The sequence below is a fragment of the Nicrophorus vespilloides genome, unplaced genomic scaffold (genome assembly GCF_001412225.1).
Source record: "Nicrophorus vespilloides isolate i.1.1-1 unplaced genomic scaffold, Nicve_v1.0, whole genome shotgun sequence".
NCBI lineage: Eukaryota > Metazoa > Arthropoda > Insecta > Coleoptera > Silphidae > Nicrophorus > Nicrophorus vespilloides.
Window position 1 is genome coordinate 19,743 of NW_017097769.1, and position 144,179 is coordinate 163,921.

At 30.7% G+C, this 144,179-nt stretch overlaps 4 protein-coding genes and 1 pseudogene across 5 annotated transcripts; 2 read left to right on the top strand and 3 right to left on the bottom strand.

Annotated features, from left to right (window-relative positions):
- Window positions 1-23,541: 23,541 nt before the first annotated feature.
- On the top strand, window positions 23,542-25,026 carry LOC108560914 (annotated as a pseudogene).
- Window positions 25,027-60,980: 35,954 nt separating this feature from the next.
- On the top strand, window positions 60,981-64,360 carry LOC108560923. The gene is made up of 8 exons (XM_017918644.1): window positions 60,981-61,036; window positions 61,362-61,753; window positions 61,821-62,304; window positions 62,364-62,501; window positions 62,588-62,763; window positions 62,827-63,100; window positions 63,157-63,567; window positions 63,634-64,360. The coding sequence occupies exons 2-8, from the start codon at window positions 61,598-61,600 to the stop codon at window positions 63,783-63,785; spliced, it is 1,791 nt and encodes a 596-aa protein (XP_017774133.1). The 5' UTR covers window positions 60,981-61,036; window positions 61,362-61,597; the 3' UTR covers window positions 63,786-64,360.
- Window positions 64,361-64,408: 48 nt separating this feature from the next.
- On the bottom strand, window positions 64,409-65,708 carry LOC108560924 (exosome complex component RRP4). Its single transcript, XM_017918645.1, has 5 exons — window positions 65,623-65,708; window positions 65,393-65,562; window positions 65,096-65,333; window positions 64,911-65,045; window positions 64,409-64,851 (listed from the first exon to the last, which is right to left on the bottom strand). The coding sequence occupies exons 2-5, from the start codon at window positions 65,515-65,517 to the stop codon at window positions 64,459-64,461; spliced, it is 891 nt and encodes a 296-aa protein (XP_017774134.1). The 5' UTR covers window positions 65,518-65,562; window positions 65,623-65,708; the 3' UTR covers window positions 64,409-64,458.
- Window positions 65,709-66,648: 940 nt separating this feature from the next.
- On the bottom strand, window positions 66,649-69,675 carry LOC108560926 (inosine-5'-monophosphate dehydrogenase-like). Its single transcript, XM_017918647.1, has 7 exons — window positions 69,564-69,675; window positions 68,466-68,551; window positions 68,349-68,397; window positions 67,279-68,281; window positions 67,069-67,225; window positions 66,866-67,009; window positions 66,649-66,810 (listed from the first exon to the last, which is right to left on the bottom strand). Exons 2-7 carry the CDS (start codon window positions 68,549-68,551, stop codon window positions 66,705-66,707), a joined length of 1,545 nt encoding a protein of 514 aa, XP_017774136.1. The 5' UTR covers window positions 69,564-69,675; the 3' UTR covers window positions 66,649-66,704.
- Window positions 69,676-73,199: 3,524 nt separating this feature from the next.
- LOC108560935 (vesicular acetylcholine transporter) lies at window positions 73,200-112,944 on the bottom strand. 2 transcript variants are annotated; one of them, XM_017918661.1, is made up of 4 exons: window positions 112,799-112,944; window positions 86,227-86,315; window positions 75,259-75,456; window positions 73,200-74,938 (listed from the first exon to the last, which is right to left on the bottom strand). In XM_017918661.1, exon 4 carries the CDS (start codon window positions 74,912-74,914, stop codon window positions 73,259-73,261), a length of 1,656 nt encoding a protein of 551 aa, XP_017774150.1. In that variant the 5' UTR covers window positions 74,915-74,938; window positions 75,259-75,456; window positions 86,227-86,315; window positions 112,799-112,944; the 3' UTR covers window positions 73,200-73,258. The 2 variants fall into 2 exon arrangements, with proteins under 2 accessions (XP_017774150.1, XP_017774149.1); XM_017918660.1 differs by lacking the exons at window positions 73,200-74,938; window positions 75,259-75,456; window positions 86,227-86,315 and adding an exon at window positions 109,503-112,426 and having other exon boundaries at window positions 112,799-112,886.
- Window positions 112,945-144,179: the final 31,235 nt, after the last annotated feature.

Consider the following 144,179-nt stretch of genomic DNA (forward strand, 5'->3'; position numbering starts at 1 on the left):
AACGGTTGGCAGCAAATTTTAAAATTTATTTTTATTCATTATTAATACTTTTTTAATAATTATTACTTTGAAAATATAAACAAATAATGATATTTCATGTTATTGTGCATAAAGTTATTATTAATGGTTTAATGGTTTGAATAGCAGATTATTATTTAAATAAAAAAAATAATTGGAACGTGCCGCATTTCATTTTCTCTAATTAACAAATCCATGAAAGAAACACAAATTGTGGACAACCACATCATTCATCGTCGATCCCTGGAGTGCCCAATTTAACGAATTACGCAATACATCTTCTTCGCCATTGCCGAATGTCTGCTACGAGGTGCGTGATTATATAACAACAGCAGAGAGGTCCGAAAAGGGGCGGTCATGGAGCGTGTCCGTGTCGTGCTAATGATGAATTTCGCGCGCCTTTCTAACAGTATCGAGCCGTTTACCAGAACTCCCTCATCATAATCTGGTGGCCGGAAGTTTACTGTAAAATGTCACACACGATGTCTCTTCCTCGTGTGTCGTCTCCTCATGCCCTCCAGCCACGACATCATCTCAACTTCTACTACTATTATTATTTTTTTCCAACTGCGGAAACATCCACATATTGACTTCACACCAAGACCAGGAAGATATGATCATCATCAGCGCCATCTAAAACACTCTCGTGAGGGAAATGAGACAGGAGTTCAACTGCCTCGTATCCATATCCAAATCACGTCACGTTCCAATCGGCCATGCAAAAGAGTTCACTTGAAACACGTGTTTCATGTGGAAATTGTCTATGCAGAATATTCGCCATCTTTGAGCCTATGCACCATTAATGCATTAAGATTTGTTTATCAACATCTTCATTATACACGCATAAATTTACTCTAATTTTTGTTCCGACAGGTACATTTTACAACAACTAAAACAGAGTATTAAAATAGGAATGTTAAAACCTAACGAAACTTCTGTAAATATATAATAATTTCACTTAAAAGATAAATATTAAATATAATTTTTACTTCATAGTCTAGTCTTGCCTACATTCAGAACGTTATTAATTTACATTATATAATAAATAAATATAATTAACTGTTGAAAAGGACTATTGACCATAGGTTTTATTTTAATTAGTTGTGACAAAATAATATATTCATATAATGTATTTTCTGGATGATAAAATGCACGCCAAATGCATGAGACAATATACAATAAAATATATAAAAGAGCATAAAACACACTCCAATTTTGAGTCAATTTCTCTACATAATAAGATCTTATAGTCTTATAGTCCGAAAAGATAGTAATGTTACTTGCTTTTTAAAATTTGAGAAAAGAAATTTTAATTTATAGAATATACATATTATATTTTGCGGACAATAAAAAATACTAAATTAATGAAACAATTTGATTGAAGGCAAGAATAATAGTAAAAAATCATATTGCCAACATTTATATTATCTACATTAACTAAATCTTTCACAGGTAATAAATATATTAATTACAAAATATTTTTATAAACATAGATTAATTATATTAAAAAACCTCTTATAGACAGTTTAGTTTTAAAGTGAATGTTCGTGCTGTAGGCTACACTTCGTGGTTATATAATGTGGCGGTTAAAGAAATGCAAATAAAAAGAACTTTATATAAGGGTAATATAAAATAATTGGAATATAGAATAGCGCGAGGGCGACATGAAGGGGATTTCGAACGTTCCACTGAACCGCAGTTTATGTGCCCATACAGTTACGTAAAATATTTGGACTTTTTGAAGTCCCAATAAAAGAAAAATAGCGACAGTTTTCTTTATGGTATATTTTTATTTCATCTACTTTAATAAAGTTACATATTTGTTTGCAAAAAATAATGTATACAATTATATACCACCATTTTACTAATTTATATTGTAAAATCCTAAAGATACTTTACTGAAACCACATTCTTATATGATATATGCGCTATGATACCATTGTTTGTTAGATCCAGAATCAATTTGAACTTTTCGGACGAGCGGCGGATATAGTTGCCCCACTCTTTACAAAAGAAGATTTTACAAGAGAAATTGTATACAAATCGACTGTAGTGGAGCACACATCGAATCTTACTTCAAAGCGGTGCGCTATTACTGTAATTTGACAAAAAAGCGTTGAAAATGTGACCTTGACAAATTGAAATAGACGCAAACTTTAATAAAGGCAAATTGATATTGCATAAAAGTACAGAATGAAGCTACTATTATTTGTATTACAATTGTTTGTTAAATCCAGAATCAATTTGAACTTTTCGGACGAGCGGCGGATATAGTTGCCCTACTCTTTACAAAAGAAGATTTTACAAGAGAAATTGTATACAAATCGACTCTGGAGCACACATCGAATCTTACTTCAAAGCGAGGCGCTATTACTGTAATTTGACAAAAATAAAGTTGAAAATGTGACCTGGACAAATTGAAATAGACGCAAACATTAATAAAGGCAAATTGATATTGCGTAAAAGTACAGAATGAAGTTACTTTTGTTTCTATTACAATTTGCAGCAGTATGCAGCCAATTTAAGCATGACATTTAATATTCCGTAAATCAAACAATCTGAATCTGCGGTGAGCATAATACAGGGTATTAACGTTTGTTCTATAATTGCAGGTAATTGTAGTCTTTGTGGTAACAATAGCGACAACTAATAGAACAATAATTCTCGTCCTCCCTCATCACGGGCACGTCTTCCTAATACAGTTTCATTTCCCAGCATCATCATCATCATAATCATCATCATCATCACGTGGAAGAGCGGTGGCTCTTCGATGGACGTTACCGCACTCTCATTATCAGCCAGATTGATGCTGCTTCTTATCGGAACCTGGCAGCGGTAACGGTAAATCCGCAATTAAAGCTCTCTCTAATGATGCACGAGGTTGCAGTTTGAATTTTCACGGTGAATCCACCAATTTCGAAAGATCTTTTTGGTGTGCTAATAACACATTGAAAATGATGGATGAACGTGCATTCTTAATTGTTTGGATCCAATTTGATGAATTGCACGGTATCCTCCCAGATTTACGCATCTAATGACTTCCTGAAATTTTTAATCTACTTCGTTTTTGCTTCATCATCTAAGCTATTTTCTCAGAGGAAAATGATGTCGTTTCCAGTGAGATACTTCTAACAAGGTAAAATGTTCGAAGGCCACTGCGGAAGACCTGTTAATTTTATGAATGCTCCTCCATTTACTACAAAGCCGTCTTCGGGGAAATTCACGAAGATCACTTTAATTTTCCTCTGTCTTTTCAGTAATGAATACAGGTATAAGTCTGGGCTTTGCACTAAGAAGATGAAAATGTATTAAAATAATTTAAAATTTACACAATAAAGATATTTACGTTTTTACTTTTAGTAATAACATTAAAATAATCTATGTGTAAATTTAATAGTAATATGAATAATAATAATTTGTAAATTATACCAAAAATAATATAAAATAATATTTATAGGAAATGCTGCACTATCTGCATTAATTATTATTATTAATTAATATAAATAATAATATTTATTGCATCAGTCGTACAAATAAAACATATACAGAAATAAAAATATTTTATTAAATAAATAATAAAATAAATATATTTGATTTGTTAAAACTTTGTTAGAACCTTTCTAGAAATTATAATATAAAATTACTTTCATGCCACATGTTTAATTAATTACCTAAATTGTCTTCATATAACTAAATACAAGTAACTTGGCAAGTATCGTATATTGAATCCCAATTGATAATAGAAATTCATTAGTTCCTTGCTTTGACATAAGCTGCCATTTTGCTAAGAAATAATGGTATAAACCACAACAATTTAGAGGTCCTGTAGTAAATGCAAATAAAAATCCTATATTTATACTATACAAATTGTTTTTTTTTTATAGTCTCATAAAGACGAAGTCTATATACATTATCATGAAATACAAAAAAAACTCTATAAAATAATAAAATAATAATAATAAAAAGATTTAAGGATTCAAGGGAGTTTTCTAATAATATCTGCAAGAATTACTGAAGTTAAATTTATTCGTATTTTCTCTCTTTTCATTCAGACGCTCAGTATTCAATCTGAAATTTGTAGCAAAGAAGTACAGTAATTGAATTGAATTTAATAAAACCCATTGGTTCTTTTGTATTTATTAAAATATTTATTAGCATAAAATCAATTGAATTAAAAAATATAATTGACTTTAGAGTAATCTTAATAATAAGTTATAATTTTTTCTAGAATTCTGATTTTATTTCAATTTTTTTGGAAAACTTATCACATTCAAATTATTTAAATTTAATATAAATAAATTATTCCAATTACATACTAAAATTATAAAATTATGTACTTTAATATATTTCATAAAAGATTTCTTTAATATTATATAATATCTTATTTATATCTCGGATTCAAATAAAACTATAAAATATGATTTAAATCGGTGGCAATCGATTATTTGTTATAAACTTATTAATAATAATCACTAACAATAAGAAATAATCTAAAATACAATTTGATTATTGATGGTTTTTTTATACTGTCGGAATTATGGTTGTCGGGATTGTGATACTGTTGGGATTTCGGTTGTCCTGATGTCTATATAGACTCTATTTAAATGAATAATGTAGTAAAATTCCAATAGAAAAATGAATATTATAATGAGCTTTATATAGTGCGGACTCGATCAATGTAAAATCATTATAGTACGGTTTATAATTTTCAAATCAAACTAAATTTTTATTGAGCAAAATAAAAACAAATTCATAACTTTTTTACTTATTACCCCCAAAATATATTAATTTAGTCTGACACTACCCCATTATAACGCGAGGCTGCAAATTCTAATATAAATTTTAATTGCTAAATGTCTTCATTATCCCCGAGAATTCACTTTTACCCCATTAGGAGTAATTTACCCCGGTTTGTCGACCACTCCTTTATACATTCAAATATTTTTTGTCTATTTTTGTATATACAGTCGATTCCGCTTAATTGGGACAGCCGCTTATTAGTGATAAAATGTACTAGTTAGTTAGGTTTCAATCAGTCTGGTGGAACCGATTTCCCGGATTATGTGTGATATTGCTTTATTTGGAATATAATTTTATATATAAGTTGATACGCAGCATAAAAAAACGGACGTCTGACAAAAAGGTTACGACTTTTTCACGTTGTTTTATCCTTAATAAAATCATTATTGCTCTTGGATTTGTCCACGTATAACAACTGTATATTTTTCTACTTTATATTTAATCTCATCTAGCAGCAGCTGACTTTGCTTTTAGCAAACAACAGATTAATAAATAAAGCTTAGTTCACGTTACATAAAAATAATGTATATTCGTGCACGTAAATCGCAATAACTATTTGTATGTAATTTTTGTAATGGCGTCGAAAGATAAATAAAGTAATAAAAACCGATCGATGCTGATGCTATGTACATGGAGGAATGTGCGACTTCTATTTATTTTTCCAGCGCATAAAAAAAATAAATAAGTGTTCGGTATAATTTTAACTTAAATTGAACATAAAATTGCCTTTAGTAGTTGTAAATGCGCAAAAATGTATCTTGCAGATTGCCTACAGTTTTTCTTCTTCTTCTCTTTGCCTACCCCGAGCTGTGAAACCGATCATGCGAGACCGAGACGAAAATAATTTCATTAGTGATCGCATTCCACGTTCATCTTTTTCTAAAACGATACATTTTTCTCTATTTATTGGTATACTTTTTATACTTAAAAAAGAAGGAATTAATGATTTACTAAGAACTTTTATTATTTTATATTATTTTATTTATCCGACTGTAACTTATTATGAGAATTGTACCTACACTAAAAATAAGGAAATTTATTTCAAACAAAGTAAATTTGAATTGAGAAAAATTAAATAAATTAAAAAAAAAAATGATACACATAATTATATCCTCGATTAGTCCGGTTTCAAACAGTACGGCAAGGTCTATTTATAAATTGATATTGTTCTTCATTAAACCATTAAATTGAAAAAAAAAATATTGCAAAATGGTTCAAATAAAAGCGGAAATAGCCTATTGTAATACAATCAATTTTGTTTATAATTAGTTCAAATAAATAAATTAGTAAAATTAATAATCAAATAATTAGTAAACTAGAGAATTCAACAAAAGAAATTAGACAATAAATACAGATTAATTTATTTACTAATATCTTCAAAGGAACACAACATATTTAAAGATATGATGAAATTTAAAACTTTATATCTAGTATTGTAATTATACATATAAGACATATACAACAATACCTCGTATAGTACAGGTTCGATCAGTGCGTTTTTTCTATAGTCCAGTTTAAAAATTTCAAAACATACTAAATTTGAGATCAGCAACATAAAAATAAATTGTTTACAAGTTCTTAAGAAAATTAAAGAAGTGTGTGAATCTGACATAACAGAAAATTACAGAACAGGACGAAACAGTATAAAAACAGAACATCAATGATAATAGATGAATTTTAAAACAAATTTATATAATAGTAATATATATTTAAGTTTTATCATTAGTTTATTTGTTTGTTTACTGGAATTTTAATAAATATTTATTTCCGATGTTTAATTTTTATGCTTCTGTTTCGTCATGCTGTTCTGTAATTTTCTGTTTTATCAAGGAACCGGAAGTACATATTTCTTCAATTTGCATATATGTATTTTTTATATAACCAAAACTAAACTTGGGGAACCTATGGAATTAGATTTAATATGGAAATACGGTGAACTGACAAAAACGCGCAATAACAAAAGCGCACAGGATAAAAGCGTCAAATGCACGTACGACATTCAGTCTACTGCTTTAAGTTAGGGGAGTTTGGTTTTGAATATATTTTTAAACTATATACAAATTCTCGTGCATTTGACGTAGTTGTTTTACTGCGTGTTTTTGCTACGTTGCCTGGAAATTCATATGTCTGCAAATTGATTATATGCATGATTATTACATGTTTTGCAAGCAACCTCACTAGGTGGATGTTTTGAGAATTTTTATTGGCCCATATACGACAATTTTTGCTTGTTTACATTTTCGGCAATGAACAATATTTTGATAAGATACAAGGTTTTCATTAACAAAGGTGGAGGACATCTAAATAAAATTATTTTTAAAAACTAATTCCTATTTGAAACATTTAGTAAAATTCTTGACTTAAAACAATAATGAAATAAAAAAAAATGAAAAATAACAAAAAGCAAATTTCTCTGTATAAAGTAGTTTTCGTAAACATATTGAATATTGAAATTTGTAAGATAGATATTTATTCTATTCTCAATATTTTATATAACAAAAAATTGTAAATTAAAAGTATTAGAAAAAAGATAACTTATTGTTTTTATTTATATACATCTAAAAATTCAAGTAATTTAAACATTTACCACAATAATAAACATAATATTACCTTTAATACATGAATACGATAAACAGTTAATATTGCGTAATGCGCACACCATTCACAACGAGAAAATTTGAAAGTATTTCGACGTGTGAATTAGGAAAAATTAGAGCATCAAGCCAATTCCCTCTGCTCTCGGTCATTACATCAAGTCCACATTTTTTTTTCCGTCAGTTCTTCCATTTATTATTCTATGAAATTTGCTTCTAACGGTGATAATCATCAAATAGTTTTCTTGTTTGAGGTTTTTTGTAACCGTTGTACACGCGTGTATGATAAATAATGAAGTGACCAAATCACATTAAAGCACGGGAATTGAAGAAACTAAGTGAGCGTGAACTTATAACAAAAAAAAAAAATGCAGGACGAAGGATCGCATCCCATCATCAATTGAAGACATTTCACGTAACTGTTCATGAATTGCTCTCGTGGCAGATCCTCTAATCGAAAATTACCTAACGACGAGAAAGAATGACATCATTTCATTTCAACACAAAGCAAATATGTGTAGACAATTAGGTTCATTACAAATCGGACATAGTTATTGAAATCTGCGATGAGTGAACTATTCTTATATTATTAACGCATGTGGCTAAGCAAAACGGTATACCAAACAATGCTTCTTACATCACTTTTTTTTTAAAGCCGAAAACAGTTTTTAACTGTTCGCCGAGGATTATTAAAAAAAAGAAGGCAACATTAACGACACTTCTTGCATATTTTTTTTAATATTTTTTGAAATTACTATTTCCTTAAGTACTTAAGGCTAGGTACAGTTAATAGGTGGCATTACTTTTATTACAATAATATTATTTTTTGTTCTTAGCAAGTCGTAATGAGTTATGGACGAATATAAATAATCATAACTGTATGTCGGTTCGGGCCATTAATTGGCTCCTCGACATTGTGATGTTAATATCTGTTTGCTATGGTAATGAGCAGGAAAAACGCACTAAAAACGGTTCTGTTCTGTGCTCGAGAGATGATGGAAACACTTTCAACAAACCAGACAATAATAGTCACAGTCACAGTTGAAGGACCCAGGTTTTACGGATTCCATCCGTGTGTCTTCCTTTCTTACTTCTTTAACTAGCATTAACCCACTGACCATTTACTTGCATTTACATTCCATTCGGTTATGTATATATATATTAACATTGCAGCGATGTGTTTTTAACAGTAAACGCGATTCGGAATTGCAGCCCCTTTCACAAACTCAATTACTACGAAAATAATAATTGACGCATCGTTAAGATGCAGATTTAAGCTTCTGATCGAGAAATTGGTTTACAGTTATTAAAATGTTGCCAATTTAATGAAACTATTTACGACTGTTTTTAGAATCGCTTCTTCTTTTTTTTTGCATCATCACTATAAATGTAATTAATAAATAATAGCGCATTGAACATCTGTTATCTTTTTTATTTCTCAGATCCTCAAACACAATTCACACAATGTTATTAACCTTAGTTTTTTTTAACAATTGAATTAAATTACTAGTAGTAATTTATATATTTCTTTGACTGTTTCATTCTTAGATGATCATTGACCATGAAGTTCTTCATTACTAAATATTATTGTGTTTAATATTAAGACATAATTTCCAATACAAAAATACCTCGAATAGTAATCGATTCATACTAAATCCTGAACTATTGGTATCAAATAATCGAGGATTAATCGAGGAACTAATAAATTAAAAAAAAAGACATTACAAAAGATTCGACCGTTTGAAGGAAAAATCCGATCATTCAACAAAAATTCTTCTTATCCAAGTACTATCCTCAAAATACACTGCTTAACTTTTAAATTACAAGTACAGTAATACTTCGCATAGTCAGTATAATTGATTCAAGCAACATCCGGACTACTCGAAACCAGATTGATAGAGAACTTGAGGAACTGTGTAAAAGGAAAAACCCGATAATTTATGTATAAAAAATAATATTGTGTACTACATTTTTAGAATTTATTTTTATTTTGCAGAATTAATGTTTAATTTGTCCTAAAGTTTTCAAACCGGGCTATGAAACGCATTGCTGTTTCAAATAATTTGTACATATTATGTAGTTTTTATTTATATTTGTTACTTTTTTCAAAATAGATTGATATACTATAGATGTATAAATAAGTAAAACTGTCTTTCCTACTTAGTCATATTATTAAATATTTATCAATTGGATAATAAATTAAATGAAAACTTTGTTTTAGATGTTTTTTCCACTTTTGATCTTGAAATTATTTAACCTTTCTATTTTGTCAATCAGACTTATTTCTCAATCAAAGTTAACCATATTTATCAATTAGATAATAAATCAAATAAATAATTAAATTAAAACAATTTTTTAAGTAATTTTCACTATTGACCTTAAAATCATATAGCCTTGACTATTTTGTCAATCAGATTTGTTACTCAATCAATTATAACTATTATGTCATTCTAGTAGTTACGAATTAACAAAAATATATCCCATCCAAGTACCATCCTTTGTAGACAATGCTTAACTTATAAATTGGAAATACAGCAATACTTCAATGCGGCTAATCGGTTCCGTCAATATCTGGAGTGTTTGAAACCAGATTGAACAAGTCATAAACTGTATAATTAAAAAAAAACAATCATTTATTTATAAAACTAATATTTGTGTAATATTTTTTAGAATTTCTTTTTATTCTTCTAAATTAAAATTTAGTTGGTTTTAAACTTTCAAACAGATCTATAAAAAATCCGGATTAATAGAAGCCGGACTATGCGAGGTAGTTTTTATATAATCCCTATATTTCAAATATTTTCTACAATTCTGTCTTAATTACATTGTCATTATATTAGTTTCTACTTAGCAAAGATACCTCCCATCCAAGTATCATCTTATAATCGCAGTATTTAACTATGCACTTAATTATAAACAACTCGGAGATTAATTATTACGAAATTTCAGATAATTCAAATTCATATCTGTGAAATTCAGGTCGGCAAATATCGGATCAATAATGCATTAATATCTATTTAATAAACATTAAATTAATTAATGAATATTCACGATTGAAAGCACGTCCTACTTTCAAAACACTTTATTGTATATGATCAAAGCCCACCAAATTTGCTAAAAGCGATGAATTCATTTATATTCTTTGCGAACACAATCAGTTGAATAATTAAATTTTGATATCAATGCAAGCAAATATATATGAAATAATTAAATATGAAATTGGAATTTACTATTGTTTGTATTACGACCCGACATCAACTCGAATATTATATCAAATTTATTGACAAAAATATATTTATTTAATTTTATTTGATACATTTATACTTTTAATGTACCTCACATAGTGCGTTTTATTCGGTTCTGTAGGAAACTTGACTATATAGAAAAAAGGATTACTTATATATTATGTATTGTATAGTAATTTTATAAGTATATTTCATCAATTCTTATTAAAATTCGAAATTATTTATGTTTTTTTTAAGCTATTTTATATTCTTCAAAAATAATAATTATAATAATATTAATTGATATGAAAAAAATTCTACATTTAGAGCTAAAATAAAATTGTGTCAATTAATATGTAAATTTTCTCTTTCTAATATGTATGCATTTAGGTTAGTGTTCAATTGTGCGTATTTCATCAATTCAATATAGAATAATTACTACAGTAATTAATTGGAAACGTTGGAAATAGCACACAACTGTTTAATATGACTTTGTATATAAAACGTACAAAATGTAATTAGTAGCAGATTTTATATTTACTGTAAGTGTGTTAAGATGTTCGAATTTCCCGCCTGGTCGACTGTTATTAACAAATGTAATCACTTCACGTAATAATACGTAAATGTAGTTGCAATTATTTTACAAAATGAGTTTATAGTTTCTTCTCCAATGAAATAACTTGAGTATTAATTAAAATTTTAAAATGAAATGTTATATTTTGGACTAATATTGTCCCAAATAACAATAATAAAATTATTTTATTGGATATATACACATACACACAACAGTATTTCGGACCCAAATAAAATTATAGTTTTACATTAAAAAATAACATTGAGGAATTAAATATAAAATTTATTGTAAAAAAAAAAGTTTGAAAATATATATTTAAAAAAATCGTATTTATATTGGGGACGAGTGAAATATATCAATTAATTTTGTTATTTTTAATATAAGATAATATTATAATAAAACCAAAATAATTATTGAAATATTATTGTTTTAGAGTACAAATAAAGTCTATGTTTATAATTTTTTACTAGTAATTGTAAAATATAACATTAGTTAATTAAAATTTTATAGACTTTGTTATATTACAAAAAATGCTTTTTATCGCTCCATTTGCACGGTAGATAGGTTCTTGAGAAAAACGAGTAAATGGAAATTGTAACTTTTTGAATGTAAAACCATCAAAAAGTATACAAAAAAGTTATTTTCAACATATATTTTTAATTTATTTTTTATTGAATCGTGTAAAATGAAAACGAATAAAGAAACTTCCGTGTAAAACGAGGGACAAATTATATTCAATATTTACTTTTTAACCGTGTAAAAAAAAGTAACGTGTAAATCGTGTACCTCGCGAGCCGGATTCGGCACTCTACTTCTAATCCAGCTCTGATCCATCTCAGGGAAGTTAGTCTAATTCGCAAAATAGCTCATAGCAATTTTATGATACCAATAATCAGCAAGTCATTATATATAATTGAAAGAGGAAGTAGTGACTTGGCCTTTATTACTAATTTATATAATTTAATAATGATAATTTAGCCTTAGAACAGAGCTAGGAAAGATTTAACAAGAAAAAAATCTTTAAAAATAAATATGTATTCACACACAAGCATTGATTCAGTTAGTTGTCTCTAAATCTGTTGGGTAAGTTTTGCGGTTTGTATTTGTTTAATCTTCAGTAATAATCAGCTCCGTAGTATCTTGTGTTAGCTTTAGCTATATCTTCCTTGCTAAAACTGATGTTAGCTTGCTTGTGGATATCAGCATTTGTGTAAAACCTTGGATCATTGTTAATTTTGCTCAGCTTTATAGACTGAAATCTCTGTATAAAGTCAATGCTGCTGTTACAGGCAGATCCCCAAAGCTGAAAGCCCTATGGCTCCATCGGTATTGAGAAAACTTTATACAGCAAATCTTTGTGTTCTATCGAGATGCATGAGTATCTACCTAATAAAAGTCCAGCTTTATGGCAATCTAAATTAAATTAAAAAATATAAATTGTTAATTAATTATATTATATTAACAAATGAGGCGTTATGAGTGTTATAAGTTAATTTTTAAGGACATAGCATGATTAATTTAGTGATATATAATATCTCATTAAAAAAATAATAATTGAATGCATATCAAGTAAATTGTGATGTAATGCATTTGTAAAGTTAATAATTCTACATAATACTTGGAAAATATTTGATAATTTACTTGTCAGGTATACATGTTGAGTAGAAATCGTTAGAGAATGTCAGGTAAGTAAATAGTTTATAAGTTGTGAAAGTATTAAAGGTAGTAAGTTTAGGTGTGACCATAAAACACACTAACAAACGGGATGCTGGTCCAGGAGCACAGGGAGGCAAACATAAAGCGTGAAAGTAACTGAAACTGAAATTGGAAATAATAAATAAGGCTGTTCTCGTCGCACGGCGAATAAAATACAGGAAGAAGAATCAGAAGACGCGCGGAGAGGAAGAACAAACACGGTTTCCTCTTCTCGTTATATATGTGTATGTTACGGGTATTTGCATGGGGCACATTATAAAATACGCCCGCAGTGGGAAAATGATCCGATGTAATGGTGATGAATGACGATGAACTCTGAACTCTCCTTCGCGGAACTCCAAGAAACAAGTCGTATGGTGGAAGGGAACAATAAATAAATTTTCCAGCACGTCTGCCCCCATCGATATCATTCTTAATGGAGCCGCGACGACGCACCATGATTGATGGGAATCTCATGGAAGATTATGCAAAAAAATGCGGGGGCGGCACGCATCGATCAATCAGCGATGCGAGTCTCGAGGTTAGCAAGCATCTACATAATTCGGTCCCATTTCGTGTGTGCATTTCGTTGTGACCTAATGACACCGTGGCTTCGTCTTGTCCGGACTCGCCCACGAACCTCTTCATCCTTCCCGTATACGGAAAGCATGGAACGGTACAATTTCTGAGCCGAAAGAGACCGTGACCCTTTCTCTTCGAGTCGACCCGACGATAAAATTCCTCTGCCAACATTGACCGGCTCTTTTGCTTCTTTTTCTACTACAAAAATCCACCCGTATTTCATAACCAGAAAACAATGTACTATTTTGATGTATAGCTGCCACCACCCAACATAATTCACCTTCCCTACCGCATACCAAGATGCACATACAATAATATATTTGTCAACATACTGTTCATGTTTTCTGTATTATTACCTTTTCCCCGCAAAGTTGATATATGTTGTATTATATCATCTTATAAATGACATAATAAAATTTAAAAAAAAGTTTTTACTTCTAAAATATTAGTCGTTTAATATAATTAAATAAATTATTAATTTATAATGTTATAAATTAATGAAAAGTTGCATCTTTTACAATGTATAAAAAAATGGATTATAAGAAGTTTGTATGTGTAGTTAAGTCATTGAAATAATTTAAATATTATTTTCAGATCATTTTACATATAAATTTAAAAATATATTTATTTTATAACAACGATTATTGAAAGAGATACAGAAAATAAAAATAATTCTAATTATTAAATTAATTAACCATTAAAATAATCTTAAATTTAACTTAGTTTCTGAAATTTGATAGAAAATAAGGTTTACTACTATGTAAACAAGGATCTGGTATCGAATCTAAGTGTAATTGTAAGATGAAATAATTCAATTAAAAAAAATAATTTAACTGTACTACAATTCTCAATAGATTTGTAAGATAGAACGTTGGGAGTGGTATATCTGGTATCAGACATTCGACAGCTTGGCATTGCGGTAATATCCAGTAAATCCTTGTTTTCCCATTTCATCAAAAACGTGACTTCACAGTTTCAGTATAAATCATATTTGGACCGTCATTCCATTGTATCTATACGCCGCTTCTTGTTTCAAGAATATGAAGGCAACGGGTATTGAAGGGGTCTGCAAAAAAAAAGTAACGGATAAAAATGTACAATTCATTCGTAAAGAAATGAAATAAAGAAGAGAATAAATTGTTTTATGTATTGGAAATCTTAGTTAAAGTTTTAGATTGGACAATTTATAAATGTAATGATTGATAACTTATTATATTTTGATAATTAATTTGGCCCAAAAAATTATAATTATACTTTTGTTAATAATATATTTATAAAAACCGGTACCGATTTGATGGACAATGACAGTGTTAAAGATAGCAGAAGATTCACGGTCAAAGGAAATAGTGGAATCGTAGAGCATCTATATATAATACTGAAATTAACCTACAAGACGACAGCCAACCAACAAATTAAAAAATCAAATCATCATAATGGCAACTATCCACCGTGAAAGATTATCCATTTAATGTCATTAATGTCAATTTAATTTATTTCTTTCAAAGATTTTCGTTTATTATTTATGCGATTTTTGTTTCAAGAACACTATCTACATAAGTTACAGATAAATCTAGTTTAAATTTCTTGGCAAAAACATAGAGGAACAAATTTAAATACACAAATTTCGATGCATATTCTTACATTGTAGTAAAATCTATCTGGAACAAATCCAGCGTACACTGGAAAAATTAAGTGTATTTACATAAAATATTGATAAATTAAATTAAGTCGAATAGTCAATATGCAATATTTGTATTCTGTTTTTTACGAAACCTCAGATAAAGGAGATTTCCATTCTGACCATCATATTTTTACCTCTGAAAACAAAATAATTTCGTTAATCGAGGTATGACTGTAATACTACTGTTTAGCAATTGTGTGCATCTAATATAAAATGAAAATAAATAGTACAGTAAAACCTTGTATAACGCTGATTCGATATAACGCGGTTTAATCGAAACCTAAAGAAGCTCTAAATTTCCCATAATGTAACTTCGTTTAGAGCTGTTTCGTTTATAGTCTAGAAATCAGTAAATGAGGTCTTACTGTAGACTTGGTAAGTATTGAGTAATAAGATTGAACTTGATGATTTTAGATTTTTTTTATAAAAGAATGTTTATCATTAATTAAATGTTGAATGTTATCCTAACATTTAGATTATAAAAAGTAAATATAAATTATGTATTTTTACTTGAATTATGAGTCAAGGAAGAATTAGGAACAAAAACAGTTAATATTTCACAATAATCGTAATTCTTTACGAGTACACACAAAAAACTAAGTGTGATTCGCTAATTAAATGACTGGACATGACCTAGAAACAATGGATAATGTATTCCTATACCCAAAAATTCTTCAGCGGATGCGTCACGAGTCAAGAATCAAAAACAATAAATATTACTAATATAAACCGTTTAGTCTCGAATAAATTTCATCCCATCAGTGATTTAAATCACATCCTGTCTTATAATTTTCTGTACTTGGTGAGTCTAACATCAACAGATATCCTCCAGTTATCGCTTTATCTAAGTGAGTCATCTTTTCCGCTCGGCAATTCGTAAACTCGCACTTCTAGGACCACAAATTACCTACCCAATTTACATAATGCAGGAAACACCGTAATCAGCATTCTTTAGCTCGAAGACGATAAACTTAATCCCACTGTTAGCCTGCGCGTCTAAGCTTCCCTATATATTTTTTTTATAATCCTTTCTTACGTCATATATATTATCATTATAATCTCTATTTCTTCGGTTCAGATTTATTATATAATTTTAATTATCTCACGCGCGCGAATGGCCAAGATCAAAGTAACATTAATCATTTCATTTATAGGCTATAAATCATGCTTTAATTATTTTTTAAACGAAAGACGATAATTAACATCGTTTTTTTTTTTCGGTCTTACTCAATGTTGAAAAATATTTGTAAATACTTCTTTTAATCTGTATTTTGTGCAATGAGTTTCATTATCTTTTATTTTATATATCAATAATTTCATATTTAATGTATTAATTAAACAAGACTTTACAATAAAAAAAAATACACCTAACCATCTAAATATCTAAATTTTATATTACAGCAATACCTCGCATAGTTCAGGTAATCTGTTTCCGCACTATTTGAAACCGTACTAACCGAGGACATTAAAACCGCATAAAATTATACAGCACAAAAAGAGACTACAGCAAACCGTGCTATCATAAATCCGCACTGATGGAAGCCACATTATACGACGTATTTTTGTATTTAAAAACGACGATAGTAATTTAATCAAACATATTTTTAATTATTAAGTAATTAGTATTTAGTATATTAATTTCTGGAACAACAATATTTTTTATAAACCGTAAAAGCTTTGTATTCTTTTTATTGAATGTGTTGTTATTTAAAACAAGTATAGTTATTTAAACCAAATATTTACAAAATCTCTAATTCTAGTGAGTTTTAAGAACTATATTTATTTAGTTAATTTTTTTTTCAAATAAAAAATCCCAATTTTCATGCAGTACAAAAATTTAATTTGAATCTAATATCTAATTCATATTTTTGAAATGGCAATAAAATATTTGAAAGGACAATAATAATAATATAAGTTCTTTTTTCACAGTTAAAAATGTTGTTAAATGCTCCATCTTAATTCTGTTTAATGTGTTTTGTATGCAAAAATTTTAATTATTTCAACCACATTTTTGCAACAACTAGAAGCAGTAATAAAGGACTTTCGTCTAATATGAATATAATTAAATATTACTTTACTAAATTCGATTTTTATCAAAAAAAACTGCTAAATATATGAATTCTTAAATTTCATCAAGTTCAAAAAGTTATTGCTAATGCTAATGCTAATTTAGGTTCTTAATTTTGATTTTTGTTATAAAATAGTTTTTTTTTAATGCGTTAATAAAAAATAGTTTTCACTGTTGAAAATTGTATTAAATTCTTCGTTTTCTTTTTGTTTAATATGTGTTTTGTGCAACGATTGTAATTGTTGAACGTGATCCGAGTTGGCTGGGATCTTCGGTTGTCATGGGAGACTGGTTTTCTTACGAAACAAACGAATTCGATTGGTTTAGTCGATTTTTTTAAAAATTATTTTCACGTTGGTTCGGATGGGATTTCGGGTTCCGCGTTTCATCTAGGTACCAAACGTATTTCTCACGGCAGGCGAGGTTGAAATAAAATGAAATAAAACTAATGATGCATTCGGATTTTTCCCAAAAATTCTGCCGTCTACGTCTAATGAATGGTTGGTTCTTCGGGGCCAATGCGCTTCATGTCGTAGGTCATGCACGAGCGGCTCAACCTGAGGAATTTAATGACATGCCGGCAGCGTCTCTCCCCTTTGACTCGTTTTGGTGCCATCCAATGGCTAATGGGGAAACACCTAACCATTTACGTCAAATCTCAATTTGAATGGACTTATGGACATGATTCGAGTATTCGCATCGTCGCAAGTTTCGAAACAGAATGGTTGTGTAATGCCTACAAACTAGGTGACATCTAGTTTATCTCTATGCTATTATTAGTTTTTTTTTATCCTACACTTCGATTGTCTGCGCAGATTTATTGGATACATTCTATGGAAAAGGAAGGATACAGAAGGGGAAAAAATGTAATCGTGGTTTGCTCTATAAATCCGAAGATTGGTTTCAAGTGCAAAAACCTATTACATGCTTCATATAACACTATACATGCTTTTACTTTAGTTTTCTTCACAAAAAATATACAAGTAAATAAGCAATATTTTTGGTACACCTCGCTTAGTATGGTTTTGATCAATCCGGATTCATAATAGTCTGGTTTAAATACAATACATTCTAAAAAATTAATACACAAAAATATTTGTATGTCTCTTGATTACTTACTAAGCGAGTTATTGCTCTATTTAGTACTTGCTTCGGAAATACATATACAGTAGAACCTCGCTTAACGAGCATAATCCTTTCTAAAATTTCCTGATTTATACTTGTATAGTGAAACAATTTTCCCCATATAAAGTAATGTAATATACGATAATGCGTTCCACTTTGCGAGACAATTTCTTACACTTTATTTTACTCGTTAAACGAAATGCTCGTTATGCACTGTACTAAAATTGAAACGATATTGAGAAGATTAGCATGTATTTAGTTCCTCGATTAGGTCGAGATTATTGGCGGGATTACCAGAACAATACGAGGTATTGCTGTAATCCCAAAACTAGGCTTCAATGTTTTCTCATTTGTTGCATATGTATATATCCATTTAATACAAATACTATTTAAACAGTATGCTTTTTATCTTTACATAATTAAAATTTGTGGTGCTTACTCCAGCCCGGAGATGGTGTCACTTACCAGCCCGGTACGGTGCGCTCCACTTCAGCTACGTGCTGGACATTTCAGGAAGGACATATAAGGGTCCTATAAGGTTCTTTGTATATTCCTCTGTATTGTATCTTGTGTATTATCTCTGTGCAAATCATTCAAGCTATCAATATAAATTTCATATATTCTTTTAAAATAAATGACTTTACTGTTAAGATTAACAAATATTTTTGTTTCTATTGAAGTAAGGCATAAGCCTATCACCTTTTTAAATATTTTCCTTAAAACGTTTCTTGACTTTATAAATATACATACCGTAAGTTTTCATTAAGATCATAAAATTACCGTTTCTAAAATCCAATATAAAATCAGAAATTATTTAAAATCATATTAATTATAAAAAAAAATATTTAATAATCATAATTATTATGGTTATTCAACCATATGTATTATTAAAAAGTGGAACTGAAATTATTAATAATAATTAAATGAGTAGAAATAATTTACATTAATTAAATAAAAACCATTAAATTCCCTAAAAAAAATATTATTTATAGTATTATTTTTGAGCAGTTTACGTATGAAATCGTTGTCTTCTTTTCAAGTCAATGATTCTGTGACTAATTATGTTCTCTTTAAATGGCAAGTACAATTGTTTATGGTCCGTAAGACTGAGTAAGGTCGATGCCTTCTGGAAACAATTGGTTTTGTTGAAGTCCTTCCCAAAATTTATAATATAATAATTCCCACTTCACGTATAATTTCAATTCAGAAATACTTATAAAATATTGAATTATTTTTCCTTACAAGTAATTTTATTACATTTATTATTTTTTTTATAACGGTGCTTTTTGCTAAGCGCTAAACGTGATATCACTTTAATTTAAGTTTATGTGTAGGTAGAAAATAATAGAAGTTTATTATCAATGTTTTATAACAATATGAAATAAAACCTTTTGTCTTTTATAAATAATTTTTTGAATAGTTTAATGTTCTCAATTAGTCCTGGTGGATCAATTACCCGGACTATACGATGTATAGCTGAATCTCATTCAATCTTATTTTATATCAAGGAAATATAATATCACAATAGAGAAAAGTTACAATATTTAAGTATATTTAGATATACGATCGGCAATCTTTTTGGAGCAAAGAGCCATTTTGAAGATATTTCCTGTTAAAACACACGTCTAGTGAGCCGCACGCAGCACTACTATTCCAATATAGCCATCATAGCTACCGCTAGTTTAGCGAAGTTGGATCTCTGGATATATAACGTTGAACATCCATTCAAAATAGAAGGATTAAGAAAGAGAAGAGTTTACTTAGAAGAAACCATTTGCTAATGCTTGATTTTTTTTCAAAATATTAATCCATTTTTATACAAAATATTAATCTATTTTTAAACATTTTATTTTCATTCGCGCATTTTGCAGAAATGCAGCTTCTGATGACACTTTCAGCTACGGAACACTTGGAACCAAGTGTCTATGCTCATCATTCTCCATTGTTACTGTCACATTAGCATTTTCAACAGAAGCTGCTGGAGGTACTTGGTTCAGATGTCCATGCTCATCATTCTCCATTATTACCATCACATTATCATTTCAATAGGACCTGCTGGAGGTTCTTGGTTCAGATGTCCATGACCTTTGATAAATTCTATCTGTTCTTCGAAATAACATTGCATCGCTACATCATAGCTCGTTGGTAGCTGCAACTCCGAGGACGTTTGGTAGACTTCCGTGATATTTCTTTTAAATGAATTTCCACCAAATTCTCTTCAATATATTTTTTTGAATCTGCATAAACATAATTGTTAATGGTATAAATAACTATAAACAATTGAAATTAGTTAACATATCATATCTACACTCCATAATCATAATTATATTCACAAGTTATAACTGATTGAATGTGTTAAGTGCAAATGAAATGAACTTGATAAAATTGATATTGTGAAACAGCTAAATAACTATAGTTATTAACATGCATTAACATTATTAAATAATTGATATAGAAGAATATAGAGCCAAACATAAAACTTACTCATTTTTGAAGTTAAGGTAATTGCAAATGTTTGAACGAAGGAATAAAGATAACTTGAGAACTCAAGCTGTGAATTGTAACTGCTGATGGGAGTAGCAAGAACGTCATCATATACTCTCTAGGACTTCATGTAGAAGGAATGCAGCAGGTATCTGAAAGCAAAATTCTAATAATTTTGCATTAAGAAACTTACCTCCATGATCAGTTTATTGCCTGCCTGGATGTCTATTGGTCAATAACATAATTTTAGGAAATTAACTTAAACCAAATAAATTTTCCATTATTACCACATATATTCTGTTCCCCCAATAGAATCCATCTGCATTAGTAAACATAGCATTTGTTTTTGTTATTAAATATCTGTGTTAATTCTAAAATATTGCACCTTTTGAGTCTGTATATTTGTTATTATTTGTATGCACATATATTACAAGATATTTCACATGATCCACTTTGTTAGTTAAAGTTATCGGAGTACATGTTTCTTTCCTCATCCTTAAAATATTTCTCTTCGAACTTTGTTGGATATTTAAAATATCTAGTTATTACGTACAATTAAAAATTATACACATTTTAACATAATTTTGCTTTCATTTCATTGAATAACAGATATTCTTTAGCCTTATAATAAGTAATAAAAAAAAATGTTGTATAATTTATTAGAACGTTTAGTTTTAAATAAGAACATCCAGTTCATAGTGTCTAAATGTTTTTTGCAAAAGTGCCTTCAATGGGATTAGAGCCAGTTTTCCGGAGATCTGGATCAGAATTGAAATTGATTAAATCGACGTAGTACAGGCAATTATAGTCGCTGCAATTAAATCCAGATAGGGAGTGCAAAAATAATAGGAAAAGAGTAGAAGCGAGAACGAAATGGAAAACGTTCAATATCAATCGACGGAAGATGGTTAAAATAATTATTGATCCGGGATGGGCATGCATATCCAACCTAAGGTAACCTAGGAACGAGGAAGTGCATCCACCTGTGCGCTCTGCATACTCACGATGTGTACGCATGGTTTGCTAATAACATTATTTACCAAACGACTAAATTGAATACAACAATATGAATAGGAAGTAGCTAAGGTAGAAAACGAATATAATGGTTGTGTGTGTGTGTGTGCAATACGGTTTTGGTTGTTCTTGGTGCTCGGTTCCACACACTTAACCCTCGGAACGGTTTTAAGTCGATTTAATTGTGAACTAACTGTCGCAATCTAAAAGACACTGACACCGGAAATTGCCTTTCCTGCGATGATTTCAGGACCTCTCTTGTGCGCTTCTCATACTCGCCATTATTGTTCACTCTTATTTTCTTGAAGTATTTATGGATATTCTATAAAATGCATTTTAAGAGAGCAAAATTCAACCAAAAAAATTTATACAGTTAGAATTAATCAAATAACAATCTTTTTTTATATAATATAATTATTTATAATTTATTCAGTGTTAATAATAAGTAAATTTTATTAAATTTATACATGTGGTGGTTTACCATATTTGTTGTTTTGTTGTTTTCAATAAGGTCAATAGCCAGAACATTAGTATGTGATTCCAGTCTATCTTAGCAACTATCCTCAACCATATATATGTCTATTATTGATGAAGTGCGATTCCCTGATAATATGTTTTAGGTATTTGGATTGAAACGTTTCAATAATTTGTATGTTTAATTTGCAGGATGTACCTCATAATTGGATACCATACATCCATACTTATTTCAATATTACCTTGTATATTAGTAATTGATACTCTCCTGATAATTCTGACCTTTTCCCTGGTAATCAGTAAAAGTTTATAATTTTTTCTCAGCCTGAATGTAGCCAATGAGATTGTATTTATTTTAGAAATAAAAATTAGTAATGTATGAATTCTGGATTTAACATTGCTTTGGGTTTTTATTGGCGTTGCTAATGTTTCTTGATCAAATAATAGCAAATCTCATCCAATTTATTATATTATACTTATTGTATGCTTTACGTTCTCATTCAACATTCAACTGTCGTCTTTACTCATAATTTTGCCTATATATCACAGTAGTAGCAATAGTGAGGACGAAAGTTTACGTTTATTCCTGCAGCTTTGCTTTTCTGAATATATTTGATACTGAATTTCTTATTGGTATTAATCTTCTTTTTCGCAAAACACTGCTTCGTTTTACGATATCATATTTGTATTGTGCGTTCGAGTCTTCAAAATACATCAAGAGCCACGACTCATTTGTAATATAATTTTCTCTGGAGTCCAATAGAGCTATAAAACATAAACGTATTGATTAAATTTCAAGAATATTTATTAACATCTTCCATAATAATCATAATTTTATTGAAACTTAAACTTTATAATATTTTTGTAAGCAACAATAAAAAAATAAATATATTCTCATTAAGCACATTCAGGCTGACAGAAAACATTTTTTTGAAGAGATTTATCTCAATTATTATTGATATAAATCTCTTGGCCATTTTTCTACCCCCTTGCGGTGTTTAACGATGTTTATGAACTTGGCAGACATTTAAACTGAGATATGTTGTAGTGGCAGCAATGGGTAAAATTTATTAACTAGCAGTTGAGGTCCTTATGGTGGCATTTTTCGACGGCTTTCCATTTGTGGAGCTCAACAGTGTCTTTTAGTATCTTTCAGTGTTTGGCACGTTGCAAAAAGTAGAGACTGTTTCAAAAAAATAACATCTAAGATGCCTGGTACGATTTTTGAAAACTTAAGCTTAAGAAAGCTGAGTATTCTGGTGATCTTATTGCTAATCGGTCAGGTAATATGTTTTTTAATTGGTGGCTTAACAGCACTGTCATGGTACTCGACAATCCTTCCACGGCATGCATCAATCCGCATCCTGAGAATACAGATCGCAGTCGATGGATATCCAGAGACGGCAAAAATAAAGTTGAATTAAACCATAGAAATAACATTATAAACAAACATATCACAGCCAAATATACTGTATTTGTTGGCGCGATGCCTTTGGGGATGCCCCGGTTGGATTTCTTTTGCTGGCAATAGTATCTTATCGGTGTCATCCAGGTAGATTTACTGTACGAGAAGGAATTAAAATTAGAGCCGTCCATTGAACTGACGCTGAACGCGAGACTTTTCTACAAAAACAAAGGGGATAAGGAATGAAAGTACTACAGCAGGAGAAACGCTTTATGGATTGTAGTTTCGATTACATCGAAGACGATAACTCGCAGCGATACCCATTTAGCTGCACTACCGATCCCATATTCGAATTGGGCTCATTGCATGATGATTATTACATGTTGAACCTGCGCCTTCCAGATGATAAGAATAGGAACAGAATAGGATAGACCAGTGATATACATTTGCACGTTATTCATATGAACGGAGGCTTTAGCAGGGTCTGGTTAAGCATGAAAGCCGTATTCTTCCCGATTATTTTGTCTATAATGACCTGGTTCTGGAATCGCGTTTATTGGATTATATGCTCATCTCTTTAGGCGGAACATTGACATTCTTGAATCTACCATTAATAATCCCTTGGCGAATGTCGCCCAGCAAAATAATGTAAGGCATTTCGAAGAAAAAAGTCTAGAACTCTAATGGTAGATTCAAGAATGTCAATGTTCAACGATCAAGGAGAAAAGAATTATTTGCGTCTCTACTGGAAACATCTGAGCGCCATCGTCATCGGGTGCACTTCACTACTAATCTTCGACTTATGCGTTCTACTCTATTTGGGTTATATCGTTCGAAACACAATTGGCCTTGTCTTTTATCATTTTAGCTGGAATCTCTTGTTTCATCTTCCTGTGCTACATGATTTGCAATGTATTTAGAAACATAAGCCTCAAACACGCTGTCCTTCCAAACATGTCTTCGGATCATTTAGCGATTCAATTTCCTTATGCTCGCCACATTGATTTGCGCCGCAATCACCGTAGTATCCTTCATCCTGAGTCAACGAAGGACAACACAAATGGGACGACACCATGGACATTGAACTCTCTTCCGTACTACCTACCGGACTCTACTGCATGTGAAGCATATACTAATCCTTTACGCTCCAAGCCATATGCAATAGTCTTCGGATTCTATTTGTAGTGAAAACAAAGAAGAGATAGAATTCAATCGACTGCCGACTTATTCCAGCCCCAATGAAATACCCTCCCTCACGTCCTTTGCCAGTAAAGCGGCTATAGAATAAATTCAATTTATTATGTATCAATTGACTATATTGGTTTGATTATTGTTATTCTATAAAAATATTAATAAATATTACTTTTATTATGAATTAATTTTGGTGAATATATTTCTAATCTTTACATCTTTACATGAATTTTACTTATTTTCTTTTACACCTGAATTAAGTTTTTATAATTTACCAAGAATTTCCGGAATCCCCTGGAAAACAATATTAGATTTCTTGTTTTCCGAGAACAACTTAATAAAATAACAATTTTGTCTGAAACTAAATCACATATTTCATTCATAAATTTATGTGTGTATTATTTCAATCACAAACATTCACAATTCATTGACACCCGGTTCGTGGAATTTACTACGTTCGAAATGCGGTCATAAATGATATCGCCAAATGTTGACCTTTCAGAACGCATAAACTACCTGTTTCTCCACTTTGGATCTTACATCTCACTTGAACGCATGCCACCGACAACCTTAATGTGTTACGTTTCTTTATGACCTAGTGAAAAATATCTTCCTCTTTCAATCAGTGTATGTCATCAGCACTTTTTACAAAGATTGATGTAACACGAAGATATATATTTTGTCGACCCAAATGTGGAAATGTCAATGTGTTAATTATTTTATTTTAGGGTTCATTATTTTTTTTTATTTCCATTCAAATTTATCAGGAATAATTGTTTAAATTTTCATTAAAGAAAATTTACAAAACTTTAGTAAATTAACAAATATTAATGTTTTAATAACGCCTGATTATTTAATTATATAAATTCTTCATTTTATATTACATAATTTTTAATAAAATGAGTTTTGAATGCCATTAATATCATAGCACGGACATCTTAATGATAGAATATTCAAATGAAACTAATTAATCCAAGTAATAATCAACCACTAATTATGATTGTTATAAAACCGCAGCTAATTGCTTATTAGTTCTGATGCGAGTCGATTCATTTGTGTCCACCAGCAACGTTTCAATAATAATATTACGTAACAAGGAGTGCTCCTTCCTATCAAAGGCGTTCCGTGCAATAATTTGTGTCAATTACGTAGCTTGATTGCTTCCCAGAACCTCACCGTCCAGTTTTACCACAACATCGACGTCCCAGAGAAGTTTATAGTCGGATATTAATAACAGTATGCTCTGTAATTACACTCAAAACAAACGAAAAAAAAAACTGTAGATGTAGCACTAATAATAATGATAATAAATATGAAAAAAGTGGAATGACTTAAAAAGTTATATTTTCAATGAAATGTAATCTTCCGGAAATTAATTAAACTGTACTTTTAATAAAATTACTCTTATTTCGGTAATTTCTTCGGCGGCAATTATAAACTTTCAAGTGCTTCATTTATATCGCCCGAAGTTTATACGTAACTTTCCGCATAATTGCAGTACATCTTTAAGGATGCAACTTTTGCACATAAAACCATTGAAAACGTTCATAATTATTACAGAAAATGGATTAACTTCATGGAAAATAAGACATCACTTTTTTTTAAAATAATGTTTAGATACAATTTACAAATACACCTATTCCCCAATTTACACGGGAGATTAAAAGCGAAAACGTGTAATGAAAGTACCGAGCAAAGCGATGAATAGGTAACTTCGTTTAGCGCTTCCTTGATTAACGCTGATTCTAAACGCAAAATTTACACCTATTTAGTCAAAAAGTGATGTTAGAGCAATTAACGTAAATACATAAATATTGAAATTAAAAAAATTCTAAATAAATGATGTAAATACTATTGTAATAAATGATGTAAATACTATTGATTATTGGTCGCAAATTTTTCTTTCCAATTTTATAAAATTTAATTGTATTTAACAACGCATTATTTATAATAAATGATTACTTTTAACGGATATTCTATTCATATTTATTATATAACTGATACAACGTTATTAATATACGTTGATTTATTTCTATCGCTTAATTTTTAAAATATGAAATTATTCATAGTTGCTGTATCAATTTATATATTTAATATTTAAAGTTTAGCAATTTTCATAAATTGTAAATTATGAAATTTGATATTGTAAAACATCAATGAAAACTCGATGGAATCTCGCCAAAAAAAATCCAATATATCTACAAGTTTTATTTTAAAATGTTAATACGTTTTTGTTTATTATATGAAAATAATTATTTGCACACCATTTCAAAAGCTTTAGTATTTTCATTTAACCTTTCGCGCTGACATTTTTCTCGACATGATTTTACATTTTGCTGCTAATTATTTATCTCAATGGACATTATAACAGCTTGTTTTCAAAATTCTACAAGTTTTTTTTATTTATTTAATAAAAATATAATCAAGTTTGGGCTTTGGGATAAATGAGTCCGAATAGGCACGTAATTTATTTAACTATATATTCTAAAATCTTACTTGTTCATGTTGAAAGCTCAGTTCACTCAATAAAATATATACTTACTTGAATTTTTGTAGTTTATCCGTATGTATTTGATAGCTTTATGCTAGACTTGCAAAGATCATAACACATTATGCATTGAAATACTGTTAAATCCTACAATACGAGTAGGACATTTAGTAATACGTTTCAGTAAAAAGTCATGAGATATACATAGCTCATTAGGCTTGGGTTAAAGAATACTATCACTATTTTGCATAAAATTATGCTAATTTATAAATGGGTTTGTGTAACCTCGATTATCAAATAAAATTCATTCTTAAACCAATTAGTTCGAAAACCGAAACCATTAATTTCCCTGTGCATCTCACTTAATTCGTTGAAAATGTATTTATTAGAGAACCAAAATTTGGTTGGGAAATCAATACATTTTTTATTTTGATGAATGCCTCATAACCAAATTTGATGTATATTGGGGATTTTCAGATTTAATTTTGTTGTTATTATCGAACATTTTTCATTTATATGTTCTAGACACATAACCAAGGAATTTATTACCTTTACAAGACAATAAGTCCATAATAGAAGATCTTTATCATTTAAAAATTATTTTACAGATTTTCACAAATTACAAGAAAAATGTACAAATTATGTAATTTAAAAATATTAATAATAATATAGCAAACTGTATATTTTAGATAACACAATTTATATGATAATAATTTAATTTATTAATCAAGCATTATAAATAATAAAAAAAACTGTTCTTTCTTTTATAAGCGCGTCAATTCTAAGTCGATTTCTTTATGTAAACAAAAGACACATCTTGTCTTAAAGTTAAAAAAATAATGAATACTTTTGTAATAGTCCTTAGAGTAGTTTTGTAGATGTTCCACAGATCCATTATTGCGAAGAGTGTATAATGCTTATATAATTGTTAGGCAATACGCCTATATGAGTCTCACTTGCGGTTGTAATGTATTGTTTATGACAGGTTAGTTGATGTTTGGATGTGAATAACAACCATTGATTAATTTCATGGCATTAACGGGTTATACATTACAATGTCATAATTATTCGCGTATGAAACAGGAGAACGAAGATTGGACTTAATTGAAGTGTAGTGGAAATGCTGTAATTTATTTATTGAAGCGTTGAGTACTGAACTAGTAAATTGCGGCCTGCTCAACAGTATGCAGGAAGCACCATTCAAATCTATTCAGTTGTGAAGTTCGCATTAAAAAAAAACAATTTTCTAAATTCACTTAAATCTATTTTTGTAGTTTTACTTCTGTCCTCATGTCCATCAATTCCTTTATTTCAACGAACTGTACGTGCAGTTAAAGCCATTTGTAGTCCACGCGGAAACAGCGTCCAAACAAATGGTCGGATTTTATCTCAGAGAATCCGGACGATTGACTGAAAATCGCTTAATTAAACTGAATCGGTTTTTAGAAGTGGCTGCAGGTTTTTATCAAAATCGAGGACGACACATGAACACGAACATGAGCGAGACCAGTTTTATGGGGTCAGGTGTGTGCTCTCCTTCCTTGCGCAATACAAGATCACAATATTCGTCGATTACCTGTGCCAACCTCTTGTTTAACGAAATGGATTCAGCTGCATCTTCCAACTCAAGAACTGTTATATTAATAGTCGATACAACACTTCACCTACTTCAAGAGTAAATCTGTGTTGGCGGACGCAACTCTTTATCACATTTCGTTAAATCGCAATTAACTCATTAAACAACTTTAACCCATAATATTCTTATGATCATTTTTTTTGCTCGAATCTGGATTGTTCCCGAATTCTTCGAGAAGCGTAATATTTTATATTAAAATTAAATATTTTTCGTGATTTTGCTCCTGGGAAATCCCATTGGAAATGTATCTAAATTGTATGCATATTATAAGAAAAATGAAGATCGACATTTCATTGCACAATTCTAAACCTATACTTAAACTATACTCACATTTCAATATGTTTAAATCAGACACGACCAACCCATGACCCCTGGGTCGCATGTGGCCTAATTGAAAAGTTTTTGGGTCCCAAAACGCTTTCATTACATCAAACAATTAGCTGATTACTGAATGTTATCGATTCTCATTATTAAATGACTTTAATACAAAAGATTTTTTTTAAATATTCTAAGAAAGTCACAAAATTATCAAAAAACAAAAAATATCAAAAAATATACAAAAGTGTCAAAAAAAACTATAAGCAAATACTTTACAACTCTAAATATATTGAGTAATAAAACTACACAACCAATATTTCCTAATTGTTCAAATACGATTTACCTGACAATACTAATTCATTTGAATTTCAATCTACGTATGCATAGAATTTAATTAAAACTCGCAGACTGCCTTAAACCGACTAATTACCATCGAATTCAAACTCATAAATTGATTACAGACACTAATTCGTTTTCCATTCAATGAGTACTAAAACCCAAACGCGCAACGCGAACTCGACGATGACAATATTATTGATTTATCGAATTCCGAAAAGTTTACGGGAAACTTTACAAATCGAATCTTAGCCCAATTTCCTTCCTTGTTCCGATCCATTTAACTTTAATTTTTTCCTGTTTATTGAATTCTAAACAAGAAGAGAATAAAAAAAACACCAAATCTGGGGAAATTGAGATCTTATCCACTGCTTGAGACTTACTAAATTAGATTCTATATTGAGAATGTACATTCTATCGAATGTTACCTTCAGTACGAAGCATTGACTTCTTTTGCTGCAATGTTGTAGTAGCGTTTGCAATTGTTCCATTTTTAATCTTATTTATGAGAATTTCATCGTTTGGATGAAGTCCAAAGAGATTACGTTAGTTATTATGTAATATTTTCAAAATAATTTCAGATAAATTTATAATAATAAATAATAGAACAGAAAGAGGTGTAAGGCTAAATTAATTGTGTTAATAATATGTTAGTACTTTATTATTAACGCTATGTACAAATATAGCGTGAAAATAAATTAATGGTGATTTGAAAAGTATTATAAGTAAATACACTTTGTCTATCTAGGAAATGGAAATGATAAGAGAAAAAGAACCAATTTACAAAAGCAAATATATAAACAAATAAGAGACAAAATTTGAATGTTAAAGCTAACGCAGATAAAAGCAATAGACTGATAAGTCTACTACCACATAATCCATTAGTCTGGATTTTGTGAAGAGTAGGCATGATAGAAAAAGTTAATCTATTAGTTGATACCATCTGGAAGAGAAGAGACTGCTCAGTTCTATTCCTTAATTTGTCACAGGTTCTTCAACCAACTTTAGCATACAGATTTGCTCACAAGCTAAAAATGAAGTCGACTCTGCAATCATTGCGTCAGACGTAAGTCCCATAATTGGATATCGATAACTTCAAGAAGAAAATTGTGAATTGGTCAAAATCGGTGCATGTTATCACCTTGAAACGAGTAACATGTCCTCCAGTCAAACTCAAAAAGAGTTCCAACATTTGCAAATCAGACTTAGAAAGATCATATTTTAGACAAAACGAGATGATCTAGAAATCAAGTTTTGAACGCATTAACCAATATGCTTGCAAATTTGCAATTGACTTTGAAGAACAAGTTACTGGTCTAAAAACATTTATACCAGTTTAAACATACGGAATCCAATTGTGGATAACTGCTAGCTCATCAAATATTAAAAATCAAGTATACATCATAGTACATCGCCAATACAAGAATGCAGGATTTTGGAATATAGACATTGGAAGAGGTTGATAAAGATTTCTCCAAAAAAAAAATAGACGGACAGACTTGATTCACATGGCTGGACAATAACCAATATTACTTGCTGAACTTCCTGATTAGTCACTCTATCCCAATTGAGATACTAAAGCCTCAATATTTATATAAACTAACCAAAACTGGAGTTAAACTACATGAATTTAAAGTTATATAATCACTATTCAATTTTTTATTATTTTCTAACTATTATTATATTATAATATTCTAACATAAATGGACATAAACTGATATAAATGAACACAATATATCCAAATTTGAGTATAATAAATGTTTGCTCTAGATTTGTAGTGTGTAATACTAATAAATGTTGTGGCTTTCGGTTTAGTGCTCGCAATGAATCGTGTCGGTTTTCAAATTGCTTCATTATCCGATCGACGATTTCAGCGATTTATTGGAGTAATTTCAATTAACGCAAATTGATTGGGATCGCTTTGAACGAGTGTAGTTTTCCTAGGTCAAGTTTGATGTGTCGACATGCGATGTGAAAGGGATTCGCTTTGTAATTTAATGCAATTGTGTAATTGTGTCTCTGTAATGAAGCAGTCTCAATTGATTTCCACTTCTTTTACTTAACAAATGAATTAATGATTATTTCACCACTAAAAATCAATTGTGAAATAGTCTTATGAAAAAATCTTTTGATTGCTTTCCACTTCAAAATTATTTCGTTTTAATGATGATTCAATCAATAAATCTAAATTCTCTAATGAAACATAAAGCAGAAGTTTTATATTGTTATGCATCAATTCCATTTTGTAAATGGAATTCTACGATTGATTAATGGATGAAATATCTTAGAGGTCCGAAGCTCCAATATACGTTCCTGATTTACAATGCATCAACGGAGACATATTCATTGATTAATGAAAGAAATAAAGCTTTTGTTGGGAGAAGGCTTTCCACATTCCACATTTTGCATATAGTTTCATTACTGGTTTAACTTTATAGTATGGACAACAAAAGAATAATATATGTTATCATCAATGTATTTTATTCGTAAAACTAAACTAATTCCTTTGTTTTTTTCCCATACTGTCCACTAATCTTTCTCTAAAATCTACGAAATTATCAAGCAAGTCCGAATTTAAAAGAAAATACAACAATACCTTGTATAACGTGGATTAATTATACTTGTGTTAGAAAAAAATATTTTTTGTGCAGTTTTAAAGTCCTCGTTTAGTGCGATTTTTAACACAGTGGGATATTGGCAAAATAAATTGCCTACACTCTGCCAGGTATTTCTATATATCAAATTTTCGTTACTTGAGCAGGAATGAATTTAGATATGGTCTATATAGACTGTAACCCAGAGCCCCTTGTTGGTAAAAAAATAAAAATAGACACAACTAAACCAAAATTTGTTTAATTCAGCCCACAAATAATATTAGTTGAGGGCCCCACAGTGTTAGTCGATAGTGTTTGCGCCATTATGGTGTTTAAATGCAAAGATTAATTTTATGTGCATAGATTTACAAAAAAAATAATATATACTGATATTTTGGTTCGTTAATCTTCACCTTTGACATTATGTATAGGTATGAAATCTAATATCAAATTCATTAAGTTCTTCCCATTGTAATATTTGGAAATATTGATTGATACTGAAATTTAAGAAATATTGTTATTAAAATTAATTAAAATTACACAATAAACTGAAAATGAATTGTTAGAATTATATAGTTTTTCAATATATATAACTATTTTATGAGAATGCTAATATACTAAATTGCTCATACATTAATAATGATTACGTAATTTGAATATGTTGAAAGAGACTAGGAAAGGTATAAGCAGATCTCCAAAAAAGGTGCTTTGATAAACGAGACCATGGTGCTCTTTGTCATGTGCTATGTTAATAATCCTGCTCCTGACAAACGGAAGATTCTAAAAAAATTGAATTGGGTTTTCGGTAAAGGTACAGATACTTGGGGTCCTCCATCAAAGAGAGCAAAACGATCTTACGGTTGATCGCGTTGGAATATATTTGTTTACGCGAGGAAAAGGAAAATGATCTGAAAGAAGTCGGAAGGTAATAGTGTGAGAGAGGAAAGAGTGTGCAGAGAGAATCGATCCAGTTTAAAATATTTTCTACCCAAGTTCAAGGAAGTTGGCGAGGCGCGGTCGTTGACTAAGCGACCTTGCAAACAACGCTCTCAATTGCAATTTACATTTGCAACGAGCATCCGCCAGATACGGCAGAAGTGCTGCAACGCGTGTAATGCCTTTCCGCCTACACACATCCATCCATCCATCTAACCCATCCATCCATCTAACTTATCCATCCATTGGTATCTGCAATATTCAAATCGCTTTTTCCGTTCGAGAAAACCTCCCATGGCCCAAGCAGAAGGCTTAATTCAATCAGCGGGAATCGTGGCTGGAATTGCGGATCGTAAAACCCATCAGCTCAACCCCATTCCCATGCGCTGGGAATACATCGGCACCCATCGTTGTTCGACCATCGTTGTAGGCACATCAATAGCATCAATATCGGAGTTTTATTGTCCTTTCCGAGATGGAATTGGCGCTTCCTTATTGGGTCCCCGTTAGTTTGGCGTATTTAAATAGACTCGTTTTATACATTTCAGCATGCGAACGGCATAATAGAGTATAATAATATCGCCAATCTACAGAATGTATAATACCTTATACAATTTGGTATAACAAAGTACATTACCTAGTGAAATACCTAGAGATAAAAAAAAAACATTAATTAATCAACTATTTTTCCCGAAAGATATATTAGATACATTATTTTTACTAAAAAAAGTTTGAACTATATAAAATGTCTTGACAATCTGAACACTATACCTAATAATTTTCCTAATAGTAGTTAGTCTTCAGAATTTCTAAACATTAATTCCAATTTTAGTTAATACGATTTTAACAACTTTACAAATGGGTTTGGTTGCAAGAATTTATCAAATGCCAATTAAATGTTTTTTGGCAACAAAATGTTTCTATATAAAATTAATAAATAATGTAAAATATTAGAATATACCAGTATTTTTTAAAGTTTATATCAATTTCTTGTTTTAACATAGAGTGACAGCTATCATGGTGACATGGTGTCATTTCGTTATCAATAATTTGATAAAATTGTTATACACTATGCCTAATAGCTTTAAGTGCTAGTCATTCTGTAAAATACATAATACTAAATTATACATTTTGCCGCTAAGTTTACATAGAATATCAAGATCTAAATAGATTTTTGCCGGATGCGTGTTGAGTGTGGTGAGTATGTATATATATATAAGTATTCACCATAACGGAAACTTTTCAGTGCATTCATCTTTGCGTGGAATGCAAAACGGCATAATTAGGCATGTGTGGGGGAAATTCAGTTCGATTTCTTGTCGGGTTCCGTGATTAACACCAATAAACAACACTGTATCCCAATTAACACTTTTCCGCAATGCGTTTTCATATTACTATTTGTAATTTTTTTCATCTTTGCCTTCGATATATATCTTGCGCTCCAAATACCGATAAAACTGCTATTAACATTTCATTTCTCCGTAAGACTCACGTATGAATCCATTGATCATACATAAAAAAAAACTTTGCAGGCGTTCATACTTGCACACTTTCCATTCTAACGTTATTTCCTCTTTTTTGTGTTCCTCTACTTCAAGTTATGTAAGAAATTTATAGACAAAAACTGATTTTGCATAGAAGATATTTTTGTTGACCCTATCGTCAAGCGGATTTGTAATGAAAACAGTAATATTATAATTAGTTAATTGAATATCTACATATTTCCAACGACTATTTTATAATTATAATAATAAAAAGAATATATGAATTCCCGTAAACATTTCTTGAAGTTCAAATTGTAATATTTTTATTATAACAAAAAAGTAATTGAAATTTATTGTAACTTAATTTTGAAGTCAATTTAGAAAATGTATTGGACTATATAAAATATAACAAAATTCAAATGATGAATCCAAAACAATTATTTTAATCAATTTATATTACTTATTTATAGTAATAATTAACCTGTAAGTACGGATGGGTCAGAGTGACCTGATATTTGCTTTCATTCGCATTCTTTTGTAGCTATTTAGGTATGTTCTAGTGCACTTTTCAGTAGAAACAAAGCAGTCGCGACTAGAAGTTATTTTATTGTATAGTGAATTTCGAGTCAAAATGGCCCGTCTATAGCAAATAAGTTCTTGAAATATCATCAATATTTTTATTTCAAAATAGAAGAACTTTTATTTCTCATGTACCAAAACGGGAAAAATCAGTAATTCTGATATTAAATTACTGAAAATTTAATCATTTGCAAATGAAATATCTGAATCCAATTTATAGACAATTCAACAAAAGTACAAAACTTTCCACATTTTACTCATATTATATAATTCATAATTTATATTTTAAATTATTTATAAACTTTTATAGAAATTTCATGTTTTCAATTTAGAATAATTAATTAAATTTTTTCTTAGTATTAGAATTTTAAAGAAACAGACATAGAACAAAAAGAAAAATCCTTATTAACGCGGTAGAAAATAATGTCATGCAAAGGATGTAACTATGTACTATAAAAAATGTAAATTATTTTTCTTCATCTTTTACGCTGCTGAAAAGATCATTTTCTCTATTAGCAATTATCTTCATCCTCTGAAGTTTCTTGCAACGCATCTTAATTGTATATTTCTTATAGTTTCGTTAAAAAAAATATCACCTATGCTATTTTGTTTACATTATTAATAGTTTATTATATACCCACATTACGGGTAATAGGTTCCGTCGAGACTGTTTGAAACCGGACTAATTGTGGAATTAAATACACATAAAAAGCAAAGAGACTTTTCTGTATAAACAGAAAAACCGATAATTTATGTTAAAAAAATAATTTCAGGATTTATTTTTCTTAATGATTCAAATTTGGAAACAGGGATATAGTGAAACCAGACTGATTGAAGATGAATATTAAACATAAATTAAAATAAATTTATTATGGTGTAATTTCCTAAAATTGTACGAATGTTCTCTATAACATTCTGTTATGTATATTTACAATTATATTTCATACATTATATAGTTTATGTGAGACGTAAATGTCTATCAGATGTAACAACTGTCAATTATTATAATGTTAGAGAACATATAAAAAGATGAAATTTCGCTGATGTCACTATGGAAATATATTACATAAACACAGCAATACCTCGTATAGTGCGACTTCGATCAGTGCGGTTTCATCATAGTTTGGTTTGAAATTAAAAAAAAATCAAAAAATTTTAATAGACATTTATTTTATACTTAGATGATTGTTTTTTCAAATTTTTACAGTCAAGTCTTTTTTTGTACAATTTAATTTTGTATTACTGTACACTAGCATTTTTCAACTTATGGGTTGTCACCTAAGATTTAGTCACGGAATAACAGCTGTCACCTTGTGTCAAAACGATAAACTCAAGAAAAACTACAAATAAGTATGTCGGGTCGCGCAACAAAATATTGTTCATACATAAATCTGCTTCCAATCGCAGCAAGCAAGAATTTTTCAACTTATGGGTCCTCACCTAAGATTTTGTCGCGAAATGATAGTTCTCATCTTGTGTCGAAACGATAAACTTCTGAAGAAAAACTACAAAAATATACAAAAATGTGACAAATGAATGAAAATCAACTCATTGAAGAAATCTTTTTGAAACGGATAGTATAGTTATGTTTGTGTTAACGGAAAGTGGTATACACTTAATTATTTAAATGAGATGAATACGTATTACTAACTAATTTATCCGGTAAACAATCTACCCCTAGGAAAGTGGGCAAGCCGTAACCCTCTTGAGACCGAACCCTGCTCAAATATTTATTATTCAAAGAGACTGGACCACTTGACTGCATCATAAACCATAAGCATATCCGTATGTAATGCGGCCTTAAATACATGAAACCCACGGAAATTTACATATTGACACGGAATAAATCTAACCCCTGTAAATATTTAACTAAACTATCCGTTTTCCCTGAAAACTGCTCAATCAATCATACACACCTCAGTCATACACACATGATGCTCAGATTCCTGCAAGTAGCAGACAGACAACGGAATATACTTGAAACTTTCTCCATCTGTCCTGCAAACTACATTGTTGTAGAGCGAGAGACAGAGACGTGTAGCTCCATATTGCAGGCCACTCAAATGCGAGAGTACGTGACTCTGTTTTAACTACATTCGTTGTTCTTGCATGTTTCACTGAAAATACGACCTGAGCATTATTCATACATCCACTTCCTTCCAATCGCAGCTGCTAGGTGTACCATCAAAAAATTTACTATTTATCGGTTTATTGTTAATGGTTTTATGGCAGTTCGTATCGCTTGCAAATGTAGCGTTGTACAAAATACAAAGTACGGTAAAAACTGACATCATTATTTACCCGAAGTTACGGAGATGCTAATCTCCAACGAAACCCACGCACGGAATCGATTCGTTTAACACTTTAATATTGGGTTTTCACAATAAAACACGAAAAATAAAACATTCTAATTTATTTGTTTTTTTTTAACTTTAATTTAGCTCCGAGTGTTATTTATAATTTTTGGGATAATTTCGCAACATCAGCGTGGAGGAGTCCTTTGTTTTATCGTCCCCGGAGGCTTCACCGGTCCAATTAACTGGTTTAATTGGCTTAAAGAAATCCACTTAACCAGGCTAGACATCTCCTCGAATCGAATCCATCTGACCAGACAGTCACGCGAATTGGTTTGTCTATTGGAGCGTACAGAAAGCATCCTCGGAACTGGACGAATTTCAGGAAAACCGAACGTTTCATACGTTTCACTATTAATTTACTGCCTAGCGGAACTCAAGAGGTATTGAAAAAAATAAATGAAGACAAAAAGCGTTGACTTGTAACTATCGTGTTTTGTAACTGTTTTAGGTATATTTCGATATCATTTATTGCCTGCCTGCCAATAACGGCTCAAGTACATCAAACGGCTGATGCTATCATTACAAATAAATGTTATATATTTGTGTTTTCGAAAATCTTCGGTAATAAATCGTTGCGGATTATTTACATTTCCGCATCGTGGGGATCATCCATCAAGTCACTTACATATCATTATATCGCATCGTTCAAGAATTATTTGATGGAATATTTTAGAAAATTGTATGCAATTTTCGAGTTCGAGGCATCAACGAATATTTTAGAGTAATTTACATAAAAATGAGATAGCCTGAAATATGATACAGTTATTGAAAAAAGCTTTGGTTCATTAGTTAGATTTTGTCCCATATAAAAAAAAACATTGAGAGGTTGGTTCACTGGAACTAATAAATATTATTCTTTTAAAAAATAAATTACACGCATGTAAACAAATTGTTAATCTCTCATAATTTATTTACATTATTGAAGAAAATTATTGATTTATTATGAAACCCAATTGTCAACGGAATTAAAAATGTTTGAGAACGGAGGTTTATTTTTAGTACTTTTATTTGTGTGTATACTAAATAACTTCTTTAAATGATAATTAATTATTCATTAAAATATTAAAGATCAGTTTTGTGGAGAAAAGAAACCGACTTTAACAATTAAACATGTTTTGTGGATGAGTTTCCTTCTTTTAATTTCATTAATATACCATAATTTATTTACACTAGACCTAACCCTCGTCTTACACGGTATACTATTTTTACACATTTCTGCTTTTACACGGTTTAAAAAAAAATGTTGAAAATGCGTATCTTTTTGCATACTTTTCAATTTACACAGTTTTGCATTTAAAATGTTATAATTTCGATTTACACGATTTTTTCAAGAACCTATCTACCGTGTTAAAGAAAATAATGATATAATATAATTAGTATATATTAGTAAAAGTAAAAATACGAAATTTGACTAAATTTTATGATAAAGATTATGACTTTATACATTTATAATATTTTCATTGTCTTTAATTGAATCTGGAGAAAACCTGTCATCAAATGTGTAAATATTTTGTCATTACATAAAAATTATGAAATCAAAATGAATAAGAACTATTGACTATTTAAATATGTTAAATTATCCATAAAGTTTTCAACAAATTGACATAGATTTTTATGTGAATATTGAATATTATTTTTTTCTCTAATAAATCAATTTATTAAATTAATTATTTACGTAACAATATTTTTATTGACAATCATAACATAATTAATAAATTCATATGTTAAACTAATTAAAAATTATTAATTCAAAGAAAAAAAAAATACATTTTATAATAGAAATTCTTAGAAATATAATTCTGTTTAAATTAATGAAGATGATAGCATAATAAAAAATATTTTGCATAAAAATTTATATATATATGTAAAAAACTTAAAATATTATGTACTATTTGAAAAATGTATTTTTTTTAAATGATTAACAATTTAATTAATTAAGGTAACCTTGGACTATTTTAAAATCAGATTCTGGGACAAGTTTAGAAACGTTTAAGTAAAATTAGTAATATTTCGTAGAGATTTAGAAAACATTACTCTACAAGCACGACTTTCTCATTAAAATATAGAAATCTAATTAGAATCAGTTCAATTAAATCAATAATATACAAAATTTTTAAGCCTAGATTATATTTTTTCTTCTAATTAATTGCATTAGAAATAAATATTTACAGTATACAAAAAATATATTTATTGTACATAACATATGCAATGGAGGTATGCAAATAACTAATATGCAGATAAGATTTATTTATATGAGATTTTTATGTGAGTTAATCGAATGTAACGTTAATCACCTTGAACGTGAAACGAACGTTCTGCATATTAATCTTGCAAATACCTCAGTTTGTTTGTATGGGTAATTCTTGTTGATTTTTTAAATAGATAGATGTTTTAACTTGGTTATCGACCTATTTATAAATATGTGATCGTAGGTCCTGCTGTGTCTGCAAAGTCTCCTTCTGTTGCTCTCTCTTTGGTGAAGAGCACCGTTAGTTGAGAAAACGCGAGAAGAAGAGGCATACAAAAAAAAATATGTATGCTCGGAAACCAAGAGGTGCCCACGGTTGGGTCCCTCCCGGTCCGACCAATCGTCGCCGTTGCATAACCAGCCGAGGATCTCCGGGTATAAGACAAGATCACCTGTGTCGGCTGAACTCATTTCGGTCGGTGAAGTCGCGAAGAGAAGGTACCTACCTCTAGCTTAAGAGCTCATACCATTACACACACACACAGCTTAGCCTAGCCTACCATCCTCAAGAAGAGAGGCAAAGGAAGAGCAGAAGCGGTGGGAACGTGAAACGGTGAACTTGAACCCGGTCTGGTATTATATAAGCCTAGGCCAGTAGAAGACGAAGAGGAAGAAGTGCGACGCGCGGTTTCACGGTGTGCACCACTACAGCGGCGGTCTTCTAGTAGTGCGCGAAGTGACGAAGAAGATATTATACACTGTCGATACCAGAGGGAGAGAGAGTTCAACGCCTGCATAGACGCTAAACTACTTCAATATACATATTTTTTGGACTTGTTTTCGTTTTTCGTAAACCATTGGACTTTTTTTGTGCACTTCCGATAAAGGTAAATCCCGCATACACAATATATTCTAGCGATCATAAATAATTGATGAGCTGGCAAAGCCTCCAATTAAACTACCTGAATCCGAGCATACGCATGTAAAAACGATTGGCTGGAAATCGATTTACCATAACAGGAAGCTACAGTGTGCAATTTTCTATATGTTAAGTCATATAACCTTTTTTTTTGTATTATTATATTTTTTTTTGTTGTTGTTTTTGAATTGTTCGGGTTTCCAAATTGCACGTCGAGCTCAATTTGTACACGTAAACCGGAATTAATCCAGTTCGTTTATGCGCGAGGCATGTTTTATGTCTTCCTGCTGGATTCCAGTCGATCGTTTATATTAATATTGCATGGGAGCCAATTTATTTTGCTCAAAATCGTCGAGAACGTTGCATATTATCGAGTTCCTGGCGATGGAACGAACGCTTTGAAGCCAATTTACCTCTTTCGGTATACACGTAAAGAGGATATTGGAACGCTCCTGCCTCTATTATCCGCAAAGAGGAATCTCTTCATGTTTCCTATCATTTCCTTTTCAATCAAATCTAACAAAACTTCACAATACTGCAACAAAATATATCAACTTAATAATTGAAAATTTTCTACAAATAATTCGATTGATACTGAAATCTAATTATTTAACAGTTTTCATTGGCCCATTTAGTATATTTGAATAATATTATAGTTTTGCAATTTACAAAATTGAATTAACATTCTTCAATTATCCATAATATTAAAATTTATATTTTTATTTAAATTAAAGTAAATTCGACAAAACAGAAGAAAAAATACAATAATTTAATACATGATACTTAAATAATTAGAATCTTCAAAAGTTAATGTAATGTAATAAGATTTTAATATAATTACAATATTTTTCTAAATTTAAAATGTAAATTACTTGTTTTAAATAATATTAATTAATCATTAAATTATAACGTATCAAAAGAACCGACTTTAGCAATTAAATATATATTTTTAATATAGTCCAGTCAATGAGTTTTCCTCATTTAATTCAGTTCATTTCCGCTCCAATTTATATAAGTTCCTTTTAAAGATTATCTGAGACGTTATAATCGATTGCAGCCAGCATTAAAATAAGTTGTGATTTATAAATTTAACTTTTTTATATCATTTAAATAATATTAATCATATAATAATTATAAAAAATAATTATTATTCAAACTTGATTATATTAAATAATTAAAATAAATGATGATTTTCTTTATTTCTGAATATTCTTATCTAAAATTTTCTGTTTACTTAATAATGACTATAAATCAGGAGTCGGCGAACCGGGGTAAATTACCCCAAGTGGGGTAAAAGTGTTTTTTTAGGATTACGAGAATACTCAGAAAGTCAAATTATCATGTATACATGAAAAATATTAACGAAAGTATATTTAATACCAACACTAAGAAAACTTGATATGAATAAATTTTGTTTCCTTGTTTTACAGTAATGTGCCTTAAGTACACAAAAAGCTGAAATACTTATGTAAATAAACAAATTCATTTTTCAAGATTGTGGTAAAGATTTTCAATTTTATAAAAGTTTTAAAAAAAATATATATATATTTAGACCAATAATACAAGTCTACATTTATTTATTAACATTTATTAAATAAGACTTTATAGAGTTTGAGGTGATGGCATTGACCTAAAGATTAATTTAAATATTTCAAAGTGCATTGTATTAATTACATAATTATATTCTAGGTATATTTGAAAATTATAAACATCGTTTTGAAAAAAATGTTATTATTAAGAAAGTTTCTCAACATTATTCATATTAAATTGATCTGGTATGCATGAAAAAAAATCTCTATATCATAATCTATTCTAAGATCTTAGCTCTGATGAAATCGCGATAAATATGGCTTTTAAAATAATTGGATGATAGGTTTAATTACGCCGTTTATGCCTCCATGTATGGATTTCTCATATGTATTAATATAAGCGTAGAAATACTAATTAATGTGTAGCTCAAGGAGACAACTTACTAATGTGATGTATTTCTATACTTATTTTTTGTTGTATATAGAAATGTGTTGTTTCTCTAAGTGAGATTTTGCATGTTCATGAAGATGATTAATTGCGGGTGTAGCAAGTTGATGCGTCTCGCTGGGAGCTTGGGAATATCATTTATTATTAGCTGACTTTAAGTTGTCTTCAATTTTCGCGACCCCGCGGACCTCGCGGGTATAAATCGAAATTCGCGTGGATTTAAGTGCGCTTAAAAGTTGATTAGTTGGCAAATGAAAAGGGTTAATGGTTATTGTGCAGTAGAGTCGGAGAGCGAGCTGAATAAACTTCCAGTTTAATAGCCAATTAACCCATACGGCACTGCGGATAGAAAGATAGATAGGTAACGGCTCGGATTTTTCGGATGGGTCAGAAAAAGAAACAGTTTTAATTGGTAATTAGCGAATTTCGCGGCGGGCAATTAACGCGAAATTGATAAATTGCATCGACGCTTTGAAAGATGTGGTTTGGATGAAAGAGATGAAAGAGTGAGTGAGAGAGAGAGGACGGTCGGTGTGATGTGGAGTACAACGGGCGTCCTCCTATCTGTGAGTGGCGAGAACCAGTTCCGAGATGATGATCGGTTTTGTGTTCCCAGTTCTATTAATACCAGGCCTACCTTGGCCGACCTTGGGAGTTCAACGTAGGTCAGTAACACTGACCACCCCAAAATTCCGGCCCTTCACTTAATCACACATCTCCTTTAATACAAAGCCGACGCGAAGACATTCCAAACTAAGTACTCTCAACAATTAGATTAAAAACGCTTGATCATCTCACGACTTCGGGTTAACAAAACTTTTGTAGCGTTGCAAATTCAAATTATCGATAAATTTGTTTGTTCGGGACGAGTTTGGAACCTGTTTAAAGAGGTCAAACCCTGAACGGTATCCGCTCCGTGACCTACCGCAAGTCTTACGTGCGTTTCGTAATTGATGCAACCTCGGAAGATGGCGAATGCTGTACAAAATATTTACAGACACACACACACAAAAAAATGCACCTGCGTTGATGATGAAAATTTTAATCACCAGGTGATGCGAAAAAGGATGAAGCCGAGACGTGGGGAATTGAATTACAGTCGACGTCGGTCGGTTCACTTTATAAGGGATTTAGAAGTCCGCACGCTCGTGCATTTTTACTTTAACAGTATTTCCTTAATGATTCTCTTCTGCAAAATTTATTACCATACACATTACAACTGGTTGTTATTGCATCTTTTATTAAGAAAAGGAAGAACAAGAAAAAGACGCCGTACGGTTCGAGCTCCGAGAATTTTCTTTCATGTATCAAAGTCAAGGACATGCTTGTACTTCATAAAACGTTTCATTAACGCAACTACTTGTTAAATCGAGTGATATCATTTAACACTCTTTACACAAAATACAATCATTTTATTTTAAATTATATACAAGCAATCACATATAATTAGTCCAATTCTAAATAAATATATTTTCAAATTCCTGAAGAAAGAAATATATAAATCAATTAGGTTTTTCAATCCACTTTTAATATTAATAAAATTTTGATCTGAATAATTAAAATTACGGAATCATTCTAATTTTTCTTAACATAATTTTAAGAAATATAACGAATCAATTCAAAAATAATTAATACTTTTCGTTAGTTGCCAAGTACTTCTTAATTACTTGATAAGTAAAGTCTATATCTGTCTGTATTTTTGACAAGTTTCTTTTAAATTAACACATTGTGTATAAGCAGTAAAAAAATATATTTAAATTATAATTAACGCATAGTAAAATATATGTCTAAGAGTATATGCATATGTTACTAGGTTTTATATTTAATTGGTCACCGACCTCAATGTGCTTCAATTCAATGTATTGTGTCAATATTTGGATTATTAAAACTTATGTATTTAATAAAATTATCTCTAATGAAATAAAATGACTACACAAAATTTCAAATTTTGTGAACAAAAATATTTTTATAACTAATATATAACTAATTGGTTTCTTAATTCATGAATTATCAACTATCAGACTCTTTCATTTTAACAAAGTTACAAATTTTATACATATATTTCAAAAACTTGATTATATAACATTTTTTTCTTAAAAAATACATCATTTTCAATGAAAGTATTTTCATAAATGTGTATTTTTTTTAAGAAGATTTCTTATTTATTTTTCATATTTATTTATTTGTTTTTCAAGCAGGAAATATTTAAAAAATTAGATATATTTAAATTTCTTTAACTATTTTTTTTTTATTAATTACATAATTTCAGTTTATTGACTAAAATATTGCCGCACTTTTCATTCAAAATTTATATTATACTTCACTATAAAAACTTCAGCAAATAAAAATTGTTCTCTTTCTGCCTACGAATATCAAACAATTCATCAATGCTTTTCTATTACGTCCCAGAAAAATAATTTCCAAATTTAATTAGAATAGCTTACATAATAGAATAACATTTTTGCGGGCAATAACCTTTTCTGGTATTGGCATTCGATATTAGCGCCAATTTTAATTCAAAGATTTGGACGAATTTGCTAATTGTCACCTCAAATTTGTATCATCTATTAGAGTAAACATAAAAAATATACTATATTTATTATTGAGTAGAAAACTGAAGTTATATAATGTTAATTATTACAGATTGTCAATTAAAATTTGTATTATTGTATTATATTTTAATGATGATATTAAAGTACATTTTATATAATTTCTAGTTGATAAAATTTATATTTAGATTGAAAAGTTTGTGTAAAATCTAATAACAATAGAAATGTATAAGTTGCAAAACTTTGATGGTTGTAATATAGTTATCCGCAAATAACTTTAACTTGAGGAATAAAGCAGAAATATGAGTGGCATCTTAAATTCGGACATTAAGAGAAGATCTAGTTTGGCATGAACGATTACGTCCTTTCAGGATCCCGACGCTGCAACTTTCTTACATAACGAAATCACTTAACCATCCTCCGGATCTCATTTGAATGAAAACTGCTAGACGTTTGCGGGTCGTCCTTTCTTCTCGCAGAAAGCACTTCCTAAAATGGATCTGCACGCAACTATTAATTCGCGCAAACGTAACCAAAAGCGCTTTTAAGTGCAGATCCTTGGAATCCGTTGAAATCCGCGAAAAACCGTCGATCGAATCCTGCGATTTGTTAAGGATTCTACTGCTGTTGCGAGTCGAGTGTAATTACTGCCTTTGCGGCGCGATCGCTTACGCAATTAGTCTCGAATTTCATCGCAACAATGGATGGAAACGTACAATAAAACCGATTACAATGGTGATGATGGTAATGATAGCGGGAATCCAGGAAAATAATAATAATGCAGAAAGAATTGGACGAAAGGCGGTTCTTTCGAATTGAGTTAACTGTAAAGCTGTGCGAGTACCGTGAGAAGTGTCCATCATTGTTCGGATTTTCTTTCTGCTTTGATTCAAAATTACGCAGTCTGAGGAGGCATCAAAGTGTGCCTCCATTCATATGCAAAAGAATCGCGGTCATTGTTTCCATACGCAATGCTCACCTGCTCACGCAGCGCAAAAGGAAAAACCCTGAAACGAAACAAAGGAGGAAAATTGCATCTACATTTTAAAACAGCTCTGGTTAGACTTAGTCAATTAAATAATTCAACGCATTGCAATTTACCGCAACTCATAAATAAAAATACAACTTGATTGTCTTCAGCTTTTATTCAGTTTAGTTTATATATGTTACCATTAAAATTTATTATAATTCTATGGAACACCTAAAATACTAATTAATTTATATTATATTCGACAATTTTACTAGTTATTCACAGATCCGCATGTGGCTCTTTTCATAAGAAGTTTTTATAGTGGTGGCTATGTTGGAAATTTGTATTTCACTGAAAAAAGAGATTGTAATACAACGTGCGGCTCCCTAGACTTTTTTTTAATAGGCAAGTGGCTCTTTGCTCCATAAAGGTTACCGACCCCTATTCTATATATTGTAGTTACAACCACTATTATATAAAATAACTATATAAAAATTTGAACATCAAACTACTTTATACTTTAACTATTTGTAAGAGAAAATCTGGTTATGTTTTATGACAAGATATTACATAGAATAACGGATTATAAACATTAATTACAATAATATACACAAAAGGAATAATTTTATTATAACATTAAACTATAATTACACTACAGTTTTTTTTACATGCTGTTCTCATATCCTTTGTGTACTTTTACAGTGTCTTGTTTAAAGTAGAAGAATCGTGTTTGTAACCATTATACATTACTTTGCACGTCTGGTAGAGTGTTTATTTTTACCGTTGATGCGAACTAAGCTTTTGCCTCTTTTTGTAACTTTTTATTAAATTTGCCATCATGAATGTAGTTTCTTCATCCAACTTCACCTTCGCTCTGCAGACTGTTCACCTTCTCCCTAGTGCCTACTCGTCCATATTAGTAAGCAGTGCAATAAACATCTTTCATGAAGATAAATTACAAATGAATCATCTAAGAAACACGTAATACAGTTTACCATAAACATCAGATCATAAAAATATTTTAATTTATTTTTTATTAATTGAAATTTCAATTCTACTTGCAACGGATTATCCATAAATGCTGCAGGAATGTAGTATAAAATTAAACGCTATGTCTATACCAAAAAGTCACCCATTCAAGTATATCCCTCGGCACGTGTTATTTAACTTTAATAAACTGTGTAATTAAATAATAGCAAGGAATATTCATATTTATGTTACAATTTTTATCAAACATTATTGTCTACAAGATATAATTTGAAAATACCCAAAATTAATGATAATGTTAAATCTGAAGTTGATGACTTGGGTTTACTAAATCACGTCTATTCAGTATATCTTAAAAAGAAACAAAACAAATTACAAGAAAAAAAAGGAACAAGATCATTTCGTGGTGTACATAAAAGAGCGTAAATAATTTATGAACACTCCTACTTTCCTTTTAGGCTAATCTGTTGCTCGTAAATCCTCTACTCGAGACTTTTGCTAAATAAATCTGACCATATTTTTCATTGCCAACGAAGATAACATCCGAAATAAGAAGCCACAAATAAAACAAACAAAACATACAAATAAAACAAATTATCGCCGATGTTTATTATTTACTTTTATTCCTTTCGCAGATATAAAACAATATCATGTTAAGACTTATATTTCTCAGATAGGCTTTTATTAATAGCAATATATGTTTTCATCCTCTTCTGTAATTCCGGTCACGTAAATTCGTTGCAGCAATAAATAAAATGTTATGAAATAATAACATTTTCTCTACCAGATGTTACATATCTTTTCGTAATGGTACAAAAAGGCTGCGAATTACAAAACATGACTGTACCAAAAATTCGGATTCGAAGTGAGGTTCAATTATAATTAAATCCACTTTAATAAGTGCAATTACCTCGATTTTCTTTTTTATACTGGTAATTGATTGCCTCTTCACCTAATGGGATCACTCGATGATGATTTGCTTTTGTCAAAAAATTTAGTTCAAAGTTGAAGAGAGTAGCAAGAGAAAATAAAGTAGAAATAAATAGCAGATCGCGCTCCGCTCTCGCAACTAATTGCAATTAAGTTAATTAGTAAGACGAGTAAACGACTGGGGTCGTTTTCATGCATTTCTAAACATTAATTGACGTCCAATTAAAAAAGTTAGGAAAATTGGAGCGGATTTAGTTTTTTTTCCAAAAAATGATGTAACATTATTATTATGGAATTTTTAAAACAAAACTACAGTTAGTTTATTATGCTTTTATATAAAGTGTGTTTATTATCATTTTAACAAGGTCAGAACTGTTGTCATGTAGATTCAATTCAATTATTTTTTGTGGGCGCCAAAAATTGTGTGGGCACTAGGTAATATACCAAGTATATATGATTGTCACTTGATAACTAGTTTTCAATTAAATCACAAAAAATATACTAGAATAGAAAATAATCAGTTATGTTATTTTGTGGTATTCTCAGCATCTAAAAATACAGGTTTCTTCTTTACAAAAGAATCCAATTCAAGGGTTCTTTATTAATTTCTTATAAAATCTTAGTTACTTGAACTATTCCAATTTAGATATCATAAGTTTATTCAATGCACAACAGTTTTTTTTTACAAAGGAGGCTAAGAGATAAATATGTTTCGTATTATTTTAGAAGGTTGAAAACCAATAATTGAAGCTGATGTTCAATTTGTTTGTATTTATACTGGGGATAACAACAATTATTGGCATAGGTCGACCAATGTTTGCGTAAGGTTTAGTGCAGTGTTTGTGAGTGGAATTGGAGCAATACCAGACCTGAGTAGCCGAGTATTCATGTAGAGGAGGAGGAGGAGGCCATGAGCTCGCATATGTGTCAATGGAACTGGTTTTTATACCGTCCCATTGTCAACAGCAGAGCAACCTAACTGTAAAAGTTAATATTTTGTCGTGACCTATTGTAATTTCATTGCCATTGCCGTTCGTTCGTTCGTCTACCACACACACACAGACACGCATCTAAAGAAAGAAACACGTAGTACCCATGCACATTCCATCCGTATAAAGACTATCAGCAGATTTACTGCAATTAAATCCCCGACTCTGGATACAATGAAGAATGGTTTGAGCTCGAGGATCTGCGCGGAAAGATTATCTTCCATCCGCCTGCATCCATCGTCCACCTACAACCTACACGTCCTCAGCGGTTTTTCCCTCCCATCTGCCATGCAAAGAAACCCACCATTGAATTCCTAATTCCTATTCATCATCCGCTAAACAAATTACACAAGGAATGTTATATCGGGATGAGAAAACTAATAACACGCTTTTCTTTCTACGCAATTGTCGTTTATCATTAATATTAATCTTCCCTAGAAAAATATATACCGTTTACCGACCTTAATTAACAAGAAACATCTTTGTCTTCGACCCAGACTTATATTAACACAATCTCTAATTTAATCAATTATTTTCATCGTATAAAACTAGTAATTTTAATAGTAATTATCTTGACCTTAGTAATGTTCATTCACAGTTATCAATTTAAACTTTATAGAAATACCATCATTTAGAATCAAAATCTATTTATATTTAATTCGTTTTGATTTCATCATTTACTGTTTCATAATTTCTAATATTAATAAATGAAGTATTGATTAAATAAAATATCTAACATTGAATATATTTTCAATTAAATTTTCCATTTTCCATTATTGTTCAATAAAAAGAATCCATCAATAATTTTCAAAATTTCAATGGATTTATAAATAATTGAATTATTTTCTAAAAATTTATTTGTTAAATAAAGTATGAATCATTCATTACTGACCGTGATTCTCAAAATTAATAGACGTGTCTGGATTTAAATGAATCATCCTTAGACTTAATTAATCTCTTCTGTCATGTACGCATAAGAGGGGTTAAAGTCATTCGCACGCGTAATTGTATAATTGAAAACGAATCATTAATCATTCAATAAACTGTCAAAAAAAAAGTTGCATTGTTAAATCATTTTAAAACATGTATATGACTTTTATTATTGATGATGTTAGTCATTTAATTTTGTTATTTTTTTTTAATAATGTGTAACGTGGTAAAATCGACAACGCTGCAAGTGCGCTCCACGGTGCAACTATGTTTCCAAAATTCGAGGAGACCGCAGCGAACCGCGAAAGAAGACGGTTGAGGTCTCCAGTTTAAGAAGATATTCTGATATATTTGTAATCTCCAAGAGGACGGTGTAGGTGCTCTAGAGGAGCTAAGGCCCACCGTCGGAGAAGAAGTTGCTGATCTGGAAGCAGTTGTTAGAGTTCTTCCTCTCTATAAAAAGGAAGTGGCGCCCTGAACCTTCCCACGTCACGGACTCACGCCCTAGCGGGTTGAAGATTGGTATATCTTGTGTTTTTTATGTACACGAGTGTTATCGTGTTACAAATGTTTGTGTTGATTTGCGGACGAGCGGCGGATAAATCCGACATATACTTTATACAGGAATCTTATACTAAATTCTTTAATACAAAAAGTCTATTTTCGTTGTTTTAAAATCCTCGATTAATCCGGTTTCGAATAGTCCGGCGGAATCGATTAACCACACTATGCAAAGTACTCTGTACAAAAAACGTATAGTAATTTAATGAGTATAGTTCAAAGATTCAATTGTAAGATACATTTGTATAGAACATACAAAGAGTTAAAGTCCATATACTTTTATTGTTCATTGTTATGTATATGAAATATTGAAATCATCCTAGAAATGAATAAAATGTAGCAAAATAAATATATTTTCTGAAATTCATTTACAATCTATCCATTACATAATTTAAACTTAGTTTATAATTAATTATATTTGTTCTAATTTTGAGTATGTTCTTTATTTTAATTTTGAAATTTAAGAAAAAAGTTTTTAACGTATATTTTTACATTACATAGTTTCAACTTAGTCCATAATTGACATTTCACTCCAAGAATTCATTACAATGTAGAAAAAGATATCCAAAATTTACTAATAAATCAATTATATTTTAACGTTACATAATACAAATTGCACAATTAATTAATTTACTCTAATTTATTTGTTTATTAATTAAAGTGTATAATAATCCGAATTCAAATTACTATTGAATAGAGTTATAAAATTACTTAATAAATTCAGTAGTTTAAATTAACTTTTAATTAACGCATAACAGCTTCAACGCTTTTAACTTTAATACTTTATATAATTTATTATAGGTTATATACCACACTGTGCCTGTAATTAATCTATAGTTCAAGAAGATAGAGATCTTAGTAACACTAAGATGCAATTATTGGAAATTGCTGTATCATCAGCAATTATTACCATTTTCAATATAATTCATCATATAAATGTCTACTGTGTAAATGAGATAAAATATCGACCTGAAGACCACCCTGTGGGAAATTAAATTATAATTGAAAAATTTAATTACAAATTTAAAAAAAATAGAAATTATGCTATAAACTTTGCCCAATAGGCATGTTTCAATGAGAATGAGATTAAATAAAATGATTACCAGAACACGTGGAATGTTAAAACAACATTATGCAAATGGCTCGTAACTCATCGAGCGTCGAATTAAAGAAAACGAGAGCGAATGAGTGCGCTTTCCTTGTTAAGAGAGATTTACGACGCTCGCAAATTCAATTAAGCTCCTTTTTTTCACGCAGCGAAGATATTTTCTCATTTTAAAAACCACCGACGAGGAGAGAATTCCGCGGACCCTAGGTTATTTTTAATATGGAAATCCTGGAAAGAGACAGCATACCAAAAAAAAAATAAGATAATGCCACGTCGCTTAATCGTCGTGCATTTTTGAAATCCGTAAGAAGATTCTTGCGTCACAATATTTTATGACACTTCACAATAAACGGTTTTTAAATAGTTATGAAAAAACGGTTTTAGAATTCTTATATTTAAAAAAAAATAACTATGAATGGTTTATTTATAAAATGTTAGACTTTTTTTGTAATAACCGGTTTTCTTTTATATATAAAACGGTATTATATTTGCAAAAGCAACGGTTTTATCTTATTTTTTTCTAAAAATAGCGATTCATTTATATAAGAACAGACTTTTCATAATAACCGGTTTTTCAAAATTCATAAAATAACAGTTTTAGAATTCTGACATTTATTAAAAAACAGATTTTAATAACCGGTTTTCAAATATTCAGGTTTTAACTACCAAATATCACAAAACAAAATACACTTCATACAAAGTTAAATAACACCTACAATATAATATTATATATACAATGAAAAACTAAATATTTTTACTGAATTATTATTATTTGTAAATAAGACGTAAGAACTGTATACGGAAGAGAATGAAATATTGTTGTTTGTTGAAGTAGTAACTGATTTAGTACTTGAAGAATCAATTGTTGTTTTTTTTTTGTTGAAGAAATGTCTGGTTTGATTGAGCGGATCTAATGTTGCAGAAGTTGAAGCACGGTCGAAAATAAAAACAAACAAAAGCTAATAACAATGTGTAGTATATAGTCAAGGTGAAGAAAAGAAGAAGAAGAAACAAGTATACACATATCAAAAAAAACTGCGAGACTGGTATTGTTGTTGCTACTTAACGGTTGAACAACAGGTGAATCAACAAAACAGGACCCATTAATTCAAGCCTGCTTTTATATTTATTGTGGGACGTAACGGTGTTCAACAATGTGCGGTTGTTCCGTTGGCGCTTCTGTGGTCATCTTCATTACCGAAAGGAAGCCCGGCCAACTAGGCACGCACAAGAAGAGGATGATGAAAAAAATAAAAGAAATAATAATGTACGAGGATGGAAGAATACAAAAAGAAAAGGAACAAACTGAGCGGAGAAGATGAGGCTCATCACAACTCCCGAATGATCACATTCACAGGTTCACTTTTATGGTCGTTCCAATGATTACGGTCATTAAATAGCAAAACCCAGATTGCGATTGCTTCTTGTTGCTCTGCGTCCGCCGTTTGCTACACTGGTAAAAGAGGCAAATTGGATTTTAATTCTAGCCTTCTCGGCTATTTTTAGGAATCAACTCACTGGAAACGAGCTGCCGTTTGGACGGTGAAAAGCGAAAGCAAACACAAGAACTAATTCCCAAGCACTGGCATCCCTTCAGGGTATAACCATCATTTCTGTTCTTGCTTCGCAAACTAACTTCATTTATCCTGTAGTATTCTATCTGTAGTATTACTAAGTAGCTTCATACGAAGACATGTTTAATAAACTATTATCATATAATTTAACATAGCGAATAAACTTTGGATTGAACCATCCACATCGGTATTTCCATTGGATAAATGCAAATATCAGAATAAATGGAAATATTAAACCAGTCATGTCGGTATTTCTATTATCGGGTTAATGCAAATATCAAAATAAATGGAAAATATTTAACCATTCACGTCGGTATTTCCATCATTTGGTTTACTTTAATATCAGAATAAATGGAAAATATTAAACTATTGATGTCGATATTTTCATCATTGGATAAAAGTTAAATGGAACATTTTAAAATATACATTTTAGTATTTCCAACATCAGGTTAGCTTTTATATTAGAATAAATGAGAAAATAAATGATTCATGTCGGTATTTTCAATGCAAATTTAAAACCATTTACGTTGATAGTTCCATCATCGGGTTAACGTTAATATTATAATAAATGGAAACATTTATTTCGGTATTTTCAACATCTGGTTAATAAAATAAAAAAGAAACGCCAATAAATATTTTTCAATAACTGTAATTAATAATAAATTTTTGTATCAAATCTTTAAACAATTATACGAAAAGTGATGTAATTGACACTTGTATGTAATTAGATTTTAGTAGAATATAGACCATTTGCAAGAGCTAAACATTACAATAGATTCAGACAATACACAAAGGAACTCTTATTTAATTCGGAATTTCCTAATGGATACTGTTGTTAACATGCGCATCTCCTATATAATGCGCATCCACTTACAATGCAAATAGTTATATTCCTCCTATATAATTGAGAGTTACATTGTTCTACATACTCGAAAATAACATATTTTTTCAATTTATCCTGCAAACTTTAGTTGTACATTTATTTCATATTTATATTACAAATAATTATTTACAAAAAAGTAGTAATAACTAAATATGTACCTACACTATTATAACAAAACACACATCAATGAAAATAAACTTATAATCATTTAGTAATTCTACAGCAACTTTAAAGAATGAAATATTTAATTAAGAAAAATTCATTTCGTGAATTTTCTCAATATTTAACTTGAAAAGTCGTCAAAAGTCAATAAAGGTTATTACTCTTTCATTGTTTGCAACTCGAAAACCACAAGAAACTTCAGAATAAAACTTACTTTTGTAATAAATTGGTTTAGAAAAAAAGATATATATATATATACAAAACTCGTTTTCATTTATAGCGTGTAAATTGTATACTTGCACGAATTTATAAGTTAGAAACACGTACATTGTTGCGGTTTTAGTTGTTTTTGTAAGTGATTTCGTGAGAATTTTTTTATGCTTTATTTTACTATGCACATTTTCTTATATATTTATAACTTATTCTAAAGAAAACATTTAATATACAAAATTTACAATTTTGATCAGTTTGAATATTGTAACATTAACAAAATGTTGACATATGCATGTTCTTTCCAGTTTCAAGCTGTTATAGTACAGTTATTAAATGGAAATAATTAAATTCAGAGCATGTTTGAAATAAAAATAATGAAATGCATTAATGAAAGATTGCGGCATTTTTTATGCAATAAATTATAATTAATATTTACATACATGATAAAATATTTGTAAATAGCGGATTACAAATAATTCATTCTGATACACAAAACTCATTCATTAATACGATAAATCAAACGTTTCCTATATTTGGACGTCTATTTTAATTATTTATTCTGTATATTTCATTTATTGAATATTTTATATATAATACGTTCAATTTTATATAATGTTTGTAAAACAATATTTAATTTGATTTGCAAAGTTCATGTTGAGAAAAATATTAGTCAACTCATGAACGTGTTTTAGTCAACAACTTATCGTACAGGAGAGTTGGAACAAACTCGCTAATGAGATTTATAGAGAGTATAAATTAGCCCCACGGTGCGTACATACATTAACTTTTTTGCCCTCATTATTCAGTCGCAAAACTTGCCAGAGATTTTAATTACGTAAATAAAAGACATTTTTGCATAAACAGTTACGTTCTTAAGCATTTATAAAAAAAAATGTGAATAAAGAAAACAACAACTGATTTCTGTAAATTACAGGATAATTTTCTAGTAATTTGTAAAAACCTTGTCAATTAGGGCAGCGGTGGACAGATGAGGCCCGACTAAACGTTCTATCAGGGCTTACTTATATAATCATTATTTTTTACACTATTTAAACAAGTATTTTATACCCTTATTATAACTACAAGAAATTATATTAATTACATTTTACAAGTTTTACATATGAAGTTAAATCAACACTAAGCTAAAAATGAACCATAAAAGTCTACCAGGATTACCAACTGCTATATTTTATCATGAAATCCTACAACTTAGAAATTTAATTCATAGTTTTTATGAACCATAATAGTTTATTTATGACAAATTATTCCTCAATTTAAATATTAGTGATTTATTTATTTCGTTCTATGAATTGTCTAAGGTATAATCCTCCCATCCAAATCTTTAATCTTGCTTAACTTTTAGTTCAAATCTAAGTATTTATAATCTATATAAAAATTTATCCGAAAGTTTTTCTGCACTAAGTAAAATTGTTTTGCTTAAAATGGAATTAATTTTATATAAAAATATGAAACTAATAAATGGTTTTCATTCTCTTCAAGATGTTTATAAGTCTGTTAAACGTTACATCAATTTTGTACGGTGCTTCTTTATTGCAGGAGATTAATTAATCTGACGCCGAGGTGGATGGCGAGATTAATCATAAACGAACTATAAGGGGAAAATCGTTTAATCCGCGAAAGAATCAATTAAATTAATGGTAATTACCGTAACATCGTACAGATTTTTTCATGTCTCTGGGCGTGCGATTATTAATGGCCCGACTCACTATCCTGTCTGTCTGTCCGTCCGTCCGTCCTTGTAATTGCCGTGCGATGTAAATGAGATTAGATTCAATTTCGATGGTATTCAGTTTGGGTAATCGCATCAATGGATAGACCAGACTTTTCAGAGGCACGATGACCCAATCAGAATGCATTATTCATGAGGGGCCCCCAGATTGACCAAAAACAGAGATCGTTCTGTGTCCCAGAAGCTGTAGGCCATGATAAACTGTTTAACGGTACCTTTTCACATCACCGTTGCAAGGAGCGTTCCGACAAAGTCCATTTAAAGGCCGAAAACAAAAACGAAACGAACTCATTTATTTATTGCCGGATGAAAATCTGTGTCAACATATTTATGGAAATTTTGTTATTGCTTTTTTAACACTGTACGTAATTATTCAGTAAGTTTTTTTTTGTTTCCTGTTTTTCATTAACGTTTTATGTTAAATAATGTAAATTGTATTCTGCATTAGAGACATTGTAAGAATGCTTTTATTTTTGGAGTAAATTAACTTTAATAACTGAGTAACAATTATTGTTTTTATAGACAAAAAGATTGTAAGAAAATATTACTAAACAAAATTATTTTTTAATAAATAAACTGTATTCTCTTCTACTTCTACTTGACTATTAGTCTTTTTTTGTGCAGTTTTAAAGTCCTCGATTAGTCCGGTTTCAAACAGTTGGCGGATTACCTCGCCTAGTGCAGATAATTGTTGTAAAATGATTTGATTTGATTATTTCTCAACTATTAAAAAACAATATGTGTAGTTTAATTCATGTAAAGAATTATTTATATTTGTTTATGTATAAAATTATTGGAAGAGTTAAGTTTAAGTTGAATGCGATTTGAATGTATTAGTGGATAGGTTTACATCAGTAAATTGCGAATGGAAGCGAGGATGGAGATGTAGTGTTCGCGTTTTGTTCGAATCCTTTCATTTTGTATTTATTTAGAGCACATTTTCCATAAATCAGATCCGTGCGCAACGGAATGGTCTGTATGTGCGGAATAAAAGAGCACTTTAACATTCCGCTGCGGCAAAAGCACGGTAAAAGAGTCTGTCGGGTCAATCGTGAGATCACGTTCGAGCCTTTGTCTTCTCTTATATATATACGTATTATATATTATATATATGCACACACACTTTACGGTTTCTAGTCTGGAGACGGTAGTTGAATAAAATAATCCCTTTTGCACTTGCTAATCCGGACCATACTTTTGTAGCTGCTCGGTATATAACATAGATGATGGAGAGAGAATGGGAACGCGCAGAGAGCAGAACTGGATTGAATTTGCATACAACTCACCGATATTAAATTGGCTACATGCGCTTTAATATTTATGTTATCCTACGAAAACATAGAGTCCGGATAATAAAGTTGCAGTCCGAACGGTTTCGCATGCATCAAGATCGGAGCTTCGTTTTTATTTTCCTGTTATTACGAGCTCCTTCCTCTGGTCATTCACCATTCCCTCTAACGTTCATCCGCAGAAGAACGTGTTTTAATTGTGAGCATTTCGTAAAGGCCATCTTCTGCGTTTCGGTTTGCAACGCTCCTCAACATCTTTCTACAATTTTTATGATTGCTTCTAATCCAGTTCGTTGTGAAACGCCGCGGTGTGTAAATAGGATGAGGAGACTGGTAGTGTTGTAGTAAGTGAGTAAGGTGAGTCGGTTAGGGTCCAATGGCCTTAGAATGCACACATGCCAGTTTTGACCCATGACCCTGACCATCTCGGAGTGGAGAGACCATTATGTTGGCAACTCGCTTCCAATCGATTCCACTTTATGTATGCATTGTGCTGTTGCCGTACCAGGCGAAACAGACCAGCCGATTCCTATCAATCCCAAAACAACATCTCCATTTATTCCTTCTACTCGACGGTTTTTCTCTCAGGAAATCGCGAAGAATCCGAGCGTGTCGCGATGACTGCGCAACAAAACCCATCTCCACGAGAGTAGAGAATCCGTCATGGGAAGAACGACAATGGCGGCAGTTGGATATAAAAAAAAACTGCATGTGTACCACGCATTGTGTCCGTAATATTCAATTATAAAACATTAAACCAATTTCTTCTTCAATCATCTGTCAAACCGCAGAAAGAATCACCGGTGAATGAATTCAGGGAGGCGGATGAATTAAGAACAAGAAAAAAATAAGTAGAAAACGACTTATAGAACAATGCTCGCACTGTAATTCAATGTAGTAGAAGAAGACTATAATTCTCAATTACTTCTTTTCTTTAACACGTAACGTGCATCTATTACAGTTCGTTTCCCGCGTCATTACAATAATTATATTGGCCGTAAATAAAAAGCATGAACTTCCCACGAAGACCATCACCATCCGCGTATTAATTAACCAGACTCATCCAACATCTTATTGATTTTTTTTTTGCTTTCAGTTTTGTTTCACTATAAATCAGGTCTGTAATTATATTGCGTGTTCTTTTACACGTATGTCTTTAAATCCAATATAAATTTTCCATAAATTCTCATTAAATATACGTTTAACCAGCAACCAAGGTAAAATATAATTTACTTAAATTTAAATTATTTATTAATATTTGAGACAAAAAGTTTGAAAATACTCAAGTCTATGAATTATTGAGTATATCAAAGATTAGTTACATAATCTAAATAATTATATAATGTTTATAAATAATAGAAGTATCTAATAGTTTATTATTTATAAATAATAGAAATATCTAATAGTTTATTTCGGTATATATTTTTTTCCTTAACGCTTGTAATAAAATAAATGTGAATTACTTTCTGAAAATATTTCTATTTCTATCATATTAAAAATGATGCAAAACATGTCATTATATCAAGATATTTAATGTATACTTATTATACAAATAATAATTTTTTATACTTATGTAAGAACAGAAAATATGTGAATGCGAAACTCTCTAATAGCTATAAAAATATCTAATAATTCATTCGTAAAACGGTTGCAAGTGACGGACGCTGTCATATTTCATCTCGAGTGGAACTAATCTTCACGTGAGCCGGATCCGCACGATGAAAATTTAATTTCCAATTTTCGAAATAAAACCGCTCGCGATTTTAGTTCATGCGCCTCCTGGCAATTTTCAATTATGCAACGGTGTGCGGAACTTCCACACAGAAAACTATATGCGTTTTACTTCTATATCATTTCCTTTTTCTTTCAGTCTCCGAAGCAGGTGTTCCAACTTTGCAATTCCTGGAATTTAATTTGCTTTTTCTTTTATTGAATTCAATTCGTTCTGTACCTTTGTTTATATTAAATCATACAAAAGTTTTATTTCATTTTGTATAGTTTTTTGCAATAGCAATTTAAAAGATTTGATTGAATTTGTATAAACAGGCACTTAAAAAAGTTGTGTTTCCATTTTTGTAATAGTAATATTAAATTATAGGTTTTGATTGAGCTTGTGCATAAATTGAAGCTTATTGAAATAATCATTAGTTATTAAATCAATATGATTATGAATGATTATTACGTGTTTAAATATCAATTTAATACTGTATTAAATGATAATAGCAGAGTCGGGGCAATGAAATGACGTGTGTGCGTATAGTTATGTAATCAGCGGTTTTTTTTTCCTCCTTTTTGCGAGCTTTGCCGATGGAAAATCTAATAACAGTATTTGTGTGCTGGAATGCTGAAGGCATAAAGGAGAAAGTGCCGGGTGGATTGTTTATGAAGCACGAGACAGGGACTGAGGAGCAGGACCTTCGCCTTGCTCGAGAAGGAGACAAGGTGAAGAACAAACAAAACGAAAAAAGGCTGTAACCGTTATGATAAATAAATGCGTCGAGAGCGATCATCTCTAGATACAATTAATAATAGGAATACATTTACTAATGGTTTCTTGGCATTGCATGTGAGACGTCGTCTCGGTTTAGTGATTAATAGAGACAAAGGCTTGAAAACATACGATGCGTATCGTGCCGCGAAAATAGTTTCGATTTCGTGGAATATGCTCGGAATGCATTTGAATAAATGCATGCGGAATGCGCAGCGATAATTTTCTTTTTGCGTACTTTGGATGCGTATGCAAATCCGAAGCCTTTGTCTGCTCCGGTTGCGATAACTCCATTGTCCGCATAAGCGGCGAGACCAGGTCAAGAAAGCTCTAACTCCTTTTTTTGTAAACAGGGAAGTCCGCATCCACAAGTTGTCGACGTGGCATAGCTAGCAGAGCTTCATGCAAATTTGAGCAGTTTTATTTTTCCACTGAACAAAACATCTTGAACCATATGCGCTATGAAACCAGGAAGGATGTAACATGATGCAATGAACGCATCGATCAATTAGTTCCTTATTATGGTGTGTTAATTTAAAATAACGCACTTAGGAAAAGAAATACAGTTACCTTTACGCGAGATGCAATTACACATGACTCAATTACATTAATTCAAATTGCATCGATCCATTTTGCGACTTCCTCAAGAACAGCTTCTTAGCATATTGGAAATCTGCATAGATGCAGATTCAAATTTAATGAAGCCTCATGCTTACATTATGCGGATGTTATAAGACATGCTTTACCTAAGAAATAATATAGAAATCTCTGCTTGTGTATCAAACAATAATGTTACTTCAAACATATTCGAATCAATTATTTTATATTTCTAATAATTTTTTCTTTTATTCCAGATGGGGATCAAGACTTTAATCGTGTTCTCTCTAGTCCTTAGTATAAAAGCATCTGCAGGTATGTTGAATTTATTTTCTATTTTCAAGCTTATTTATAACATAAACATTTACTCAAAAAATAACTAATGTTTTTAATTAAAAAAATAATATCCTGTAATGGAATTTTCAAATTTATTTAACAGTTTACATTTTGAACTTGCTAATGTTTGTAATGCAAATGCAAGAGAAAGAGAATAAACATTTAATTTAGTTAATTGTTTTATTAAGAGTGACGGTCACGGGCATTTGATTAAATTGAATGAAAAGGTTTCAATTTATTATCTTTCTTCTGTGTATGATGCGTGGTTCCGCCAAAAATAATAGTTTACCGTTTCGTTTTGCAGCGAGGATAGCTTTCGAAAAGTTGACGGACTTCGACTACCGAGGTAATACCTACTACAGCGTGAAGAATCTGTCGTTATACGAGTGTCAAGGATGGTGTCGTGAGGAGGTCGACTGCCAGGCTGCAGCTTTCAGTTTCGTCTTAAATCCTCTGATACCGAAGCAGGAGACTCTGTGCCAACTGCAGAATGAAACATCTGCAAACAATCCGAGCGCGACGCCGCAACGCTCCGTGAACATGTATTACATGACCAAAATGCAATTGCGCTCGGACAATGTCTGCTTGCGCCCTTGGTCCTTCGAAAGGGTTCCCAATAAAATGATCAGAGGATTAGACAACGCCTTGATTTATACTTCTACTAAGGAAGCCTGTCTCGCGGCATGCTTGAATGAGGTGAGCTTGATGGAGTAGCATTGCGTTCATCGACATTTCATTAATGATGATGATATTCCTTTTGTAGCACCGCTTCACTTGCCGCTCCGTCGAGTACAACTACGTTACTCTGCAATGCCAACTCAGTGATTCGGATCGTCGCACTACAAGCCAGTACGTGCAATTCGTCGATGCCCAAGGTGTGGACTACTTCGAGAATCTCTGTTTGAAAGGAAACCAGGCTTGTAAGGGTAACAGGGTGTTCCAGAATCCTAGGATTGGAGTTGCTGATGATAAGGTTGCGCAATATGCGGGTCTTCAGTACTACACCGACAAGGAGCTGCAAGTTACTACCGAATCCGCTTGTCGTTTGGCTTGCGAAATAGAGAACGAATTCTTGTGTCGCTCTTACTTGTATAAGGGTACCCCACAGGGAGCTCAATACAACTGTCAATTGTTCCACTTGGATCATAAAACATTGCCAGATGGTCCGAGCACTTACTTGAACGCTGAGAGGCCACTAATTGATAACGGCGAACGCATCGGATCGTACTTCGAGAACATTTGCGAGAGTAAGCAATATTATTAAATGCTTGTAATAATGTGTAAATTAATTAATTAATTTGATTAGAATCGGTGGGTGGCGGTCCATCGGGCGCACCCTCGGATAATTCACTCCCAGTCGTGTTCGAAGCTACCGAGGATCCAACTTTGAACAACTTAACGAGGAGCGATGCGAACTGCGATAAGACCGGCACTTGTTACGATGGTAATCTTCGTTTCATGTAGATTCTTTTTATTTTGTTTTTGTATTCCCGCTGCGGCTCCGCTAACGTGCAATAATTTCTGTAATAGTATCCGTGAACTGCAAGGACACCAAGATCGCTGTACAAGTTAAAACGAACAAGCCCTTCAACGGTAGGATTTACGCGCTCGGCCGCTCTGAGACCTGTAACATTAACGTGGAGAACAGCGATCTCTTCAGACTCGATTTAACTATGACCGGACAAGACTGCAACACGCAATCCGTGGTTGGTACAAAGAGAACCCCAACACCCATCCGATCTCAAACCACCTCTACTTTCATTTTCCAGGTCGGAGTTTATAGTAACACCGTCGTGCTCCAACACCATAACGTCGTCATGACCAAAGCGGATAAGATTTACAAAGTCAAGTGCACCTACGACATGTCCTCGAAGAACATTACGTTCGGTATGATGCCTATCCGCGACCACGAGATGATCAGCATCACCTCCGCTCCTGAAGCTCCACCACCAAGGATCCGCATCTTGGACAGCAGAGCTCGCGAAGTCGAAACCGTTCGCATTGGAGACAAACTCACATTCAGAATTGAAATTCCAGAAGATAGTAAGATTCTAAAACTATACCTTCGATTATTTATTAAATAATATTATATATTTCAGCTCCTTACGGAATTTTCGCCCGCAGCTGCGTTGCCATGGCTAAAGACTCGAAGTCAACATTCCAGATCATCAACGACGATGGATGTCCAGTTGATCCCAACATCTTCCCAGCCTTCACCGCCGATGGAAATGCCCTGCAATCAGTTTACGAAGCTTTCAGATTCACAGAATCCTACGGTGTTATTTTCCAGTGTAACGTTAAATATTGCTTGGGACCATGCGAACCGGCCATTTGCGAATGGGGACACGAATCTTTGGAATCCCTTGGCAGAAGGAAGAGGTCCGTGAACAACGCAACTGACGAAGAAAAGGAAGAGGATATGACTCTCAGCCAAGAAATTTTGGTCCTCGATTTTGGAGATGATAAACAACCCGATGACTTGAAGAGCAGTTCCCCAAGCGCGTATTACGGTAAATCATTATAAACAAACAAACTTAAATCCAATATTAATAATAAAAAAATTCTATTCATTACAGACAAGAGTGTCACCATCATAGAACCATGCCCAACGAAAACTTCAGTGTTAGCCTTAGGAGTAACCTGCGCCCTTTTGGTCTTGCTGTACATCAGCACGGTGTTCTGTTACTACATGAAGAAGTGGCTGAATCCTAACAAGCACATCGCTTGAAGAGTGCTCTTCGAATTATCTAATTAGCGTCAGAACATTATTATTTTTATATTATTATTATTCGATAACGACTTAAGAGTATACTCCATTATTTTTTTGTTCGTGGTGCTTTAACTGTAATCGTAAAACGAATCGCAACTTTTTTTTTGACCTTTCTATCGAGTTACCGCCCGTGAAGGAGGGGATCGGTAACTGGATCAGAGATGCCAGAATATATGTTTTGGGGGTTGCCAACAATCCCACAAACTTGAAGACTCAATACTCCTGATTAAACTTAATGTTATGTTTGTAAGTTTCTGGGGCGGTGGCAGTCTACAAAACACGGTGATGGGTGCTTGAGCTCTTTTCTTGACGTTCTCGCTGTTACAAGAGGTTTTGAAAATAAAAAAATATTGATCTCGGTGATTGCCGTTGTTGACGCTCACTAAATTCGTATTCAGAATTCCAGTATAACAGTTGATAAAAATACTTTTGTAACAGCGCGAATTCGAAACAGGTAGCGTTAGCTAACTTTTAGTATAATATTTATTTATTTTGTTTCATGTAAATATTTGAAATTATTTAATAATTTTAGACACAACTGCCTTATAAAAGAAATATTTTGTATTTTAATAAAGTAATAATTAATATAATAAAACTGTGTCTCTTTATTATTATAAGATAAATAGAAACATCATTGATTCTCTAACAAAGTCAAACGTTGCTGCGTGAGCAGAGCTACGTCCACCATAGCTTCCGGTAACAGCAATTCAGCAACGGCATATTTCTTGGATTCTTCAAATGCAAATAAGATGCTTGTATCGAATAGCATCATTTTACTTTGAGCCAAAGCCAATATGCAATTTCTGATCCTAGCTATAATTTCCCTTTCCTCTATCGGAACGATATACTCAAGATTTTGAATAAACCCACCGACACTTTCTTCCTCAGTATTTACTGTTGGACAAATCCATATAAAACCGTTGTTACCCAAAATGACGCTAGCCCCAACTGAAAGATTATGAAAACGGGTTTTGCTGCGTTTAATCAGAGCCGGAAACACTTTAATTAAAACTCCTTGAGATAACTAAAAAAAATATAGAACAAATAAAGAAACATGTTTGAATTAATAATATCTCTTTATACCTTTCCATATTTTAAACTTCTTGTATGAAGTGATAGGGAGCCATCAGTAAACACATTTTGTACTTCAGCACTAATCAAATCACCTTCTTGTAAGTACTTCCGCATCATATGTTCATCCTCAGCTGACCTTCTCCTCTAAATTAAATTATAGATAAATACAATTTATTTATTTAAAAAAAACTCACCAATTCACCACCAGGCAAATTAACTGATGATAAGAGTAATACTGAGTCCAACCTTGAATTGGTTTCTACTTTCCAACGTCTTTGTTGAACCTCTGTTATTCTTCCAACAACAACATCACCAATCTCACCATTGTATCTACTCTTTAATGGTTTTATGGAAATCAACTTGTTTACTTCTTCCTTCAATCCAGCTACGGAAGACTTTAAACAACCATCTTCTTCATATGTTCCATGTCCTCTAAAACAACACAATACAATATAAATAATAAAATAAACACATTTATAAATTGCTCTCACCGCATCAACTCATTCTGTTCAGTTATAACTTCACCAGGTGTGTAAATCTTGGGAACTCTCTGATTTAAAGCCACTGAAGGATTAACACGATCTGAGGCAATGCCAATATGAATTTTGTTAGACATGTTTCTATGTTATTGTAAGTAGTTTAAGAAACTAACCTCTTTAACCTGAAATAACAACACAAGGTCAAGAAATATTAAATGTTAATAACTATCATAAATAATTACCATGTAAAAATATCAACTACTCAGTTTAGGAACAAAATTATTTATTAATGAAATAAACTTTTAAAAGCATATCTTCATGCTATGTATGATACAAATAAAGAAGGTAAGATAGAAATCTGTTTCATTTTCATAATGTTGTTATCCGGATATATGCATATATGTGGACTTTGTCGTTAACAGCAACCAATAAACATTTAAAAAAATATATAATATCTCTCTGTAAATATATTTATAAAAAATAAAAATGAAATTCTTAACAAGGGGAACCAAGATTTATGAAAAATCACACAGATGGCGCAGTCATCGAATCTTAGTTCAATGGCAGCTGTAAGCATGGCGCCACTAGTATCATTCTTTAAATTTTGATTTTGTTTTACAAAGTTTATTGAATGCGAAATATGTTTTTCAGTGGAAAATTTAAAAAACCAAAAGCGATGATTGTTAAACCTTTTCTTCGTTCCATTCTGACTATAATTAACCTCTGAATATGAAGTTGTGCAACATATCCTATTCGTTAATCGAGGTATAACAATATATAGTTAATAGTAACGTGGAAAACTAGTGTTCCAGCAACGAAGAAAGCTTTCTAGGACATCTATATTAATGCCTGCTATTATACTGATTTATACTTAGAGATTACATCAAGTGTATTTATACATTACTAGAGGATGCCAGTGGTAATAAATCTTTCGTATAGACAGTATACAAAAATATATGAAAATAGTATTTCCTTATTTTCTTGTTTTTAATTAACTCAAAACTAAATTAATTAGTGTAATATTGTGTGTTAAAACAAATTAACAATTACGTAATTTCGTTGTAGTTTTTAGACATATTGTAAATAAATAATGAATGAGGTAAAAAATAGGCTAATAAGTAAATTTGTAACAATTTGTTAAAGTTTACAAATATATGTCAAAAGAAGCAAAAAAAAGATGTTAGAAATTTATGTTATTAAAAAACGAGTTTGGTTGGAATTATTTCCAATACATTTATTAAATTACAAGATGGTATAAATTATAACAATATGGTCGTTTTGCCAAAAATAAAATGCAAATGCAATAACAAAATATAGTATGATTTTAAAATAGTCGCTTCTCATAGCTAAATAAACTATGCACGTTTCCTTCCAGTTGCGCAGAATGCGTTCTTCTTTCAAATTTCAATTCTCCCTCGTACATCAACCTCCTGAAATTGACAGTTTTTAATATTTTATATAATTATTTAGAAGGTCGATGATTACCTTAGTTCGCTTAATGACATAGTTCCAATATCTTGGAGACCGTGCCTGATACCACACTGTAAATATGGCATGAATCTGTGGATAGATCCTTTATCGACAATTGTGCCGCTGACTCCTTGTGCGACTTTCATTTTATCCATCTCGCTGTAAAGAAACATAAATGATTATAAACATAAATTTATCGATTGTTAGGTTCAACTTACTTGTGGTAGTACCGGTTCATCGCAGAACCCATTGCGTCTTTCCTGTCCATTGCTTCGAGACTACCCATTCCTCTATAATTCTTCAACCTGACTCCATCTGAGAAAAAGTATTCCCCTGGGGCTTCGGAAGTGCCCGCCAACAATGATCCCATCATAACTGAAGAATATAGAATTTAGAGATGTTCATTTTCAAATCATCAAAATTTATACCTGTAGATGCGCCCAATGATAGCGCTTTGGTAATATGTCCAATACTCTGTATACCACCATCGGCAATTATGGGAACGCCAAAGTTCTTTGAAAATTCCGCAACCTTATATACAGCAGTTGCTTGTGGTCGACCCACGGCCATCACCTCTTGTGTTATGCAGATGCTTCCGCTGCCCATGCCTACTCTCAAAGCGTCAACTCCTGCTTCAATCAAGTTTTTTGCTTGTTTAATTGTGACTACATTGCCACCGATAACTTGAATATTTTTGTAGGTTTCCTTGATGAACTTAATCATGTCAATTTGGTATACAGAATTTCCTTGTGACGAATCCAAGACTACGACGTCAACACCAGCTTGGGCAAGTATGCTCAAACGTATTTTATCCTCAGGCCTAGTACCGATGGCGGCCCCAACGATGAGTTGCTTATTCTCATCCTTCGATGCAAACGGATAATTACGAGCTTTCTTTAAGTCGGTGCGCGCCATCAACGCTACCAAATTACCTTTTTCATCAACGATTGGCAGTTTTCCTTTCTTGCTCTTTTCGAGAATAACATTAGCCTGTGACAAATTAAGACCCGCTTGTCCAGTTATTAAATCCGTAGTCATCACTTGATCCAAAGTGATCTTTGTGTAGTCTGATGTACCTTCCTTGAAATCGATATCACGGGATGTCACAATTCCCACCAATTTTCCCCCAAGTTTGCCAGTGTCGGTAATTGGAATACCGCTGAATCCTTTTTCTTTTTTTACGTTAAGCACATCTTGAACTGTATTAGTTGTACACAGAACTACTGGATCATGGATGAACCCATGCTTGTATTTTTTTACCTTTTTTACCTCATTGGCCTGGTATTCTGGCAAGCAATTGTGATGGATAATACCAATTCCTCCACAAAGAGCCATAGCAATGGCCATGTCAGATTCAGTAACTGTGTCCATTGGAGAAGAAACTAGTGGTGCTTTTAATGTTATTTTTTTGGTCAACTGAGATGATAAATCCTATAAAACAAATAATATATATATAATTATATAAAATAAAATAACATAATGACATAAAAATACTTACCACTTGGTCAGCAGAAAAGTTAATATATCCTGGTAAAATTATGAAATCACTAAAAAAAATAAATATTGACAATCAATAATGAATTGAAAAGTTATATAAATTATTTATATAAATTACTTGTAGGTAAGGCCATTGCCAGATGTGATCATCTCTTTGGCAGTCATGCCATCTTCAGGTAAATTGTTCATATCACTGTTGGACATCTGAAATGTGTGAATTTGCAATGTTATCAAATATTCCTTGAATAAATAAACAAAATTTTATATATAGTAATGTTTACCAAATTTAGATATAAACAGTACAGTGGAACCTCGCTTAACGAGTTTAATCCGTTCCAAAATTTCCGGATTTTTACTCGTATAGTGAAATATACTCGTATAGTAAAACATATTAAAAAATACACATATGTGTACACAAGATTTAAAAATGATATAGCAGGCGCACCATCTGGGACTTCTCTTCATCGTCACTCATTATGCAAAACGTCGCTTGTTAAGCCAGTCATTTTTTGTTAAGCGAGGTTCCACTGTATATCCAGTAAATAAGCGATTCTGCTTTACCGGCCCAAACGGTTTGCCTGCTGCGAGAAAATTTTTGGGGACGCCTATGAAAAGGTGAGTGAAACGTCAAATATCTTAAGTCAATTACAAACTTTAACACTTTGAGCGGCAATTTCTTTTGTAAAATATGCATAAATTATGTCATTTTTCGTTAAGCGAGGTTCCACTGTATATCCAGTAAATAAGCGATTCTGCTTTACCGGCCCAAACGGTTTGCCTGCTGCGAGAAATTTTTTGGGGACGCCTATGGAAAGATGAGTGAAACGTCAAATATCCTAAGTGAAATACAAACTTTAACACTTTGAGCGGCAATTTCTTTTGTAAAATATGCATAAATTATGTCACAATATTTTATATATTACGTATTATTCTAAATTACTTCAAGAATAATTGAAAAATATATAAGAAATGTATTGGCGTTTAAATTGTATTTGACGTAAGATATTTGAGGTTATACTTAGTCAATATCAGTGGCGTACAAAGCGACTAAACTTTTATACATAATTTATGACCCACCGATGTTAATGTCAACACGTAAAGCACGCGGAGCTCTAAAGTTTTACTAAGTAACGGTTGTTCCACGTGCTGATGAGGTTATATTAAGATTCAGTAACATTGAAATTCTTAAGAAAAAATACGATTTAAAAACACGTACCTTGTTATAATTTTAAAAAGTAACACTCTTATTTTAGTCAAACGATTAAAATTATTTAAAAAACTGAACGTTTCTTGTGTACTTAACAACGTTCGTGTCTATAATGTGAGGTTGCGCGATAGTTTATGGCAGGTACATTTCAGTATATTTAGAGAGCGCGTGGTGAACAATCATACCAGTGTTGCCAATAGTTAAAAAACATAGAAATAAGCAAGACTAAACCAGATGGTTATTCAAAACTTCCTTTCAAATATTATTCGTTACTTAAGAGTATTGGGTTATATGTTTTAATCTTTTATTTATAAAAATATATCAATAATATCAGTCTTTTTAAAAGACCTGCTTTTTTTTCTCTCTTTTCAAAACTATAACTTGGGAATGTCTACTTCATTATTTCATAATATATGTAATGATATTAATCTAATTTGAAAAGGCTACATTTGAAGTTATACAAATCATAATCGTTGATTATTATTTTTTTTTACATAGAAAAATCAACATAAAATTGGATTACGTCTTATGGTCCGAAAAATACCAGACTTCAATGAAAAAAAAAACATTTGATTTGTATTTAAATTTAATAGTTTACAAGTTTGGCTGTTTAATATTGATTACGTGTTTTATACAATTGATGGAATTTACATTATCTTCTGTTTAGCTTTAAGTCAACCCCACAATTGTAAAACTTTTTTTCTTTAAAAAAAAAAAACATCACCATGTATATATTAATGTTTCTGGCTAAATGAGCCCAAGCTCACATATATGCCTTTAAATGTCTGAAAGTTTTTTCTTTGCATTTGCAGAAAAGAAGTATATCTTTGTTCATTTGTATTAATTCCCTGGATCAATCATAAATTTCTGTAAATGGGTAATTCCAATCAGTTTGTCTCCATTCCTCCCACATATTTCTGTTTTTTTCAGTATGTTCATACAAATCATTAACATATTCTCTGCTTTGCTCATAATCTATATGTAAATTCACAGTAAAGAATATATCATAAAATATCATTTTCAATTGTTGTGTAGACTGCACAAGTTGACTAATGGGTAGATGACTTTCTGCTAGGTTTCATTGATTAGATTCATTAGATTACTACAGTTTATATAATCTTAATACAGTTTTACAAGGTATATCTTCAATAGAAATAACATGTTTGTCATTATTGTAATTCAGATATTGAGAATATTTATATTCATTGGTAAATTACGAAATATCTATGTTTTATTATTGTTATTGTATGAAAATGTTAATAAAGATTACTATTATTATAAATTAATTTTGATGAATAGATATATAACTTTTTTCATTTGAAAGTATGAATATGTTTTTTAATTCTTAAAATTTGTAAAGACAATATTTTAAATAATAATAGACAATACTTTAAGTAATAATTATTTACTAATAAAATAAACTTTTCAAAGCATATTTTCATGCTATGATTGATACAAATATATAATGTAAGACAAAATTATGTTTTATTTTCATAATGTTGTTATCCAAATATATGTGAACTTTGTCTTTAACTGCAACCAATCAATATTTAAAAAAGTATATAATATCTCCCTGTAATTATATTTATAACAAATAACAATGAAATTCTTAACAAGGGGGACCAAGATTTATGAATAATCTATGACATGGCCAGACAGATGGCACAGTTATCGAATTTTAGTTCAACGACAGTCGTTAGTGAGGCGCCACTAGTATCAAGCGCCAAATAATTTAAATTTTGTTTTTTTTTTGTAACAAAGTTTTAGATTTATTATTTTTTAATTAAACAACTCCATTCATCTATCAACCAATGTGTTACTTTGACTGAAGGAATACATCAATTGTATGATTTTATTTGTAAATACTGAACTATTGAATGCAAAATACTTTTTAAATGAATACTTTAGATATTTTAATTTCATTATTTAATTAATAAACGTTTTCTTCGTTCCATTCTTACTATAACATACTTACCTCTGAAAACAAAATTTTGCTTAATGAACAAATTTTGTGCAACACATATTATTCGTTAATCAAGGTATATATATCAAGGTATATAGTAACGTGGAAACCTACTGTTTCAGCAATAAACAAAGCTTTCTATCAATGCCTACTATTATATTGATTTTGGACATTGAGCTTAGACCAAGTACGTTCATACATTACTAGAGGGTGCTAATGGTAATAAATCTTTAATATAAAAATATATGAAAATAGTATTTTCTTATTTTTTTGTTGTTTTAAATTAAGTCAAAACTAAATTATTAATTAGGGTAATATTATGAAAATATATAAAAATTAATTAAGTTTATTAGAATCATATTAAAATAATTTTAATAAGCGAAAAAAAAAACAATTAAGTAATTTTGTTGTAGCTTTTAGACATGTTGTAAATAAATAATGATAGAGGAAATGAAATGGGGCAATAAGAAAAGTTGTAAGAAATTGTTAAAGTTTACACATATATTATATTTCCCTAATCAGTACATAAATATATACCATTCAATAGATATGATATATTACATTTAAATGCACATTTAATGATATGTATTAGATTTCCTTGGTTTTGATAATATATAATAAAACCTTTGATATGTATTAGATTTTTGGTTGATCGTCTTACGATAGAGACGAATAACATCGATAAAATATATTCAAATGTAACGAAAAGTTCTAAATTGGAAACTGAAAATAGAACATATATAAATTGATAAAAAGAGTAACAAGCGCAACCGTATCACATTCAATAGACATCTAAACAGCTATAAAACACCTAACATACAATATATGTAACCTATGACTATGGTTAATACTTAGTTTCACGAGTGGACAAGTTATACTGGTGCGGGCTTATACTTTTACTATATACTAATTAAGTGAGTTTAGCCATTACATTTGTTTTATACAATTAATATTAGTATAATATATATTCCTTGTTTCCTATAAATGCCGTCAGTGATAGTAGTAATAGTAACAACTAAAACGAACAATTGAGTATTTAATTTTAATGGAAATCAATTGAAATCAGGAATACTATGTCCTTCTTTTTTAAATTCACAATACAGTTCCAAATTGAATGCAATTTAAAGCCACCTCAGCGCGATTAAAAGATCCATACTTCTACTGGCGAAAATATATTATACTAGTTTTACATTATATTGCTAATACACGAGTTTCCTATCCATTTTCGGTCGAATTACACATTATTTACATTAACAAAAAACAAATTGTTATAAATTAAAATTCTATAAGATATATATATATTTCAATATTATCCTTACATTATACAAACAACATCTATACATTAAATAACAGTTAGAGTAATAATTTTACTTTTTGGTTATAATATATCCTTTTTTTCGGTTTTCCTTTTTCTCCTTACAATTTTTTTTTTCTCAATATCTAGATTGACAGACGTAGCGATATGCCAATTATGTTTCAAAAAGGCCCATGTTTAATAAAAAATTTCAACTTTTATTGTTTATACAGCTTACTGTACAAATAGTTTACGTTTCAATAAAATATAAATAAAAAAACAATCAAGCAATAATTATATAATGTTTGTATACATATATTTATATTTGATATGTTATATATGTTTAGTTTAATCTTATATAATAGTGATATGTGATTTTTGATATGTTTACGATATAATCGATATATATATATATATATATTCTTTTTCAATTTGGTTCGTTGCTAATTAGGCTTTGCGTGCTAGTAGGGTTTGCATTGCATTGAGACTCTCCTCAAGGGATTGGGCGAATCGCGATGAACTTGTGGATTCTGAGGACCAGAAAGCTGAAAGACAAAAGATTACTTGATCTGGTTTAGGGTTGTACGAAGCCCCGTATCCTTCCGGTTCGACGGGGCCGTATCCCATAAAGCTGTCGTCGCTTGTGGCCACTTGACTGGTGCTCAGGAGGAACTTGTTTGCTAAACGGTAGCTAGGATCCGTGAAAATTTCTGGCAGAGGATGTGCGGCTGTAGGCGAGGTGTCTTTCGAAGCCTCGCGCAAACCGAGCAGGTGAATATCAATACCTTGACCCAAAATGTTATCGATCATTTCCTTCGTCTGCGCTCTAACAGCTTCCTCCCATAGCTTCAATTTAACCTCGTTGCTGACCAAGTGGAAGGTCACCTTCTTCTCATCTTCTTTAGGCTGAGCCATGGCGGCAGCCCAAGCTAAAGCCTCAGGACTACCTGATCGAATGCAGTCCACTCTACCTAATTTGAATCGCCTAGTTGAGGCGCTTTCATAAGTAGCAGTCAACTTCCCATACAATTTGTAATACGCTAATTGCAACGCCAATTGTATGTAAACGTCTGGGCTGACGTTGCAAGATTTCATGAAGGTCTTACCGTAACCAACGTATCTGAACACTTGGAAATCGAGATCTTTGATTAAATTGTCGACTGCCTGAGCTGCGCTTTCGATTCGTTTATGATCATCCAATTCCAAGATCCATTCCATCCTTTCCGGTGGCGGCAGATGCGACGAAGCTTGAGGTACCTCAGATATTTGATTTCCTGATGCTGCATCCTTGTATAATTTTTCCACAAGCTGGATAACAGCGACTCCTTCTGCGGATGAATGTTCATAGCATAAACCGCAAGCTCCATCTCCAGAAACAATCAATTGGATTGTCTTATCAAACCAACGGTTGCAGGAGTTATAGGCAGTTCCGCCACCGTGAATCATCTGCAAAACAAGATTAGTCTCATCTCTGCCGCCTGCAGTATGACCTTTTCCGCCTCTCTGCAATCTGCAATTGAAAGATGTTGGTAAAGCCTCGTCTAAGCAGACAACTAATAATGATTTGGCAATTAGCTCGAAGTTTCTGCGGTTCTGATCATCCCTACATAAAGCATCCTTAGCTTCAGCCCAAGAAGATCTCTTGATAGCGGTTAACAAACCGATTGGCGGTGGACTGGCTAAGCAAGGAGCATCATCAAGGATGTGAAGGAGTTGTGCGCAAATCTCATCCTCACTCAAACGCCCGCGGTCTGCGGCTTGCACGGGAACGCAGTACAATTGGCTTCTGCAGATAACTACGATATGTTCACTACCAGATTCGTTGGCGGCTGTGTGCTGTGAATCCTTTTGTTTCCCTGGTAATCTGCAAGAACCTAACAACCTGTAATACTGAGTCATGCAAAGTGGTTGTCCAGGTTCTCTGGACGTGGCCTTCTCCAAAGGTAATTCCTTCTTATCCAATATAGCTTTGTGATTTAAAGCGCCATCGATTAACCTAGCTGTGAACCTGGAAACGTCCAGGATAGTTGTGAATCTTCTAGGTGGAAACACCATTCCCGGGTTTGAATTAACCGGTAATGGCAGTTGATTACACATGTACATATCATCCAGCCAATAGTCGTACGCCTAAAACAATAATTTCCAATTAAAGTTTCTCTTGAATAAAACATAATTTAAAATAGAGCTTCGGGGCGAAAAGAGTGCGAGTAAATTTTAAAGGGAAATATATAGTGAGTGATGAAGGGAGAGAGAAGTAAGGAGGGGTTGGTTTTGTGCCGAACAAACAGAGCCATCCCCTCGGGGGATTAAAAATTATAATTGGATTGTGCATGGAGTTTGCACAAGTGGAGGAGGCCCTCCGACGTGTAACGAAAGGGCGCATTCCGAAACACGGCCGCCTCCAATTACGCAAACTAATTGGCGGAATCGATTGGGCATTTTCTCACCCAGTTGTCCAGTTTTTCTCGCCGCTGCTGAAGGTACAGCTGCAATTTAGGTCCGAGACCGCCATTGCGTCCGAACTTCTGAATGATGTTGTGCAGACGCTTTTTGCCTTCGTCGTCCAGGAGCGGATGAAGAGTTTTTTCGTATTTCTCAAGCGTTTGATCGAGCGGCGGTAATGGTAGTTTTGGGAGTGAGACAGTCTGCAACAAAAAAAATTACATTTTTACATATATTGAAACGATATTTTTTGTATTATCTTCATGAGAAATTGGACACGCAACATGATAGAAATATAGAAATATAAATATTTTTGTTTTTAAATATAAAAGAACTTTTGTATTATTTTTATAGAGAAGATTAACCAAAAAAACATAAGCAGTATTGATTAATGATATTTCTTGCATTGTTTATAGTTTCATGATGAAATGAATATTAACATAAATAATTAGATTTACATCGTTAGTCAATATAATTCAACCAATTTTACTAAGAAGTGGATTAAAATAAGATTAAAGACTTTCAGTTTAGAAAAGTAATAATTATAATTATCCTCCCTCATTACCCTAATTAGAGTTCACCGACCACTCGTTTCAAAGCATGTTTATATCAATTATTTAAATAATGATTTTTTAATGGAACATTCATTTCAGCTCAATTAAAGACATATTGACAAAATCAAGTTTAATATGCACAGATATACTAAGTAATCAAACAGTTCGGACTGCAAACAAATCAGACAACACACGCGTTCACAAAAAAATATGCTTACACAACATACATATATTGGGAGCTAATATTTTTTAAATGGATGATCGGATAACAAGCAATTCAGGTAGCGAACATCGTCTTTGAAAGGATTATTCGTTCGTTAACCTATCACTCATAATACTGAAAGTAACTTGTAAGATATTCATACTTATATTAAGAATGTAGTTACAACAGTACCTCGCATAGTGTGGGTAATCGCCAATATTCCCAACTGTTAGAAGCCTGACTAACTGAGGATTTAAATGCATTATGTACAAAAACTAATTTTATTTGTTTTGACATTTTTAACCGGACTATTCGAGGTATTTCCGTAATTGTAGAATTAGTACACATAAAGGAACAAATTTTGTTTATGATCAATATGTCTCTTCTCTGCTCAGATATTAACTTTTTTTGTCGCCGTTGGCTAGAATATTATTTTTTGCCATCATCCTATGACTGACAGTTATTGTAACGGATGATGTCGCGCCACCAGAACACAGAAATGCCATCTACATACTTGATATCCCGTGGGACGTCGCAGCACACCAGCATTCTGATACCCTCCCAAAATCCCCGGCATTGCATATTAATGGCGTTTTCTTTGCCGGTCGATGCATAGCTACAATTTTAAAATGATTTAAGCCCAAAGAGAGAGAGAGGATGGTTAAATTGAATGTATCGGATTGCGCCCGAAGGATTCTTTGATTGGCAAGGGATTGACGTTGCATTTGGGGTTGTCTGCATGTATGAGGTTGGTGTCGCTCGGATCAGGCTAATCAGCGAGAGACGAGTTAACGGAATGTAAGTCAATTCAGGGCACGTCTGATCGGTTAGGGGATGAAGTAAGCCCCTGACAGATACTGAGCCGTCTGTCGGATCTAATAAAGTGAAACCTTGCGGCTGGTCTATGAAGAGGTAATGCCCCACATTGATTTTAAAGGAAGAATTTCACCTTCGATTTAATCAAAACTCCGACAAAAGATCCGCGCGCAGCAGGAACCTAATGGAATTATCCATAAACCAATTCCATCCACAACAATATTTTATTATCTCTTTAAGAAATTGCTATTTCATTATCTACATTCTATAAAGCATCAATTAATCATCCATCCATAACCATATAAATAAAAAGAGAAATATACCACAAAACAGAACAGAAAGTAAGTTATTACACTCTTTTATTATTTAAAGTTCTGAGTCTTATGGTTATGGTAGTTAAAGTATTAAATATATATTTAGGAAATTTTTCATCAATTTGTTACAATTTATTTTGATTTATGTTGTTCATTTAGATTTTCTTGAACTTATGAATGAAGTCATACAATCAAGGCCGTTTATCCTAGGTGCAATGTCTAGGGCCCACGAGGTTTTTGGGACCACAAAAATAGTTGAGAATTCAACCTCTAATTAACTGGTGCCAGGGCCCACCTTAAAGTTGTATTCATTCAAATTTGGAGCACTTCATAAGTAGGCGCTGGAATTGTATACTTATGACAAATTGTTAGTTGTCAATTTATTGATTGATGTTCAAACTTAAATTTAAGAATGAACCAAAGAAAATAAGTTCTGTATTTGCAAACTTGGCAGAAAATACGCAACAGAGCAACATCTAGAAAACCCGCTTAAAAGAAGGTGAAGATAATTTATTTACTAATACTTTCTGAAATTTCTTTGAATTAATTTACTTCTTGTAAAATGTAAACATAATCACAAATATGTGTTAAGTTTAATTTCAATGACGAAATCTAATTGGATATTTTCGAGAGGTTAGACAATAATTATTTAATTATGTAATGTTTTGAAATTATATTAATACTATTGAGTTCAAAGGATTTTGCACATTTCGGAAGTATTTATAATATAAAAAAAAGAATAACAACTTAAAATTATTTCTTAGATGTTAATTGTAAAATACATACAAATACTAATATATTGGGTTGGTAACAAAATAATTGCCGATTTTAAATTTGAATGACTTGTGTTAATGTTACAATTATATAATTTTGGCATTTATCAGCTGCAAACTTTTACTTTCTTAAAAACCAAATTATGTGTATTTTTTTAGGTTTGTTTGTGTGGGTTCTTATTATGAAGAACAAAATCGTTTATTTTCGTCATATTTTTGCTAACTTTGGTGGTGATAAATGAAGTTTGAGCCGCTTCTTAAATGAATGAACGGTTAACACACAATATAAACGGTTAAGGTTAATGCTTTACATTTTTGTTACATAAAAGTCTATACTTTCCTTTTTCAGGTTTTCCTGTTATTCGGATTATGAAAATCTGCGCAACAAATCACATAGAAATCCATACCTGAGCAGAACAGAGCAGAAGTGAAATATTGATCACTGCTAATTTGGGCTGACGATTAAAATGTTGCGTTTTGCGGAGGTGAGATATTTGTGAAATATTTGCAGAGTGCAAAATGCGAAACGCAAACTGTGTCCTAATTGGGTAGAATGGGGGAGGACACGTTAATTGGGAAGCACCCTTGCAGTTCGCTCACGCATCGGTGAGGACCCCTGTTATGAATATATGGATGACTCTGAAACTGAATTATCCTTTGCTCTGTCGAAAGGAAATAACTGTACCTTCCATCCACCCTTCGTCCCACTCGAAAAAGAAAAACGTCATACATTTTAAAGGTAAGAGATCCATACTTTATAAAAAAAATAAAACTTGGAGATGGGTGATCGGGATACGAAGGGCATTAGGTATTCATAAGGTTTTCGTAGAGTGCGTTTCCCTTAGTATATGTGTGTATGTGAGTGTGTATTGTAAGGGATAAGCGGGTACTGGCTTTGCGAGGGAAAAGCAATTTGATAATTAAAAATGAATGAAGGAGCGTAGCCACCCCCGTCAGGGCAAAAGGGCCTTAATGGAGCCGTGACGCGTCATTGAATAAACAAGACTGTATACCATATAAATAATTAAGAGGTGAACTTAAAGCCGAACTGCAGTTACATAACAAAGACGTACGGAAGCGATGGTGGCGGCGGCGAATCCAGACGATATTCCCGTATGAAATTTCATTTCGCATCTCACGGTTGGTGAAATTTAAGATGATAATGCTCGTGGCTACGGGGGATGACGCCGTTATGTGTGTATGCGGCGGATATAATGTGTCATCAACACTGCAGACACCTGCTTTGCGTACGGATCGTTCTCACGTCGCCCCTCGTGCCACGAAAAACCCACCCCTGTATATTTATTTTATGTGGAATAACATCGTTTCTTAGGGGGTGGCAGTTCCGTAACGAGGCCCAATGTTTTCCGATACGGTGGAAGCGTAAAAACCACCCTCTCACCCCTCACGTACATCCAGCGTAGAAAAAACAAACACACTAAAGTCTTTATCGCTTCATTTAACCATACATATGATACATTACTGCCCATCTTCGCCTTTTTTTCCGCCATCATCCAATAATATATAGTTATTTTATACGTTCAATATAAAGCAACATAAATCAACAATAATACTTATATTTCTTATTAAACAGCTATTATATTTGAGAATAATGTTGACATAAACTTTTAATCTATAGATTACTTAATTTTGTTTAAAAATATTCAAATATCAATTTCATAAATTTTCAAAAAAAAACTAAATTTTTATTGAATAAAATAAAAATAAATTCTAAAAAAATAAATGAAAATTCTATTTATATCAGTAAACTTGGGATTTTACTTATATTTTAACTTGTTTAATAATATTATTGCCAATTATGTAAATATTTTGTGAGTTTTCTACCTGAAAATTACATAGTTAGTTAGTTAGTTAATAATTTAATGATCTTAGAACAAAGATGACGTCAATGTATACCTTAGGTTGAGTATTGCCATACATGAATTAGAGTTGAAGTTAAGGTTATGTGTGTATTGTGTTCCTATGATAATTTATGGTATTTATGAAGTTTATCTAGTGTTGAAATACTAAGGATTAGTAATAGGCAACGATTATATAAATATCCAACTTTGAATCAATGTTAGTTAGTAACATTGTGCTTATGCTAAGCTGAAGAGTATTAATGTATAAATGGGTGATAAAAGGAAGTTGTTTAGGTTTTGTGTGTGTGCACATCAATGGTATTGTTCTGAAATTTTAGCGGATACGATTAGAGTTATCGTCCCATCCGTTCCGTTGCGTTCTGTTCCGTTCCGGAGGGACTGACGGTGTGTCATGCCTCTGTTTCCATTGTATGTATCACCAGCAGCAAAGTTCACACAGAGTGTTGGGGTGAACTGAGGGTGGGTTTTCGTTCTGCAGTGAGGGGCCACCCCGCGGGGCCTCCCATCATAATAGCATCCGCACCGGCACAATTTGCATTGTATATTAATTAATATAGATAGAAAGCCCCGGACGAACAATAACAGAATGCACAAAGCTCGTATAAAACTCATAAATTTAGATAGGTACCGAGGGATGGAAGATGGGGAGGATTCGCCTAGTCTAGGGATCTAGGCTTATGCAGAAATTTGACTCTGCTGGAGTGCCCTGTTTCCTTTAATACACGGCGCGAACGGGGTTGAGAGGTGTTGAAAGTGAAGTGCACAAGGGAAGAGGATGTGGAGAGGTAACAACCTTGTGCTTGTACATAGTATCGATCGATGTAAATTCACCCCGTTGGAAAAGTTTAAAATTTCAAATAACATTCTTGATTAATAATTTATGTAATCTATAATGAAAATGCATTATAGATTGAATAGAGCAATTTCCTAAAACAACGTTAGTTTCAATTTGATAAAATTACAATATTAAATTTCAGTTGAAAATGTTCTTACATAAAAAATAAAGTAATTTTTTTATAATATAATTTCGAGGACAAAAGTTTAATATTTTTATCAAATTAACAGTAATACGAAAGCATAAATATAATTTCTCGTGGAAATAATATTGTCTCATTGGTTTAATGAATCAAATTGTTGACATATTTTCTTTCTAGTTTTATAAAAAGAAGTGAAACCTCTCATTTTTAAACCGAAGGATTTTCTAAATTTGAATACAGTGACATTTTTGTTCTGGAAATGGTCGATACTAGAAAAGTTCGGTTTTCGATTTCTCAATTTGTAAAAGATCGATAAAAAAAAGAATATTCTAAATATGCATGACTTATCTCATTGACACTAAAATTAATTAAAATATTGTTTTTATTACATAATAAATTTTCAATAGTTTCAATAAGTTGTATTTACACAGTCATTGTATTTACACAGTCATTTATCTGAAGCACTATACAATGTTGTTCATTATTTTACTTATGAAATAGTTAAAATTAAAGTTAAAGTATAGTTTAAGATAAAATAACTATTCCTTCTTATTTTTTTTTTTCAAAATCATTTAAAATAAAATGTTGAAATGACAAAACATACTGATTGAATTAAAATATTGACATTATATATTAAAAATTACTTCACAAAGTCATTAGTTTTCCTCAGATTATTAATAAAATATGAAACTTTATGTAAATATCTATAAATTGTAGTAAATTTTCTCCGAAAATGAGAATGGTTGTCATTTGATATACATTCAGTTTTCTTTTGCGTATACTTTCTATGCGGTTTTGAAGTTATGCGGTTTTTATTTCAAGAAGCATTTTTTTAGGCCATTTTGACACGTTTTAACATAAATTTTCAAACCATTTCATCGAAAAAGATGATAATTCTGAACGAGCATTTAAGTTTCAAAGCGAGCTTCAGACTTGCATTTCTGGATATCAGGAATTGTACAAAAAAAATAGCAAAGCCATCGCAAAGTTTAATCACTGATTATATTGTCAAAAGGAAAAAATCAACATGCGAAGTTGAGACTAATTTTACTTTAACGAATCATTATCTTCAGGACATAGATCTGATATGCAGACTATCTCTTCTAGTGATGAAAGTGATTTCGACCCAGTTCGCAAATTATGACTCTCATATAGCGACGATAATTCTAAAGAAAAAAAATGTGAAGAAAGATTAACTTTCATAAAAAATTTCTGTATTTTTTTTGTAAAATTTTTCCGTACAAATTTAGAAGGAATATGTTAAGATTATAGTTTTCTGAAATTTAATAAACTTGTCTATGATTGTTAAAGTGTGTATATTATGAATAAACATTTCAGAAAGAATATAGTAAGACTAATCATTTTTCTGAAATTTAATAAACCCTTTTTTATGCGATTTTCGGTATATTGTAAGTCCTTGATTTAGTTTTATGCGGTTTAGTTTTATGCGGTTATGGAACGTATCCTTTATTTTTATACGTGTGTCTAGTCCTTTTTTGTGCGATTTATTTTTATGCGTTTTCCTGTGGAACGTATCTACCGCATAAAAAGAGAACCAAGTGTACTTAATCTTCTATAAATTGAAATAACTACTAACCTAAGATATTGAAAATTAAAGTAGTTTCGAATTAATGAAAAATTTAATAATAGCAATGAATAATAAATTATTAACTTTGAATTAACTAGGAATTCCTATATGTTTAATGTCAGTTAGGTAAATTACTACAATTTCAAAACCTTAATACAATAATAAAAATTAAATAAACTGCTGCAAAGAGCTAAGAACTAAAATTTCAATTCCGATGCTTTCTCTATGTATGTATTAATGAATATTTTAACAACACATGTATTTGACTACTCAATATGATAGTTAATGTTTGAAGTTTGAAAGTAATGAGCAGTAAGACGTTGATTTGTTTAGCAAATTGTCTACTAGGAATGCATTAGTTATCCTATATATTTGACGTCATTTACAAATTATTATAGGATACTTTTCTACGATAATTATGGGCTGATAAGTAAAAGTAGATGATTAGAATAGTATTATTTTAACTACCATCTATTTGAAGTGGATACCAGAAATGAATGGTTATAAAAATAGTGCTATGCTCGTCTGGTAATAAAAATATGGAAATAACATTGGATCGATGGCGCCGTGTGCGTGATTAGGTGCAGTGTCACGCAAACCGTCCCTTTATCGATATAACTAGGGCCCCGTGTACGCACTACAGTATAGTAAAGGGCTCGCTCGAACAATGAGCGTGTCGCGTGCAACCACTTTACTTCCACTAAACAAAATTCATATCAATCCGACTATCGACTTCAAAAGAATAAGAGGGACACTCATTAAATTGATTGATGATTACATATGCACGGGTTGTGCCATTAAAAGCCTATTTGCGTTACATATGAAATTGTAATAACAACTTAATCCATTATCGTGGTACTTCAAAGACTAGCAGCAACCCAATGCATACTCACATGTTAATGCATATTGAATATAATGGAAATTACAATTTCAGACTACTCGAATGTAATTGATGGCTCAAAATATTAAATTTAGACCCTTGTCTACTTTTGACACAAACATTCAATTTACTTCAAAGATTGTTCTTTCTGACATTTTATCTCCATAATATCAATTACTAGAGAATTATTATAATTATTTTTATATTAATTGGAATTTTTCTATTATATTTTATGCTGAAATTACATAATTAAATAAAAATGTTGAATAAATAATGTCTGGTATAATATGATTCCGAGGACAAAAGTTTAATACTTTTATCAAATTAACAGTAATACGAAATCATAAATATAATTTCTCATGGAAATAATATTGTCTCGTTGGTTTAATAAAATTTTATAAATTGTTGACATATTTTCTTGCTACTTTCATAAGAAGAACTGAAAACTTTCATTTTGAAACCGAAGGATTTTCTAAATTTGAATACAGAGACACCTTTGTTCTCGAAATGATTGATACTAGAAAAGTTCGGTTTTCAAACAACCGTTGTTATTATTATTATTTTATTGACAGTCATGTCTACTATACAATTGCGAGTATCATATTACTAAGTGAATCACATAAGACAAGTAAATTTAATATGATTTCTCAGTTCTCAGATCGGTAAAAAAAAGAATATTGTAAATGTGCAAGATTTATTTCATTGACACTAAAATCAATTGGAATATTGTTATTATTACATAATATTACATAAAAATGTTGAAATGACAAAACATACTGATTGAATTAAAATATTGACATTAATATTAAAATATAATGGAAATTACAATTTCAGACTACTCAAATGTAATTGATGGCTCAAAATATTAAATCAAAGGTAGACAGGGTCTAACTTTTCTACCTTTGACACAAACATTCAATCTACTTCAAAGATTGTTATTTTTGACATTTTATCTCCATAATATCAATTACTAGAGAATTATAATAATTATCTTTATATTAATTGGAATTTTTCTATTATATTTTATGCTGAAATTACATAATTAAATAAAAAAGTTGACTAAATAATGTCTGGTATGAAATGTTAGAAATTTTGTTTTGATCGAATATTTGATATTTTTTTAGGTTAACAATACAGACATAAAATGTATACTACATTTAATTATACTACATAATTAAATTAAATAAAGTTTATTATTATATAATTAACATGCACTAAATTAAATCTATTTCTACTGTTAAGTTTTTTGTTTAAGTTTATTATAAATACAAATGATAATTGCATCGAAAGTAAAGAAAGATATTGAATTAGCATATAATCATTTTTTTAGTTAATATAGTTGTAATGAAGTTAATTATTGAATGTGTATATTTTTAAGTAAATTTTGCGTACATAGTTATCAAAATACTTTAAGACCAAACTAACGTACACATATCCATACCAACGTACAACTATATTGTTGGATCAGTTGACACTTTTATATCATGTATTTGATAAAAACATACTTGATATTTGCATATTTTTCTTTGGTTAAATCAAATTATTCATTTTTAATTAGTTTAACATTAAAAAATATTTTAGTTTGACTGAAATAATATTGAGTATGTTCATATAAAAGATGAGACAGGTGTGTATTAAAATGTCATAATGTATATAACTCACTGTATGCTTAACGTGATTCAAGTATGTGATTTTCTGTTTGCTGTATGTACGTAAACTGAATATAAATTGTGTATAGAAAAGAAGCAGTTAAACAGTACACATAATGTCTATTAAGCTTTTATAAATGTAATAAAATTAACTATTTTTCTAAATAAATTACAGGTAATAAAGGTATTTAGTGTATGTTCTTAAATAAATATTATGTAATGAAAAATAGCAGAAGAAAAACTAATACAATTAATATCTATTAAAACGGTTATAATATTACTTGTTTGGATTGTAGGCTGGGGCGTGGAATTGATTGATGTTGCAGGGAGGTAGTAATATTTTTGCCTGCTTTCGGTGGTCTAAGGGGCATAGCAGGGGCGTAAGGGTGCGGGAACAGACACGTGTCCTTATAACAACCCTTCGCGAAAACGAAGGGGGGACCGCAGCAAATACTAACACACGCACGCACCGTTATTAATTAACCTCGCGCGCCGATAAGGATCGAATTGCCCTTTGCCGAAGAGAACGTAGGGCGCGCGATTTGTTCGTGCCTCCGCCGGCAAGCATTCATTAATTACCAGCAACCGGATCTCTCGAGGTCCGTGGAAGAAGACGCTCCTTTCATCGTCGGATGAGGCAGAAGAAGGGCTCTTCTCCGTCAGTCATAGGGAAATATATATATTGCGAGATAGATGCGATAATGTTGCGTGTGCGTGAGCCGTGAGCGACCTGTGAGCAAAATTGTTCAGGTTTGTGCGACCTGTATTGATCGTCGGGAGCGGCAAACCCGAGCCGGCACCGCCGCCCCCTCAGCTACCGCCACCCCTGCCCCGCATGCCGTGCGATGAGCGGCGGCGGCAGCAGCACCCTTTGACCTCTGAACTAAAACCCCTCGCGTTTCCAACCCCTCAATCCACCTCTGATATTTTTGGCCGCGATTGGATTTCCAATTAAACCGCAACAACATCCGAAAACACTTAAGAAACCCAGGTTTAGTAGGTTAAAAAAACTCAAGTTTTTTTTTTAACAAAAGCAGCTACAACTGGTTCAACCTTTTTTCAGAATATGTTTATTGCATTGGAACAAAAACGCGCGCTATTGTTAATCAATTTATGAGACGGGCCTTTGTGCTGCTCGGCCCTTTGAGTCGGATAATTATCGTGTCAAAGCCAGTGAATATAAAATTATGTACCGCTCATTCCCGTGAGGATTATACACTGGGCTCTGTGTACACAACAAATTTACACCTCACCAATTCCATTCACATCATCCTCCCGTTTCCAACAGAAACATGGAACTACAATAACTGCTAGAGATATGAAAAGATGGTAATTACCTCAGCGTTAGCCGATGTCGAATTGGTGTGCACCAGTGACGTTCCGGCCAGCCACTTCTTCGGCAGCGACAGTATCGAATCCTTCCATCCTGGAAAATACAAGAATTTCAATTAAATCCGTTACCATTAATATCTAGTTTGTCCAGGAGACGAAGTAAACTTAATCCCATAGGGACGCATCAAAACTAACTTCAACAGCAAACTTTATTTGTATGGGAAACCGAGGACTCCTCGAACGCAAACAGGATTTCAATTCATATTCAAACTGTATAGCACGCGACGACAAATATCTTGCGCAAATAAATGTACTTTCAAATAAAACAGAACTTCCGTCCGCATCCTATATATTAAGTTAAAAAAGGATAAAAGCTTCCTCGCTCTTCCGTCTGCCAAATCAAGTTAGAGCTTTTATTTCCGAGGTGGCCGTAACGGATAGTCCTCTGGGGAGAAAACTGGTCCAGAACTTTGTTCTGTTTTCGCATGGAAACAACCGAAAGTCTAGGTTAGGTTTATGAATATTGATGGGCATGTATAGTTTCGTGGTTGTCATCCCTGTTCGGAAATGATTGAGGGTCCGAGCGTCGTTCGTGGTTTGGTTTGAGGAGAAAGCTCGATATTAACACTTATTCTGGCACCCCACGAAACAATAAATTTCTTGTAACGTCTGCTCCCTGTCACACTAATCGCGAAATATATCTTTCGTCGTGCGTTTCACATTTATACATTTCATTCATCCAGCCTTATATTTCTTCTCTTATATTACTCTATCCCGTATTACATGAATAACAAAGATTTGCGAGCTCTGTATAAATGTTTTCTTGTTTCTCATAAAGCATATTTAATGCTCTACATTCGTATACACGAAATGAACGTATTTTTAGCATTAATAAAATGTAACCTCATGTATTTTATGTGCAATAATATTAAATTTTCAGTATCAAAGTACAGTCTTATTTAAATTGACATTCTTAATAATAGTTGATCAATAATTGCAATTGCAAAGTTATACAGATCAAAAAGTAAACAAAAAATTAAATAAATACATCTTAATAATTCCAATTATTAAAAACAATTGAAAAGTACTAATAAAAGTAATAAAAAAGTAAAGTAAAAAAGTAAAAAAAAAGTAATAATATCTCTCCACTCTATAATTATTTCTTTTAATAATTTTTACTGTTTTTTTTGTTATCATGAGAAACATTGATACAACAGAAAAATAAATTATACTGCAATTTAGATAATATCAAAATTACTTTCAAATCCGAACATTCCTCAGTTTTGTTATTTTGTAATACAAGGTTCGGCAACCTTTTTAGAGGAAAGAGCCTTTTTCCAATTTAAAAAAGTCTAGGGAGCCGCACGTACCCACCTGAGAACTGGGAGCCGCAATTTCTTATCAAAAGCTTTGATTGCCTACTTCTGTCATAATACATGTATTTTGAAGACTTTGTTATAAACAACAATCTTGAGAATACTCAAATACTTTGGTTAATTATATACAGGAATGAACTGCTGTTGTTTCCCCCGTACTGAGGTGTTAGTGGATTCCCCAAAAAGCAAGTATGTACTTTTAGACACGTGTGGACAATATAAAGAGATGTGTTTATTTGCATATTTGTATTATCCTCCTACATGCATTACTAAAAAAGTCATAAATATTTGGATGCATTTTCTACTTCGGTTAATTTATCGTCTACAAAATATGTTTATCATATAGGATTTAATCCATGTTAGTAATACAAAAATTAAAACATTTATGAACTTCTGGTAAAGTTCATTTAACTTTATATTATTGGAATTCTCGATTATTCATTACTTATAATTTATTACCTATTTTTTAGAATCATTATCATATGTTCATTTGTCAGGAAAATACGAAGTTTCAAACATAATGTAAAATACCCATATTTTTATAATAAAGAAAGATGAAATCAACTTGACTTAATTAATATTCTAATACCGGTTTTTAATCACAATTTTTCTACAAAGCTTAAAATGGTAAAAATAAAAAAAATATGTTTGTTGAGTATTTGTTTTATTTGTACGTATACATTTTAATTTTAAAAATCGATTATTTTGTTGTAAAAATCCATATTTCGAATGAGATAATTTTCTTTAAAAAACTTATTTTCAAAACCTAGAATTAATCATCTCTGATATGTGTATAAAAATGTAATATATATTGATTGCATATATATAAAAGTAAATAAAGTAAATTTAATTGTATTGGTTTTAATCATTTTATGTTTCAACTTGGAAATTTTTGTTAAGAATGCTGGATTTTTTTATTATTTGCTAATAATTTCTACAATTATTAATAATCATTACTATTTTATACAAAATATTAAATTTCTAAAAAAATAAAGAAATCTAAAATATTTAATATTAAACTCTATATGAATTTGTTGATTTAATGTAATAAATTAGTAATTAATTATTTCAAATATAAATAAACAGTAATTTGTAGGATTAGTGAAGGATATGTAACAAATATGCTATGTTTTACAACATTGTATTCTCTTACATACAAGATTTGTTAGCTTGATCAATGAATTCAACTGTTATGTAATGGTACACCATCATTATCTGAAGCTGTTATATAAAGTTTCCTATTTTGGAGGAAATTAAAGATAAACAATGTCGAACGTAAACAGAAGTTGATCAAATACGCTACTATGGTGACATGAATTATTCCGTTTCGCAAACATTTTCATTTAAATTTGCAATGCAGATTTCGGAATGAAACGAGCTGTGGTTTTCCAAACAATTATAGGAAAAAAAAAACCAATTCGGCATTCGACGAGCGTTCAAAAAGAAAGAAAAGAGAAAATAAAAAACGAAACTAAATTGGAAAAAAGGAAATTGACGATTTTCTTATTTTCGATTTCTTTCAAACACATTTTTTCTTCTCGCCTTTGCTTTCCAAGTTATTCGATCAAAATAGATTTGTTGGATAATTCCGTGTCATCGATTAGTTTAATCCAATTTCTCGGTGGATGTGTGCTCAGCTCTGCGGAGGGTCGTCAAATCCCACGGGATTTTCGCGCGTTTCCACCCCGATCCCACTTCGCATCCCTCCTGGCTTTGCAGGAGCGATGCCCTTTTTCCAGTCCCCTTCAGGTGATTACAGAGAGCCCTCCGCAATCGTGCCTCGATTCCATAATTGCGAAACGCCTGATAACGGACGCCACTTCATTACCTCACATACTACATCTACCAATGAATAACATCAATTAGTCTGATTAATGAATTTCTGTCTGGGGGTTGACGAATCGATACTAATCAGGACATCCCAATATGATGAACAACAACCCTCGTTGAAAATATGGACAAAAGTAGAAATAAAACAAAAAAAGACTAATTGACAATCAATAAACCATTCGTTTCAATTAAGTCTTTCGTGTGATTTGAAACGTGCCAAATGATGATTGCTCAAATTGGTATTGAATAATCACAGAAACGGAAACATATGAGATTGAATGTGTATCAAATTATAAATCAATTGTTCTTTACCATCAAAATAAATATTTGTCTTCAAAATAAAAACAGCCAAAATATTTATGATTTATGATAGATATCATAAATACAAAACGATTTCATCTTATAGAAAATACGTATTTCAAATTACAAGAAGGAAAAAAATAATACAAAGAACGTTGTTCTTTTTTAATATTCGAAATCAAATTTTATCCATTATTAGCGCAGAATTCAATAAACTTTGGCTACAATTAAAATTCATTTTGAATTAAATAAAAAATTTAAAAGTTAATTTAATTTTTAATGAAAAATGTTACAATTCTAAGTTTATATTTTTACGTTTTTACAAATTGTACATTTTTTTTTGATACATATTTACATTCAAGTTTCCTTTCCGCGGTTTATTTTTTAATGTAATTAATTCCTTCATTAGTTCCGTTGTATCCTATTACCCGGACTATGAGAAGTGACCTATTATTAATGAAAATTTGATAATTGTTAGATTTTTTGATTTTTTTTTGACTTAAACCTTATTTTTCCAATTATCTCTATTTATTTGTATATTCTATATTATTTCAAATCTTTAATATTATTACTTGATATCTTTTTCAAACTTTGATGTTTAACTGTTACATTAGTAATAATAATAATAATAAACGATTCTTTGCAGTGGTATTATTTCAGAAGTTATTTCATTTCCTTTCTGCTAAAGTTTCCTTTTGTATTTGAAAGATCAAAGACATAATATTAATATACATATAAAATATGCTTGGAGGGCATTTCAAGATAGAATATTCCCAACAGAAACACAGCATATTGTCAATTCTTTAGAATACAACAACAAAGCAAATTTCTGATTCAGCTACAATATCAAGTTGTTTAATTGAAATATTTAATTATATCAAATGCAAATTCCAAATAATAATAATTTTAATTACTTTATGTAATATATAAACAATATACAAAGTTATTTATATTTTATATTCAATACATTTTACATTATTAGAATAGTAAAATTAGATGCCTGAATGATATCCAATACTGGTTGAAAAGGTGGAGTATATAGACGAATGAAACTAAATCCGCACATGTCATCTATACAATGTGTAGACAAACATGTTCTCCTCTGACTCAAGCTGAATGAGTACCTGGGGATTCACCTAGATCGTCGATTGATCTGAAAGAACTACAGGACAAGTGGAAGCAATTGGTATTGTAATTTTGAAAAATGTACTGGATTCTAGGAAGAAACTCTCAGATATCCATAGAGAATAAGGTATTAGTATGTATATAAGAGCAATATAGATATGAGGCATACTTCTTTAAGGATCTGCCTATAATTGATATAATACAGACGTACTAATCTTAGACATTGAGGCATTGATCATAAATGCACCATGGTATTCCAGAAACCATGAAATTTTCTTGTTTACCGTCTCCAAGTTATTAAAAGTAGAGTTCAGAAAAACCAGTACATTCTACCATCAGCGACTGAACCAACCAAACCAGCAGGGTTGACCAATACAAGTAGCCTTCGACGGAGACTCAAAGTGTTTCTAATAGTTTCTAAATGTGCATGTTATGTACTTAAGGATGATATAAGTGCAAAGTGCTCGAAGTGAAGGATTGTACCAATTCTTTAGTTGCCTCCTGAACAATGCCAGTACTACAGCTTATTGTCCTTGTGAATAGATTGCTGAATTTGGGAAAAAATAGTGAAAATTGTTTAAAATCTTTATATAATAATATAATGGCCACAAAATTAATTAATTTGTTAAATAATATACCCATAATTTAAATAATTAACATTTTACCTAAAGGTGAAATATGATTCTACAAAATTTTGCAAATATACACTTGTAAATAATATTTTACTATAAAATATATTACATATGAATTAATTTAAATTTAATAGTTCATTAAAACACATTCTAGTAATATTAATCAATTGAATTTGAATGCTATAAAAGCAATTAGAAATGAAACAACTAGGAAACTATATTCCCTTTAGAATATTTGTTAAACTATTATAAACACATTCGTATCTTTCTTGGAATAAAGCATAAATTAAGCTAAATATACAAATTCTAATGCACTGTTAAAACCTTCTATTCATGGAATATGCAAAGTGAGACGGAAATTTACCCCAATTGTTTAGATGGTAATGTATTTTGTATGGTAATGGATGTGCTGTTAAGATATATATTTAGTATAGTCATCATGATCATTTAGTACAGTGGTCTTGTACAGCCGGCCGGCGAGTCAAATTTGGCCCCTGAAGCAATATTATACGACCCACGCATTAATTTCAATTATATATTTGTTGTAAATAATATGATTATAGTTTTAGAAAAATTAAACAATATGGAAATATTTGTTTACTTCTATTGACTCTAATTTTATTTAAAAAAGGTACATTTTGTTATTTAATATTATTATTTGATAACAATTCATTGATATGATAATTATGTAATCAATTTGTAATGTTACTGGAAATCCATATAAATCCAATTTGTGATATTATTTAAATAGATTTTGATATTAAATATTTTCTTGGAAATTTGTCAGCTGCAGGTTCAAGGCTGACGAAAATTGGTATAGATTAATCGTCTACACGAAATAACTTGACACACATCCGAAGAGCTACAAAAAAACTGTTGAAGTGAAAGAAGAAGAAAAAAAGCGAAGAGATAGAAGATGATGGTATTCGATCATTAATTTCCGTTTCCAATTTGCAACCCAATCTGCACCCGGCTTCACTCCACCCATTATTTTTTTCTCCTTCGTGAGGCTCCCTTTTCTTTGCCATCCGCAGTGATCGATGAGCGTCTTTTGTAGGGACGCGTGTATCCCGATTGCTTACATGGCTTTAGGATTACGTCTCGTACAATGTCCTTCCTCTGATCAAATTTGAAGGAAGGAAGTACAGGACGAAAAAAAAAGAAGGAAAGAAAAGTAGGGAGTGAGTTGCCTCAAATTGCCCGTACCATTTAAATTGGCTGTCGCGGAGATAAGTAAACTATAAAAATTGAAATAACTTTGGAACAAGTTAAATCCCTTGGTTTTATGTTAAAGCCTTCGCGTTTCAGCGGCGGCATGGGGAGAGCTTAGAAGTTAGCGATAAGGCTCACGATATTTTCAGGAAAGAAAAACCCTAGTTTTTCTTTCGTACTTTTATACGTGGAACTGAAAACGCACACAAAGGTGAAGGAAATGAATCGAGAATTGGGTCGAGGTAATATATTTTTAACTTTCGTGCACGGAAACGGCAAATATACAATGTAACAAGGATACGGAAAGTTTAATTATTTCTACGGCAGATCTAGTTACGCCAATTTAATTATCTCCTGTGGATGCGAGTCGATGCCCTCTAACAGCGAGAAAAATATGTCCCGTTATAGGAAACCCACCCTTCTTCATTTTCCCAACGATAATAAAAACATCAAAAACGCTATTGTTTTGAAAAGGGACGAAATGTAATATTTCTGTTTTCTCCCTCGAAGGAAAAGGCACAAACACGCTCTTCATCTGCCGTAACCGAGCAATTACTCTGTCTTTCGAAGGAAGAAGAAAAAAAGGGAAATCCCTTTAAATTGCGCGCGTTTTCTTTTTTCTTCCTTTCTTCTTGTGTTTATTCCCCTTTTTGTGCGTGTGCGGGTGTCTGAGAAGTCATCGGCTTAGTGGAAATTGTAGCCAACCGAAAAGGGGATTTGTATAGGGAGATAAAGCCTCACCTCAAATTGGCTCCAGTTTTTCCTTCGACAAGGAAATAGGTGCGAGGATAAGCTACGCACGATCGATAAACACACAGTGCAGTTAAACCAGACGCAATTTATGTGTTCCTCTGTGCTCGTACACTTTATGGATTTGGATAAACTTCTACAAATATCTATCTGAATCGCTTAATTACGACTATCGACTAGTTTAGACAAACTTTAACTGGACTAGAGCAGTTTTCCAATAACATACTTATTTTTTTTAATTACAAGGGAAGATATACATTGTAATCAAAAGTGATGTATAATATAAAATGGTTTTATTAATTTGTATTAAATTCATCCAAGTATATTACTCAATTATAAAGCTACTAGTTTCAAACTTTGTAGAAAGTTTAACTAGATAACAACAGTTTTCAAATAATATACTTATGTTTTTTTTTTATTTACGAGAGGAGATATACATTGTAATCAATAGTGATGTAAAATATGAAATAGTTTTATTAATTTGTATTAACTTAATCCAAGTGTATTACTTAATTGCAAAGAGACAAATTTCAAACTTTGTAGAAAGTTTAACTGGATTACAGCAGTTTTCAAATAACATCCTTACGTCCTAAATATTTTAAATTACTGAAGAAGAATAAACGATTGTGTGGATATGCATTAGATTATTACAAATTGATTAGTTTGGATGTTTAAAAAAAATATAATAAGATTACAGCAGTTTTTATATAATAAACGTATAGTTTTCTTCATTTATTAGAGTATATATATATAAAATGTAATTATATGTGAAATAACAGATAAATTGGTTTTATGAATTTGCTTTCAGTTCATCCAAGAGCTTCATTTAATTACAAAACGACTAGTTTACAGCAATTTTCAAATAATATCCAAATGATATGATATATTTATTTGAGTAAATATAAAATGTAATCATTAGTAAAATAAGAAAATTATAATATTGCTTTAGCGCATCACTTTATTACAAAGTGACTAATTTAGAACTTTGCATGAAATTTAACAGGATTATAGCAGTTTATAATATTCTCATAGTTTTCTTTATTTATAAAAAGGACTTTGAAATATTCCATTATTGATTAAATACATAAAAAAAAAATATAAATTTGCTTTATGAAAGTATCCAAATGTATTATTTTTAAATTATACACAAACTTTAATAGGTTTTAATAGCTGTTTCCAAAGAATATACTTAAAGTTTTCTTCATTTATAAAACAATTTATGTGTTCCTCATTGCCTCGTGTACTTTATAGATTTACTTTCTAGAAGTTTAGGATTACAGTGGAACAGTAGGAATATTTATAGAAATTTTAAAAGAATTAAAAATATTTTTATTATCCAAATTTTATTCAGTCCAATCAGATTAGCAGTATTTCTGTATTAAAATTTGGGAAGAACTTTAAGGGAAGAAAGACCTAACGTCAATAGACCTTTGTAATGGTTTTAAAACATGGTTTAGTTTATAATATAAATATCGAATGGTGAAATAATACTTCATAATATGTATACGCGTTTAATTATATAAATGAAATCATTGATTCAGAAAAGCGGGTTATATCAAATGGAATTTGGTGGGAAGATTAAAGGAAACTCGTTATGGCAAGGACGGGGAAAATTGGATTGCTTTAATCAGACATAGTAGTGTATAACTCTTACTTACGTGAGACCACAACATCCTGCGACCAACAAACACGTACGAAGTCGCTCATAACTTTACCTAATTATACGCTTTACTGAATCAATCTGAATTTTATACCAAATCGGTGAACTAAACCACTGACGTAAACTACGCTCGTAAACTAGCCAATTAGTTTTTATAACCCATTGCGGAAGTAGATTTATGGGATTTTTAAAAAATTAATAACGTCATTAATGATTATATTATCACAATTCTATGGAAAATCCATTATATCAAAATTATTTTAACTATTGTTTGTTTTTCTTGAATATATTGAATATTATATTTATAATTAAACATAATTTCAATTTATAAAAAATTCGGTTCCCGAACAAAATGAAAAACTTTACATATTTTTAAGAGTTTGTTAGTAAACGATGCAGCATTTTTAATTTTGATATAATTAATGATTGATTTTTACGACGAAATAATTTAATAATGTATTATATACATAAATAATACAATATAACCTCAGTTAGCAAAAAATTCGGTTCCCGAACAAAACGAAAAACGCTAAAAGATATAAAAATTGATTGATATTTAATTTATTTGAAAACGTAGTTTTTATTAAACAGTTTTGAAAGATATAAATCTCATATGAAGCTAATGTAATAACTATAATATTTTAAAAGTACAAAGCAATATATTTTGTAATAAATGTGAAAAATTCATAAATGTTATATTAAATTTTTAATAAATCTATATGAAAGTTATAACATCTGAAATGAGGCTATAAACCTCTGTTAATATAAGACGCAGTGTCTGGTGTTGCGAACTGGCGTTATATTAGCACTTAATGAAGAATGTGGATTAGCTGTAATCGCCTTAATGATCTTGTATTAGGGGTTGCGGGGGCTTTATTTAATTGCGGACGAGATTTTCGATTCATCACGAGGCGCGTGACATTTATGAGGGACGAGGCGGGAAACCGAAAATATTATTATGACATTTAAAGGTTAGACAATGAGGACTTGCAGTTGGGATGGGGTGGCTGTGTCGGTCGGATCGGATAGGGGGTTAGGAGGAAGAGGAGGCTATAAAACAGTCTGACGAAGCAATCGAGGGTGGCAACAATGCTTCTGCACACCCGAGAGGTGGAGAGTGAGCGAGATTAGGTAGATACATCACGGCACCGGCAAATTGCCAACTTCCGTCGAATGGACAGTTGGAATGGATGAACTAAATATCCAGCACCTATCTAATGACCCAACGGAATTACCCTCCATCGGACGAATGTAATAAAAAAAATATACGTTTTAAAATGATTTTCCCTTTTCTGTGGTTTTCTTCTTGCTTTCAGGAAGGAAATTCTCATGAAAAGTATATTACTGTTTCATCTCAAAATCTCCAATATTTTAAGGATAATATACATCCGAAAAAATATAATTACAGAAATTCTTCGCATCGAAGTTTGCCTTTCGATCAGTCCGGATTCATTACTTTGAATATTTCAAAACAAACTATTGAAAAATTACAAAATAATTTTTGTATACATAAATTAGTTTTTTTTTATACACTTAATCCTCGTGCGGTTTATTTTTATGCGATTTTAAAATTCTCGATTAGTCCGGTTTCAAACAATCCGGGATTTTGGCGAAATCGGTTACAAACTAAATTTTAATTATTTTTATTAATACAATTAAAATATAACAATAGTATAACAAATTTACTTTTTCATACATAAATAATCGTCTTTTTCTTTTATACGGTTAATTCTCTTTTTGTGTAGTTTTTATTTATTTGGTTTTAAAGTACTCGATTAGTCCGGTTTTAAACAGTCCGTTATATTAGCCGCACTGTGTGAGGTATTGCTGTATATAGTTTAAAATAAGTTTAAGTAATAACTAAAACTAGATTCTAGTCTCGTATATCTATTGTATCCAATCCCAATAATTCCAGTTGGAAGTTGGGAAAACTCGAGCAGTTACTTTTCCGTTTACTGGCGTTTCGAATGGAAGTTGTTCAATTGGATTTCGCGTGGAAAATAGGAAAAACATTATTAAAATCGTCACACTCTCGATTTGAACTGTTGTGTGCTTTTGTGTGTATGTGTATTGTATGCGTGGGCTGGTGTTGGCGAAGGAGGGTTTCTTTTATTTGCGCCTCACGTAGGCATAAAGCGCGGAGGTAAATCCCCAGGGACAGAGGGGACTACGAAAGAACCCGCTGAAAAGTTCCTAACTTTGTCCGTGCACAAAGGAAACAGAACGAGGGATCTGGAGGGGTGAGGTGGAATGGAGTGGGAAAGGGGATGAAAAGAGAGAGAGGAGAAAAACCCGCAGGGATTTTGGCGGAGTAGAGAGGAAACAACTTGATGGATAATCATCTAGCGTGCCCTGAGGAATACAAGATATTTCCTTGGATGAAGGGAACGAGTCTAGAGGAAAGGACAGAAGAAGTTTTGAAGTCGCGACAATTCTTGGACCGCGTTTTATAATAATTGCTTCAATTAGTTCGAATGCGAACGGCTCCGGAAGGGATGAGATGCTTGGAAATAGTTGCGTTCGGTCTCCCTTTTTCGTATTTGCTTGGCGATAACGAGTCGGAGGGAGGTGGAGGGTTGATTTGCAATGCGGTTGCCCTCTGTTGTACAATGGAACCGTCAGAATTAGCCAATTACTTTGCCCCTCTTCGAACGTGCACCATGTTTTAATTACAATCTGATAATGACATTCTGTAACTAACATAATTACTACAAAACCGAGGTAGGGGACTGGTGGATCTCGACGGACGGAAAACCGGGGCCCATTTAAAGTATACTCCAACATAATACTCTTTCGTCGGTTCGCTCACCTCAATGGAACAATAGATGTTTTGAATATGAAAAAGTGGAACATTTCTGATTGTTCAAAATGTACTTTTTAAACCAGAATTCTGAAAATCCTTACAAACTTTTAGCTCATTTACATTTATTAAGCTTAACTTAAACAAAAGTTTAATAACTTTCAGGAAATCATGAAAGTCCATTGTTTTCGAAAATCTAAATGGAATTTTTCTAAACAATATTTTTGTAGTCATTTTTTATTTTCTGATTTCTGAAATAAAGCGTTTTCAATGTACAACTTTTTTTGTATTTATTTTTAGAATTTCTAAACATTTATTTTTACGAAGTACCTCAAATTTCCGGAAATTGTTTCAGATATTCTATAACAAATAATTATTACACAATTATTGAGAGATTTTGTAGTTACATTTTATATTATATGAAAAGTTTATATTAAATGAAACCATTGAATTTTGATTATTCTCAAATATTATTAAAATATATTTGATAAATACCATCAACATCGGTTCGTTAATCTTATTGTTTGTTATAGATTTAAAATGCGTAATAAGCTTCTTGTTACCAGTAGCGTTAGCATCCAAAAGTAACGTAAATTTTTCAATAAAGTGTACGTTATCCGAACATGTGTATGTTGTCCACCTTTTTGGAGCAAAGTGCCACTAGGGAGCCGCAACTATCATTACAATCCTTATCTTTACCAATGAAATGAATTTTCCAATATAACTACCACTCTGAGAGCTAGGAGCCACAATATTTTATTAAAAGAGCCGCATGATGACTACTATTGATAATAACGATATTTCTAAGGTAAATTAATAATTTGTTCATACTTTGGTAAAAAAAATTGAGGAATAAATTGTATAATTTTATATACTAATATTAAAAACTATAAATAATGTTGTTAAGTTTTCAGTATTTTTGTAATAAAATATTTTTTCTTTAATATTTTTATTGTTAGTAAATAGAAAGCAATAATTGATAACAAACAATAATAATGTAATTATAGAATTGTATAGGACATGTATATGCAATTAATATTCCACCCAGTTACTAATCAAATTTACTTGTCATACAATGCAACATTACGTGAGTCTCTATAGAATATGTATGTATAGTAATGTTAGATATAAATGTATTTTGCAATAGTCATGATTGGAATTTCAAATTAATAATTACAATACATTACCAACTTGTAATCAACATGTATAATCACATATAAAATATTAATTAATTATAAATTTAATACAAATACTTAATTGATTACTTTATTTCAATTTATCATCAATTGAAAATATATATATATAAAAATATAAAATGCAGAAAATATCAATTTTTACACTCGTCACAATTTATAGTTTGAAAAATATTTATCAATTTTTTGTTTAAAATAGTGATAAATGACCCAAATTAGGGTCGAGAAAAATTTGCAAATAATAAAATTAAATATGGAAGAATCCACTCTCTATTTAATTTAATTTTAAAATAAATAAATAAATATAATTGATTACAATAAATAATTTAATTATTACATTTTCTCAAGAATATTTGAGGACATTTTTGTGAATTTTTTGTATGGTTTCTGATTGTCAATTATACTAGATAATCCTTCTTTTTTCGAGACAGTAATAAGTATAATAAGTACAATTATATTGTGTGTTAACATAAGTTCTGTTCGCTGTTTTAAAATTCACTCGAAAGAAAATTTTCGACTTTACAAGATATTGTGTTTGCTTTTACGTTACAACCAATATTTTATTGAAAGTGAGTCTTTATGACTGACACCTCCTTCTGTTCGCGTTTATTTTTTAATTTTTTTTGATGACGAAAATACATTAGAGTCACTAATATATTATGCATTTATTGTAATTTTCTATTGTTGTGACAGGACTTATGTTAACACACAATATATTGATTTAAAAATAATGTTACAGTTTAACTGTAAAATTAAAATTTAAGTTTTTATATTGTTCAAAGCTGTTATATATTTTGTGGATCAGTTGAAGCAATTGTACAAAAACTCAATTGGAAATATCGTAGTACATTTTGATGTTTTATTCAAAAATATTTCTAATATCAACTGGTGATAATACCGTAAATGGAGTCTATAAATGTTATGCCTTTGAAGTGCAAGCAGGCGATCGCAGTAAATGCGCGTGAAATTCTGAACGAACAATAGGGGCGATGCGTTCGGAAATTTCAATGAAGCTCTCATAACTTCCGGCTGGATGGTACGTGCGTGTGCGTCTGGATGCTAGGGATGGTGGTGGATCTGAAGGGGGTGGCCGGAGGGAGTCAATTGGGCGTGCAGAAGGGAGAGACCGCACGGATCGGGAAGATTGGCTTTGTTAGTCCTCGGGCTTCGGCCCTAACCATGTTATGCCGCAACGGCAACAGGGACACAAAGAAAAACACGGGTCGGAATTGGGATGGAACGGGAAAAAAAAAAACTTTCGGCCGCGACAGCAAAACCATCAAGATGGCCAACAGCTAGAAAAGAAGGACGAAGATCGCAAAAAAAAATACATTACACATCCCCGGGACTCGAAGTGGCAAATTTAATCATGTCCTTAATGGAAAACGGGATGGAAAGCATCGACCGAACTAACATGATTTTTTTTTTCTGTGGATTTCATTTTCTTCGATCAGTTAATGATACCACAAATTGGACAGATCGTGTAATGAATATTCAGGTTTTTTTTTTATTGATAGGAGGGTTCTGATTGCAGATTAATAACCAATAAATATTCATATATGGATTAATTGAAAGATTGATAAATAACCAATTAAACTATAATTAGTTTCAGTATATTTGGTTCTTTATGGAAATAATAGGGAATAATGGAAGGTTGGTTTGGTTAAAGGTCATATAAAAGTTATAAATTATACCACAAGATATTCAGAGCAAATTCTATTTCATCCACTCTGGGCTCAGTGCCTAGGGCCGACGAAAAACCATCGTTTTTATTCCATGAAAAATATTTACATTAGAATCTACTTAACTGGTGCCTAGGGTCCACGACAACTTTAATGCTGAACTTGGAATGTTTAAAATCTTCATCCACATATAATATTTTTATATAAAACTGAAATAATAGTTCAACTACATACTGTCGTGCAATATGTATACAGAACGACCTTGTATAGCGCTCTTAATGCATTTTGATGAAAACAGAGCGCTAGACGAAGCGTTATAGGAGGTCATTTTAACACATAGAGAAACGGGAATGCGTGACTAAAAATAAACAAATTTTAAGTTGTATTTATAGTAATTTGCATATTAATGTATGTTTTATATATCACAAAGATTTGCACACAGAAATTTTAAGTACATTTTTGTAATAAATGTCCTGGTTCTTTTGATATTTTTGATTTTTTTGGAATCAATGAAATTCCGGATAAATTTTAAGCTTATTTAAGGTTTCCACCACACCGCGCTATAGAAAATCCGCGTTAATCGAGCCAGCGCTGAACGAGGTCTTATTGTATAGTAGTTGGTACATCTAATTGTTATATGATACATAAATGTAAATCAGGCATATGGCAATAAAATTGAACTTTTAAATACAATTACGTATTGAAATATAATGTTTGTAAATAGTTGATATATTTGACAGACTTTTATGATACATATCAAGCATAATGTGGAAGCAAAACAATATTTTTTCCTGTAATATGAAGCTTTTAAATTAAAGTTCTTTTATCGTAAATAAATCTGTTACTAAGGCCTATTGACCTTCAAAACACAATGAAAAATAATATAAATCAATTTCAATTAAAGTACATCATTAATTAATATTATATAAATAAGGTTTGTCTAATATTCTTCAATTATGAATGGGATTGGAATATATTTTTTGAAAATATAATATTTTTAAATATCGTATCTGTATAATTACGGCTATATTTATCATACTTCTTAAGATTTTATAGTCTTATAGAGAAGTGTATTATTTCTGTTTATCACCGGAATTCCAAAATTAGTTAATCTACGCTTTCAGTGGGATTAGGTATCAGAATACAAATACGTTCCTTCCAACAAAAGCATGAATCTAATTACAATACAAGTTTGTAATCCACATTTACATGGTGTCAAAGAGATTACTTATTCTCATGTCTTGACTACAATTACACAGTTTTAAAAAATAACAAAACAAAAAGATTACTTAGTTAATTTTTCACAATAAATATCAAAATGTTCTGAATAATTGAGTTATCATTTGAATTTATTTCTCAATTGAACATTTTTTCAACTTACAAAATGAGAAAATCTTTTTAATGTTAAGTTATTATGTTTTTTTTTCTTTGAACAGTTTTAAATCGATTTAAAATAAACGCATTATACAGCATTAACTCGTATAACACGGGTAATCCGTTACTCAAACCATCACAAAATAAGACATAAAGAGAAAGAAATCATTGATTTTCATTGAAAATTGATTTTTTTATTTTGCTAGTAAATCCGCACTATGCGAGATATTGCTGTATTTATTTAAAATTAAGAAATATTTAATAATATTCTTTGAAGTGAAATCATAAAAGAAGCTTTGTAGCTTTGAACAATGAGGATAATCTGCAGAATTTCGTTATAGGTAAATGCATTAAAATGAGTTATCGACGTAAAGGGTAATTATGTCTTTATTACAAAAAAAAAAGAGAGAAAGAGCCGGTACAGTGCTGCGGAAGGGCGATGTCTGTTAATGAAGTTACGGTGCTTTAATGAATGCAGTCGTCTGGTGATAAAACTGTCTCCTGGCACTAAATAAACGTTATAATCTGCTAATACGATGTAATAACATTAGGACTTCGGAGAGAGAATCCTTCTGTGTCAATTAGGGTGCGCCCGGCCACACGGGACACGTCATCGCGGACTCGACTTCCAGATGATATATATTGACTTTTATTAACGTCCCGAGGCATCCCCAACCCCACGCAAGGCTCATCCACACCGCCAGAAGTTTTTAAAAGTTAATATCAGACAGTACCAAAAAAAAAATTATATCTGTGTACCGGCCCGCATGACATAGTAGCACCATGGGGGTGGATTTTATTAAATTTAAATTCATGTGCGTGTTGAAAGAGGGAGGCCAACTAATGGCGAATGCGTCGGGCTCATTCGTTCTAATGAATCGCACCTAATGAATGTCCCCCGACTCCGTCTGGATTCTCTTTGCCGCCGTATATAACCTTCAACCTTGATTATTTTTAATTTTTGAATTATTTTTAGAATCATATATTCAAGTAGAACAGTAATTATTTAAATGCAATTACCTTGAATTACATCAACTCAACTGATTTTACTAAAATTGATTTAGAAAAAAATAAGTAATTTAAAAGATATATCTAGAATATATAATTTTAAGTTGATTTATGTATGTAAATGCATAATCTTCTGTAAATATGTGAAATCGTCATTCTGTCCTGATTCTGATCACTAAATTTCCAAAATTTAATAACCATAGATATAAAAAGCAAAATCATTAAAAACGAGACCAAGTTATACTTTTTTCTACCGGCAAAGAACGCATTATCTTAATTTACATTAGTTTATATGGGAAAACCTGTTTCACTATACGAGTATTTCACTATACGAGTAAAAATCCGGAAATTTTGGACAGATCCGGAAAACTTGACAGATTAATTTTAGACAGAATGTGTATCAAAAGATTGAAATGAATTAGTTTATCAACACAACGAATTCGATTAACTTTGTTTACATTGTTTAGAGCCGAATCAAAAGAAGTGGCGTGACGGATGTGGCCCACGGGCTCTGGTTTGCCCATATGTGCTGTTTATAGATAGATTAATATGTAATGATTTTGTTTATTTTTAACAAATACAATAAGTTTCTGTTAACATAATGTTTCTACATTTATATAATGCTGTATACATATTATATATGACAAGGGACATAAGTATATGTCAGTGGTACCAATTATTCTTGATGATACCGAAAATAAGCATACATTACATTAGTGGGTCCTTCCCGACATTTCACTCCCCACAAAATAGCTGATCTTTATAATCTCGACTACTAGGATTCACGTTTTAATCTCAGATAATATTATGAATGGACTTTTAACAATGAAACTTTATGGCCAGTTTCAAACATTCTCTCCATCGTTAAATATGTAAAAGAATTGGTTAACCAGTATTTTTGATGATATAGTATAGGCATCAGAAACTAATGATTTGGTAGAAATGAACGATGAAATTTTTCCATCTACCAGTGAATCTGTATTGGAAGAAGTATAAAGAAAATTAACCTATATTTATTTAATAATTAAATTTATAATAATAGTCATATAAAAAAATCAATTATATAACATAACTGTAGAAATTTTCTTGTGATAATAATATTTTAATTGAAATCCAACAAATAAATAATCGAATTCGTAATGGCAATTGACGAATATTGAATGAGACACTTGAGTAGAATCGAATGTGTCGATGGAGTTTGTCCCCAAGGGCGAGGAAAGAAAAATTGCACGAGGGGATGGATTTGTGTTGCAGGTGTTTTGTGCTTCGCCCTCCCCAGCAACGATTCGGAATGAATGCGATGAGGAAAGCGCAAAACGGGAGTGTTGGGAGGAGGTGAAACGGACGTAAAAGAAAGTAAAATTCGGGGGGAATTTTCGTTGTAATGAGATTTGGTGCAAACTTGGAGGGCCCACACCGATTCCATTTGCGTTCCTCCCTTAATACAAATGACTCGTTACGCGTTACGAATCTGCACAAACCGGTAGAAATATAAATGTATATTTACGTAATTTCGGCGTAATACAATTTTCGAGCGAACAAAAAATAATAATAATGTAGCTTAAATTCAAATCCCTTCGTCCAATTTAAATTTTCAATTAAATGTAGATGAATGAAACTGTAATAATACTTTTAATGAATGTCCTAATTGTGAGTATTATGATTTACAGGTACATTTATTTTATTTTAAATTATATAATTCAATATTATAAATACTGCGTAATAGATTTATATTATCTTTTTCTAATGAATAGTTTAAAATTTTAGTGATTTACAATTTCAGAAGGTTTTCCTACAAAGTATATTCTATATTTTTTACTAGTATTTTTAAATTATTATAGAAAACAATTAAGAAACTTTTAAAATCGTACAATTTCTCCTATTTTTGTTGTTGTATTTTAATTGTTATAATTTACAGGTGGGTACTTATGCGGTTAATGAGAGCCACAATTCGGTTTATCATATATTAAAGAGCCACACCATAGTTATGTAGTAGTAAATACACTAATTTAAAATGTCAACGGGAGCCTCACTTAACTCAACGAAGAGTCGCATTTATGAAAAAATGAGATCTTCAATATAAATCTTACGGATTAAAAATATTGTTATGGACAAATTCAAGTTTTAGTTTACATTGACAGTTTAAGTGATATAATCATAATTTTGAATATTGAAAAAAAAAATAGTAAAAATAGTCTAATAATTGTATTGACTAAAATACAGATTTGTTTAGTTTTACTTTTGGTTCAATTTATTTTGTAAATCAAATTGTTATTCCTTGTATATAATTGTAAAAAAACTGTCAAAAGTCAATAATGAAGGTTGCAAAATAATTGAGTAATGTTTGCAGATCTCCCAAGAAGTTGAGGTAATTAATTTAAAAATATTCTTTAATTTCACTTCACTCAGTTTGTTTTCAATTGGTTTAAAAAATGTAAAAATAATGTAAATTTTGTTTAATTTCCTGTAATATGTAATCTATCTAAGCGTAAATTCCAATTAACTAAAATAATAGTAATTTGATCTACAAAGGGTCAACGTTATTGAAATGGTCAGACACATGTAATGTAATCCAGGTGATTTTTCTGTTGGTATACGTGTTGTAATCTATCGATTATCCAGCTTTCAGTAGTGGGTCACGTTTCTGTCTGCTTTTCCCCCATTCGGATTTGATCCCCCAGGGAGTCGCGTTTACAGTTGGGGTCCGTTGCAGCGGCAACGTTCAAAAAAGAACACAGCAGGGCCCTTCAGATCTGAAGCTTCCAATGCCCTCCTACACATACACATCATACCGTGTACCCTTTCAAGTTCCCCGGAATGTTGACCTTCGCAAAAGCCAAACGGACTTAATTAAATTAATGGACATGCAGAGGATCCGCGTTTTCCCTCCTCATTCATCCATCCTTCCCAGAGATGTGAAACCGAAACGATAATTATTTTCGAGGTAGTTAAAAGTTTTCTTCTGCGGATTGTAATGGATACCAGAGACTGCCGTCTCCATGACACGAGAAGTAATCTAAAACTGGCGGCTTTAATAGCTCGGAGCACTTAGACAAAACCTCATAATTTCTTCCTGCTTGTTTCTCTCCTGGAATTACGGCCGTTTCGTTGCTTGAGAGGGGTTGCGAAACGAAGGGGGTGCCAAGTGAGACGTCTTGACAATAAAACAACTTCAATGGGTTTCACCCTCCTCCGACGGACTACAATAAAATGGGAATTGTTGCCGGGAAGCCTCAGAAACACATGCTCTTACACTATAATCGCAGCTCCAAACAAATGCCGATTATGTTTGTTGAACAGTATAATTTCTATGCAATTATTCAATTGTTAAGACTTTTTATATTATTTCTTAAATAAAAAAATATTTTCATTAGCAAACATATTAACATAAATATTTCATAATACGTTTAGGTCTGGCTTGTTCAACTTGTGGCCCAAAATAGCTATGAATTGGGTCCAACAAAAAAATCGTTAACTTACAAACTTTATGAAAATGTGTGGTCCAAAATAACATGTCCTCGTCCAATGTAGTCGGGGAAGGTAAAAGGTTGGATAAACATAGTTTAGATAATGGATCGGCAACTAACCATTGGTTAAAAATTGCTCTTCACTCTACAAAGGTTGCCGGACTATAATTAATCCATCTGATCGAAGGTATTATTGTACAAGTAAATTTCGTTGCCTTAAACAGAAAACATAATTTGAAATACTGATTTTTTTCAAAAAAACAATTTATTACTACAAATATTTAATTTACTTTTTGGACGTATTTATGAAAATATTAATTTAAAAATTGTCGAAGCAAACAAACAAAATTATTGTTTCGAAATTTTACATTTTGTTTAACTGATTATCGAGGCTTTATGTCTCAATATTTGATTTAATTAAATTTATAATTAAACGTGTCAACCAATATTTACCAAAACTTTGTGTCGGATTAAATCCGCTTTTTGTTACTCGAACGATTAAACTTTTCGGGTCTGCGTTCAACACATTCGATGATTGAAATTAATTAGTTACAAACTTGTTTACTACGTTTGGGTTGTTAACTGAAATTTGAAACTTTAATGTGTCTGTATATACAGCATTATGAGAGCACGTTATCGATTCCAACAATATACCGGACTGTTTGAAACCGGACTAATCGATGAATTATAAGATACAAAAATAAACTGCACAAAAAGAGATTTGACCAATAGGAACAATAAGTATTAAAAAAAATAACTTTTTTAGAATTTATTTTTATTTTGCTCAAATAAAATCTTGTGTATGAAATTTTCAAACCATACTATAATGAATCCAGACTGATCGAAGCCGCACTATGCGAGGTACTACTAGGATTATTAATTATTTAATAATTGCTATAATTAACTACAGTTTCGTAAAGTGATAACCTTTTTTCTTATCAAGTGGTAAAATTTTGTAAAACGAAAATCCGTAAAGGGAAACATATCTCTTTAAATATAATATGTTTTTTAACATTAAGATAATGTATTTATTTAATATAGAAACTATATAAACAAAAAAAATACAAATTAGTAATAATCATTCTTTAGTAAACCCTGAATTCAGAAAGTAAGAATAAATTCTCCAAATAATATAATGTTTTATTAATTGCATAAAGTCAAAGCTCTTTCCAAAGTGTTACCAATATACAAATTCGTACAGTGAAAATGATTTATTTGAGTAGTTACGATATAAAAATCGCTAATTGAAAATTCTTAAAGCGATTTTTATTATTAAATACAACATGGCAACATTCAAAAGTTGGATAAATTTGTAATGTGAAAATTCGTAAAGTGAAAATTTGAATAGCTTTACCTATTACGTATCAAAATCGCCAAATCTAAATTTATTCAAACGAAACTTATTTAATTAAGTACAATCTGTCAACATACAGAAGTAGTTGTTAAATTTCTAAATCGAAAAATCGTATAATGAAAATATTTTTAAATATAACATGTTTTAGCAAGTAAATTTATATATTTGTTTAATATAAGAATGTTATTAGAAAAAGTACAACCAAAAATATAAAGTCTTAATGAATACAAAAACTTATTCATACAAAGATTTTCAAAGGGTGTGCCGCGATTCAATAATTTTATAATGCATTCAAAAGTGCTTAACCATCCGTTACTCGCGCGGCGTCTGTGAGACTTAAGTGGGTAGAAACCAACCACAAATTGAAAAATGCTTGAGGATCATTTATGTATTTATTTTAATATATTTATTGTAGTTATATATGTATTAATAAAAATATAATAGAGCATTTGCGGTTACAAAGAAAGGAATGTAATTTGTTATTACTTAATTTAAAATATTTTAATTTTTACTAACCTGCAGATTATATTTAACGAAGATATGAAAATACTAAGAATAATATAAATGGAGAGCTAAGTTAAATATGAAATAGTTTCAAACTTTCAAGGTAGTTTACATACATGAAATTTTTCATGTCTGTGATAATATACAAAAAGATACAAAAATAATAAATTCTACCTGTAAAATTTAGTTGAAAATATATTTATAAGCTATAGAAATATTAAGCAAATAAAAATTTAAGAATTAAATTTTCATATTATAAAAGAAATAGTAAATCTTCAAAGATATTAGACTTTAAAGTTTTATATTGAAATGAAAGTTTATTATACAAATTATAAGAGAATATAAATTGATTATACATTTAGGTTAAGGAAAGTAAAGAAATATATATATTTTTGTTAACAATTATATTTATGTTTATTTTCTTCTCGAGACCTACACATCTTTAGATCCCACATATATAATTTTTAATATAATATATTCATAAAGAATATCGTAAATAGTACACGCCTACAAATAGATGACGTTCCAAATTTCCTTACATAATTCGTAACGATGTTCTAATTAAATTACTTGTCTAATAATATATTTTTTTAAATTTATATTATTAACATTTTGTGCGATAAGAATTTTGGAACGTCAACCTGTCAATACGCGGACAACAATGAAAAGTACTTAATTAACCTGTAATAACAGCATCCCATTTGCCCCCTTACACAATAATAAATACCAACTAAATTGCACTCAAGTTTCCCAGTCACCTGCAACGATTAGAACATTTACGTTATATAATATGTCTTTTTTTAAATGTGTTTTACATGTAGAATATTCTAAAAGCTACGAATCAAACATTGAATCTACCTATTCAATTACGCCTTAATTACTAAAACAAAATATATTTCAATTATCTACTTAAGACGAATATGCGCGCGCACACACAAGATACACAAGTAATAAACTATCAGTACTTTACAAAACTATCGAAAATCAATGATATACATTTATATTTTTTTTTCCTTTTTTTTGGTTTGGTTTGAAATGAAAGGAAGAATGTTTACACAGCAAATGCACTTTAATTGTTTTGTGCCCTGATAAGATATGTATCTGTTACAATTTTGTTTCTTTGATATGCTTACTTAGGCTACTTACTTTAGGTTACAGCTAAACATTAATATTATATAGACAGGCACCGTGTCAGTTAGGGCACAATAATTAATTTTGAATTCCCTTTGGATCTTAGTTTCGATGTTAATAATATCTTCTTTTTTTTTTGGTCTTAAAACGAAGAAATTAGTATTAGAACATGAAGTATTAATTACATTTAAAGTTTTATTGCTTTTCAGATTATAGTTTTTTTTTTGTTAATTATATATTTTAAGGTTATAGGATACATTAAGATTACCTTCAATTTGTGCAAACACCTAAGCGATTTTAATTATTTTGGATTTTATTTTAAATTCTCTCAAGTTATTTATATTGATTTGTTATATAGAGTTTAATGGAATTTTGGGGGATACTATTTTCATCGATTTTCAAATCCTATACACAGCGTGAGCAATACTTCTGGTTTCTTTCCAAACGTATGTATACTAACAGCAACTTAATTATTTTTTTTTAATATATATTTTTTGTTCATTTTTTTCCACGTATATGTCGTGTTATATATTTTTTTTTAATATGTTATTACATTGAATTTGTACAACTAGTTAAATTGACGCTATCGAGTCGAGAGATGTATCTGAATAAAATCCAACTTAAGTATATATCTAATTACTTTCTTAACTATAGATCAAAGGACAAAGGGCCGATGCAAACTACATACTAGATATGGTGTATCTTAAATAGTAAATTATTAACTAGAATATACCTACTTGGCCGTGGACGACCTATCACGTTGTAACAAGCGAATCATTCGATTCTGATATGTATACGATCTTAGTTGATATACTTAATATATAGATAATGTTTGAAATTAATAATAAAATTTGTAACTGAAATTGATATTTAAGTCTAGATTAAATATAGATATTCTTTTCTTTAGTAATCTTAGGCGATATGTACAGTGCCACAGGAACAAGTGGTGTGATATATATACACAATCTTGGAAAATAACTATTTGAAAGGGCACTAACACGAATTTACAATATACACACATATAATAATTTAAAAGCCCTGTCTGAAAGGGTTGCGACCAGCCATGCTCGGTTGTGGCTGTTCTTGAGGTTGCCTGAAGGGATTCGGATTGGAATCCGGCTGATCCGGTAGAGATCTACCGGTTGATCTATTGGTTTGATAGTTATTTTCTTGATATTGATAACCTTGTTGCTGAGGTTGCTGCTGCTGATAACCTTGATAATTGTAATCTTGTTGATAGTTGTTCGAATCAATATTGGTTTCCTGCTGTTTATATTCAAGGTGGTTTTGTATCTCCTCGGTGACCGGTTTCTGATCTTGCATGCTGTAGGTTTGATACTCTTTGTTTGGTGGATCTGACATGAGAACGTTGGCTTCGTTCTCGAAAGGTTTGAAATCGTAAATGTGTCTTAGGTACACCAATACAGGTGCGTAGAGTAAGTTAGAAAATGCTATGCCTACGTTTAGTGCCGTGAAGCCTATTGCCTCGACGACCCCGCCTGCTATAATGGGGCCAATTGCGTAAGCCACTGAATATGAGATGTCGGCGATGGCGTAGATGCTTCCGTAGATGGACACGTAACGAACATCTACTAAGTAGCCGAGCATCGGAAGAAGTGCCGTATCGATTAAGGCAATTCCGAAGCAAATGCCGCATATAGGGATCATGAGCAACTTGTAGGAGGTTGCGAACGGTATTATGAAGCAGCAGAGACCTTCGAGGGCCAAGCCTCCGGCGGCCATGAGCCATTGGTATTGTGGATACTTTTTGGCCATTTTTACGGTGAGGATGACGCCGAATACGTGAGGGAAGAACGCGGGTAGCCAGATCATTCCGATCTTCCAATTCTCTGTTGTCAGATTGTCTTCCATCCAAAGAGAGATGGTTGGCTCTAAGAATGCGAGTGCCACGTTCGACATCATCAAAGCTCCTGCACATACTGCGATGTAGGGGTCCATGAATAGGCGCCAGATCGGAACGGAAGGTGGTTTGGCCATTTGGGATTCTTTGATCTGCGTCTTCAAAGGTTTCATGACGAGCAGCAGCATGAAACCGTCGGCCAGGGAGACGAAGGCCAGGATCAGGAACGGCACCTCCTTGCCGGCGAATTGGTAGAGGGCGCCGCCGAAGGGTGGAGCGACCAGACATCCGAAACTGATGAAGGCCAGGGCTATGCCCAAGGCCTTCGATCGTTCGTTTTCTTCCGTGAAACGATCCGCTATCATCGCTAGACCTGCAGTGTCTGCAAATGCCGAGCCTACGCCTTGAAGGCTGCGGGCGAAGAACAGGAGGCCGTAGCTGCGGCCACAGGCGAACACTGCCGTCGATAGGAACATGATGGTCAGACCTATCATCATCGGCATGTCGTAGCCAATGCGGTCTATCAGCGCCCCCGAGAAGGGGTTCACCATCAGTTGGACGATGGCTTTGGAAGCGAAGAGGATGCCGGTAGCCGAGTCCTGGCCGTGATGGTCGTGCTTCACCGGCATCCCGGGCGGAACCGTTACGTTTCCCGGAAGAGGTTCATCTTTGTATGCGCCGATATATCTTAAGTAATCGGGTATGATCGGTACTATCACCATGTACAGCATGTTGTCCAGGAGCAACGCTATCGATACGATCACCAAGATCAGCTTGCGCTGCGTCTTCGGCTCCTGCACCTTGTTCCACACAACCTCCTTCAGCTCTCTGTACTCCATGTTGATTATCGGAATCGTCGTCATGGTTAAGGACGTGTCTTTCTCTCTCTCTCGCCCGGACAAAACGTTTCTTAGGGTGCGGGGTAGCGCAGTGCCATCGGGTTAACCTGGACACAGAGACAAGCATTAGACACTGAGCAGAGGCTCGGGAGGGGAGGCACTGCGCTCATTTCCCCCCCGCACCCCAAATAATACCGACATATAAATATAACATTAACAAAATAAAATAAAAAGTTAAAAAACAAAAAAAATCAAATATAAACCAAACGCAAATATTAAATTATACTTATTATCTGAATAGGTGTATGCTAATAATACAAGAACTCCTATCGATTGCCGCCATTTTGTTCACGCGGCCATTTTGTTTGAAATCAATAATCTCAACTTCTTTTCATGACATATATAAATGTTACATAATAAATTCAGTTGGTTCAAAGTACATGCATCAATAATGTTAAAAGTACGAAAAGGTTATTTACCTGTGTCAGGAAGTGCGCTGCCGATTCGATTGGCAAAGAATCCGCGTATGTTGGTGGCGACGCGCGATTCACCGAGTAGGCTGAGGGTGCCTCCCGGGCCGTTTTGCGCCCCGCGGTTATCCACGGTGCCGCTGTCCAGGTGCACTTTTGCCGCTCACTCCCGCGCTACTCTAATGTGTGACCACTTCGTTCGGCAGCAGGCCACGCTCTCAGGCAGGATGGCAGGACCCGCAGGATCCGCAGGGGCGGATCGGGCACGCGCCCTTCGTCCTTGTTCCTCCATTGGATGCGTTTCCCAGACGTCACCACCCTTGGGACCAATCAACTTCCATCGAAAATCCCCTCCTACGACGGCAAACATTTCCTCTGCACATTATACAAACACCGGTGAAAAGAAAATTCATCGCAAGACACAAAAATATTATTATTTAATCAATATAGGAACGACCGAATACAACCAAAACGCGTATAATTGGAAATACAATTAAAAAACGCTGATATACCATTTGATGACCAATAATTAATGATTGAAAAGAATATACCAATTAAGTTTATCGGAGATTTTACAAAAAATTATAGGTTAGGTTAGTTACTTACACTAATTTTATATTATTTGAAATTTTCGAATACTTACATTTCTGTATAAATTATATTCAAACATATAAAATCAACATAAATACTTTAAAAGTCTATTTGCGGACTTTTTAAGTATTTATACCGGTAATTTATTATGATATACATTTATTTGCAGAAGGAAAGATAATTTAATACTTGATATTAGTTAAATATTTTATAATTTAAAAATATATCAGAAAAATGATATTATTAATTTTTAAATAATTTATACTAATACTTTAATAATTAATAACAATTAGAACAGAACATAATATTCAGAAAGGGTTCAAATTTAATATAATATAAAGTAATTTGCATTTGGAAAGGTAATTCAATATTTATGAAGTCAAATGTAGTTCTGAAATCAATTTGCATTTTAAATATTCGCAACTCCGTGAAATCAAATATTTATATTTTCTCGCATTCATAATGTATGAAGCGAAAATTTAACGATTCTAAAAATAAAAACGTCTTAGCTGGAAATATATATATATGAAATATACATTTATAAAAAGAAGTATTCGCAGAATGTTCAACATCAAAGAGCATTTGCTATTTGCCCGGCGCCTCCACTTTTATTGATCCAAATACAAATCCAATGTAAGAACTATATTTAGATAATCATTGATTTTTATATTAAGTAAAGGAAATTGTATAATAATTACATATTTTATTATTTAGTTTTTTTTGTAGTTATATTTTGAGAAAATATTTATTGGCGTTCATAAAAATATTTATAAAAATTGTAATGTTTCTTTTTTATAATGTAACATATTTAAATATAAATATTTATACGTGCTTAATCCGTATTCATATTTTCCTTTTAATTAAAATCTTTGTTCGGCAAAGTATTATAATGAAGTAAACTTTGTTATTTTCTCTTTGTTAAACTAATATAATCTGCATATATGCAAACAACTAACTTAATTAAAATAAGAACTTTGAAACTTTATAATTATTATTTGTACTAAAAACATGCAATTAGTTGTGATAAAACTAATATAGAGTGAATAATTTAACAGTTTCAAATGTATTACATTTTATATATTCATCAACATTTATTTTGAATTGAGTTATAGCAAATAAAACCCAATTTTAATTAATTTTAATAAATCAAAACCCGACGCTTCCACCATTAATATTAATAGAAATATAATAATAATAATGTTTATTGCATCAGTCGTACAAAAAAACATATACAGAAATAAAAAGATCAAAATAAATATATATAATTTCAAAAAAGTTAATTGATACAAAGGGCTATTGACCATAGGTCTTTCTGCGTCGGGAATTTTATATACAATCATATTTATGATTCTTTCATTCTTCACTAGTTTTGGAATAAAACTACATTTCAAATATTTGTTACTGGGAGCCGCACTTTTCAATCAAAAGAGCTCATTTCCTCTCCGGAGCCGCAGTTTGCCGACCCCTGGCATAGAAGATTTAATATTAAATAAATTATTAACAAATAATTAAGCAACACTTCGGACAACGAACATTTTTACAAAATATCAACACATTTTCGATGTGGAAACTAACGCGGTTAACGAACAATTCGGGTTGAGAATGTCGTATTTGAACGAACTGTGTTCGTTAACCGAATTCGTCAACTCAAATATTATACATTGCCTAATTTACAAGCTGTGAAACAATCATCAATATGACAAAGCCATCTCGATATTCAATGTATTCAAATATTTGAGGTTCAATGATTTCCATGGGATCCAAATATACCATAGATTACAGGCAAATATGGATCGAATATCGGTGAGCACTTCAATGAATAAATAACGAAATTTCATTTACAACTAGGATGTGTTTGTTCCAACATAATAATAATAATTTGGGGCATTGAATCGATAAATATAACAGAACAGTACAGTCTGATGCATTAATAAGCAATAAACTTGCAGGTTTGATCGGTCGGAATTTAATGGCCGGAAAATATTAATACCGCAAATGCAACGCTAATATAACGTTCGATATGAATATTCAATGAAATTTCATATGCAAATGCACGTTTTTATTTGCACCGTTGAATTACCTAATTTTGCCCGTTATTATAACGAGCCTTCACAAACTATAGAATTTGTTTAGTATATTAAAAGTTATGTTTTTATTACATTTAGAATTTTGTTTAAACAAAAATTAAAAAAAAACACAAAAAAAAAAGACAAACGTATTTTTCCACATGATAATAATGAGTCATAATTTACAGCTATAGTGCGGTTTTTCCAATATCCGGGACTGTTTGAAACTGCAATGAAAGACTATGATAAAATACGATAGTTTATGTATAAGAAAATAATTTAATATACTATTTTTTTATAATTTTTTATTTTGTCAAGTGAATACGGACAAATGGAAGCGATATTGCTGTATTAATTATTAACAGCAAAGTTTTTAAATAGACTGATTATTGATGTGAAGTATCCTTGTCCTGATAACTATTGTGTATTTTGTGAAACGTCACCTTAATTGACATTTCGATGGGTTAAATGTCAGTCTTCATTTATAAAACTTTACCGAACAGTGTTAGTCAGTTAAGAGAGTTGATTGGTGGACAGAGTAAATTATATCAGATATTTTGAATATCGATGTTAATTCTATACCATTTTCTAAATAATCTATATATAATAATATAAGTAGATAATAGATATTTTTTATCATTTCTGTACTTCTCAAAATAAAAATACTCTACGTAACACCATTTAATAAGTTCGTAGAATGTTCGTATAGATAGCGCCTCTATCAATAAATCCATATGTTTTTTTTAAGAAGCAACAACCTTCAAACAACGCCTATCAAAATTTCATCGCAATCTGACATTTAGCTCATAAGTTACAGTCGTTTTAGTGACACTACTTTCGTAATTTTCATAACTTTTGAATAATCTGAATTTCGTGTGCTGATAGAACATTGGTAGTACATGCAAATACTACCTTCTGAACATGCCTAGTGGGGCATTATTATAATTTTCTAGGAAATGTCCAGGAATTATCCTTTAATTTGGTTGGTTTGTCAAGAGATGAATTTGGATATACCATACCATTAATTCAGTTTACGTAATTGTCTAATTTATTTGTCTAGAAATGCACAACTTTATAATTGTTAGAATATTGTTACAATTTCAAATATTCAATATTTCTGATACTTGAAAGTGACAATAATTCATAATATTTTGTTATCATTCAAACAATATTTCATGGTAAATATTGGAAAGTAGACATTCGGAATATTTTTGTTATTTTATATTAAAAATTAGCAAAACTTATTTATTTTACTTTTAGTTTGTTTGCAAAAAAAATGTATATTATTTTATATGAAAATATTTATTTTATAAAAAATCTTTTATAAGTAGAAAAATATTTATGAATAAATGTAATTTGAAGATTTTATTACTAAAGCAGATAGTTTCTAATTTTATTTGAATTATATTTTCTATTTTTTTTTATAAAATAGAAATAAAACTGAATTTGAATGTAAGTATATACTTTCTCTAATCTGATGTACGTTAGAAATTGACGATCTTCTTCAGTCTTTGAAGATAGGTGATCTTATCGAGGACAATTGTGTCCGTGGGTTTGTCGGATCGGTTTATGCGAGCTGTTTTGGGGCCGGTCGGAAATCCAAAGCCTCCACCCTCCGACATAATCCCATCACGTAAAACAATTGCGTCATGATATGGTCGGTTCCGCCAATGTTCTGGGCCCTGCGCGAAGAAACTGTTGGCCCGTGCCGATGGTGCCACGATCAATGGCCAAGTGCCGAGGCCTCCGCTTCTATTTATACCTCAGCTTCAGAGGTTGTCTTTCCAAAAGGAATTCGCACCGTTACGTTACGTTGCGGTTACGTAACTCATTGATTGGCGTTCACGAAGTTCCACATACGGACTACTCACACACTAATTAGTCTCTTACAACATGCAAGAAAACAAGAACACCTTTTTTCGAGTTATTAATGGATTGTTTCAATCATCGTTTGCGGATCGCAAAAGGTGACGAATGATTGGAGGATTGGAACGTCGTGACTCGACGTTTCTAGTGGACTTACATTGTCTCGCTAATAGCAATTTTCTTCAATATGCTCGTAATTATTTTCTACATTTGTATCCTATTTTAAGTACATCTACCCTTTGCATGTTTACATCCTTGATTTTCATACAATGTAAATCAAAACGTACATAATGCCTCTATAAATCATTTTTTATACAACAATAATCCTCTTAAAAAATTCCTAGCATTGACGCTCATAGTACTTAAAATCTTATGCATTTTATGAATTTATAAAAGTGATGTAAGTACATTATTTGTGTTTACGGTTTCGTGTTTTTATATTCATAAATAATGTATTTTATTTAATATATACTTTAGATTTCGTTTAGATTTATGTAATAGAATAAATACCAGTTTTAACATCAAAGTGGTTGAAAAACTACGTTGTTCAATATTAAGTAAGCTTTTTTGTATACTCGACATTTATTTAACATAGATTATAATTTCATTATCTGTATATTTTAAAGTTTTAGAATTAAAGTAAATTTAAGATATAAAATAATGAAATAAATTTAATAATTTAATAATCTTTCCGTCTCATGTCTAATGAGACTGGTGTTAATAATATCTAACAGTATTTTACTTTAGATTCATTGCGAGAAGACCGCTAGATTTACATGTACTTTTAGTAAAAAATCACTGCTTTCCATAACTTTTACATTAGACATTTCAAGAATTGTTATTATGTAATGGTTTTGAGTGTTTGTCCTCTAGAAAAACTCATATATAACTTATTATCCAGTAAATCTGTAAATTTAGGACTCATTTGAATCATAATTGTGCCTGAAAATTCAACGAAATTTACAAACTGAAAAACTTTAATATTTTCAATTGAGTTTTTAAGGCAAAATTGAATTTTCTAAACCTGACAAGTTTATACAAAATAAATGGCGCCAAATTTAAATCCGACGCATTTACTGGGACACCCAATACAATTTATATAATTGTGCAAAAAAAAATCAATATTAAGTTTCGAATTTGTCAATTCAAAAATGATGAAATGTGGAAAATGTTATGTATAAAATCTAATATATCTTTTTTATTACTAATGAACAATTCAATTAAGCCCCAAAATAATCAATTATTTTCGAACTATGGCAATTAATTAAAAAAAAAAGTTGCATATGCAAAATAATTACCATTGCTTTTGTCTTAAAATCTGCGTTGGGCCATATATTATCACGGGATGGCCCGGGGTCCATAGGTTGTTCATCGCTGAAGTAGTCATTTGTATAAAATATAATTAAATTTTATCAAATGTTGAAATTTATTGCAAATATATAATTACAGAAACACTAGATTTGATGAAGTTTTTTTTACACCAATGTTGTTTAACTGTATAAGTATTATTTTGAATATTAAAGTTTATATAATTACTCAAATTAATCTATTTGTTAAAGTAATGATTAAAGTAAGCGTTAAATTTTAAAATTTCTTGTTAAAGTTTTGATAGGCAGAATATAGAAATTCTTGCAATAAATATCCTTTAGATGAGATGAATAATGTTTTTTTTTTCATCTTACAACTTTTTTTCTTCTTGCACGTGTATTTATGTATTTCGAGGTCGGACTGTTTATATAATGTATGTTCTGGGTGAATGCGAGGGGGTTTCAAATATTCATGTGGAAGCGGCGGGAGCTGTATCGACCGCCGCTTCCGATTCACCTCTCGACCGTCCCCCAGCTCAACTCAGCTCAAATAAACTCAACTCTACACAGTATTCTGCCACCTGAACTGAAGCGGATGCCTTCTTCTATACTACGTACACTACTACTCTTACTATTACTATACAACCGCACTGCATTCACAGCACCTGCACAAGGTGCGCCCTTATCCAGGGGTCAGACCTAGTGTCTCCCTCACGTCTCTCCGTGCTCAGACGAATGCATTGCGTACTCGACCAACTGCAACCTACGATAACATCGAATGAGTTGAAGTCATTAAACTAGTGCGCTTACCGCATGAATACATTTTTTTTATAATTTATGAAGCTTTGTATAATTTTTCAGTTCGTGGATAAAAGTGTAAGTTCGTTAACCTACATACAGTTTCCTGTAATCAAATATTAAAAAAAAAAGTATAAGGGAAACATTAAAATACGGATAAACAAGAAAAAGGAAACAAGCTAAATATAGTTCCAGCTTTAAGATTTAAGATTTATAATATATTATGACAATTTTATTTTCTATAACTATTCTATGAACTATATAATTATAATAATTAGAATAAGTATAAACATATAATCTTCTCAAGTATGATTTTTTATTCGCTTAAGTATTTTTACTAAACTTTCAACTCTGCAACTATTATTTGGCTTATTTTTTATAAACCATTATATAATAAACGCTCTTATAACACAATTTCTATAAAAAAAACAACTTAATTAGCTTAGTCTTCCTAATAGAATTTCTTGTTTGGTAAACAATTACCTTTTTTATATTGAAAATGATCCTTTGACAGAACGAAGTACAAATATACATAGATATGGTAGAATTTAAAAATAAAGTTTCATTTAAACAAGAAGATGCAAGTGTGGATCAAAAATATCCTGAAATAGTTATGAAATTTGTGGATAATATTTGACAGTGATGACGAATATTAATATTGTGTTTGATTTCAAGCTTTAGTTTCATTGTTTTTTTTTTATATTGAAAAATAGGTACACATTAATCTTTGGTTTCTATGTTTTCTATAACGCGTTCTATAAGACACAGGATTTTCAAATAACAAGGAACGAATTAGTCTGATTTGTTCTAAGTTCTAGTATCTAATAACGCGGACAAATTAATCGTGTTATAGGAGGATTGACTAGTATATAAAATCAATATACATTATATAGCTAACATAGAAAGCTATTTTAGTTGATCAATACCGTGTTATATAAATTTCTTCAAAAAACGGTTTTTAACAATTTAGTTTTAAAAACCGACAAATTCTAACAAATATAAAATCATGCATTTTTTTGATAAGTTTGAGTTTTTATTAAATGAATGTAATAATATATAATAAAACACTCCCTATAAATTCTCAAATTTGATTATAATTTCTATCATTTAGAAAATTTGGAATTTGTCAATTTTTACGCAAAAATAATAAAAATCAATAAGATTCAAAATAAATATATTTTTGATAAGTTTGAATTTTTTATTAAATGAAACTTATAATATATATATAAAAAACACTCCCTATAAATTCTAAAACGTAATTACAATTTTTATCAATTTGAAAATTTGGAATTTATCAATTTTTACACAAAAATTAGAAAAATCAATAATATTCAAAATAAATAAATTTATATAATTTAATATTACCAGAAAGCAACTAACAGTTAATAAAATACATAAATTGTATAACATACTTTTGTTTTAATTAGCTATATATGCATTTTAAATCTATATATGCATACACTACACCATTATATTCATATGCACAATAAACGCCAATTATTTTGCTGATGTTGAATAAGCGGCGGCGAGACAAAAGCAGATGCAATTATAATTGTTTCAGTGGAATCCTTGAAAAAGCCATTACATTAAAACTGAATGTAGCAACGCGATTCTATATGGAAATGGTATCTCGTAAATACGTTTGCTTGCTTGGATAGCCATCATTTTTTGGGAGATATATTATGTAACTTGAATTGCGAGTTACGTTTATGTCTCGATGCGGCGTTACGATACGACCGTCTGGCCAGCAAATCATACTTACAGATATAAAAAACATATATATTTATATACATTCTAAATAAACACATAAAAGATAATAACATACATGTATTTACTTTAAAATTATATTATTTAGAACTAATATAAAATATATGATTTTAAATAGTTATATTAATTTCTTAAAATAACAAATATTTCGAATATATTGTTGCAAATTAATTAGAAACAATTAGTGAATTAAAATTAATTTTTGTAAAAAGAAAATGTATTTTAAAATGCTATTGGAAGTATGAAAATGTAGCAGAAGTACAAAGACAATATCGCAGACAGATCTATCTACGCAGGATAAAAGATAAGATGAAACGACTAGAATTGTTAGAATGTTCCGGAAGACCAAGAATATCGACGAGCGAAATATCAAGAAACAACATTAAGAGAAATAAGCAAATCAAGGAAAAGTTACATTTCTACAATGGTTCATGCTATCAATAAAGACGATCCGGATCGAAGAAAACAATTTTACGAATTCTACTTAGAAAAATGTTAACAGTATGTACAGTCCCATAGAATACCCTGTCCATTACCTGACGCCACTGGACATTTCTAGACTTTATGTTTAAGATATCCCCAAAAAATAAAGACTTCACTAAAAAACCGTCGACTCTGGAAGAATAAAAATCCGCAATTGAGGAAGAATGCTCCACAATACCAAATGAAAAGTTCATTAAAGTTTGTGTATCAATCGCTCACCGTAATCAGCAGTGTATTAGTCAAAACGGTAATAATTTTGAACATCTGTGGTAGCAGGAATACTTAAATATTTTATGAAGATTCTTTTGAAATTTAAATATTAATTATATGTAATTAAAAACTGAAGTTATAATCATTCAAACTGTGTTAGGACACCCTGTATAGTACTTACTAATTGCACCAAAACTAAAATATAATATACATCAATACTTATTTATTATTAACAACAACAATGTATCTAATTTAAATAAAATTTTACGTTCTTCTGTTTGTACCCTTTAATATTAAGAACTCCTTTCTTAGATAAGACGAATTTACTTTTTCAGGTTCTTGAAAATATTTTATGAATTGATTTTTATATTCCATCTTGGGAATTAAGAATTAAATTTAATTTTTTCCCAATTTTTTTTGTTTTATTAAAGTAAATAATTTAACAATATTCCCATTTTATGCCTCGACAATTTTGTTGACGTTTTCAATGAAATAATTAATTCATGCATGTATTTTAATTCTATGCTCAACAACCGATTTCAAAAGCGGTCAAACTTTAAAAAGTATAAAATGATGTATTTTCTTTCTTAAATTTAATTAAATAAGTACTATCAATTTGAAAATTGCATCAAATTATTGCATTATTATTTGGAATTTATCAATTTTTATATGAAAATAGTAAAAATCAATCAGATCCAAGATAAATAAATTTATGTGATACAATAATTCAATTAAATTTTTACTGAAAGTACAAAGAAATTGAGTAATTAACAAAATATTATGTTATAAATTATCTAATTTTAATTTTAGATCATGTTAACTATTGTTCAATTTAAAAAAATACATAATTTATAAATTGTTTACGTATGAATTAATCATCGTTTAGATACGCTTGTTATGTTAATAAATCACATAAATAAATATACACTATGTTTTAAACAGTAATACTATAATTTTATTTCATTTTTTATGTCATTTCATAATGACTACTGTGATGTAATCAAAAAACAAAAATTTCTATACATTATTGAGAGGTTTGAATTACAATTTATTTAATATTTAATGAACATTTCGATCGTGTTCTCATTAATTCTAGAACGTTTGCTTCGTCTACAGGAAAAATTGAGTTACAGATTGATTTTCCGATTGTGATTGTAGGGGGTGGTATACGCACGGAACGCGTATGAACTGTTTTCGGTTCATTTGAATTTTCGATCAGTGCGGGGGCGCCGCAGGCGTCGTTGCGCCCACCGCCCCCCAGTTCAACCGCCCCCCGAAGGTGCATGAATCAGGGTGGCGGTGCGTGAGGGGGCCGTAACCACCCCTCTGCACGTTTACCCCCCGGGCTGTGCCTATCTCTGGACATGGCAGGAAAATTACAGGAATTACCAGACACGACCCTCGACAAAATGTTACCAACCATTAATTACCATTTAAATAAGAATACGTGGCTTGGGGTCAATTTTTGCGTCGCTCTCTCTCCCCCTACTTACCAATACCATGACAACAAACGGAAAGATGATAGAAACAACGGAGCCTCGTTAGGAGACACCATTTACTTCCTTCGTTGCTTGTTCAATCGGTCTTTTCTTGCTTCAACCGTTTAATTTTTACGTAATTAATTCCGCTACCTTTGCAGAATTTCTGTTTCTTTGAAAGCATACGACATTATGTTTTCAAAGAAGCAGGAATTCGTGTTTGTCTTAATTAAATTTCATTGCTTCTGTTCAGGTTGAAATTATTTTTTACTAAAAAAAAAATATTTTCACACTTTCATCTTTTATCAATTATTATGAAATTCTGAATGTTATTTTAATAAATAGAAAGACTTTTTTACATAAAATTTCATTATATTGCGTATCTGATATTATAAATAGAAAAATTATCTGCATTGAATATAATAATACATAATTTTAAAATAAATACAGTCATACCTCGTTTAACGAATATTATGCGTTCCAAAAAATATCTTCTTAAACGAAACTTCGTTCATTCGCATAGAAATTTTTCTTTCATTAACAATTGCGAATTTCATTTAGTTCACATTGTTTAATAATAACTCTTCTTCAAACATTTTTTGGAAGGAATTTCTTTACATTTGTCTTAATTTTCTTTGTTTTTGTTGCTTACAATTTCTTCTAAATTTTCCACTGAAAAATCATCATATTCTACATTTAAAAAAATCTAACATCCTCTTCATCAACGTTATCAAAACCTATTGATTGGATAACTTCATTTCTATTTTCTTCAATGTTATTTTCTTCTTCTAGAACAATTTGTGGATATATTTTGTGCCAAACTCTATTTTAGTTTCTTTTAGTGACTTTTTTATAAGAACTATTAATGTTTTTCATTGCGTTTTCAAAAATGTCATTTCCACTTTATTCTCTACTAGTCAACGTACTGGAAATTACGGATTTTGTAATACCGAAGCTTCGTTATCAGAGGTAACTTTAACCGAGGTATGCGGAAATGAATAATATATATAAAAATGTACTTCCGAAAAGTAGATTACAATGTACGTAAATAATACAACAGTAATTTTATGCATTAGCAATTTTCCACATGTTGAACGAAGTTCTTGTGTTCATGGAATAATTTAGAATACAAGTTTTTGAAACTTTCTTCCTACTTCTATTAAACTAAATTATTTACATGTTTCTGTTACTAGAAAACAATAGACATAATGTGATAATCAATGATTACAATTAATTTTTGTAATAAAATATATTTTTTTTGAACATAGTTAATAAAACAACATTTGTTATAAATTTTGATGTTATTGTTAAATGATATTTATGTTTAAAATAAATAAATAATTTTCTGTAATTCATAACATTTCATAACATTTTAATTAATAAATAATTAAAGATGTGTGAACTCTACTAAAATAACATGAATGCCTCGCATAGTGCGAGTTCCACTAATATCCCGGACTATTTCAAACCAGACAAATTGTGAACCTAATTACGTACAAAAAAAAAACACTTACAAGAGAAAAACGATTATTTATGTATTTTATGTATAAAAAATGTATGTATTTAATTTTGCTCAATTAAAATTTAATTTGTTTTGAAATTTTGAAACCGGGCTCTAGTGCATCCGGACTGATCGAAACAGAACTCATAATTCATAATTTAAAATAACATTATAATATGGAAACGATGTAAAGAAAGTAAATAAATGCTAATATTAACGTATAATTAGTACAGTCTATAATTATCGTGTTAGAAGAAAGTCTACTGTATTTGTATAATTTGATGTTTGATTGATTCGTTGTCTATCTTATTTTATTAAAAGTTTCTTACAAATTATATAAAGCTTTAATAATTAATTTATTTTTGATATGCAAATTAGTGAAGTTTTCAATTTTGAAATTGATGGATTACCTGGGCTCAGAATTATTAAAATTTCAAAACATAATTATAAGAAAAAATATGTATACTTACATTAATTGTTTTTTTAAATACTTACAATCACTGATTCTTTAAATTTCTCCTAAAGTGAATGGAAATTATTGTGTTCATTAATTTAATTAATTTAAGGTCTTTTTGTATGAAAAATTCTTTAAAAATAGTTTTAAACAAAACAAAATAATTACATGATATAATTGCTCACTCACAAAACTAGCCCCTAGTATCACAAAAGGTTGACAAAAAAACAATAGTTATAATGGTAAATATTAGATTTTTATTTTGAAATACCTCGTATAGTGCGGGTAAACAATTCTGCCAATATCCCGCATTGTTAGAAAACGCTAACTTTAAATCCGCATAAAAAATAATCAGCACAAAAAGAGACTTGACTGTATAGAGCTGGGGTAGACGAACGGGGGTAAATTACTCTAAATGGGGTAAAAGTGCAGTCGGGGTAAGCAATTATACAACTTCACCTTCCTCATTACATATGTATGCACAAAAAATATTAGAATTTGCTCCCACCCTTCGTCATATTTGCAATAGTTTTTTTAGAATTTATTATTAATTTGCTCAATGTTTTTTAGTTTGTTTTGAAATTTTCATATCATATTGTAATGAATCCGCACTATACGAGGTATTATTGTATATTAGAAAAAAAAATATAAAAGTTTTCTCAGATTTTCAGTAATTTCACTAAGAATTTTAACATAGAAAGCTGTTTTATTATTAGATACTTTCATTTTTTTCCTAAAGCATTTTTATATACGTGTGATTAGTATTTCTTAATATTTAAAGTAATGGGAATGATGTACAATTTTTAATTACACATTTTATGAGCATCATCGAGTCTCGATTTGCAACTAGAAAGGATGCGATTTATTAACGACTCAATGAAACAATCTGTCTTGTTCATTTTACATCTTCCTTTTTTTATTCTTTCATTCGTCACAATAATTATTAAATAAAGTGCATTATTTTGCCATGCATGAATAGCTGAGCGTAGCCGGTTTCTTTGCAGCAATGTAGAAATCGAATTCGTGCGGCTTATGCAACTTAATTGTTACCAACTAAATATAATGTATGCAAATTCACACATTTTATATGTACTCTCGTACACAGCATTTGGCCAACAATACGCCGTTTCGTGTGCAAACTTAATATTCGTCCGCATGCAACAATATTTAACGTTATGCGAGTCGAGGCTCTTAATCGAATCACTGCATATTCATGGGGAAGACCAAGAGCAAGGAAAGAAAACCCGAAGGCAGGAATTTCGTTTTCCGCCTCCTTTACCGTCTGAAAGAATCCTTGCCGTCGGGATGCTTAACCCGATTGCTTTCGGTACATGGGTTCTCCATTGAACTTGGAAAAACGAGAGAAGTAGAAGATGATAAAAAAAAACACGCAAAAAGGGGGATTGAAACGCAACGCACGATTTCTCAAACGAAGCGATTCGATGAAAAAAATAAAAATCTATTCGCGCTTAAATTTAATTAGTTTGGATGATTACATTCTGGGCAATTACGGTTAACGAGCCACGAAAAAAATTGATCGACTTCTAACCTTCGTTTAATTCAAGGAATTATGAAACGAAGGTCTGGTACATTTTTTTTCGTTATTTGCCATCATCAACTATTTATTTTGTGTTACATGTAATTTAACGATGTTTTTTTCTGTAAAATATATAATTGCAATAATGATTTCAAATATTAAAGTGTTTTTTAAGGTCAATCACGAAGCAATTTTAAATCAATTTACTTTTCATTCTGAAAAAATAATACAGTTTTCTTAAAAAAAATAATCAATTATCTTTACTAGAAAAATCAATACGTGTGTGTTTGCAAGAAATTCTTTAAAAATTACTTAAATTAATATCAAAATTAATTTGATCATATTATAGTACACATTTTTAATATATTTTGTTTTATCCTATTATTATTGATTGGTTTTATAGTTTTGCTTTATAGTCAAAAAAATATTTTTTTGAACAAAACTTTGAAAAACATTGTTTAAAATTGCAAGATTTACATAAATATTTGTATAACCGATACATATATCAATTATGATTACTGATAAATTTATAGAGTAATACTTCGTATAGTCCGGATTCACTACGGTCCGGTTTGAAAATTTCGAAACAAATCAACTTTCAATTGAGCAAAATAACAATAAATCCTAAAAAAATAATAAACAAAATTGTTTTTTGATACATAAATGATAGTTTTTTCACTTATTTTTATATTTTTTTGTATTTAGTTAGTCCGGTTTTAAATAGTCCGATATATTGGCGGAACCGGACTATGCGAGGTATTTATGTATATTAAAAAATAGTTAAGTATATTGAAAGGTTGTAACTGAATTTTGAATCTGTTCAGTTGAAAGGAATCCTTACATCTATAATTCAAGTCTATTCCATTGGAGTTCTATTTGCATTACAGCCGAACGTCAAAGCGCTGCTCTGCAAATACGGCTTTGCTGATAAAAGCTACTTTACAAATTTAAGATTTACAAGAGTTTAAATATTTAAAGTTCAGATCGATAGTGGTTTACTTTTAAACACAACAAATATATACAGTAGAGTTTAAATAATTTACATAATGTGTACACAAATATTTGGTAATTCAGTGTTTTTTTCTTCTTAAAACGAGTTTTACTTTTCCTTAGAACAGTTTTAGAAAAAAAAAAAAACTTCCATCTTATCCGATAGACATCTTTGTACGTTAATATGAATATTTGTACGTTAATTCGATCAAAGAAAAATATTACCTTAAATAAGCGTTAAAACGAGTTAATAACAGTACGATATATGATAAATATGTATAATAGCATTCAGTTAACGTACAAATTATAAACAAAATTTACCGTACGCTAAGCAAATACATGCGTTGTGGGTGTTTAATACCTTAGTAATGTTACTATTATGTGATACAAATATCAACGTCGGATACCGTCTTGATATGCTATGAATCAGTGATAATATTTAATTTTTTTTAAGTTAATTAGAATTAATTATTTTTTCAAAATACGTTCATATGAATATTTGTACGTTAGTTCAATCAAAAGAAAATAAGTATTGTCAACATTACGTCAGAAATCCTTTGCTTAAATAAATATAATTTGTTATGAATTTTTCGAAGTTAATCCGGACTGATTGAAGCCGGACTATGAGAGGTACTGTTATACTTAATATATGACACTATCACAAATGATACACTGATTTATAATATTGATGCTTAGTAATTAGATGTAAATCCTTGTTGTTTATCTTTTATTGTTTTAATGATGGGCGCATCAGTATCTACGATGTGGAACTGATCTGGCCTGGATAATTTATAATCTGTAGGGCCAACAAAGGTTATCGGAATTAGGGGGCGTCGCGTGTAATCCCCGTCAGACCACACATACAACATAGACGGAACGTACGTACGCTCGGCCTTAGTACATTGCACGCACCCTTCGTCCCTTAAGGGCCGCCATAAATCCCGACGCCGAAAACGAAACGGGGCCGATGCCTGCGAAAAAAAAGATAAATATAAGGAAGGAGCCAAATGGCAAAAATACTTCGGGGTGCAATGAAATTGGACCCTAGCCACCTTTGCCGCTATCCCAGACCCTTCTGTCTTTACACATAAACCATTGGCAGATTCATTTCATTTGTACTATTTTTGTTTTTTGACAGTAGAAAAGAATAGTTTTATCTAATATTTTTAGAAAAAAAAAATCATATTTTAAATTGAAAAAACTTAGTTACAGAATTTTGAATAAATGTAAATATTAATTCATTATTTTACTAAGATTTGTATAAAAGTATTACGTAAAAAATTCAAAATGTACAAATTTTTACATATTTGATGTAAAAAAAACTATCAATTTTCTTTTTTTGAATTATATCATTATTTCAGTTAGATAAGTGTATAAAACTTGTATTGTTTCAAGTTTATTACATTTAATATATATTTTATTAACATTGCTTAACTAACAATAAAAAAACTATATTTTTTACGCCGACATTAACTTTTGTATAATTACCAAATTTATTTTTTGAAGTTTTACTAAATTCCTTAATAAAATTTTATACAAAAATCAATGCATTTTTTGAAATATTCTATTGTTTCTGAAAAAATCTGAAATATTCATTAGTTTTAATGAATTTTTTGAAATATGTAATATTTTAATATAATAAACATATTTTGCATAATAAACACAATTTTCTATTATAAAATACTTTACTTATACTATCATGATATTAAATATATAATTAATTCTACATATTTCATATTTTAAATAAACTTTTGAAACGTTTTCATATATTATTACAAATCACAATTTAGCACTACAAAATAAAAAAAAATGCTTTCATAAATTTATTATTTGAAATAAACTTTTTGATATGTTTAAGGCATTTCAATATTAGAATTTATTGCTTCGATAAAGTAATTTACTTTTAATTCAACATTCATATTATTTCAAATGCCCATTTTGCAACACATTCTAATATATTACTACACATCACAATTTATTGTTTTGTAAAAGTGATTCGTATCAATTTTCACTATATTTACTCAATCGACGGCTGCAAAAGAAAAAAACTAATGCAGGATTTATGCACGATATATTTCTTAAATTGGTATGGAAAATTGCGTTCAAGAAGCAACTGTCGTACATCAACAATGTTTAGCAGCTTCGAAGATTTATAGGCACTACCATTGATGCTCTGAAACGCGTGTTGATGTAAGTTCATTGTTGGGTAATGCTCGCTGGAAATGGCTTTTAAAACCCTGGAGTTTAGAAAGGAATTGGAAAGATGATAAATGCTTATGAAACGTAGCTCTACTTGCATATCCAGCTGCAGTAATATTACCATATTTTATTCAATAACAACCGATTTTGTAACACAGACACACATTAATTCCTTTCTCACAAAAAAACAAATCTTTTAACGCTTATAAAAAAAATGATATAATAAATAAATCTTTACATTTATATTCATAACTTCCTATCTTACTCAAATTAAATTTATATAAAATAAAAATAGAAATTATCTTAAATACACTAATTAAAAATAGTAAATGTATTTAATTAAAATATATAATTTAACTTCATACCTCTTAAATTTTAATACAAATTATATTTTAATTGAGTAAAAATTTGTGTTAATAATATAATTATTTTTTTAAATAAACTATTTTTATATATAAATAATTTGTAAAAATTAATAAATATTATATTAACAATGATTTTAAATTAAGTTTACTGTTAAAATTAATTTATTTAATTCTATAATTTGTAATTTTTCATTAAAAAAAATTGAAATTAAATTAAAAAATCATTATTGCGGGATTAAATTGATTTTACTAATAAAGAAAGATTCTGCTTTTTTTTTGGGTAGAGATTTTTTGTAAAAATTAATTACAAAATACTAAAGTAATTATATTTTGCGAAAAACAATTATTTATTTTCATTTAAAATTAATTTATTCAATTCGATGATTAATTAACAAAAAAATAATAATTTGATGATATTTGCTAACCTTTAATAGATTGTGCTAATTCAATAATATGCTTTTATTTTGACGTAATTCTTAAGTTAACAAAATATTTCTATTTTGACGTAATTTTCACGTATCCGGGACGATTGTTGCTCATCTAAATTATCGTTCGTTCTCGTTTATCCTTGACACTTCAAGTGAGAAATTGAAATAGAAGGATTAAAAAAATAAGCAAGTGTTAAAAAAAAATACAAGTAATTAATGAACAGGTATTATACACGGCATTGCGAGCGCCTAATTAGAGGCAATGTGTGGTAAAAGTAAACAGGCTGTTGAAGATGTAAGAGTATCAGTTTCGCATATTCATCAAATTCAAAAAGAAGACACCGCACTTTGAAAGACACCGCCGCTTATTGTGCAACTCCTCTTATTATTTATATTATTCAACAGTGGATAAAAATCGTTGCCGAAGGAACGTTTTGCAATTTTGGAACGAAATCGTAGGAATCAATTGCGTAAAAATAAATGAAAAGAAGAGTGGATTCCAGGGAGAGAATTCATATTACAGTTTTTTTTTTGTAAGCAGGAAAGAAAGGCGTTCGGAGTCTATCATTAATAGAAGCTGCTAATGATACTGCATTTGTGTAATGAACCGTTGGAGTTGCAAAAGAAATCGAGCTGGTTTTCTTGCGGAGGAGGACGTGCTTCGATATCAACAGCCCCTTGACCTGGCTTTGACGTTGAGGTTGATTGTCCTTAGGACAAACAAAAGCGCTCCCTCCTACATCCATCCCCAATTTAACTAATACCAAATCAAACATTCTCCCCTACGCAAGTATTTTTTTCTTTAGTGGTATCATGCAGGGTTTATACAAAAACAACTATTGAAAAACCGGTTTTGAAATTTCAATATTATTAAAAATACCGGTTACCGATTTTCTATATCAGATTCACTTATAGGATTCATAGAAAACAAAACGGTTTTCGGTATAATATTTACCATTATTAGAAATTGTGGAATTTTTAAGTAATAGAGATTGTTATGGTTCGATAAGCACATTGTTTAAACTATTATAATTTTTTTATGTAGCAGATTAAATCAGTTATTAAATATGAAAACAAAATGAACAAAACATTACTTTTTAGAGTACACATTTGAAACTGCAAAAATATACAAGAAAATAATAAAATTTATTTATAGAACTAAAAAATTTTAATTCAATAAAATGAAACCGTTTTTCGGTTTTCTAATTTTATGTTGTATGTTGTATATGGAAACACGGGTATTCTTTTCAAAATTTATTATAAAACCGGTTTATGAATTTTGTAAATTTTTCAATAACAGGTTTTTATGTGTTACTTACTTACTAAAATACTTCATCTAATATTACAAATTTATTTAAAAAACTGATTTCAATCTATTAGAAAACTGGTATTTTCAAACCGATAATTTAAAACACAAAATGATTTTCTTCTTGAACTAATTCATTTATAAAAGATTCATCTGCAGATATCGTGGTTGAATCATTCATTCCTATCAATGTCTGCCGTTTGAATGAATGAAAATCGATTGATGCTAAAAATAATTTTCCGATTCCCACCTGAGTTTGCTACCAGCATGAAAACATATATATATATTTTTTTTTATGGTCGTGGATTTTTCCTTTTGTTGTTTTTCCATTTCCTCCCTCCCCCATAGGAAACCCGGGCTTCCCAATATTGATCCCGTGTCGTGCGGTGGGAATGCCTGAAGTCACACCCAGCCGCCCCCAACGCCGCCCCCGCATCGAAAGCTCCGCCCACGTCAGGCGCGAGGATAGCTTCGATCCAGGGTTCACCGAAAGGTCACCTGCTCGGATCTGCGCCCAGCCAGGATTCGCAGGGAAAGCTGGATGTGAATGCAAATTTTTTAAATATATAATATTATTTTTTTTCGATCGTAAGGATTGTACAGTGAAACGCACTTAAAGGAATCCGCACTGATTTACGTTTCGTGAAAATTTGATGTACGTGGAATTGCATAATATTCAGTTAACGGAGGACGTTTATTGGGTCGTTTGAGGATTTGTGAGCTCACAGAGCATCTTCGAGATGTTGCGCAACGGCTGGTGCATTCATTAAGATGCCCAAGTTTATTGCACTCGGAAGATTTGTAACGCTTTCAGACGGATTCACACGATTTTGCATTCTTTACTTCATGTCGTTTCCATACACTTTTCACCTTGTCAAACGCAATCTCCATAACTACAAATTTTACTAAATATCCTGCGAAGTCTTCGCATTAGTAATTAACTTAATTTACATAACATTATGTATTTACTCCACAACCAATTAATTCATTTAACCCGAATTCTCTAACTAATCTTAAGTAAAGTTCTAACTCCTCGTAATTCCCTCAAATGCGACTACAGATAAAATAAATAGTTTAAATCTTATTACATTACTATGTACAGAAATACTACGTTTTTGAATCCGGATTAATTGAAGAACTAAATGCATATAAACATTAACCGCACAAAAAGAAAGTTTACTGTATGAAAGGTAGAAATTGATAATTTATTTCGCTTAATTACAATTTGGTTTATTTTGAATTTTTCAAACCGTACTGTAATGAAACCGCACTGATCGAAACAATTTTAAACATTTTTCTATATGTTATCCAAATTATTCACGTTATTAAATAGTTTAATTAATTAATATTAATTACTTTTTAATTAAATTTCGAATGCCTCTAAATAATATAAAATAAATATAGAAAATCAAATTACAATTATAAATGTTTATTTTTGATTAAAATTAATTAAAATGTTTCTTTATTGTTTTACATATGAAAACATAAATATTTGCAATTAAATTTAATTAAATTTGAATTTTTTAATGCATTTACTATTTAATAGTTACAAAGTTTTAATAATAATACAATAAGTGAATCTTTTTAAAAACATATTCTTACCATATTTTTCATTTTCTATTCGTTAATGATTTTGTAATAATAGTAGAAACATTACACATGGAATTAAGCGTATCTCGAGAATCTGACCTTACGGAAAAAGGTAATTTTAGTTCGAGAGTGTGCGCGCAGATTATACAATAATTGCCGTATATTTAGATTACATTTCTGTATCGAAATGGTTATACCTCACGAACAACACTTGCTTAATTGTATCACGACTTATTGTTTATTTCTGTCCTGCAGCTTTTTTTTTCCAATCGACTAATAATAATACATCATATTCAAAACCTTCAAATCACAACGCATTTCTTACTCTCACAAATTGTATTTCAATGTCCAAGAATACCCAGCACAGTGTGATGCTAGTAATCAGTTTCATCAATATACCGCACTTTTTGAAACCGTACTAATCGAAAACTTACTGTCAATATTAATTAATTTATTTTTTATAATTCGGGTGCCAAAATTGCCCAATCTGTACATATTTATTGTTTTAGAATTTATTTTAATTTTGCTTAATTAAAATATAGTTTCTTTTAGAATTTTCAAACCGGACTGATCGAAGCCGTACTCTACGAGGTAATGCTCAATATGTATATAATTATAGTATTTATATAATTATATTATATGGTAAATACAGAAGATTAAAAAATAATAATCAATTTTATGGAACAAAATGGAAATTTGTTACAAAATTAAAATGATGCAATAAAATTCGTGTGATGAGAAACCAGGAATATAAAGTAACAACATCAAAAATCTCGTGCTCCAGTTGTGTATCTGAATGCGCTCATTGTGTGTTACCTATTTTATAACAATAACTCCGCAGGATAAGCGCGTTTTAATTGAGAAAAAGTGCAATAAATGGAGAAATACATCTTTGACATCTAATGAAATTCTAATTAATTTTAATGCACGTACATCTTAATTACAACGTTGCATGCGATTTAGTAACGTTGTTGGAGGCAACAACAAAAGCCAGATTCGTTTCCTAATTTTTGCATTCTTTCACCTTTCTAAATTAATTGGGAACCATGGTGAAAGAATAATAATAAACAAAAGATTTGAGCGTCGAGAATGAAGCGAAAGTATCATGGGATGTATTTACTTGTTCTTCTTTTTACATCTCTTTCATTTTTTTTTCAAATTCTATCTTCGTCTTTTTATATTGTAATTACGTTTAAAAACTATGAAATAAGCCGCCCCGGGGACGTTGCCTAACCTGCGTGGAAAATGAAATGTAAACAATATTGTTTCGGATTATTTACATAAACAGGATTTTGTTACGAAATCGTTTTCAATTGAATTAATTTTCAATATATTCGGTACAGTTTTAGTTAAATTTATTGTAATTTTTGTTTGCTTTATAAAAAAATATTCTGCAGCTCTAAAACATTCAAATATTGAAAATTATTTCCATGAAGTAATTTTATTCTGAGTAAAGTTAATTTAGTATAATTATCCTAAGATAATTTAAATTTAATTACAAAGACATGGAAAGTAGTTACACAATTACCTCACATAGTGCGGCTTCAATTAGTCCGCATTAATTACAATATTTTTCATGGATAGTGAATGATAGTGCACATGCTTTAAGCGTGCCGACAAAAGCGCGCTGGATAAAATTTCGCAGTAACAAAAGAGCGCTGTAAAACAACCACATCAAATGCACACACAACAATGATATGGGTATTTCCATATTCACCTTAGGTTACTAACAGATGAGTAGGATTATTATTTTAAAATTGCATACAAATTATCGTGTATTTGACTTAGTTATTTTACTGCGCGCTTTTGTTACAGTTGGATTTCGTCTTCGCACTTTTATCAATGCACTTTTATTTTGGATTCTGTTATGGTATTATAAAGGTTTATTATAAAAAAAATCAAACATGCGAATTGTTAATAAATCATTGTGTTTCATTAAGTAACATCAATAAATTAAAAGAAATCAAAATTGTAAAGTTGCAATTGAAATAAACAATTAATGGCAATTTTCGTGCAAGATTTAACAAATTAAATTAGAAGACGTCATTCGTGCAAATGTAAAAGAAAACCTAAGTGCTCTTAATACACCTGGCAACTATTCAAACGAGCAAATTTAATGTAGGTTACAATTTTTTTTCTCCTTCATTCACTTCTTCCTTTCTTCTGCAATTCCTCCGAGATTACGTTTCAAGAACGAACGTACTCGAAAGAACATCCGACAAAAAAATTAGATTGTAGTTCAATGATGAATGTTCACAGATAAGAATAAAAAAATCAAACGGCGACAGACGATTTCGCCATTACCGTATTGGAAATCAGCAGTATTTCGTTGCATAAAATATCAATTACAGCAATTGAAATTCCCGCTTAATTGCCTATCCCCAGTGATTCTTCGCTTCTCCGATATTCTTTTTATTGCACGTCCGAGGAATTAGTTAATTAGTAATTAATGGGGCACGAAGTTTCGTGAAATACAGATAATTTGCATGCGGACAAAAACAATGTACGGTTGACCAATGGATTACCAAAACTTTCTCCCAAGTTCAATTCTACACACGAGGATGTTGATCTCGCATGGAAAACAAAGCAAAACGATGGTGGAAAGAAATAAAAAGAAATACAAGAAGACGCGAGTTGTGTGTGGAATACGCAGAGTGCGTGACGACCTTGAGATGGGAAATGGGTGAAAGCTAATGCCGGAAGAGTTCTTCAACCTGTTCTTATGTTGTGCATGAACATTAGTATTTTTATTAAATATAAATAACGTTATTCGAGTAACGTAATTTTTTCTAACTATGATTATACAGTTATTTCTCGACTTACGATGCGGAACCCCGCAATTTTGAACGTAAGTCGAAATGGCTGGAACTTGAATTTTATACAAAATACACTAAAATGTTAACCGAATTTTAAATTTAAAAAATGTGTCAAATTTAATCTAAAGAATTTAACAATTTTGCAAAAGAAAAAATATAAAAACTGACAAACTCAAATTTTGCTTATCTCAATCTCTTATTATTCGCTTTATTGTAAAGGAAACAGTACATATTTAAATATACAAATTAGGATATAGTTGTCGAACAAAATCCGTCACTAAAGGCAAGTTGAAAACGGAATTACAGCAATACCTCGCATAGTGCGGAATATCCAATATCCTGCATAGTCTAAAACCGGCCTAATTGAGGAATTGAGTACAAATAAAAAATAAACGGCACAGTGCGAGGTTTTTAGAATTATTTTAATTTTGAAACCGTACTATAATGAAACCATGCTGATTGAAGCCGCACTATTGTTACTATGTGCATTTACGTAAAAACACTTATTTGCAATTTCAGATGACTATTCAGTTTCATTGTCATCGGTCTCTATGATAATCAATGACTACTAACTATTAAACACTAGATGGCGCAGTGGTTGTTATACCTGATAAACTTAAACTTAGCATGTGGATGCATCATTAAGCACGGTTTTGGCATTGCCCATTGTCGGTTGTACTTCAAGAATGGATGGATCGTGCCTGCATGAAGAATGACGATACCTTTTCGTAGTTATTCTTCTTCCAGTACCAAAGGAGGGTTGGCATTATTAATGTATGCAAATTAGGATGAGCGATGCGCTTGCGGTGCTCCCGGAGGGTGTCCTCCCTCATCCACTTGACCCCGGGCCCCGTTCCTGTCATAATTAAAAGAGAGCCGTGATTTTCCTACGCTTCTCCATCTTCTCATCTGCCAACAAGAAGAATAATTAAACAATTTCCAGCAAATTGGCGAAGAGCACGCGAATATTCCCACAACACCAATTACTGCATACATTAAAGCCACGACGCTCTACAAAAAAAAAGAAAGAAAAAAATTATTTTAAGTCATCACCACTTTTCTTTCTGACAATACAGAATGAAAACGTTAACTAGTTAGAAGTTAAATTACCTAAGATGCGATTACTCATTGTTTGCGCAATTTTTTTTTAAGAAAAATATAATTTTAAGCCATCATCACTTTCAGACAATGCAAAATAAAAACGTTAAATAGATAGAACTTAAATTACCTAAGATGCGATTACTCAAAGTTTGCGCACCTTGTCAAAAGTTTGTAACATTCATTAAGCGAATGATGATGCTTCATCGGTTGTTTGTGAGGAAACATGCGACGCAACTTTCTTAACGATCTCTAATGATGAAGTGCACGTTCCATGCAGTCCCAGATCGATACCTTATCCCGCTCTTAAGTGAAAAAATTAAATGAAAAGAAAAAAAAATAATAACGTCCGCAAAAAGCATGCAGCTGCTCCGGCTTAATGATCAAAACAACATACATCCAGCAATTTTTATATAACTAGATTAAGCGAAAAACATGCAATTTAGACTCAATTCATTTTGTTTTATAATAAATTTAATATATTTGATATTATTTAATTATTCACTTTAAAATTGCTATAACTAATTTTAGAAATTTCTTATTAAAATTTCAAAAATTTCAAGTTATTTTAAAAATATGAAATAAGTAACTTAACTTTGTATGTTGAAGTGAGAGTTGATAGAGTAAGTAAATAATGCAAGAAGAAAAACGAAAAACGTACAGAATTGCAAGTTGGGTAATCGAAATTGTTTTTGATAACCGAATTTCTGTTCGGAAACCGAAATTATGTTTGAAAATCTAAGGGTTTTTTTGTTTTAGTTATGACCATATTGTTTGAGTTTCATTATTTATATCAATAATCAAGTATCATTATCAATAATCTCTTAATATAAAATAAACTTTATGTAAATGAATAATAAAAATAAACAAAACATATTATATAATACAAAGGGATAATATTTAATTATTATTTTTTTAAAGTCAACTACAAAACTTCTCCAGTAATGCCGGTATCTTCAATTATGATAAGATTTGTCTAATATCTCAATATCTAATTAAATTGAAATCAATATATTTGGTTATCTTAATTATTTCAATTATTGAGTTATTCAACTATCATCAATTTGGTTAACTGTTAAATGCATTTATATGCAAATTATGTTTCCCCTATATGTTAGAAATAAACTTTTGATTACCTATACAACTATAAGTTCTTAGTGTAGTTACGTGTTGGTAATGTAGCACGGTCTGTACGTAATATTTCTCAGACAATTAGATTAGAATAGTTGCAATGTTACAAAGTTTGTTGCATTTACTATTTCCCCAAGTCGAATGCTTTAAATAAGTTACAAAATATGTATTAATAGAACTTTATACATAAATATTTATTAAAATGTTTCATTTTTTTAAGTAAATAAACATAAGGCAATACCTCACATAGTGTAGTTTTGATGATATGTGTGATATTGTCCGACTCTATTACCCGGACTATGCGAGGTATTTCTGTATATATGTCCACAATTATTATAATAATTACATAAATAACTGTGAACAAGTAAAAATATCATTTAAATTACTATATTTTGTTGTTTAATTTCTGTTTTAGTTGTAACGATTTCTGTTTGTTCTCGTTTATTGTTTTGTTTCATTTTATTCTATAATTAGAAATGATTGTCGTGTGGTGAGTATAAGCAGTTCACATGCGTGTCAGTTCGGTTTGGTAAGAGTGTAAAACAATAGTATATTTAATTAATCATATATATTTCCTTAGCAAACAAATTACTTAATCTTTTGCTTAAGCGCTGCACACGCGAACATGTTTTAAACAGTTAATAAATATTCAATTGGCGTTTCGAGCTATTCATTATACAGATCTATTATCACTTGAATTAGTTCCTATGTGACTTAATTTAGAAAGTTTTTCAAACACTATTTCAAACAATATAATTTCAATTTATTTTTACCCTATTTAGGTTTATTACTTACAGATAAATATATTGATAAGTAATACATATATTTGTTTCGTTATTTTTAGAAGAATAAATGAATGATCTTTTAACATGAATAAATCTCAAGTAGTGCGGGTAATCGGATTCAAGTATATACCGGACTCTTTGAAACCGGATTAATCAAGGACATTAAAACCGCATAAAAATAAATAATACAAAAGAGAGACTTAACTGAATAAGAAAAAATATATATGACAAATAGTTATGTGTACTATTTTTTTTTTAATTTATTTTTATTTTGTACAATTAATTAAACATATTTATTTGACACAATCTGTGCTTATTATAAAATACATTAAGACTCAGAAAACAATATATTTTGAAAATTCTGTTTCTAATATAAATCTTTCAAAATTTCATTGTAGAAAACATCTGTTCACATATATAGAATGACACAAAGATAGCACTAAGTTTCTGAGCGTGAGATAACAGATTTTGTTTTTGGATTAAATTTAAATCACAGTTATACTTTGCATATCCAAAACATATTCAAATTTCTCTTAAAATGTAACACTAAGGGCGTGTAAAATTACAATCTGCGGCGGGCCAGATATAACTTATAGGCGGGACACATTTGGCCCGCGGGCCGTATTTTGCTGTTATGTAGAGTAATTCGATGGGTGACTTTTGATACTTTCATGGATAAAATTAACTAATGCTTGATGATTATATGAATGAAAAGTTAATCCCACAAATATGGATATTATTTATTATATATTGTAAAAACTTGTGCAAAAAGACTTTTGTTATGATTAATATGTTTTAGTACTTTTGTATACTTATTGAAATAAATACTATAATTATAGCATTTGTCTTGCATAGTGCAGCTTCAATCAGTGCGGATTAACTATAATATGATTAGAATATTTCAAGACAAACTAAATCTTAATTTAAAAATATAAATTGTAAAACATAGTACAGAAAATTATAAAATGATAGTTTTATGTAAATGATAGTTTCTCGGGAATCCCAAAATATATTCATTTACGCCGTCATTAGCCTATAACAGTGCTTGGGGTTGTATAATTCTAATAGTTGTATGCATATTTTCACTATTTGAATATTTCACTCTTTTTTAATTGACACATTTGGGGTAATTTGTCCCTACTCTATACAGTTAAGTTTTCATTTGAACTGTTTATTTTTCTGTGATTTTAAAGTCCCAGATTAGTACGGTTTCAAATAGTACAGGATATTGGTGGTGCCGCTTACCCACACTATGCGAGGTATTGATGTACTCTAAGTTTAATGTAAAACATTTGTATATAAAAGTTGTAAACTTGTAATATAAGACGAATTATCAGTACATTAATGGTTGATGATTACATGCATGAGAAAAAATGTCAATATTATTTAAATATTCTAATATATAATCGAGAAAAAGACTTATTGCATTGTTTCATGTTTTTACGTTTTTTGTTTGTAAATATTTATGTAATTGTAAAATTATTTCAATAAATATTTTAATTACTGTACATAATTTTATTATAAACTAAATTATAATATATAAATGTTCTATACAACAAATTCCTTGAAAAGTAAATAAATTCCTCTTTTATTTATTGCTTACAAATAATTGAATTGCAATGCAAATTTCCATGTGATAATAGTAATCAAGTCCTTGGACTAATGGTTTTTGCTACTTTTAGGCCATCCAACGGCATTCAGCAGTGTGTTTCTCGTTGTAAAGTTGGTAATAATAATAATAAGTTTCACAGTGTTTGGTGGCGATACCACCGCTTTTGAGCAATCATCTATTTGCCATTCATTGAAGAAACAATGCTCGCAATTTACCTCCACTTGTACTTTACTTGTTTACCGTGTGTGTACACATACACACACTTCGCATTTACACAACAATTCAAATTTCCCAACGCGCATTAAAAATGTCTCCGTTTGTTTTGCCTGCAAACTGCGCGGTTTCTTTCTTCTCGCAAATATCGCATGGAAAGTCGTTGAAAAAATTAAGGCCAAAAAAAAAACTTCGATATCATCGCTGCGATACTTTTGGTCTTTTTTTTGGACTACCTCTTTTATATAACGTAACATCTCCCTCGAGATTACGCTGCCAAATGAAAAATTCTATTTATAACTTCGAGACTTTCTGACTCTGGCGTTTTTTTTATATAACTATGTAACATCTGCTACAAATTTTAAACTTTTAATATAAAATACATTTTGTTGGAAAAATTTTGTGCGGTTTTTATTTCATACTTTTATTAATGAAATTATTTTTACTAAAAGTTATAAATTTTGCACATCTAATAACCTTTTGTTAATTAATAAAAAAAACTAAAAATTCCAATATTATTTTCAACTTCAATGAGTTTTTTATATAATTTTTTTTATTTTAAATTAATTTTGGTATTAATATGAGACTGTGTTTTTTTTTCTAAAAATTTACAACAAAAATTAAATCAGTAAAAATTTCCATTCCTATTTCTACAATCCATATATAATATGTTTTAAACATTTAAGTATGTAATTAGTTATATTATTGTATAATTATTACTATACATTTAGTGATTATTGGTGAAAATATAGAAATCAAATCATCCAAACCAATTAACAAATATTCAAGTAAATTTTATACTTCTGTAAACTATAAATTATGTAATTTGAATTACAACAGCGGCTTGTTTAATATACAAGTGATCCATTGCAAAAAAAAAGCAATATCCTTTTTAATCAGGCGACAAATTAAAATGTGAGTACTGCATGCAAATCATTTCACTCTTTGTTGGCCATCTTTCACATCCACGTGTCCGTTTCGGTTTCCCTTTCTAATCTAATATGTCTGATTTCGCACATAATCTTTTCGCATGAAGAGGTGCTTAATTACAAATCTCGTTTTATGTGTAATAGATAATTTAGCTTTACATAAAGCGGCAACGTATTACGGCATAATTGTTTTACCACGCGTGAGACGAACGTTATTTATAGTCGACCATTCCTCAAGCAATCATCATCTTCTACAACGCATCTTTAACACTGTATATCTTTATCACAAAAAAATACAGAAATATAAACAAATATATTAAAGTTTAGGTTAATAATATTTATATAATATTAATAATTACAATGTTTTGTCCTTTTCAATGATTTTTAACACTGTTATCATCAATTTCTAGTTAATATTGCTTGAATTTGTTAATCCCAGGTAATTTTTTGGAGGACTCAAGCTAAATTAAAAGTGTGGGCCCCATCAAATTTGAATTCTAGGCTCTTGTAATAATTTTAATATTTAAGAATGGATAATTTTAAAGAAAGCAACTTGTTTTTTATTCACTATTAACTCGTGGGTCCATCACCTGCTGAATCATAAATTTTTATTAATTAAAATTATCAATAAGTTCTAATACTCATTTTCGGTTTATTTAATGAACCATTTGATTAGATTTGTGATTCACATGTATATTATAATTTTTATGACACAGGAAAATTTTATATTGAGAATAAAGCTAATATAAATGTGTGGGACCATATTCATCAAATTTAAATTTGAAACACCAGGAAAAGTTTTCTAGTTTAGATAATTTAAAATAGCTTGCTTTTTACTATAGGTTCCCTAATTCGTGGGTCGGTGAGCACCACTCCAGTACCGGTTTTTTTGTAATTGGAATTAGTAATAAGTACCTCTCTTATATTTCTGTTTATAAACGTAATTATTATTTATTGATATTTCAATTCACTAATAAATATATTGTAATTTTCTGCATGTAAATATAAATGTTACGTCTAAATTATATAACAAATATAGTCTTTTACTTGATTACAGGCAGTTCCAAAAGAGTGGCTACACGTATCAGAATCGATGGCACGCAATTTCCTTTCGTAAATGAAGTGGTCGATTCTATCTAATGGAGTTTAATGTGGCGAGATTCCAGCTATATCCTTATAACAGGTTTTCAAATCTATCGAAATAGTGACATTTTATAATAGAAACAATGGTTAATTGAACAAGAAACAACTAAACATTTTCATATTTTTTAATAAATTACAGCAGTAATTCAAAAATAATTGCTTCGATTAGTGCGGATTTACTATAGTTCAGTTTCAAAAACAAACTCTATTTTAAATGAGCAAAAACAATTCTAAAAAGTTGTTATAAAATAATAATTTTCATATATAAATTGTATATAGTTCATCAATACTTAAAAATTGAGTAGAAGAATTTCTTTATATTTTAGTAAAGACTAATCTACATAAGTGCCCATGAGAGAAAAAAGTAAATGGCTCATGTGATTGAATTTATGGAGACCAAATAAATTTGTAGTTGGTGGGTTTAATTTTCATAATTTAAAATTCAATGTCCCATCAAATTTTAATTTCGGGTCCAAGAATTTATTTTTGTTTTAGGTTTCAAGTTTCAAAACAACTTTTTCTTTGCATCTGCACACGGGCCCACACGCTGAAAAGGCTCACTTAGCTTGTAGGCCCGTGTGCGCTGCTGCACCCTCGTTTGATACTTCACATTTTCATAGTGGACACAGCATTAACATGATGATATATACATATTTCAGGTGTAACAACTGAAATAAAATATATGTATTGTCATATATAGTTAGTAAACCTGACATATATGTCAACG

Excerpts from the sequence above, each read along its gene's own strand:
- LOC108560923 (XM_017918644.1), top strand. The coding sequence starts at position 61,598 with ATGTATTACATGACCAAAATGCAATTGCGCTCGGACAATGTCTGCTTG. Across the intron at positions 62,305-62,363 it reads CTTCGAGAACATTTGCGAGA|AATCGGTGGGTGGCGGTCCA; the intron begins GTAAGCAATATT and ends TAATTTGATTAG. Across the intron at positions 62,502-62,587 it reads GACCGGCACTTGTTACGATG|TATCCGTGAACTGCAAGGAC; the intron begins GTAATCTTCGTT and ends TTTCTGTAATAG.
- LOC108560924 (XM_017918645.1), bottom strand. The coding sequence starts at position 65,517 with ATGTCTAACAAAATTCATATTGGCATTGCCTCAGATCGTGTTAATCCT. Across the intron at positions 65,334-65,392 it reads GAACAGAATGAGTTGATGCG|AGGACATGGAACATATGAAG; the intron begins GTGAGAGCAATT and ends GTGTTGTTTTAG. Across the intron at positions 65,046-65,095 it reads ATTTGCCTGGTGGTGAATTG|AGGAGAAGGTCAGCTGAGGA; the intron begins GTGAGTTTTTTT and ends AATTTAATTTAG.
- LOC108560926 (XM_017918647.1), bottom strand. The coding sequence starts at position 68,551 with ATGTCCAACAGTGATATGAACAATTTACCTGAAGATGGCATGACTGCC. Across the intron at positions 67,226-67,278 it reads ATCATTGGGCGCATCTACAG|TTATGATGGGATCATTGTTG; the intron begins GTATAAATTTTG and ends TATATTCTTCAG. Across the intron at positions 67,010-67,068 it reads ATGAACCGGTACTACCACAA|CGAGATGGATAAAATGAAAG; the intron begins GTAAGTTGAACC and ends GTTTCTTTACAG.
- LOC108560935 (XM_017918660.1), bottom strand. The coding sequence starts at position 112,343 with ATGACGACGATTCCGATAATCAACATGGAGTACAGAGAGCTGAAGGAG.